This window comes from Elephas maximus, chromosome 25 (genome assembly GCF_024166365.1).
Source record: "Elephas maximus indicus isolate mEleMax1 chromosome 25, mEleMax1 primary haplotype, whole genome shotgun sequence".
Taxonomy (NCBI): Eukaryota; Metazoa; Chordata; class Mammalia; order Proboscidea; family Elephantidae; genus Elephas; species Elephas maximus.
The window spans coordinates 30,582,176-30,719,636 of record NC_064843.1 but is presented as its reverse complement, the minus strand read 5'-3'; the positions used below and the strand labels follow the sequence as shown (position 1 = coordinate 30,719,636).

Genomic DNA, 137,461 nt, shown 5'->3' with positions numbered 1-137,461 from the left:
CTTTTTAAAAATATGCAATTTCCTAGCTGGAATATGGTCTAGAAATAATGAATAGCCCAGTAATGAGGAGCACTCCTAGTGCCCACATCGTGGCTTCGAAATACCATTTCCCATTCAAAGGAATCAGGGCTCCTTAGAGGACTGGCTGGTTCTAGTTCAAGGGCAGGAAATATACAAGATGAACCTGGAACATCTTGTTGCATTAAAAGACAAAGAAGCTGTCAAAGACTCCTGGGATCAGAGCAAAAAGACTCAGGAGCCAACTTGAATGGGGCTCTTACTGGCCAAAGAACGGGACAATTTGAGCATTAGAAAGAATAATAGTGAAGGGTGGAAACACACCAAATATTAAAAGCACCGAATTGGAAGATGCCAGGAAACCAGCTCATAATTCTGAAAGCTAATAAATAAAGGGAAGGAAGCAAGCATTGATCTTGCCTTTCCTGTACAAACTGTACCCCAAAGTAACCAAATAGATGATATGCGAAAGTTTTTCTTTACAGAAGATTTCCAGTTCATAAATAAAGAAGGAATGATAGAATACCACCATTTTCTAACTCTTAATGAAATAATGGCAAGAGACAATGACCATCAATAACAACTGAAAACTATTTGGGGAAAAGCTAATAGGGACTCTTATCATGGATAGATATGATGTGTCTCCTGATTTGACATAATATAACATATCTAACATCACCAGTGAAGTATTTTTACAAAATAAATAAGTAATATTTGAACCCGAAACTGATCAAGCCTCCAGATTTAACTTCTAGTTTACAGGAAACACTGAGGACAAAGAAACATTGTATCAGTTAGGGTCCCAACAGGAAGCAGATGGCAAACTCAGATTGGGATAAATCGAGGAAGGTTTATTTACAAAGGTGAAGGTGGGGTGTACAGAATAGGGCAGGGTCCTGGGAAGAGGCAGAGAAGCCTTAACTAGTAGGAGAGAGGGGCTACCAGAACCTGAAAAGGGAAGGAGTTCTGTAGAGCAGCCATCTTGAGAGGACCACAGCCTTCTGTATGGATTACACCTCAACATAAAGAAACAAAAATCCTCACAACTGAATCAGTGAACAACGTCATGATAAATGGAGAAAAGATTGAAGTTGTCAAGGATTTCAGTCAAAGAGCACAGCCAGCCCAAGGTGGTCTTGCAGGGAGGGACCCAGGGAAATAAACACTCATTCTTCTCCCTCCTTCCAGTTCCTGCCAGAGCTTCCTATTGACCAAACCCAACTGAAGCCAGAAGGCAGGAGAGTCCCACTGATAAAGTTCACACAGGTCTGCCTTCTGGGGCAGGGACCAAGATGGAGAGAGGATCTGAATGGGCCAAAGGAGTAGTATCTGCCCACAACCATGATAAACAATACCATCCGATACAATCAACAACATCCAGTATGCAGAAAATTCTCCAGGACAAACTACCTTTTTTCTTTTCCATCAAATAAATTACAAAAGGGAATAAAAGGAAAGGAGAAAAAAAAAAAAAAAAAAAAAAGAAGGGGAAACCTATAAATTAAAGTACGTTTATTTTTTTCCTGCTACCAAATAAATTGCAAAGGGGGGAAAAAGAAGGGAACCCCTCAATTAAAAGAGATTTAAGAAACAATTAAAAAGTGTGGCTCTTGTTTGGATCCTGATTTTTTCTTTTTAGAAGAAAAGAAATGTCTGAAGCAATCTGGGAAATTTGAACACTGGATGCTTGATGATATGACAGAATTATTGATAGGTTGTTATTTTTAATTTTATCAATATTGTTGTTACAAATACACACAGCAAAACATACACCAGTTCAACAGTTTCTACATGTACAATTCAGTGACATTGATTGTTGTTGTGGTTAGGTGCTGTCGCGTCGGTTCCGACCCATAGCGACCCTCTGCACAACATAACGAAACGCTGCCCAGTCCTGAGCCATCCTCACAATTGTTATGCTTGAGCTCATTGTTCCATCCACCGTGTCAATCCACCTCCTTGAGGGTCTTCCTCTTTTCCGCTGACCCTGTACTCTGCCAAGTACAATGTCCTTCTCTAGGGACTGATCCCTCCTGACGACATGTCCAAAGTATGTAAGACGCAGTCTCACCATCCTTGCACCTAAGGAGCATTCTGGCTGCACTTCTTCCAAGACAGATTTGTTCGTTCTTTTGGCAGTCCATGGTGTATTCAATATTCTTCGCCAACACCACAATTCAAAGGCGTCAACTCTTCTTCAGTCTTACTTATTCATTGTCCAGCTTTCACATGCATATGATGTGATTGAAAATACCATGGCTTGTGTCAGGCGCACCTTAGTCTTCAGGGTGACATCTTTGCTCTTCAACACTTTGAAGAGGTCCTTTGCAGCAGATTTGCCCAATGCAATGCGTCTTTTGATTTCTTGACTGCTGCTTCCATGGCTGTTGATTGTGGATCCAAGTAAAATGAAATCCTTGACAACTTCAATCTTTTCTCCATTTATCATGATGTTGCTCATTGGTCCATTTGTGAGGATTTTTATTTTCTTTATGTTGAGGTGCAATCCATACTGAAGGCTGTGGTCTTTTATCTTCATTAGTAAGTGCTTCAAGTCCTTTTCACTTTCAGCAAGCAAGATTGTGTCATCTGGATAACACAGGTTCTTAATGAGTGTTCTCCAATCCTGATGCCCTGTTCTTCTTCATATAGTCCAGTTTCTTGGATTATTTGCTCAGCATACAGATTGAATAGGTACGTTGAAAGGATACAACCCTGACACACACCTTTCCTGACTTGAAACCAATCAGTATCCCCTTGTTCTGTCCAAACAACCACCTCTTGATCTATGTAAAGGTTCCTCATGAGCACAATTAAGTGTTCTGGAATTCCCATTCTTCCAAGTGTTATCCATAGTTTGTTATGATCCACACAGCCGAATGCCTTTGCATAGTCAATGAAACACAGGTAAACATCGCTCTGGTATTCTCTGCTTTCAGCCAGGATCCATCTGACATCAGCAATGATATCCCTGGTTCCACATCCTCTTCTGAAAGCAGCCTGAATTTCTGGCAGTTCCCTGTCGATATACTGCTGCAGCCGTTTTTGAATGATCTTCAGCAAAATTTTGCTTGTGTGTGATTTCCACATTCGGTTGGATCACCTTTCTTGGGAATAGGCATAAATATGGATCTCTTCCAGTCAGTTGGCCAGGAAACTGTCTTCCATATTTCTTGGCATAGATGAGTGAGCACCTCCAGTGCTGCATCTGTTTGTTGAAACATCTCAATTGATATTCCATCAATTCCTGGAGCCTTGTTTTTCACCAATGCCTTGAGAGCAGCTTGGACTTCTTCCTTCAGTACCTTGGGTTCCTGATCACATGCCACCTCTTGAAATGGTTGAATATCAACTAATTCTTTTTGGTATAATGACTCTGTGTATTCCTTCCATCTTCTTTTGATGCTTCCTGAATTGTTTAATATTTTCCCCATGGAATCCTTCACTGTTGCGACTCGAGGCTTGAATTTTCTCTTCAGTTCTTTCAGCTTGAGAAACGCCGATTTCCCTTTTGGTTTTCCATCTCCAGCTCTTTGCACATGTCATTATAGCACTACTTTGTCGTCTCGAGAGGCCCTTTGAAATCTGTTCAGTTCTTTTACTTCATTAGTTCTTCCTTTTGCTTTAGCTGGTTGAAGTTCGAGAGCAAGTTTCAGAGTCTCCTCTGACATCCATCTTGGTCTTTTCTTTCTTTCCTGTCTTTTCAGCGACCTCTTGTTTTCTTCATGGCTGATGTCCTTGATGTCATTCTACAACTCGTCTGGTGTGCGGTCACTAGTGTTCAATGTGTCAAATCTATTCTTGAGATGGTCTCTATATTCAGGTGGGATATACTCAAGATCATATTTTGACTCTCGTGGACTTGCTCTGATTTGCTTCAGTTTCAGCTTGAACTTGCATATGAGCAAGTGATGGTCTGTTCCACAGTCGGCCCCTGGCCTTGTTCTGACTGATGATATTGAGCTTTTCCATCGTCTCTTTCACAGATGTAGCCAATTTGATTTCTGCGTGTTCCATCTGGCGAGATCCATGTGTATAAGTCGCCCTTTATGTTGGTGAAAGAAGGTATTTGCAATGAAGAAGTTGTTGGTCTTGCAAAATTCTATCATTCGATTTCCGGCGTTGTTTCTATCACCAAGGCCATATTTTCCAACTACTGATCCTTTTTCTGTTTCCAACTTTTGCATTCCAATCGCCAGTAATCATCAATGCATCTTGATTGCCTGTTCCATCAGTTTCAGACTGCAGTAGCTGATAAAAATCTGTTTCTTCATCTTTGGCCCTAGTGGTTGGTGCGTAAATTTGGATAGTAGTCGTATTAACTGGTCTTCCTTGTAGGCGTATGGATATTATCCTATCACTGACAATGTTGTACTTCAGGATAGATCTTGAAACGTTCTTTTTGACGATGAATGCAACACCATTCCTCTTCGAGTTGTCATTCCCAGCACAGTAGACTATATGATTGTCTGATGCAAAATGGCCAATAGCAGTCCATTTCAGCTCACTAATGCCTAGGATATTGATATTTATGCATTCCATTTCATTTTTGACGATTTCTAATTTTCCTAGATTCATGCTTTCTACATTCCAGGTTCCGATTATTAATGGATGTTTGCAGCTGTTTCTTCTCATTTTGAGTCGTGCCACATCAGCAAATGAAGGTCCCGAAAGCTTTACTCCACCCACGTCATTAAGGTCGACTCTACTTTGAGGAGGCAGCTCTTCCCCAGTCATCTTTTGAGTGCGTCCCAACCTGGGGGGCTCATCTTCCAGCACTATATCAGACAATGTTCCGCTGCTATTCATAAGGTTTTCACTGGCTAATGCTTTTCAGAAGTAGACTGCTGGGTCCTTCTTCGTAGTCTGTCTTAGTCTGGAAGCTCAGCTGAAACCTGTCCTCCATGGGTGACCCTGCTGGTATCTGGATACCGGTGGCATAGCTTCTAGCATCACAGCAACACACAAGCCCCCACAGTACAACAAACGGACAGACACGTGGGGGTGACATTGATTACATTCATTGAATTGTGCAGCTGTTCTCACCCTCTTTTTTGAATTGTTCTCCCCTTACTAACAAACTCATTACCCCCTAAGCTTCCTATCTAATCTTTCTCTTTACTCTTGTCATTTTGATCCTGTAGGTTGTTGTTGTTAGGTGCCATCGAGTCGGTTCTGACTAATAGCGACCCTACGTACAACAGAATGAAACACTGCCCGGTTCTGCACCATGCTCACAATCGTTATGCTTGAGCCCATTGTTGCAGCCACTATATCAGTCCATCTCATTGAGGGTCTTCCTCTTTTCTGCTGACCCTGTACTTTATCAAGCATGATGTCCTTCTCCAGGGACTGATCCCTCCTAACAACATGTCCAAAGTATTTAAGATGCAGCCTCGCCATCCTTGCTTCTAAGGAGCATCCTGGTTGTACTTCTTCCAACACAAATTTGTTTGTTCTTGGAAGTCCATGGTATGTACAACATTCTTCGCCAACACCACAATTCAAAGGTATCAATTCTTCCCCGGTCTTCCTTATTCATTGTCCAGCTTTCGCATGCATATAATGTGATTGAAAACACCATGGCTTGGGTCAGGTGCATCTTAGTCTTCAAGGTGATATCCTTGCTTTTCAACACTTTAAAGAGGTCCTTTGCAGCAAATTTGCCCAGTGCAATGTGTCTTTTGATTTCTTGACTGCTGCTTGCATAGGTGTTGATTGGGGATACAAGTAAAATGAAATCTTTGACAACTTCGATCTTTTCCCTGTTTATCATGATGTTGTTTACTGGTCCAGTTGTGAGGATTTTTGTTTTCTTTATGTTGAGGTGTAATCCATACTGAAGGCTGTGGTCTTTTATCATCATCAGCAAGTGCTTCAAGTCCTCTTCACTTTCAGCAAGCATGATCCCATATAGATAGATCTTAAAAGAGCACAATGTTCAAGGCAGACATTCTTTACTAGTTAAGCTAAACTATTGTTTGGCTTTAAGATGATGCAGGGAATATTTTTGGTTTATCTCAGGGCAGTAGTTTCAGGGGTTCATCCAGCCTCTGTGGCTTCAGAAAGTCTGGAGTCCATAAGAATTTGAAATTCTTTGCTGCATTTCCCCCCTTTTGACCAGAATTCTTCTATAGAATCTTTGGTCTAAATGTTCAGCAATGATAGCTGAACCCATCCAATTCTTCTGGTCTCATGGCAAAGGAGGCAGTTGTTCACGGAGGCAATTAGCCACACATTCCATTTCCTCCTATTCCTGACTCTCCTTCTTCCTGTGTTTGCTGCAGTGAATAGAAACCAATTATTGTGCCTTGGGTGGCTGCTTGCAAGCTTTTAAGACCTCAGGAACTACACAATGAACTAGGAGGCAGAATAGAAGCAGTAAAGACATTATTAGGCCAATTAACTAGGATGTCTGATGAAATCATGACTCTAAACCTCCAAACCAAGGAACTAAACCCCATGAAGTGTTTGGTTGTATATAAGCAGCCTTAGCAGCTACTCCTTTTTGTTGTTGTAAATATGTGTTTCACACAACTTTTGCCAATTCAACTTTTTATAGGTATACAACTTATAGACAGAAATTACGGTAATTGGCTATGCAACCCTACCCATAATCAATGCAATTTTTCCATCACCGCTAACCCCTTTCACCCTCCCTCCTGCCCCTGGTAGCCACTAATAAACTTTGATCTGTGTACATTTGTCTTTTCTTGTCTTTTTATAGAAGTGAGGTCATATAATATTTGTCCTGTTGTGATTGACTTATTTCACTCAGCATGTGGTCAAGGTCCAGCCACATTGTAGCATGTATCAAGACTTCATTTATCCTACTGGCTGAGCGGTATTCCATTGTATGTTTGTACCACATTTTGTTTATCCATTCATCTGATGGACGTTTAGGTTGTTCCCACCTTTTAGCTATTGTGAGTAGTGCTGCAGTGAACATTGGTGTACAAGTCTTCATTTTCAAGTCTTGGGGACATATCTAGGAGTGGATTTGCTGGGTCATATGGTAGTTCTATGGGGCAGTTCTACTCTGTCCTATAGGGTCGCTATGAGTCAGAATTGACTCGAAGGCAATGGGTTTTTTATGGGTTTATGGTAGTTCTGTTTTTAGTTTTTTGAGGAACTGCCACATTCTTTTTCACAATGGCTGTACCGTTTTGTACTCATACCAGCAATGGATAAGGGTTCCATTTTCCCCACATCTTCGCCAACATTTGTTATTTTCTGTTTTGTTTTGTTTTCATTTTTAATTTTATTGTGTTTTAGGTGAAAGTTTACAGTGCAAATTATTTTCTCATTCAAAAATTTATACACAAATTGTTTTGTGACATTGGTTGCAATCCCCACATTGTGTCAGCATTCTCCCCCTTTCCCTTTCCACCCTGGGTTGCCTGTGTCCATTTGTCCAGTTTTCCTGTCCCTTCCTGCTTTCCCATCTTTGCTTTTGGGCAGCTGTTGCCCATTTGGTCTCATATACTTGATTGAACTAAGAAGCATGTTCCTCACATGTGTTATTGTTTATTTTATAGGCCTGTCAACTCTTTAGCTGAAAGGCAGGCTTCAGGAGTAGCTTCAGTTCTGAGTTAGTAGGGTGTCCAGGGGCCATAGTCTTGGGAAGTCCTCCGGTCTCTGTTAGACCAGTAAGTCTGATCTTTTTTGTGTGTGTGTGTATGAATTTAAATTTTGTTCTACATTTTTCTTCTGCTCTTTCTGGGACCCTCTATTGTGATCCCTGTCAGAGCAGTTGGTGGTGGCAGCCAGGCACCATCTAGTTTTTCTGGGCTCAGGCTGGTGGAGGCTATGGTTCATTAGTCCCTTGAACTAGTATTTTCTTCGTCTCTTTGGTTTTTTTCATTCTCCTTTGCTCCGGATGGGATGGGAGCAATAGATGTTATCTTAGATGGCTTTCTGTTTTTTTTTTTTTTCAATCTTAGCCCTCCTAGTGGGAGTGAAATAGTAGCTCATTGTGGTTTTGATCTGCATTTTTCTGACGGCTAATGGTGCGGAGCATCTTTTCATGTTTGGTGGCCATTTGAATGTCCTCTTGGGTGAAATGTCTGTTCAAGTCCTTTGCACATTTTGTGATTGGGTTATTTGTCTTTTTGTTGTTAAGTTGTCAAAGTTTTATCTATACAGTAAAGCCTGCAAAAGCTGGAACGTGTATAAGGTGAAAACCTCCCAGAGAAGGAAAACTCAAATATTTTCCACTGAAACGAGGCATAGAAAAGTGGTAAGATTGCACCTTATCAAAGGTGGAAAACTTGTGAGACCCAGAGAAACAAGGCAGTCCTGTTGAGTTCTGGCTCTCACAGGTTTCACTGTGTTTTGGTTATTAGGATTTTATCGGGTATATGGTTTCTGAAGATATTCTTCCAGCCGGTAGCATGTCTTTCCACTTTTTTGGTAAAGTCTTTTGGTGAAGAAAAGTTTTTAATTTTTAGCGGTAATGGAAAAATCACATTGATTAAAGGTAGGGTTGCACAGCCAATTATTGTAATTCCTGTTGATAAGTTTTACACCTATAAAAAGTTGAATTGACAAAAGTTGTGTGATACACGCATTTAAACAATGGAATTAAAAACAAAAAAAAAGAGTAGCTGCTGAGGCTGCTTATGTACAACCAAACACCTCATGGGATTTGGTTCCTTGGTTTAGAGGCTTAAGGTCATGGCTTCATGAGACATCCCAGTTAACTGGCCTGATAATGTCTTTAGTGCTTCTCTTCTACCTCCTAGTTTGTTGTGTAGTTCCTAGGGCCTTAAAGCTCGGCCATCCAAGCTTTCTATTGATTTCTATTCACCTGGAGCAACAGAGGAAGAAGGAGAGTCAGGAATAGGAGGAAGATATGAAATGCATGGCTAATTGCCTCCATGAACAGCTGCCTCCTCTGCCATGAGACCAGAAGAAATGGATGATGTCCATCTATCATTACTGATCATTTTGATCAAAGATTCTATAGAAGAAGAGCCTGATCAAAAGGGGGGAAATGCAGCAAAGAGTTTCAAATTCTTATAGACTCCAGACTTTCTAAAGCCATTGAGGCTGGATGAACCCCTGAAACTATTGCCCTGAGATAATCTCTAAACTTTAAACCAAAAAATATTCCCTGAAGTCACCTTAAAATCGTGCAGTAGTTTAGCTTAACCAGTAAAAAGATCTGCTTTGAGCATTGTGCTCTTTTAAGAATGATCTATGTGGGATCAAATTGACAACAGCAACTTGAAAGATTAGACGGGAACCTTAGGGGGCAGTGAGTTTATGTTAATGAGGGAAGAACAAGTCAGAAAAGGAGGGTGAGAATGGCTGCACAACTTGAAGAATGTAATCAGTGGCACTAAATTGTACATGTAGAAACTGTTGGATTTGTGTATGTTTTGTTGTGTATATCTCAACAACAGACAATACATAAAATTTAGGAAAAAGGTTTTTAATTTTTATGAGGTCCCTTTTATTTATTTTGTCTATAGCTGTTTGTGTTTTTATTATATTAGGTAATCTGTTCTTAAAAGTTAGGCCGAACAGCATTGCCCCTGCATTTTCTGCTAAGAATACTGATAGATTTTTAGAGGTGTGATTGTGAGTTTGTGGCTACACAGAGAGAGATTATCTCGTACAGATATGTATTGAAGTATTTGCAGATGGAATTATATGTCTAGGATTTGCTCTAAAATAATCAAGTGGGGTGGGAGGGGACGGGTATGTGTAGATGAAACAAGAATGATTGTGTGTCGATTATGTATCGCTGAATATAGGAAGGTATATAGAGGCTTATTATACTTTTCTGTACTTTTGTATGTGTTTGAAATTTTCCATTAAAAAAAAAATGAAAAAATAACGACACTCTTATCTGTCCTTCTTTGGTTTCTCATATTGTAGTTTGTCTCGGGCATCATTGAACATCAATGTGTATGGAGCGGCCTCTTACCTTTTTTTGTGTATTTGTGTTTATTATATATCTGTCAGAAGCATGGTAAACAACACCATGAAGATGCAAGCAGCGTATTCATGATTTACACATCTGATTTTCACATAAATGGTGGCATAGCATCCACAGTATAACAGTGTGTCTTAGAGATCACTCCACATTAAAACAAAGAGCTTCTGCGTTCTTGTTTCTTTTTATTTTATTTTTAATGGATAACACATTCATGAGGTTCTGAAAAACCACCCTCTAGCCCTTTGCTCTTTTATATTAAGAAATGTGGTAAGAATTGTATTTTCCCTTGAGGGTGGCTTATTTTTTGACTTTGTTAAGGTGTTTTTCCATGCGGAATTTTTTACAACTTAAGCAATCTTTTAAAATTGCTTTTGAGTTTTATGTCATACTTAGAAAGGTCTTACTCACTCTGAGATAATGAGAAAAACCCTGGCAAATGTGTTTCCTTCTCATATATTTAATTATTTTAAACCTTTTTATTGTTTAAAAAAAAACATAGATAATGGGATAAAACATAAATGTACAACCTAACAACTTGTAAGAAAAACACCTATGTAACCATCACCCACAGTGATCAAGAAACAGAACATTGCAGCCACCCTGGAAGCCTCCTGATCAAAACCCCATTGTTCGCCCTCAGTAGTAACCGATACCCTGACTTTTATAATATCCCAAAATGCATTTTTCATAGCTTTACCACCTTAGTTTCCTAGTGGTGCTGTAACAGGAGTACCACAAGTGGGTAGCTTTAATGAACGGAAATTTATTTTCTCACAGGAGGCAAGAAGTCCAAATTCAGGGAACTGGCTCTCTGTCCACTCTGGGGGAGAATCCTTGTCTCAGTTTCTCTAGCCCCAGGATCTCTGGGTTCCTTGGTGATCTTCCCATGGCATCTATCTTTCCCTCATTTGTGCTTGCTTGCTTCCATGCCTAATCTGCTTTCTTTCATATCTCAAAAGCGGTTAAGTTTAAGACATACGCTGAGCTGATGTGGCCTCATCAATGTAATGAAGAAAACCCCATTCCCAAATGAGATTACATCAACAGGTACTGGGGTTAGAATTTACAACATGCATTTTTTTGGGAGCACACTTCAATCCATAAAAACCCCAAACGAAACTCATTGCTGTTGAGTTGATTCCAACTCAAAGTGACCCTATAGGACAGAGTAGAACTGCCCCATAGGGTTTCCAAAGAGCAGCTGGCGGGTGGATTTGAACTGCTGACCTTTTGTTTAGCAGTCGAGCTCTTCGCCACCAGGGCTCCACCTAATTATGCATCCCTAAATATGTTCTTAAGATTGATCCACGTTGCACGTCATGTTGTTCATTCATTGTCATTGTTGTGCAGTATTTTATTGTAAGCATGCACCACAATGTAGTTGTCCAGTTGGAATTTATTTAAAATTGGCATAGATTTGTGGTAGAGCTTCAGCTGAATTTTCTTTTCAGATGACTATCCGGTTGTACTGGCAATATTTATTGAGTAATCCATCTTTTCCCCCACTGACTTTGATGCCATCTTTATTATTTATTAAGTGATCGGATATATTTTAGCCAAATTCCAGACTCACCTGTCTGCTCCATTCATCTCCCTGTCTGTTCCTGAATTCACACTGAACTATGTAGTCCTTTCATTTTATAACACACTTTCATATCTGGCAGAATTTGTCTTCCCACATAACTCTTCTTTTTCAGAACTTCTCTTGATTTTCCTGTATGATCTTTGGAATCAGTTGGCCAAGTTCCCATCCTGTTGGTGTATTTATTTGCATCCCATTAAAACCATAGATGAAAAGAGAGAAAAATGGCATCCTTTCTTTATTGAATTTTCTAGCCAAAAATGAGATGCGCTTTTTCCTTTACTCAGGTCTTCATAATAGACTTTGAAGTTTTATTCATTATTTCCTGCACATTTCTTAGGAAGTAACTCATTCATTTAAAAACCTGAATAGTGTTCCATGCCGTGGATTATTTGATCATTCCATCTTTGAATGGCATTTGAATAAATCTGTTTCTAAATTTCTTCAGTTACAAACAGAGCTGCAGTAAACGTCCCTGTGAGTATGCGTTTTGTACATACTTGTATATGGGAAGGACACACACTATAAATGAAATTGCTGGACCAAAGGATTTTTAAAATGTTAACCAGTATTTGTCATATTGCTGTCCAAAAATGATACCAATTTATACTACCCCTAACGGTGTCCACCCATTTCTATACACTGTAACCAACCCTGCATATTCATAAGTGTTGAAGTCTTTCTCTAGTGATCAGCAAGTTATACAGTTTTAGTGAATACTTCTTGGATTTCAGTTGCTTGTATTTCTTTTCAGAATTTTCTACTCATAGCCTTTGCCTACTTTGATAATGAGACATTTGCGTTTTTCATATGGATTTTTGTATATGTTCTTCATGTCATTGTATGCTGTTGATTTTGTTAAATTATGAAAGATTTAAGTCCTCTTTAATGGCTGGCATTACAGCTTTATAATTTTTATAATTTTCTCCATGAAGGTACTATGCAGGTTTTTTCCTAGACACCTTATAGCTTACACTGTTATTATAAATGGTATTTTTTTAAAAAGGGATATTTTCTAATTGTTGATGGTGTATGGCAACATAATTGATTTTTATTATTAATGTTTATTTATTGATGCTGTAGCCAACAACCTTGAAGAGCTCTCTTATTAGTTGTAAAATGTGGGGGGACTGTGCTTCTATGACCAAGCAGTGCTTTGAGACTAGACTACGTGGACCCCGACTTCTGCCTGCTACAAACATGTGCAAGCACACGGTAAGACTGTGCATGTAGAATACAAGAACTAGAGAAAAAGAAAACATGAAAAATACTCTATTAATATAATGGAACAAAAAACTAGGCTGAAGAGAGGTAACATAATAAAAGCCATTTTAATATAAAGAGAAAAATCAAGAAATTGAAGAATAGTGTGCTATCATGAAGATATAAAAAAGAAATGAGGATAAAATTATAAAATACTTCAAAAATAAGTTGAAATCTATAATGCCCTTGATATTAAGTACAGGGTCACAACAAGAAAGCAAAATGATATTATTATTGCACTAGCTTTCTAAAGAGACGTGGTCTGGAATTTTCAGTCCCTCACTCACAAGCTGCATGAACTTCGGCAAAGGCAGGCAACTCCTGGAGACTGGAGGGTCAATTAAGAAAGAAAAGCTGAATTATCTATGAGGATCAAATTGACAACGACAACTTGACAGATTAGATAGGAACCTTAGCGAGAAGTGAATTTATGTTAATGGGGGAAGACCAAAAAAAAAAAAAAAAAGAAATCTGAGACAAAAACACAGGCTAGTAAAAACAAAAGCAAAAAGTGCACAATGGTATATGACCCTGGGAAATTCGGCCCCATCCCCAAATCAGAGAACTCCTTTGACTCTGCCAGATCCAGGACAGCCTCTGGTCTGGGGTGGCTGAGTCATTCTCTCTGTGTGGTCTCTCATCCTCAAGGAGTCTTCTCTGGTTTTGTTCACTATCTGGCTGTGTTCTAAGAGAGCCAGCCAGAGAGCCAGTCTCGGTGCCCAAACTGCTGGCATCCCGAGTCAGTGTAGAAGGAGACTATGAAAGGCAGGATAGCAGGAGGTGTGGCTCATTGGGGCCCTTAATGTAAGAATCCACCACAGCAGGCATGCCTGGCCCTTCGCCTATTCATAAACCCAGGTGAGACCTTTCCTGGAACAGTCAAGCATAGGCAGTTGGGACCAGAGCCAGTGCAGTCTGAATTATTGTTGGGGGAGGGGGAGGGTGTTTTGATAAGAGGACTGAACCAGGTGCTGGGGCAGCACAGAAGGGGACCGGGGGCAGATTAACCAGTAAGCAAGGTACGCACAGGTTTACAGTAAGCAAAGTCTGCATGGGCTTAATTGTGTCTACCTACTGATCTGTCATGCACAATTTCACATCTTTGATGTGGTAAAAAAACAGGTGAAATTGTGCACGACAGATTAGTTAATAACCACAAGTAAGCCTGTGTGTATCTTGCTTATTGGGTAATCTGTCCTTGAAGGGGACTAACCAGTACCAGGCTTTGTATGGCTAGAGGTGACAAACAGATTGTGGACTCAGACCAACCGGAGTTCCAGTCTTGACTCTGTGGTCCTGGGCCAGTAACTTCCCCTCTCTGATCCTCAGTTTCTTCTTCTGTGAAATCTGCATCATAGAGTTGTTTGAGAATTAAATGAGATCAGAAGAGCTCAGCCTGGCACATGGTAAGTGGTCTATAGATGGCAGTGGTGGTGGTCAGTGTGACAAGAGTGATGGGAAGGGTAATGACTGTTGATGAGAATGGGGACAGGGTTCAGGGATGCTGTGGATGGGTAAGTAAGAGTGGCCTGTGAGAGAGGGGCAGGGAAGGGCATCCTAGGCAGAGGGAATGGCATGGCCAAAGGCCTGGAGGTAGGAACGAGTACCACGTGCCATCAGGAGTGTGTGGTTCAGTGGACAAGGGGCACTGTGGATGATGACCTGTTCCAAACACATCCATGGCACGTCCTCTTTTTACAAAGTGACCTTGACATTCCTCCCACCATGTGGTGGTCTATGCCCTCTCCCCCCTGAAGCTGGGTGGAAACACTCATACTTGAACCCAGCTACCATGCTGTGAGGAAGCCCAAACACAGAGAAACCACGTGGAGAGACGATAAGTAGGTGTTCGGGCTGACAGGCTAGCTGAGGTCCCAGCAGACAGCCCGCATCAGTCGCTAGACTTATGAGCGAAGATGCTTCTGCATCACCACCTCCCCACCCCCCGCCCCCAGCCTCAAGTCTTTCCCAACTGATGTCTCAGACATTGTGGTGCAGAGAGACAAGCTCTCCCTGCTGTGCCCTTTTCAAATTCCAGACTTACAGAACTCAGGAGCATGATAAAGTGATCGTTTATACAACTAAGTTGTGGGGTGGTTTGTTACTCAGAAATACTAACACTCGAGGGCTCTTTGCAGAGCAGCCACCACCAGCCTGGCTTCCTCTCTCAGATAAAAACGCATCCACTGCACTCCCTCACTTTGACAGGGAGCTGATACTGCCACCTAGTGGCCCAAAGAAACAATGCAAGATCCACTGTTTTCCCTTCTTAGAAGAACCTTGTTCTCATTCATTCATTCCACGAACAGTCACAGTCCCTGCAGGTGGTGGAACAAGTGTGGTTTAAAACAAACAAACAAAAAAAACATTGTACCATTATTCTTTTTGTATGCTTTCATTTTTGGTCATGAAATTTCCCTCACAAATCCTCAATCTCTTTACCTTTCTCCAAAATCCAAAATTCTCTGAAAACTGAGTTTTTCCATCAGTTTATACAAGCTCATTCAGTGGTTAAACTCCATAAGTATGGTTAAATACCATATTTAGGGTATTTATTATTTCACAGCAGAAATATTAATCTTTGATAATGGGGTGCTGCTCCCCTCTGGGATTTTATATAATAGAAAGAGAGCTTTCAAACTGTGGGTCCAGACCAGCAGCGTCAGCATTATCTAGGGATTTGTTAGAAATGTAAATTCTCGGGCCCCACCCCCAACCTACAGAATGAGAAAACTCTGGGTGGGGCCCAGCCATCTGCTGTTTAACCAGCCCCCAGAGGCTTCTGATAAACACCTAAGTCTGAGAACACGGAGTACAGGCACATTTATAAAATCCAAAAAATCCTGAATCCAAAGCACATTTGGCCTCCCCATGATTTCACATAGTGAACTGTGGACTCATATTTTAAAATTTCAAGTAACATGAAATGTTTATGTTTAAAAAGGGGACAGAGGTTCCTTTTAGAAATGGAGAAAGGGTATGATTAACAATAATAAAAGCTAACTTTTGCCAAACGTTTATATCTTTCCGGGTACTGTGCTACGTGCCTCCCCTCACTTATTCCACACAATGAACCTAGGAGATAGGTATTGTTATCCGTGGCTTCAAACCGGTTCAGAACAGTTCGGTAATTCTGACTTAAACAGGGCAGAGTATGTATGCACTGCATAGCAACCAAATCTTTTGCCCTGTTGTATTTTGACCTGAGTAGGAAACAAACAGTGGTGACCGGCTCAAAGATGGCGGCAAAAAAAAAAAAAAAGACCACGCTGTTTTGGATATGTGTCGATCTCCACAGTCCTGCCATAATCCAATCTCCCGCATTGATCCCCAAAATTTCAGGAGCTGATATGGGAGATTGGATTATTGGCAGGACTGTGGAAAGCAACACACATTCAAAGCGGCAAGCTCTGTCGCCATCTTTGAGCAGGGCACCACTGTTTCCTACTCCGTCAAACACTAGGTACTAGGAGCAACAGATTTGGTTGCTATGCAACGGGTAGGCTGCCCTCCTTTATGTTGGCAATTACTGAGCCATTCCAAACCATTTTGATGCCCTGTTTTTATCATTCCCATTTTATGAATAGGAAAACAGGCAAGGGGAAGGAGCAATTAGCAAAACCTGGAGAGAGTAATCAACAGAAGCTGTGGCCTTCAGTAGAAGGATGCAGCCAACTCACACAGACTCATTTCTCACTCCCCTACTCCCCCAGGCCTCCTGGATCAGAATCTCCACGGGGAGGGCTTAGCAATTTGCATTTCCTCTAATTATTTTACTTTGAAAAATTTCAAACCTTACGGAAAATTGAAAGAATAGTACAAGGAACTCTTGAATACTCTTCAACCCAGTTCAGCAGTTGCTCTCATTTTGCCACATTTGTGCCTTTTTCTCCCCACCTTGTCTTCCTCCCAACATGTCTCCTAAGAATGAGATAAGGACCGCCTCTTACAAGAACACAACACCATTACCATATCTATGAATAATTCAGTAATATCATTTAATGTACAGGCAATATTTAAATTCCCAAGTGCTCAGCTGCTAACCAAAATTTTGGTGGTTTGAACCTACCCAGCAGCTTCATGGCATCTGCCCCCATAAAGATTACAGCCAAGAAAACTCTACAGGGCAGTTCTATTCTGTCACATGGGGTCACTATGAGTCGATGGCACCCAACAACAACAGTTTAAATTCCCAGTGGTCCACAAAATTTCTTTTCTAGCTATTGTTTTATTTTCTCAATCCAGGATTCAATCCAGTTTCATACAATATATATATATTTTTTTGTTATGTCCCTTTAGTCTCTTTTTGATCTAGAATAAGTCCCAGCCTTTATTTCCCCCATGCTATTAACTTTTTAAAAAAGAGTCCAGGCTTATAGAATGGCCCACATTCTAGATTTGTCTAAATTTTCCTCATGATTAAAATCAGGTTAAGTATTTTTGGCAAGAATATGACATAGAAGATCTGGCATACGTCCTATTGCATCACATCAGGGGCACACAATGTCAGCTTGTCCCGCTCTTGGTGATGCTGATCCTGATCGCTTTGTTAAGGTAAAGATGGCTGGCTCTCTCCCCTGTAAATGGCCATTTCTCCCTTTTTAATAAATAATCTGTGGTGTGATGTTTTGAACCATGTGAATATCCTTTTACCCAACAACTTTTCACCTACTAGCTGTAGCGTGTATCAGTGGTCCTTGCCTCCTTAATCAATTACATTGGTGATTGCAAAATGGAATCTGCATTTTTAATAAAGTGCTTCCAAGTGATTCTTCTACTCCTGGAGTTTGGAAACCCCGTTTAAGCCCAGGCAGAGGATACAGGAGAAAGAGGTGTTGCTACCAAGACAGCTGAAGGCATTTGCTAAGGCATACTTTTTTTTTTTTTAAACATCAGTTAAAATGCATATTCCTAAACCCCATCCCTTACCAATGAATCAGAGAGGGATGTGTGGGGCAGGCCTAGGAAGCAGCATTTTTAACACCCTTCCCCTCTTCCCCCTGGTGATTCTGTGCTCACTGAAGTTTAAGAAACACCTGCGAAGGTTGATATTAACCCTGGCTGCACTTGGCACATTCCACTCGTCTCGGGGAGTTTTTTGTTTGTTTTTTAAATAGTAATGCTTGAGCCCTACCTCCAGATATTCTGATTCAAATGGTCTGGGATACAGCCTGGGCATCAAAATTTTTAAGCTTTTAATTAAAGAAAATTAATTTAGTTAATTTTTTTTTATTCTAACATACAGCCAAGATTAAGAACTACTGTGCTAAGAGGATTCTCTTCAAAGTGAATATAAACATGAAAACCAGCCTGCTCCCCTCCTAATTACCATGATTCTCACAGCATCACAGGCCTTAGCTCACCAGTTAGAGAAAAAAAATCCTGATGCTGCCTTTACCCCACGGATAGAGCTCCCACTGTGTGCAAACAGCTCCCACTGTGCTCTTTGGGGAGCTTACAAAAGAGGTAGAAGAAAGGTCACTTCCTTCAAAATCGTGGGGACGTGGGAAAACACACACACAAATACACTGAAGTATTGTACAATTGTAGTTTTACAGACCAGGAAACCGACGTTCTGGAAGAGGAAATGACCGCCCAGTGAGTTAACGGCACAGCCAAGGTTCTTACCCAGGATGCCTTTCTTCTACTTGGTTAATTTGTACTTGAGCCCATGTTGGGCCTTCTGAACTTCCTGCACTTCCATTGGCTGGGTCTGGCCTGGAGCCAACATCTTCAGCAACAACGTCGGCGTCAAGACTGGAGCCTCTTATCAGGGACTTACCCTGGGCTAGATATTGGACAGTTGAAGGAATGAATGGAGGAGTGAATGAAGGAATGCAACCAGTTCAGCACCTGCCTGGCTGGAATTAAGAACCATTGGATCAAATAACCTCTAAAATAAATCTCTTTTGAGGCTAGAATCAGCTCATTTTTCACAGGCTCAGGAATCTCTAGGCCTTCCTTCTTCTGGAGGCCTTGCCCCACATTATATATATATATATAAAAAAAAACAGAAAACCCGTTGCTGTCAAGTCGGTTTTGACTCATAGCAACCCTACAGGACAGAGTAGAACTGCCCCATAGCGTTTCCAAGCAGTGGATTTGAACTGTTGACCTTTTGGTTAGCAGCCAATCTCTTAAACACTATGCCACCAGGGCTCCAGCCCCACATTATAGCAACCATATAACTCATCCAAATTCTGCCTTATTTATAATGCAACTATGAGTTGACTTCAGTTGCAGTTGACTAGCTGACCTAAAGTTATATAGGTATTTAATTCTATATTTATAACCACCAATTTTTTAGATTTTATGTGGTAGAGCCAATCCATTTATTTTCAGGTCCTCAAACATTTCCCATAGTGTTTGGAATGTTCATAGGTCCTGGAATGTACCTTAATGTCTAAATGGACCATAGGTAACCCTGAAATAAAGGCAGGGACTTTTCCTGCCTGGGGTCAGGAGAGAGGTTTAGAGGACACAGTTGGTGTAGCCTTCAAGCACCAAAATGTAATTTTTGATTTTCGTAACAGCTTTATTGAGATACGATTCACATACCCTGTAGTTCTGGTGGCGTAGTTCAAATCCACCAGGCACTCCTCGGAAACCCTATGGTTCTACTCCGACCTATAGGGTTGCTATAAGTCCGAATCAACTCGACGGTGACGGATTTAGGTTTCTGGCTTTATAGTTCACCCATTCAAAGTCTGCAATTCAATGTTTTCTAGCATATTCACAGAGTTGCACGGTCATCACCACAGTCAATTTTAGAATAGTTTCATCACCCCAAAATACTTTTTTTTTTTACCCTATAGCAGTCACCCGTGCCCCCCCTTTTCCTTCCAACACCCCCTCCTCCCCAGATCTAGGCAACCCTAATCTACTTTCTTTCTAGATGCTTATTCTGGACATTTCATATAAATAAAATCATAAAACATGTGGTCTTATGTGACTGGCTTCTTTCATACAAGCGTAATGTTAGCGGGGTTCATCCATGTTGTAGCATGTATTAACACTTCGTTCTTTTTCATTGCCAAATAATATTCCACATTTATTTATTCCTTTATCAGTTGATGGGCATTTGGGTTGTTTCCATTTTTTGGCTATTATGAATGATGTTTCCATGAACATTTGTGTACAAGTTACTGTGTGGACCAATTTTTTTTTTTCTCTTGGGTATATACCTAGGAGAGAAATTACTGGGTCATTTGGTAACTGTATGTTCAACATTTTGAGGAATTGCCAGACTGTGTTCCAAAGCAGCTGCACCATTTTACATTCCCGCCAGCAGTGTTTGAGAGTTCTGTCTTCTCTACATCCTCTCCAGCATTTGTTGTTATCTGTCTTTTTGATTATAGTCATCCTAGTAGGTGGAACGTAGTATCTCATTGTGGTTTTGATTTGCATTTCCCTATGGCTAATGATGTTGACAATCTTTTCATATGCCGTTTGTATATTTTCTTTGAGAACTGCCTATTAAGATCCTTTGCCCATTTTAAAATTGAGTTTTTGTTTTTACTATTGAGTCGTCAGAAATCCTGGTGGCGTAGTGGTTAAGTGCTGTGGCTGCTTAACCAAAAGGTCGGTGGTTCAAATCCACCAGGTGCTCCTTGGAAACTCTATGGGGCAGTTCTATTCTGTCCTATAGGGTCACTATGAGTCAGAATTGACTTGACGGCAGTGGGTTTATTTATTTTTTTTAATTCAGTTTTAAGACTTCTTTACATATTGTAGATACAAATCCTTTATCAGATATATGACTTGTATTTCCTCTTCGGCTGCAACATCAGCAGCTGTGGCTTGTTTTCTTACTTTCTTGTTGGTGTTCTTTGAAGCACAAAAGCTTTTAATTTGGTAAGTTCCCATTTATCTATGTTGTTCTCTTTTTGCTTTTGCTTTAGGTGTCATATCTCAGAAACCATTTCCTAAATCAAGGTCACGAAGATTTACGCCTGTTCTGAGAATTTTATAGTTTAGCTCTTACATTTCAGTCTTTGCTCCATTCTGAGTTTATTTGTTTTATGGCGTGAGGTAGAGATCTAACTTCATTCTTTTGCATGTGGGTATCCAGTTGTCCCAGCATCATTTATTGAAAAGACTATTGTTCTGCCATTGAATTGTCTTGGCAACCTTCTTGAAGATCAATTGACCATAAATGTAAGAGTTTTTTTTTTTGTCTGGATTCTGAGTTTTATTCCATTGCTCTATATGTCTATCCTTATGCCAGTACCACACTCTTGATTAATGTAGCTTTGTCGTAAATTCTGAAATTGGGAAACGTGAGTCCTCCAACTTTGTTGTGAGTATAGTTTGACTTTTGACCTCAAATACTGTGGGAGGTGGGTAACCAGCACAGCTAGGGATTTGAGAGCCCATGCCCAAGGGCTTCATTTCAGGAGCACAGGCCCCAGGTTCTAATCTAGCTTGGAGAGCTAGATTCTCACCTTCCCAGCCCACAGCTCTTCATTATAAATCAGAGGAAACATTCTGCAGGAAAACAATGATCCCCTTGGGTTATTTTAAACATCACTTTAAGTCTTCCGCACCTGCTCTGCTCTCTAATTGCTCCTACAGAAACAGTGTCATTCACAACTGCATTATTAATGAACTGAGAGGAGCCTGGGGGCAAGTTGGGGAGGGGGCTTTCAGAGGACCTGGGGTTGCCTGGGGGCCTGGAACAAGCCCAACTCCACAGGTTTTCATTCCCCCAAGAAAGGTTGCTGTGTTTCCTTAGCAAACATGAAACCAGTAAACTCAAGGCACACTGTCAGACTCAAAAGAAAATTGCTAAGGATATAGGAGACTGCTGGAAACTGAGCTAACTGGGTGTTGCTGTTTTTAGTTGCCGCCGATTGGTTCAGACTCATAGCAATCCTATGTACAACAGAATGAAAGACTGCCCGGTCTTGTGCCATACTTATAGTCATTGCTGTTGGAGCCCATCGTTGCAGCCACTGTGTCAGTCCATCTCATTGAGGGTCTTCCTCTTTTCCGCTGACCCTTTACTTTACCAAGCATGATGTCCTTCTCCAGGGACTGGTGCCTCCTGATAACATGTCCAAAGTGCGTGAGACAAAGTCTCACCATCCTCACTTCTAAGGAGTATTCTGGCTGTATTTCTTCCAAGACAGATTTGTTAGTTGGAGCTGACTGGGTACAATCTCCAAACCGCAGATTTAAACCCTGCTGCTCCCCAGCTGACCGGCCCTGGGGTGCCTTAGGGCACTAATCTGGAGGCTGGGAAAGCTCTGGAAAGAAGGCCCTTTGTAGAGAAGAGAACCCTATTGTTCTGCAGCCAGTGTTCAGCAAGGGTAGATTCCAGAGAATGTTTTGGGATAAAATTTTTTTTTCCTTTGTTTTTTAACTTTCTCTCCTCTTCCAGAAGAGGAAGGGGGAGGGGGGATGATTTCAACAACAAATTAAAAATAGTTATGTCCATTGTCCTGTAAAAAAGGCTGGTGCTCAGGGTGCAGTGGCGTTCAGCCAGGCAGAGAGGCTAGCATTAAACCATAGCTGATACCGCGTGCGTTTTGCTTTTTTTTAATCATAAAATCTCTGGGACCCAGCACCTATCTAGATACCGCACGTCTCAAAGGTTGGCAGACGTCAGCGGAGGTACGACCACTTCCTTCCTCTTTCGCTTCACCTCCTTTCCAGAAAGAGGACATAATGCGAGGCCCCGCGCAGGCCACGGCCCCCATGCTCCCACCTGGCCCCACTGATCTGTCCCCAGGGCTAGGCCCAGTCGGGCCCCTGGACGTCCTGGGAGCCTTCAAGCCCAGGCTGTGTGGGCCCTCAAAGTAAGAAACTTGAATTCCGGGGACTAGGACTAATTCTGTGTGAGCTCGGGCAGAGTTCCCCCTGGGGGCCCCTCTCTGGGCTTTACGCTGCCCATCTGTGAAATGGGAGCAAGAATACCGTCCTCGGCTTCCCCTTTGCATGATGGTGATGCGGCAGGAGTGTAAAGAAAACTATTCGGAAGCCTGGCCTCATCTTCCCCAGCCCTTCTACTTCCTGCTGCTCAAAGGAGGGGCTTGGCCCTAGAGGGCAGAGACCCTTCCTCTCTCCGCCGCGCGCCCCCGCCGGCCGGACCAAGCGGAATCTGGTGGAGCGCGCCCACCCACTCCGGCCAGTTTAGGCTCCGCCCCGGGGAGGGGCTGAGGGGCGGTGCGGAGGCTGGCGACCAAGCGGAGCCGGCTTCTGTCGCCGCACCGCCAGCTGCGGCTCGGGGCGTACTGACAGATCCAGCCAGGGCCGGGAGCGCCCGGGGCAGGGCTCGGGAGAGCGGGTGAGTTCCCGGGCGGCGCCGCCTCCCTCCCTGCGCTCTGAGACTTGACAGGTCGGACGGGGAGGTGGGGTCCCGGCATCCTTAACCTGGCCAGGGGTGAGGGGGTGCGTTTTGGCCAAGGGCCGGCGGTTCAGATTTGAATGGGAGGGGAGTGCGTATTGGGAAGGCGGGTATCCAGAGCGTAGGGCCAGGCTGGGGGCGTTTTCCTGGGCCTCGCGCTCCAATGATGAGGCTGGGGTCGGGGGTGCATTGGTAGGTTGTTGGCCCGGGCCTCCGTGGCCTGATCTTGGGGTGGAAAGGGGGTTCCTTGTCCGGTTCTGGATTCATGGGCCACCGTCTGCCGGGGGGCGCAATACCGAGCGGCGGGAGCTCTAGCCGCACCAAACACACCCCGCATCCAGTGTCCGGGCCCGGCATGGGGCACCGCCCCCTCGCGTGTTGGCTCGGGACCCGCTCTTCGCCCCCGCAGGCAGCGTTTGAGCGCTGGAAGCGTTCCTGCCTGGGCGGGAAAGGTCCCCAGGGCAGGCGCCCCCGCGTGCAGCCCTGCCCCGCCGTGGGATTTGGGCGGACAGTGCCCGCGGGCTCGGGTCGGGAGCCTCCGCGCGCGGTTCATCACTGGGAAAGGTGCTCCTGGCCTCTTGAAAGGGCCGCCTTGCGCCGGCTGCTGGGTGCCTAGCGCCAGGAGCGTTCCCCTCCCGGCTCTGACTCCGGCCGAGAGGAGCGCCCCCGAGCGCCTGGGATGGACTGAAGCTGTGCAGCCCGCCCCAGAAAGATCGCGCAAAGGGGTCTCCCCAAGGTCACTCGGAGCGCTCTGGCTGAACTGCCCGGACCACTCCGGGTGGGGAGCGGGGAGGAATGACTGTAGTTGCCCGCCTCCTTCCCTGCAGCGGCCTTCCCCCGCGCCCAGCCCGGACTCGGCTTCACTGGAGATGCCGCTGATGCAGCCCCCAGGCCCGGGCGGACAATTGAGCTAAGTCGAGCTTTGAACCTGGCCCTCCCGGGAGCCAGGGCTGCGCCGCCGCCCCGCTCAAGGCCCGGAACTGGTGCTCCGGGCAGCTCAGGAACCGAAGGAGAGGGACGCGGCTGTACAGGCAGGCGCCTGTCAGAACCGAAAGCCGAGCTGCTTGCGCGCCCATGTGATTAAATTCCACATAATAGTCCCCTGTTCTCGCTGTCAGAGGAGCCCACCAGCTCCCCGCGGCCCCAAGCACCAGGTGCCGCCACTGAATCGCCCTCTGTGGAGGGCCGGGGGCGTTCTTTCCCCCAGGGCCCTCTCTGGAAGGGGTCTGTCGTTAGACTCCTCAGCCCACCAGGGTAACTTCGCTGTGTGCCCTGCCATTTCCTGCGGCCTTCTCCTGAGGTGGTAGTAAAGCTTCCCGGCTCTGCCGGCTACTAGCTGTCTGCCCATGGGCAAGGCACTTGGCCTCTCCGACCCTCAGTCGCCTTAAGGAAGAAACAGGGCGAATAATCCCGCTGAGGGAGGATGCAATGGCAAGTGCCTGTAAAGTGCTTGGTGCAGGAAAGCTGGCAGGAGAAACGCCCCTAGGTAAATGTTGGCTGTCTTTGATATTGGGTTTTAGTGGGGCCGTGTCTTCTCCTGTAATCCCGAGCAAGAGAGCAAGAGTGGGAGCCCTGGTGGGTGGTTCTGCAGGGGCTGGGGGTGTTTCCACATCTTCTCCCTCAGCTCTGTCATAAAATGCCAGCTTGCCGAGTCCAATGGGGGCCGGTGAATCCTTTCAGCTCCCTGCTTGCTCACAGGGCCTTCCCACACAAATCCCCCACCCCATTCTCTCCCACCCGTCGTCCAAACCCCATCTTCTCTGCTGGAGACCCCAGGATGCTGGGGGCCAGATATCAACCAGGGCTCTTTGGACCTTCAACTTTGCGCCTTCCTGTCCCCTGGGGTCTACCCAACAATGTCCATCCACCCTGGAATCTCTCGCTCCTCTCCTGGCTTCAGCTCTTCTGGGCCTCTGGAATGCCTTCCTTCAGGGAGAACCCTTGATCCTTCCTACCCCTCTTTCCGTCTCCTCCCACAGAGCACACACTGTGACATTCCTCTGCCAGCACTGTGGTTCTTGTGTCAGAACTCTGTGTGTCCTGTTGCTTTCTGCATCTTCCCTAGCCTGGAAGACATTGTAGGCAAGCCCCCATGCCCATGTAGACTTTGCTCTCTGGTAACTGATGCTGGGGTGGAGGTTCAGGTCTAATCTAGCTGTTAAATCTGGTAGGGAGCCTGGGCCACAGGGTGAAGAGGATGCTGATACAGGGAGATGGTTTTTACCTGAGGCAAAGAACCTCTCTGCAGAGCCCATTTGGACTTTTTGGAAGCTTAGGCCTCAAGTACTTCTCAAAACCAGCTCCAGACCCAGAGTGAACTTTCTTTACCAACAGAGGCTACAGCCAGCTGGTTTTGCAGATTGCAGAAGGCACATACCTGAATTCTCATGCTGGGCTGGCACTACTAAGGACACCCCATCTTCTCCCCAGGACCTGAAGCATATGTTGGACCATGGGTCCCAACTGATATTCTTCAGGCAGAGACACAGCAACCTTCTTTGCCCCTAGCACATCTTGAAGAACAGGCTTCAGAGAGGCTTGGAGAGGCCTGTTTCTTAAGAGAAAGCTACAAGTGATGAAGAGCAGGATAGTGAGACGGGTCTAATTCAAATTGTGGCTCTATATTTAAAAGCTGTGACCCTATGTAAATTACTTTCTCTTGGAGCCCCGGTTTTCTCATCTGTAAAATGAGAATAATAATAGTGCCCACTTCATGGGGTTTTGAAGATTGTGTGAGATGATAAGGCATCAAAAGTACTTAGCACAGTCTGGGGTCTTAAATGCTAACAAGCGGCCATCTAAGATGCATCAATTTGTCTCAACCCACCTGGATCAAAGGAGAATGAAGAACACCAAGGTCACAAGATAATTATGAGCCCAAGAGACAGAAAGGGCCACATGAACTAGAGACTTACATCATCCTGAGACCAGAAGATCTAGATGGTGCCCGGCCACAACCGTTGACTGCCCTGACAGGGAGCACAACAGAGAACCCCGGAGGGAGCAGGAGAACAGTGGGATGCAGACCCCAAATTCTCATAAAAAGACCAGACTTAATGGTCTGACTGAGACTAGAAGAATCCCAGTGGTCATGGTCCCAAACCTTCTGTTGGCCCAGGACAGGAACCATTCCCGAAGACAAACTCATCAGACATGGAATGGACTGGACAATGGGTTGGAGAGAGATGCTGATGAGGAATGAGCTACTTGTATCACGTGGACACTTGAGACTGTGTTGGCATCTCCTGTCTGGAGGGGAGATGGGAGGGTAGAAAGGGTTAGAGACTGGCAAAACGGTCATGAAAGGAGAGACTGGAAGGAGGGAGCGGGCTGACTCATTAGGGGGAGAGTAAATGGGAATACGTAGTAAGGCGTATTTAAGTTTATATGTGAGAGACTGACTTGATTTGTAAACTTTCACTTAAAGCACAATAAAAGTTACTTAAAAAAAAAAAGTACTTAGCACAGTCCTGATGTGGGCAGAAATGCAGGAAGTGTTTATCATCACCTTCATCATTATCTCCTTTGTGCTGGGCCCCCAAAGATCCTACCTCCTCCAAAGGCGTGGGGGGGAATCAGACCCTGTCTCTTCTGCCCCAGCTACCAGGGCAGGGGACGCCTCTCCACCAGGAGAGGGCGGGCACTGACTCCTGGGAATTTGAGTCCAGGGAGTCTGTGAGCCTTGGCTTAGCCTTTCTCAGCTGGCCGCCATTTTTCGGGATTCATTCATTTATTCAACAGGTATTTCCTGCCTTCCAGACCTTGGGATTTTGAGATGAATAAGGCAGCTCTCAGGAGTCACACTCCATGGGGTCTGAGAGGCAGGCCTGGAATCAGTTACTGAGGACACGGTGTGACAAGAGCTTCAGCAGCAAAGAGAGGGAGTGAGGAGCAGTCGTGGAACAGGTGGGCTGAAATAGGCCCAGGCGGGAATCCTGAGTCCACTGCCTCATAGCTGGGTATTGATGGACAAAGGGCTCCCCTCCCAAGCAGATAATCTACCTGCCTACGGTGCGGCTGTGAGCATAAAAATGAGACAATGTGGGTAAAAAACTTAGCACAGGGCCTTCTAAATATGAATAAGTGCCTGTACATGTTAGTTGCTGTTGTTAGTAGTCTGTTATTACCAGTAACAGGTGGGTAAAAATTGCCGTGGGAGCACATTTGAGCCCTTCACAGACAATATTGCAGGTGGCAGGTAATCCGGGGAAGGCATCCTGGGCAGAGGCACAAAGGCCTAAAAGTACTTGGTGTCTTTGGAAAGCAGTGGGCAGGAGTTGCAGTCCAGGGTGTCACTGAGGCAGGGGCAAGGGGCAAGGCCAGGGAGGGAGGAAGAGGCCATCCTGCCATGGGCCTGAATGATTAAACACTCACTGATCCGAGGCAGGCACCCTGTAGCCTTGTCAGGCACGGCCCTCTGAGGAGGATTGTCTGCTTGTAGCACCTGAGAAAGTTCCAGAATAACTTCTGCATGGGAGGAAGGGCTGGCCTGGGCTCATTTGCCAATACAGTAAACGCCCCCCTCTTGCTTCCCACCTTTCTAACGCCACCTTAGGCAGGTAGGTTATCTGCTTGGGAGGTAAGCCATTTGTCTCCTCCCTCTTCCTGAGATGCAGTCTCCACCTCTGTACCTGTTTCTCTCAGGACACAGCTTTTCATTGCAGGAAGGAGGTGTGGGTGGAACAAATGTTTTGACCTGGTTCCCTATTGATACTGGACCAAGGGCTTCTCTGGATGCTAGTCACTGCCCAAGGACTTTCCCTGCATTGCCCTTAAGCCCTCATACCAACTCCTTGAAGTAGGTGCACTCATCATCCCCATTTCACAGAGGGGGAGACTGAGGCAGAGGGTGAGATGATCTGATGAAGGGCATGCAACTCATAAGGGGCAGGAGCCCATGTCTGAGAGCCTCCAAAGATGCCCGTGCTATCCTGCACCACCTTCCTCATGGTGCTCTTTGTAAATATCTAAAGCTGACTGCAGAACGTCTGGCTTCTCTGTCACTGTGTACCCTTGGGTGCTGGGCAGTACACACCTTGGAGATGGGGTCACAATGGGTATAGTCTGGGTACTTGGGGTCTGCTCTCTTCCCTCCCTGCCCTAGTTTTTGAGAAGGCCTTATATATGGATGCTTGAGGGGAGGTGTTCTTGGATGTCTTAGATGTCTCAGAGTCCAGGGCCAGCATTGCTCTTCCTGCTGGGACCCCACAGACATTCTTTGATGCAGACAGTTTGCAGCTTGACTAATGTGGCAGGTGGTGGCCAAGCTCCACAGTGGCCCTGGGATGGCTGTTCAGATCATCACGTGACCGCAGACCCTCCCTGTTTACAGAAGACATCAAAACAAAGGCTCAAATTTCCTTTTCCAAGAGACGCAAAGTTTAGGGCAAGAGTTCAAATCCCAACTCTGCCTTCCACTGACTCTTGGGCTTTGGGCAATTTCTTCACTATCTTGAGCCTCGATTTCATCTGGAAATAAGGCTTATATATTCTCTTATGTATAACTGTATATTTTTCTGGGTGTATAACTGTATATACACAGCATTATATGTTCATATCTTCCGAGTTGTCATAGGGATTTGTAATCATATGTGAAGTGCCTGACTTCCAAGTGGTAGATAAAACCAAAAAACCAAACTCTTTGCCATCGAGTCTGTTTCAACTCATAGCGACCCTATAGGACAGACTAGAACTGCCTCATAGTGTTTCCAAGGAGTGGCTGGTGGGTTCAAACGGCCAATCTTTTGGTTAGCAGCTGAACGCTTAACCACTGTGAACTTTTCTTCTATGGTACTTATCAGAATTGTGATTATATGGTTATTTGTGTCACTGGCATCTAGTGGGTTGTCATGACCCATGTGACAGAGTATAACTGCCCCATAGGGTTTTCTTTGGCTGTAATCTTTATGGAAGCAGATCACCAGATCTATCTACTGCGGAGCGGCTGTTGGATGCTGCTAATAGCCCTATAATGCACAGGACAGCCCTGCCCTAACAGAGAATTTTCTGGCCCCAAATGTCAATAGTGCCGAGATTGAGAAACCCTGCACTGGACCAATAAGCCGCGTAAGGTCAGTTGCTGTGTGTAACTCATTCAGTGCTGTGTCCCCAGAGCCCAGCAGCATGCCTGGCACACTGGGGAAGGGATGAATGAGAACTTGGAAAGCCTCATGTCCCGTGGAGGTTTGGTTTGCAGGACGTTTTGAATGGACGGAAGAGCTTCAGATGAACCTACATGATGGACGGCCAGTCGATGATTTGGGCCAAAGACATTTAACCAGGCTTTCAGTTTTCCTCCCCAAGCAGGTACTTAGGGCCTGAATTATCGAAATTGCCATTGCCATCACCACTACCTTTTTGCCCATTAAGTACAGGGCCCACCTTTACCTGGACGAGTAGGCCGGGGTGGGGAATGCTGTCGCTGGGCCCCTGGGATTTGCCAAGCTGGGGCGCAGCTGCTGTCAGTTTCCTGTTTTTTCCCTTTCCGGTGGAATGAAGGAAGCCCACTGAACGGCTGTTTTCCACTGACATTTTCAGCAATGCGATAGGCCTTGGATTAATGAGGTCAAGCGACAGTGTGAAATCTGCGCGATAACTTGAAGCTCGGCCAACAGGAAGAAATTGCTTGTTTTCTTTGGGTTGTTTGATGTCTTTGGATGGGCTTTGGACGGGGGAGCAGGGGTTGCAACTCTGTACAAAAGAGGGGGGTGTTTTGTACCCTGAAATTACAGCGGTCAGAGCGGTTGTCTCTTTTTCAGTGTGTTGGGAAGGTTTATTTTAATGTGGAGTTTAAATGAATAACTCACGAAAGTGAAGGCTCACCCTGAGTCTCAGGCCGGCAGCGGAGCGTGGATCTGGGCGATAGGAAAGATCATGCTGTTTTTCCGGACCTCTGTGGGGGTTTGAAGGAAAAGATTGACCCCAAAGGATGTTTGGGCAAGTCAGGTGTGCACATGGATTAGAACCTATTCTGCCAGTGGGGAAGGGTCTAGGGCATATGCCTCAAACTTGAATGTGCACATGAATCACCACGGGCTTCCTATTGAAATACAGATCCTGATTCAGTAGGTTTAGGTTTGGGATGGGGATTCTGCATTCTGCCATTTTGTTGGTTCGTAAACCCCTCTTTGAGTAGCAAGGATCTGGGAACTCCAAGTCTACAGTGAGGGGTCCCTGGTGTAATCCACTCAAGCAGAAGCAGGCTTTTGTCTGTGTTCGCACAGCATCAAGGCCGCAGATATGGACGGCACCCCTTCTGAGTGCCCACGCCAGAGACAAAACACGAAAGACAGGCTACTTACTCCCAAGGAGCAATTCAAACAGCCAGAACAAGGTGTGAAGGGCTTCTAGTGCTTCCGTAAGCATCTGTCCAGGAATACACTATTCCTGGGTCATCTGGTCACAAGGAGGTTTATGTTAATGGGGGAGGAACAACGCAGAAAGGGAGGGTAAAAACTGCTGTATAACTTGAAGAATGCAATCAATGTCACTGAATTGTACATGTAGAAACTGTTGAATTGGTTTATGTTCTACTGTGTATATTCTCAACAACAATAAATAAATAAATAAACCCTATGGAGCAGCTCTATTCTGTAACATATGGGGTTGCCATGAGTCAGAATGGACTCAACAGCCCCAGATTTAGATTTTACGGTTTTATAGATCAGGAAACTGAGGCTCACTGAGGTTAAGCAGGTAAATTACTCAATGTCACAGAAACTGGTGGAGGCAAAACTCAAATACAGATCCCTGGGCCGTAGCCAAACCCACTAATGTCATAATCCACCAAGACAGGATACCGGGAACCTGTGTTTTTAAAAAGTATACCAGGTGGTTCTGATTCACAGGGTGGTTGAGGGAAAGCGGGGAGGAAGAGCTGACACCAGTGGAGGTTAATTGCTCAGCAGGACCCATGTAGAGTTGTGTACTGCACAGTGGCACCGGCTGGGGAAAGGGGCTGAAACCCAGCCAGCCCTCTGCTTGCCAAGCCCTGCACCCTGCAGGGTGGCATCTGCCTGGAGGGCGGGTACCTTTTTCTTATTATGAATAATATTCGTTAACACTTGGTACTTTTCATGAGCCGGGTGCTGTCTATTTAACTCTTTTAGCTCTCCTAACAACTCTATGAGTCAGAATCGACTCGATGGCAATGGGTTTGCGTTTTTTTTTTTTAACACTCTAAGGGGCAGCATTACTCTCCTGATTTTACTGCGAGGAAAGTGAGGCACAGAGAGATTCAATGACTTGCCCACAGTCACACAGCCAGGAAGTGACAGAGTCAGGGTTTGAATCCAGGACATTAAGTCCATGCACTTAAATTATTACACTCTCTGGCTTTTCTTTGCACAAAGAAATGCTGTCTGTGTTCCATGGGGCTGTCCCTACTCTGGGGGAGTTTTTCCCTGGTTCTCCCCCTAGAGAGGGTAAGGCTAGCAGTGACCTTGGCTGGCTCTGGAGTCAGACCTGGGTTTGAGTTTTGCCTCCACCAGTTTCTGTGACATTGAGTAATTTACCTGCTTAACTCAGTGAGCCTCAGTTTCCTGATCTATAAAACCGTAAAATCTAAATCTGGGGCTGTTGAGTCCATTCTGACTCATGGCAACCCCATATGTTACAGAATAGAGCTGCTCCATAGGGTTTATTTATTTATTTATTTATTGTTGTTGAGAATATACACAGTAGAACATAAACCAATTCAACAGTTTCTACATGTACAATTCAGTGACATTGATTGCATTCTTCAAGTTATACAGCAGTTTTTACCCTCCCTTTCTGCGTTGTTCCTCCCCCATTAACATAAACTCACTGCCCCTAAGGTTTCTGTCTAATCTTTTGAGTTGCTGTTGTCACTTTGATCCCATATAGATCATTCTTAAAAGAGCATCATGCTCAAGGCAGACATTTTTTACCAGAGAAGCTAGACTATTGTTTGGTTTTAAGAAGGCTTCAGAAGATATTTTTGGCTTAAGGTTGAAAGATTATCTCAGGGGCTCCACAGAGTTTTCTTGGATGTAATCTTTATGGAAGCAGACTGCCAGGCCTTTCTTCCGTGGCACTGCTGGGTGGGTTTGAACAGCCAAGCTTTAGGTTAATAGTCAAGTTTGTGCCATCCAGGGACCCTGTAAAACTGTAAAATAGGAATAGTAATGGCATGAGATGATAAAGTTAAGTATTTAGCCCTCTGCTTGGCATGTAGGATGAACTCAGTACATGTCAACTATTATTATTACATTATTATCATTAAAATGAGCCTCTGGGAGTCATAGGTGGCTTCAGAGCAGAAGGGTGAGCGCAGCACTGTGTCATGTGCCCAGGGGCTGGGCTAGTTGTTTTGTTCACTCAGGTTACCCATGTCCATTACTTCCCCGGGCATCCATAGCCTTTGCTTTTTTTTTTTTTTTTAGAGCCTGTGAGAGCTGAGGATCATTTTATTTTTTTTTAAATTGTGGTAAAATATGTATAACAAAACTTTTGCCATTTTAACTATTTGTAAGTGTACAATTCAGTGACATTACATTCACTGTGATGTGCAGTCATCAGCAGTATCCATTTCCAATGTTTTTCATCCCCCAAATAGAAACTCAGTACCCCTTAAGTAATAATTCCCCATACCCGCTCCGTCCAGACTCTGTAGCCACTAATAAACTTTCATCTCTATGTAGTGCCTATTCTAAGTATTTCATATAAGTAAGAGCATACAGTGTTTGTCCTTTTGTGCCTGACATTTTGCTCAGCATAATGCTTTCAAGATTCATCCATGTCATGACATGCATCAGGTCTTCATTTCTCATTATGGCTGAGTAGTATTCCATTGCATGGACGTACCACATTGTGTTTATCCATTCTTCTGTTGATGGAACCTTTGCTTCTTGGCTCTGGTTAAAGGCTTCAATGCCCCTGCCAGCCTTGTGAGTTCTCAGAATTTCTTGGCTCCCAGAATGGTTCAAAGTCTCAGTCAGAACTGGCTTTATTTCTTGTCATCCAAGACCAGGTTAAAACAACAACAACAAGACAAACCATTGCCCTCGAGTTGATTCTGACTCATAGTGACCCTACAGCACACAGTAGAACTGCCCCATAGGGTTTCCAAGGCTGTGATCTTTACAGACTGCCACGTCTTTCTCCCACGGGCAGGTGGTGGGTTCGAACCACTGACCTTTTGGTTAGGAACCATGCTCTTTAACCACTGTGCCATCAGGCCTACTCAAGGACAGGTTAAAGGCACATTTTCTCACTCTTTAGGGCTCTTTGGCTTTTCTCTGTCTCTAGGTTCCTTTCTGTAACTGGTATTGTCATAGGCTCTCCCATGGACTGGACAGAGAGGAAACGTTTCTTTATAAAGAAAACAGGAAGATTTTTCACCAAAATTACACCATTTAAAAATTTTTTTTTGTTATTGTTGAGAACATACACAGTAGAACATACACCAATTCAACCGTTTGTACGTGTACAATTCAGTGACATTGATTGCATTCTTCAAGTTGTACAACCATTCTCACCCTCCTTTTCTGAGTTGTTCCTCCACCATTTACACAAACTCACTGCTCCCTAAAGGTTCCTATCCAGTGTTTCGAGTACCCAGTGTTTCAAGTAAAAAAAAAAAAAATTTTTTTTCGAGTAGCTGTTGTTAATTTGATCCCATATAGACCGATCTTAAAAGAGCACAATGCTCAAGGCAGACGTATTTTATTAGTTAAGCTAAACTATTATTTGGTTTGAAGAAGACTTCAGAAGATATTTTTGGTTTAAGATTTGAAGATAATCTCAGGGCAGTAGTTTCAGGGGTTCATTCAGCTTCCATGGCTCCAGAAAGTCTGGATTCCATGAGAATTTGAGATTCTGTTCTGCATTTTCCTGCTTTTGATCAGGATTTTTCTATAGAGTCTTTGATCAAAATATTCAGTAATGGTAGCCGGGCACCACCCAGTTCTTCTGGCTTCATGGCAAAGGAGACAGTTGTTCATGTGGGCAATTAGCCACACATTCTGTATCCTTCTATTCCTGACTCTTCTTCCTCTGTTGCTCCAGGCGAATAGAGACCCATTGTTATGCCTTGGATGGCCCCTTGCAAGCTTTGAAGGCCCCAGGCACTGGGCAGTGAACAAATTAGGAGGTAGAACAGAAGCACTAAACACATTAGGAGGAGGACAATTAACTGGGATGTCCCATGAACCGTGACCCTAAACCTCCAAACCAAGGAACCAAATCCCTTGAGGTGTTTTGTTGTATATAAGCAGCCTCAGCAGCTACTCTCTTTTTTTTGGGGGGGGGGGGTCATTGTTGTAAATATAGCTATCACATAGCTTTTGCCAATTCAACGTTTTATAGGTATGCAACTTATTGACAGCAATTACATTAATCAGCTGGGCAATCGACCTTTTTTTTAACATACAAAATTATGCTTTTGTTTTCTTATTGCTGTATTTTATGCTTTTTAATTATAAAAGGAATACAAACTCATCGTAAAAGAAATCAAACAATATAGAAGTGTGGAAACTGGAAAGTAACATTTCCTCATCCATCTCCCCTAGCCGCTCATTCCTTTTCCCCAAAAGAAAGCCGTGAGTGTTTTATGTATCTCTTTATAAATTTCTTATGCATATACAAACCCATATTCATGTATATGCCCACCCTTTTTTTTAATACTGTTGTTATGGATTGAATTGTGTCTGCCAAAAATATGTGTTGTAAATCCTAACCTCTATGCCTGTGGTTATAATCCCATTTGGGAATCGGTTGTCTTTGTTATGTTAATGAGGCAGGATTAATGTAGGGCGTGTTTTAAAGCAGTATCTTTTGAGATATAAAAGTGATTAAACAAGCAAGATAGAGAAGAGGGGAAGAGAGATGCCAAGCCGCATGAAGATCACCCAGGAGCAGAAGCTAAAAGGGTCAAAGACCTTCGTCTAGAGGGAGAAAGCCTTCCCCTAGACCTGGCACCCTGAATTCAGACTTCTAGCTGCCTGAACTGTGAGAAAACAAATTTCTGTTGATTCAAGCCACCCACTTGTGGTATTTCTGTTAGAGCACCACTAGATAAGTAAGAAAACTGTTCTGAAACTTTCTTTTTCAGCTAATTTATCTTAACACATGTCAATACATACAGGCATACCTGTCTTCACAGCTACCTCATATTACAAGAATTGACCATAATTTATTTTCCATTCTCTTGCTGCTGATGACAGTTGTTTCCAGTTTTTTTCCTACTACAAATGTGTAATGCTGCAACCTCCTTGTTCGTGCAGTGTTTATTGTACACCAGTGTGATTTTATCCATAAGGGAAATTCCTTGCAGTTTGAATTGTGGTATCCAGAAAATTCCTCCCAAGAGGCCAAACCAACCTCTCTCCCTCAACAGTGTGTCACTGCCTATCTCCCCACCTCTTCCCCAATGCTAAGTGTTAAGTAACTCAAAGTTTTGCTAGTCTGATTGGTTTAAAATAGAAGGAACTTTTCTGAGTCAGGTACTGCAGTAATTCAGATTTTATGACCTTTTAGACTGTGCCTACGTAAAGATTGTTAAATATTCAAGAAATACATTTTCCCTGACCTTATGATTGACGTTAGAGATCCAAAATTAAATTAAAGCAGCCCCTGCCCTCAGGAGGAGGCAGAGCAAGTAAAATAAGAGCAGAACAGCGTGGTTCAGGTGTGCTAGAGGTGTACAGAAGCTCAGCTAACTTTGGTTTGTTAAACCCTGTCCTCATGATCGTCACAAATGAATCTGCAAAATACAGCGTGCGCTATGTCCCAGGGAAAACCCCCAAAATCAACCTGGTTAGTGTTGAGTCAATTCCAATTCACAGCGACCCTGTAGGACAGAGTAGAACTGCCCCCAAGAGTCTCCAAAGAGCACCTGGTGGATTTGAACTGCTGACCTTTTGGTTAGCGGCTGTAGCACTTAATCAACACATCACCAGGGTTTCTAACGAGGGACCTTGAAATTCTCAAAAGGCAGTGACCTGATCAGAAACAGAAAAAGCATACAGTTTACTCCTAGTGGGGACAGTAGAAAAGGTGGGAAGTCAGGAAAGGCTAAGTAATTTTGAAATACTCTCTTTGGTGGATTCTTACCTGGGCATCCTTAGCCCTTGTATTTACTAACGGGGTTTGTTTGAGGGAGCCTGTGCAGGACCCCAGCTGAGTTTGCAGCTGGCAGTCATTACTAACCACTCATACCAGGGCAAATCCATATGTTAGCTCAGAGAGCGTGGGAGGAAGGGAGCAGAAGGCTGGCTTTAGGAGTTCACGTCTTTGCAGCTCATAGAGGTTGGAAGTGCGTGGCACACCTAGGCTGTCTGCCCCAGAGGTTACAGGAGGTGTGTTCTGAACAGTGGTCATTGTACAGTGGTTGCATAGAATGGGTATCCAGTGAATGAGTGAGCGTCAAAGACCTATGTCTCTGCCTTGTAAAGGCGCCTATCTCTTAGAAAGGGGTATGATCACTTAATCTACCCACCTGTCTGGAACCAAGCCTTAGCTGTACTTTTTCATTAGGCCCACCTGTCTCAGATACCTCTTCGTTCACTTGGGTCATCTTAAGAATAGTACAAGACAGGAAGCGATTGAGAATATCCGAACCTGTGCTGTGGAATGAATCTGTTTTACAACAGATCCCCTAAGCAGGAACCTATAGAGCCAATTGCAAAGCATGCAGAGTTGAAAGGAGAATGTGAAGCCAGAGGTAACCACTAACCCATTCTCTCATGGAAGGAACGGCAGGTGTGTCCTGGTTCCGGTTCCAGTGTTCAACCACTTCTTCCATTGACCAGGTCTGTTTTGTCTGGTTTGGCTCTTGTTCCGAGCCAAAGGACCACTCCTTTGACTCTTATGACAGAACTGATGGACTAATCTAAGTGCATTTTCAGTCTCTTGGTCTTTCACCCCCTGTACATCATCTCCCATTTGTTATATTCCTACCATGTGCTGAGTGCTGAGTGGCTCTATGATGGGGCTATAAAGATGAATGACATGTATCCCTTGTCTTCTGAGAATGTCCAGTCCAGTGGAAGAAGTAGGTTTGAAAACAACAATTACCAGGATGTTGAGTACCATGACAGAGATGTCGTCAAAATGCTTTGGAACTAGAAAGGAGAAAGAAACCCATTTGAAATAGGCATATAAGGAACAATTCAGAGGGACTACAAAGAACATTGAGAAGTCTAAATGAGACAAGTCAAGTGCTGACCATGGTGCCTGGAAAACACTTAAGAGATGATAGATAATATAGCAGCACTTGAGCTAGCTCTCAAAGAACAAGGAGGAGTATGCCAGGTGGAGAGAAAGAAGGGTATTATTGCCTCTTCGTGGAACAGCATGTATAAAGGTGAGGAGCTGAGTGTAGCGTAGAGAAAAATGCATGGGCTTTGTAGCTAGAGACATCTGGGTTCAAATCCTCGCTCACCCACTTACTAGCTGTGACTTTGGGTGTGTCAAGATGAACTTCCATTTCCTAATCTATGCAGTGGGGATAATAATACCTGTTTTTAAAGCTCACTGTGGAGACTAAAGTTAACGTAGGCATAGTACCTGGCACAAGTAGATACTCAGTATATGGTGGATACCATTAGGGAGATGAGAATCCATCAGACCTCTTCAGTGCAGCTGGCATACCCAGTGTGTAGTGGGTTAGAGTGGGGAGAGAGATTAGGAGGGCCCGAGATAAGGCTGAAATGTCAGGGCCAGTTGCCGAGTGGTCTGTCTGGCCTGTGCAGTAGAGAACCATCAAATGCTTCCTTACAGAGGAATTACAGGATCAGACTTGGTTTAAGAATGAACACTGGCAGTGATGTGGATGGTGGATTGGAAGATGAGAAATGGAGGCAAGGAAATCACCTTAGGAAATGCTCCGTTCTGAATTCTTGTCTCGGCAACTCATAGCTCACGTTAGCATAGTAAAGGCTCTGCTAAGTCCTGCAGTTAAGTACAACTTAGAGAGGCAGTTTAAGGCAGTGGTTAAGAGCACGGGCTTCAATGTCAAGGCCAATCTGGATTTGAATCCTAGCCCTGTTGCTTACTGGCTATGTGATCTCGGGCAAATTACCCTACTGAGTTCTAGTTTACTCTTCTCTAAAATAGGGATTATAATACTTTTATCGCAGGGTCATTGCGAGGATTAGACAAAATGGTGGAGATAAAGCACTTAGCTCAGCTCTAGGAACACAATAAATGTTCAGTAAAAGTTGGTAATAATAATAATGAAGAAATATGTTACTTCTTTGGCCATATAACACCAATTAACATCCTTTAGTGCTTATTAGTATTCTACATATAGAAAACATCTTGCTTTAGACTTTCTGGAGAAGCAGCAGCACTTTCTGCTCCAAGAATTAGTAAGGAGAGTTGCCAAGTTCTAACGCAGTGGTTCTTGGATGCACATTAAACCCACCTGGAGAGCTATTAAAAATTTGGATGGCTGGCTACCCACCAGACCAATTAAACCAAAATCTCTGGGGAGGGGACCCATGCATCAGTATTTTTTAATTTATTGATTTATTAAGGTATAGAAAATATAGAAAAGTACATATATTCTAAACACAGGATTTTTTTCACAAACAGAACATACCCATGTAATACATTTCTTGTTCAAGAAACAGAATGTTACCAACCCACCCCCCAGGGAAACCGCTATCCTGTTTGATACCAGCATAGATTCCTTCTGCTTGTTGTTGAATTTTGCATACATAGAATCGTATAGTATGTATTTATTTTTCTGTTTGGCTTCTTTTGGCTAACATTGTGAGATTATCCATATTGTTGAGTATAATTGTGTCTTGTTCATTCTCATTGCTATACAATGTCCCATTGTATGAATATTCTTAATTCATTTTTCCACACTATTGTTGATGGTAATTTTGGGTAGTTTACACCTTTGAGCTTTTACAAATAGTGCTGTGAACATTTTTGTATGTACCTTTTGGTGAATGTACATAGAAGTTTCTATTGGGTGTATTCCTAGTAATAAAAGTGCTGGATTATGGGGCATATTTTTTTTTTTTATAGGGTCAGGTTTAGAAGATACAAAAAAATTTTTTTTAGAAGATATTGCTGTACAGTTTTTAAAAGTAGTTGTACCAATTTATATTCCTACTTAGTGTATAAAGAATTCTTGCCAACAGTTGTTATTTTCTGTCTTTAAAATAAAATTGGCCGTTCTGGTGGGTATGTAGTGGTATTGCTTTATGGTTTTAGCGCACATTCCCAGCATCAGGTTTTTGTTTGTTTCATTTTGAAGCTCTCCAGGTGATTCCACTCTGCAGCCAAGTTAGAGAACCACTTTCCCGACAGGTTTTTAAAGAGCAAAATACTTGTAAGTGGAACTGGAGAAAGAGATGTTATAATGAAGAGTGCCTCCGCATTGATTTCCTTTGGTGTCTGTACTCAGAGATTTTTTTACAGACCTGACCTGGCTAATCAGCCAGCGGGGGTTATTTTTCCTATGGAAGGAGAAGGTGGAGGTGTATCAAACCTGACAGCCTGCCCATTATTCCTTTGTTATTTATGTGGGCAAATGGGTCTATCAGCAATGATTTGGAAGGTAACTTGAGGAACCATAAAGTCCCGGAAAGAGGCCAAAGAAGGACTTCAATCTGTTTTTCCAATTTAAGACCTGAATGAGAAGGGAGGACATGAGGACTGACTAGTAGTCTGTATAGATGTTGCCAGTTGGAAAGATTTGGTCTTTGGGACCAGAGATTAAAAAAATTTTTTTTTTTTATCATATTCTTCTTCCAGTACTTGGCCCTTCGAAGGTGCTCAAAAGATGCTCATTGAAGTAAATATTAGAAATGTGTAATTGTCTCTAGTGAGAGGCCCAGCTCACATGGGTGGAGAGGAAGGTGTTGATGAGGATTTATCTGATCTGACCGATAGTTTAGGTTTTCTTTGTAGTTTATGTTCCTATCTGTTTATTACAAGCATATTTTCCTTTACATCCATGAATATAGTTATAACAGTTGCTTTAAAATTCTTATCGGTTAATTCCAATATCTGAGTCATCTTGGGATTGGTCTCCACTGATTGTCTTTTTTTCTTGAGTTTTTATCTGTTTTCCTGTTTCTTTATTTATGCCTAATAATTTTGGATTGCATCTTGAACATTGTGAATGAGTCTTGAAGAGATTCTAGATTCTATTATGTTCCTCAGAACAGTCTGATTTTTTTGCTTTATTAGGACAGTTAACTTGACCGAACTCAGACTCTCTTGATCTCTCCTGCATGGAGCTGAAATCTTTTTAAAGTTCCTTGAGCCTTTGTTGGGTTGCCTAAAATCCATCCTGTATATGCATCATTTAGGGAGTTTTGGGCAGAGTTTATACTCAGAACCTAGGGCTATTTGCTCTGTGACTATTTTCTGGGATGTCTCTCCTTATTTTCCAGCTCTGGTTACCTGAACTCTGTCCTGTAATTCCTCAAACAGTAAGACTGAAGGTTTCTATCTGGATTTTAGCTGCCATGCACAGCATTAACTGAGGCCTGCCCTTAGGTAAAAAGCTGTAAAAACATGGAAGTCACCTAGTGCCATTTCTTTCTTTTAAGTGTTGACTCCCCTTCAGTTTCTGCCTCCTTTCAGTTGGACAAATCCAGTGCCTTCTAATAGGTTATTATTATTATCTCTTTGTCCAGAATTTATGAGAGTTATATGTGGGAAGGTTAGTCCAATAAGAGCTACTCTGCCCTTATTAGAAGCAGAATCTCTCTCATTAATAGTTTTGCTCATTAAGGGATCCTCGGAGCCCCCCTACTTTAGTACCTAGCACATAGTAGATGGCAAAAAATATTTATTTGTTGAATAAATGAACGAGGCTTTAAGTTAAAAATGCAAGTGAATTAGGGGAGAAAATTGCCAGAAGACCCTAAAACTAGTTGATGACATCAGATATGAAATAGAGAGGATGTTCAATAATTTGCTGAAGAAAATGGTGAGTGAGCGAGAGGGTTGAAAGTACATTAGGGCCCCAAATATCTGACACTCTAGCCCAAAGTGGTTAAAATGAACTCAAGGTTTTAACACAAGGAGATAAATTCAGTTCTGATAGTAACACCATTTTCATGGGATTGAACTCATGCCTTTTAGAGAGCTTACCATGTTCAAAAGAAGTAGAGCTGGTCAAAGGGGAAGCAGAGGTATGTTTGAAGTTCCGTACACCTGAAAGGGGGAATCAAAGTGAAGGGACTTTGGCTGGAATTCAAAGAGGGAAGAAGAACAGAAGTATAATAGTAGCCTACTACAGCTTCCTTCTCTGCCTGGTGACCTGGAAGGTCACAAATCCGTTACTGAGGGACTTCAAAACCTGTGTATGGGCTAGAAGCTTCATTTACTATAAGGCAGACTATCTTGAACTTCCTGATTTGTTCCACTGAACATTTCATCTGTCAGGAAGTAGAGGAGTCAGGACAGTTGTTATGAACCTGGTTTGGGAGCTGTTGGTTGACATGAAAATGGGAAAGTGTTCACCAAAGAGGGGAACACTAGTCATAGGTGGCTGAGCCCACCAGTGTTTGGAAGGCAGGCTTCATGAAATTTAGGATGAGATATATATTCTCTGTCCAAACTTCCAAAACTGATGATGGCTCCAACAGAAAGGGAAGTTATGACTGTAATCAATTATATCCACTCTGCATATTTCATTTATTCTCCTTCAAAAACTCTTCTTCTTGCTACTAGTTGTGCTACTGCAGACCATCTTCCATGTCTGACATTTCTTCTTTTATTTTCAAGTGAGGAGATACTAAAAATGCTTAACCATTATGGCACAGCCACTGCTCTATCAAAACAGACACCCAACTAGTCAGAGGAGATGCCAGTTGCAACAACTGGAATATTAGCCTTGCTTACATGTTCCTTAACTTCTCTGAATCCCAGTTTTCTCCTCTTTGAAATGGGGACAACGCATGCATTGTAGACTTGGTGCAATGCTTTCAAGATCTGCTACACGTCAAGAGCTTGCCAGTGGAAAGGTGTGCGATGCATAGCTGTCACTATAACTTTGCATTGTTTATCTCTGGGTTCATTTCATATGCATATTTTACAAGTTCTGCAGTGTTTAGCTTTAGTTTCATTGAACATATGTTTTTCTCTGTGCTGATTTCAGAGACGCAATGGTTGAGAGTTCAGGCTGCTATCTAAAAGTTTGGTAGCTTGAATCTACCAGTCATTCCTTGGAAACCCTATGGGGAAATTCTACTCTGTCCTATAGGGTCACTATGAGTTGGAATTGACTCCACGGCAACAGGTTTGGTTTGGTTTTTGTAGTGGTTCAGGGTAGAATTCTTGTCTTCTACGCGGGAGACCCAAGTTTGATCCCCAGCCAATACGCCGCATGTGCAGCCACCACCTATCCATCATTGGAGGCTTGTACGTTGCTATGATGCCGAACAGATTTCAGTGAAGCTTCTGGACTAAGATAGACTAGGAAGAAAGGCCTCAGAAATCTACTTCAAAAAATGAGCCAATGAAAGCTCTATGGATCTCAGCAGTCTAAACTTGTGCATGGAGTTGCCATGAGTTGGGGGCTAGATCTGGATGGAAAAGGGTGTCAGCTAGTAGCTGGGCCTTTGTCCCTCCTCCTTCAAGAGTGCACCCATCCAGTTACCAGCAGAATGCTTATCTCCCGACACTCCAGGAACACGGTTAGAAGAGGTGGCAGTCAGCTACAGGGCCTGTTATCTTTTGCTTGAGTTGGCCCAGCATACTGCTTCCTAGAATCTGGACCCAGTCTGTTTAAGGGGATGGAGTACAATTCTTCACCCCACCCCCCCGGAGCAATGAAGTTATTGGAGCAGTTCCTATTGGAACCTGAGAGATGCTTGATTTTCTCTGCCATTGAGACTGCAGTGATTTTGTGTTGTCTGAATGATATAATGGGACCTAAGGGGCCACTCCCCACTTCTTTTTATTTTGGTTCAATTTTCACTTCCCATGTCTTTACCTGTGCCAGACATTGCTGATCAATCACAGCACTCATTCCTCCTATTATCTACATGGCCTTATAACCCCTCTTTTCACAGTGTACCAAGAAGTCACAACCAACCAATGAGTTGGCTACGAGAGAGGAAAGCTTGGCCAAGGATGTCATACTCACAGAGAGAAGCAGAGGAGATAGAGGCAATCTCAAGCCTAGCCCATGTGAACGACTATGTGTGTAACCTAGGAGGGCATTCTGTGGCCACAAGTGGTCTCCTTTGGAAAATGATACCTTGAACTGCAAAGGGAGTTTTTGTTTTCCTGCACAGGGAGGGGGTGGACCACACTCCTTAGAAGCTTAGAGAAACAGTGTGCGTAATTTGACTCTCATTTCCCTGTGCTTAGCTATTACATAAGCCTCTTTAGAAGACTGGCTGTTTGGTTTAGCAGTGTGACTGTGACTAACTATCATGTCTGTAGACATCATGTCAACTTCGTGTGTGCCCTCATCCTTGGCACCTTTGTTCCTGCTCCCTTGCAGCCTCCTCGGCACTGACATTTTTACCCACAAGTGTGCGGGCCTCTCTATGGGTTCAGGTTCATGGGGAGAAGCTCAGAGTGGAAGGCTGGCATGTTTATGGCTTTCCTTTTACTGTTTGAACCGTGGCCTCCTTGAAGTATTCTTGGTGCTGAGCCTGAGAAAGCTGCCTCATCCTTATAGACAGAACCAATCCAAAACATTATCAGTGTCTACTTGAAGCACTGTGAGAAGAGGGATTATGAAGCCATGTTGATAATAGGAAGAATGAGTGTTGTGATCAATTAGCAATGTCTGCCCTGGGTAAAGAAGTGGGAAGTGGCTGCATGCGTACTGAGAATGCAACTGTGTTCTACATCATGCTTGCCTAAACCTGGATTTGAATACTTCTTTTGCCCATTGTTCAAAATCCTCTAGTCTTAAATGAGAACATCTAGAAAATTATCAGATTGAGTAGAAGGGCCCTGTAGGTCCCATTATATCATCCCAAAACAACACAAAATTACTGTGGCCTCAATGGTAGGCAAGAATCAAGGATATTACAGGTTCCAGTAGGAGTTCTTCCTTAGTGGCTGTTCAGCCTGGTGGTTACCAAATGCTAGCCTACAAATTTGCGTGATAGAATGATCTTTCTGCCAAGCCAAGACTGGGGCTCACTAGGTCAGTTCCACCTGCTACCCAGCATGGACCTTCTCTCATAACAATCTACTGAGTGGCCATGGAGTTTCTGGTGGTGGCAATCCCAGTATTGGGCCATGGCTGAGCTGTGCTGAATTGTTTCGTGTTGGCCAGTGTCTCATCATGCCAGGCTGACCATAATTCTTCATATTGCCTGTGTCAGTGATTCCAGCTTTGGAGGTTCAAAACAAAGCTAATCCTCTCCTTCATGGCTTTTGTAAAGACCTTAGTCCTATACCCCCAACATGGCCCAACCAGTGCAGACAGAGGTCAGCAGGCCTATTACTATGCCAATGCTGGACATGATTTCTTTCCTGAGAGAGCTCAAGATACATTAGCTACATGATCACTCACTGTTCTTGTTAAATTTATGGTTATTGAACCCTGCCTTCCCACACATACACATAAAACCCCTTGCCATCAAGTCGATTCTGACTCATAGCGACCTTATAGGACAGAATAGAACTGCCCCATAGAGTTTCCAAGGAGCACCTGGTGGATTCGAACTGCCGACCTTTCAGTTAGCAGCCGTAGCACTTAACCACTACGCCACCAGGGTTTCCCATATACACATAAAGTCCTGCTAAATCGGGTTGTAGTAAGTGGACTTCCATTGGGGGTGGTGCAGGACTGGGCAGTGTTTAGTTTTGCTGTGCATGGAGTTGCCTTGAATTGGAGGCCTACTCAATGGCAGCCAACAGCAACAACAAAAAAATGGACTTCAGGCGACAGTGACAAGTCACGGCCAAGCCTAGGGCCACTACTCAGAGGTCTGAATGAATGAGCACAGCTGGAAGGGTCAGAGTTAAGGAGCAGGTTCCTGGGGACTCAAGTCCCACAGTAGACTTAAAACCAGGAGGCCTGTCTATGAGGACTGTGCCCAAAGTCTAGAAGGTTCATTCCAGGAAGGGAAGGACATTCAGTCCACAGAGTCCTATGAAAATGGGGTCTGGGGTACAAGGCTAATTTTTAATTCAGATATTTGGAGCACCAAAGGCCCCAGCAGTCTCTTTAATCATAAGTAAAGCATCTTCATGCAGAGAAAAAATAATACTGTTATTCAAAGAAATGTGTTGTGGGAGGGCAGGGGTGTGCATCCTTCAGGAGGGAAAGTGGGTCCCAAGTGAGATCCAAGGAGGAGAGAAAGCCAGTGCTATTTATTTTATTTTCCTTTTTTCCTTGTGTTCAATGGTACAGGAAGCACAAGGGAAAAGCACTAACGGCCTTCCTCCAGACTGCTGCCAATATTGTGTGGAGAAGAATAGCTGAAGAACAAGAAAAAAAATCTTACATTTTCATTAACAGTGTGAACTTTGGAACACTTTCTGACTCATGTTTTAAACTCTCTTCAATTTTGAATTCACCTTCCTTTGTGTTGTTTTTCTCAAGGCACCAGACTTGAGACTGTCCAAAAATGTGCCAACTAGCCGTGCCCCTGGGATTAAGGAGTTGCAAGGGGCTGGGACCCCCTTCTCCAATCTCAGTGGGTGAGGTTGCTGGGGGTACCTAGCTTTGACCTGCCTACTGTTCCTCAAGGCTGGCCCTCAGCTTGGGCTTGAAGAGCTTAAGGGGCTGTTGTAGGGAGAAGTGGAGGTATCTGGGGATAAACCCCAACAAGAAGCCACTGATTTTCTACAGGTGATAGTTCCTCCTGGGTCCCCATTCCTGAATTCTCAAGTGTTACTGCTTTTGGCTGCAAGTAACAAAATCCAACTCAACTGGCTTAAATAACATAGCAGGTTTTATTGTTTTGGGTAGCTGGAAGCCCAGGGGTCCCTAAGTTAAAGGACGGTGTTTCTCTCCTCTGCCTTCCAAGTATTGGCTTGGTCCAAAGGCTGACTCCCTTCCAGCACCAACTGAAATTCCTGCTTCCAGTTCGCACGTGGTAGAAAGGAAGTTTCTGACTGGGCAAACTTAGGACGTGTGGTTATCCTGAACCGAGCACTATGAGCTGGGCTTAGGCCATTGCTGACAGGCTCTGGCAAACTGGGGCCCAGCACAGAATGATAATGGATGAGCTACAAAGACCACTACCAAACCTGCGTCCTTCATTGGATCAATGTCTTTCTTCCTCCTCTTCTATCCCCTAACCTCTTGTTTTCCCAGAGGCATATTCACTCCCAAAATAATACCCCTGAAATAGTTACTTTATTTGGGGGCAGGGGAAGGGCTCTGTAGCACATCCTACCCTTCTGCTCTGGCTCCACCCACCCACCCACCTAAGCCCTAGCACACTTCCTTGTCCTTTGGAAACTCAAGGCTCAGCCTCCTGGACCTTAGCCTCTGCCTCCCCAGGTATCCACAGACTCTGTTTCTCCTTAGCAAGGGCTAGTGGACACAGTGAGAGGAATCAAGTTCAGACTTCATCAGACAACAACTAGAGGCTGAATCAAGGCTCTGGGGGAAGAGGTGAGGATACCTCAACAGCCTGTTCCTCTTTCACTGAGGGTCAAGTGCCTTGGCCTCTCACTTCCTGCTGGCCACAACGGGGCTATTATGGTTCATCTACCCAGACCTAACACAGCCATCTGTTGGAAAAATGAAGTACCCCACCCTATCTCCCCCTGCCTCCAATTTCTCTCTTCATACCACACATGCTTCCTGGATGATCTCAGCCCAACCTGGCCTCTGCCGACCCCTCCCCATGCCCACCTTGCCAGCCTGAACACTCCTTTGGCTTATGGTCCCACATGTCCAGTTCTCTGCAGGGTGGTCCATCTTGGTATTCCATAACACACTGGGCTCAATATGACTCCAAGGAGCTGCTTGTCCTCCAAGTGAGGTCTTCCTTGGGGATTCCATTTAAGTATCAATGTTACCATTATTCTCTTGGGTCCTGGCAGTTTGGGCTGCGTCCCCATCACCATCCGGGGCTTTCTCTGGAAGTATGGGTGAGTGTGCCCAGGTCTCAGGACGGGGCCAGCCGGCAGCCCAGCAGAGCCAGGCCTCTGTGGGGCAGCCCCAGCACTCAGGCAGTGCCCTGTCTTGGGAGCCGCCCAGCTGCTGTGTTAGCAGGACCATGGCAGTTCTTTAATTAGACCAAGCAGGGTTTTCTCGGACAGAGGCGGGAGGAGGTGTGTGGGTCTGTTCGGGGGAAACTAGGTCACCTGAAAACCAGCAGTCAGGAGGGAGCTGTCCTGGAGCCCCAGCTCCAGCTCAGGAAACCCAGAAGGGTGAGGTGGGAGGGGCTGGCAGGGAGAGCAGCTGGAGAAAATGTGCTCTGACCCCTTTTATTGGCCCTTGGGAGGCATTGTCCTCACCCTTCTCCAGGGGCCTGGGCAACTGCCCTTAATTTCTTGGCAGAAGCAGACTGCCTGAGCCAGGGAGGGCTCTGCAGTGAGTCTTTCTCTTTGCCTGGGGGCCACCACTCTGGAGCCCTGGAGGGAGCCCTGAGCTGAGAGTCAGGACCTCAGAATTTAAGTTACTGCTCAGAGTCTGTATCGATGGAGCATGTCACCCACTCCTTTGCACCTCTGTTTTGTCATCCACCCAATGGGCAGGAACATAGCCATCTTTTGCCCTGTTGTATCCCCAGCCCTTAGCCCCAGCCCTTAGTCTTGGTATGTGGTACCCAAAACCAAACCTGTTGCTGTCGAGTCAATTCTGACTCATAGCGACCCTATAGGACAGAATAGAACTGCCCCATAGGGTTTCCAAGGCTGTAATTTCTACTGAAGCAGACTGGGACATCTTTCACCCTGTGGAGTGGCTGCTGGGTTCAAACTGCTGACCTTTTGGTTAGCAGCCGAATGCTTAACCATTGTGCCACCAAGGCTCCTTGGTATGTGGTAGGCGCCCAGTAAATATTCGTCAAACAGAATAATGAGCTTGTATAAGTGCTTTTTAAGAAAATGGTCATCATGAGGATTGGTGGTGAGGTGGGTTTCCCAAATGTCAGTCACTCATAATTTTTGCCTACACTAAATACCATCATTACTTTTTTTTCTGTACTACCAATTTACTATTTTTGGGCTGAAAAAATTTACTTAAAAAGGAAATTTTATATTGCTACCATAAATAAACAGTAACTGTGAAGACATATTTACAGAAAACAAAACAATGTTATCACATTCTATCCTACATACAGTTGTCTGCCCCAGGCTATGAGCCAGAAGCCTGCTTTCTCTTTGTTTACAAGGGAGATTGGCATGCTCATAAAGGCGTTAAAGGCCTATTAGCACTGACCTGAGACTTTCTTCTGGAGAAAATCTGAAAGATTCAAAAAGAAGGGAAAAGCGTACAATTTGCTCTTTATGAGTCTGTGTTATGTTAAGCCTGTCCGTGTACTATTGAAAATTACCTTGGTTAGATTCTCTTTCCTCACTTAGGGAGACACTTCGTTGAGATGATGGCAGGGAAGTTCTTTGAAAAGGAACAAGTGCAGTGATTGGTATGCTCATCTTATCTTCCCTCCTAGAGTGTTTTTGATACCTCCCACTTAGTAGGTGTACAGTGAATACTTAATGATGAAGAAATGCATGCCTGTATACAGAATCTTAGGGCTGCAAGAAACCTTACACAATACCTAGGATGGTCTGCCACCAGTGGAAATTTTATCCTCCAGCGAGTGATGGAGAACTTGCCGCCTCCTGAGGCAGCCAATGGACCACGTACACCTTTGCTCAATTGCTTGTTGGGAAGCTGTGGCAGCTGGGTGTCCATCTTTCAGCTGTGCACACAACTGCTTCCCTGTACCCTGGTCCTGTTCTGCATTTGGGAGGCTCACAGGCTATCTTCTCTTTCTTGTGCAGATCAGACCTCTGAATATTTGGAGACTGCTGTCTCATTCTGCCTAAGGCAGGGCTTGCAAACAGGAATGATCATGTTGTTAGGTGCCACTGAGTAGGTTCCGACTCATAGCGACCCGATGAACAACAGAACGAAATACTGTCCAGTCCTGTACCATCCTCATAATCGTTGCTATGTTTGAGCCCATTGCTGCAGCCACTGTGTCAATCTATTTCATTGAGGATCTTTCTCTTTTTTGCTGACCCTCTACTTTTCCAAGCATGATGTCCTTCTCTAGGGACTGGTCCCTTCTAATAACATGTCCAAAGTATGTGAGACAAAGTCTTGCCATTCTTGCTTCTAAGGAACATTCTGGTTGTATTTCTTCCAAGACAGATTTGTTCGTTCTTCTGTCAATCCATGGTGTATATTCGGTCTTCTTCACCAACACCATAATTCAAAGTCATCAATTCTTTGGTCTTCCTTATTCATTGTCCAGCTTTCACGTGCATTTGAGGCAATTGAAAATACCATAGCTTGGGTCATGCACACCGTAGTCCTCAAAGTGACAGAAATGACCATCATCTCATCCATCCCATTGCCGTCGAGTTGATTCCGACTCATAGTGACCCAACAGGACAGGGTAGAACTGCCCCAGAGAGTTTCCAAGGAGCGCCTGGTGGATTCGAACTACGGACCTTTTGGTTAGCAGCCATAACACTTAACCACTATGCCACTAGGGTTTCCAGAAATGACCATAGGAGCCAGCAAGTAATGTCAATTAGTGAAGGGGGTCAGATGGGAGTAACAGGGAGTAGTGGGGACTGTGAGGAGGAGCTCTGGTGGCACAGTGGTTAAGCACTTAGCTGCTGACCAAAAGGTCAACAGTTCAAACCCACCAACCGCTCTGCAGGAGAAAGATGTGGCAGTCTGCTTCCATAAAGATTACAGCCTTGGAGCAGTTTTGCTCTGTCCTACTGGAAACCCTGGTGGTGTAGTGGTTAAGTGCTACGGCTGCTAACCTAAAGGTTGGCAGTTCAAATCCTCCAGGCACCCCTTGGAAACTATGGGGCAGTTCTACTCTGTCCTATAGCGTCACTATGTGTCGGAATCGACTCGACGGCAACAGGTTTGATTTTTTTGGTTTATAGGGTCACTATGAGTTGGAATCAACTTGATGGCAAAGAGCCAGTGAGGGGAATGTGGTTAATTAGAGGGTATGTGCCCCATCTAAAAGGAACAGCCTTTATCTGTGCCCACTGATTGTTGCCTTGGGAACCCTAGATGACCAGATACTGAGATGTTCTAAGAAAAGTTAAAAATCTGATTTTGCATATAAAATCTCCAAGTTTTAAATGTTGCCAGTGAATTCGAATATTGGAAAACGTGGTGTGGACCAAAACCAAACAAACAAAACACATGATATGGACCACAGGGGGCTTTCTGTTTAAGTCTGGCCCACAGCCACAGTTGGTCACAGCTGCCGCCAAGACTTCTGTTCCCTTTGGCCTGGGGCCCCTTCCTCTTCAAGCCATGTTTGTGTGGGTTGGTTTCCAGACTTCCCACCTTTTTGGTCAACCCCTCTGCATGCCTTTAAACATTGCCATGCTCCCTCTTAGCCCATGTCTGCCCCTCTCTTCTAGGGAACTCCTACTCATCCTTTGAGATCCAAATCTCTTGTCCCATACTCTAGAGCCTTGCCTGATAACCCCAGGCAGACTGGCTCTTCCATTTTCTATATGTGTGATGTTGGGTAAGTTACTTAGTTTCTTTATCTGGAAAATGGGAATGATAATATTCGAACTGCTGACCTTTTGGTTGGCAGCTGTAGCTCACTGTAGCTCTTAACCACTGTGCCACCAGGGCTCCAATAGTACCTACCTCATTTGGTTGTCAGGAAGATTAAGTGGATTTATAGATAGATAAGCAGACAGACAGGAACTTCCTAGAAGGCAGAGCTGGTCCCTGATCCATCTCTGAATCATAGCTTGTCACAGAGTAGGTGTTCATTAAATGGGTGATCAGTGGAGGAAGTGGGAAGGAGTAAACACATGGTCCACTAGCTCCCAGTGAGGTCTGACCACCATGATGATACTGTGTGGTTGTGTGCTGAACTCTTCTGAACTCCTCACTTCTAAAAAGGCAACTAAAATCCCTATCTAAATATTAAAAAACTGAACAGTGACAACACCAAATGCTAGTGGAAAAACTGGATCACTCATCCATTGTTGGTGGGAATGAAAAATGGTAGAGTCACTCTGGAAAATAACTTGGTAGTTTCTTATAAAACTAAGCATGCAATTACCACACAACCCAGCAGTTGCATTCTTGGGCATGTATCCCACAGAAATGAAAATGTGTGTCGGCACGAACACCCGTACCTGACTGTAATAGCCCCAAACTGGAAGCAACCAGTTTAAAGGCATGCAGAGGGGTTGACCAAAAAGGTGGGATGTTCTTCATGGCACATCCACAAAATGGAATACTACTCAGCAGCAAAAAGGAATGAACCACTGATAAGCTGCAGCAATTTGGATGAGCCTCAGGGAAATGAGGCTGAGTGAAAAAGCCAGTCCCAGAAGGTTACCAACCATACGATTCTATTTATATACCATTCTTGAGATGAGAAAATTGTAGAAATGGAGAGCAGATTGTTGTTGCTGTGTGCCATTGGGTTCCAAGTGCACCATACGGTTTCCTAGGCTGTAATCTTTATGGGAGCAGATCGCCAGGTCTTTTCTCCTGTGGCGCCACCAGGTGGGTTCAAACCACCAGCCTTTCGGTTAGCAGCCAAGGGCTTGACTGTTGCACTGCCAGGGCTCCTTAGAGAACAGATCAGTGGTTGCCAAGGGTAGGGAAAGGGCGTGGGGAGGAGAGTTAGGGAGGGAAATCATGTGGTTAAAAAGCAACACAAGGGATCCTGGTGATGATGTCACCATTCGGTATCTTGAGTGGTGATGGATGCACAAACCTACTAAAAAACAAACCTACACATGTGATAAAATTGAATAAAACAAAACACACGCACACACAGAGATACGTACATGTAAAATTGGGGAAATGTGAATATAGTTGGTGGACTCTATCAGTGCCCATTTCCTGGTTGTGATATTGTATATTCAAGATATTGTGATATTCAGGATGTTACCACTGGGTAAAGGGTACACAGGATCTCTCTGTTCTTTCTTACAATTGCATGGGAAGCTACAATTATCTCAACATAAAAAAAAAAATTGCAAGGCACTCAAAACAAAACAAAAGGCAACTAAATTTGGTTGGCTTGTTTCCTGCTGAGACTCTCCATTGGCTTATGTTTATGCTTGAGGTCAGGTGCAGTTACTCCCTTGGGACCTTTGTCCTATGAGCATGGCTAAGCCAGCCCCCTCCCCATTGTGCCCGTATGGGGTTTATCCTCCAGTCTCAGAGCTGGGAGAGACTGTGGAGCAATCTGACCCAACCTGAGCAGGCTAAGGCTGAACCTGGGCCTCCTGAGGAACATCATTCTGGGAGGAAGCCCTGAAGTGGCGGACCCAGGAGATTAACAATCACTTCCCAAAGTCCAGGGCTATCCTGAGTCCCTCTGTGATAGCAGGCCTTTCCACCTGACATGGATGCCAACCTTCACTGCTGCCCAATAGCCCATAAGCGTCCACCAGCCTTGCCTGTTGCTCTCCCTCCTCCAAGGTTGCTTCTCTTTTCTATTAAATGTATAACTTTTTTGGCCAGCTCTTTTGACTCCTTGAACACCTGTATGTGCTGGCAGGTGGATAGGACATTTTACAGGTGGAAAAATTGAGACTTTGAGAGGTTCCAGTGATTGTTCTAAGACCCTTTCCCTCTGTGTCTGAGATCTGGTACCATCTGGGCTGACATGAAGATGGGGTCAAAATTGCTGCAGAATCTAAAATGTTGTTGACCTCATATTTTCCAGGAAATGATGAGAGCAAGAGAGACATAGTGGAGAGAAGCTTCAACTAGGATTGTCTAGGTCCCAGCAATTCAGTAGTTATCAAATGTTTTGGTGTTAGGACTCCTTTTCACATTTAAATTGAGAACCCCAAAGAACTTTCGTTTATGTGGATTATACATATCAATACCTATCATATCAGAAATTAATACTTAGAACTTAAAACATTTAATATTAAGTCTTTTAAAAATAACAATAAACCCATTGTTACAATAATATACATGTTTATGAAATTATGTTTCAAAAATATAGCATTCATATAACAATATATAACATTTTTATGGGAAAATAACAATTTTTTCAAACAAAAAATTAGTGAGAAGGGTTGTTTTAAAATTTTGCAAGTCTTTTTAGTGTCTGGAAACCCTGGCAGAGTAACGGTTAAGAGCTATGGCTGCTAACCAAAAGGTTGGCAGTTTGAATTTACCAGGCGCTCCTTGGAAACTCTGTGGGGCAGCTCTACTCTGTCCTATAGGGTCGCTATGAGTCAGAGCCAACTCGACGGCAACGAGTTTGGGTTTTTTCTTTTTAGTGTCTGGCTTAACAGGAGACATCTGTATTCTCATATCTGCTTCTTTATTAAATCTGTTGCAATAGCAATTGTGATGTGACTTCAGGAATCACTTGTGCTATAACGAGGTTGGAAAGGTTAATAATAACTTAGTATAGTTATGGAAATAGTTTTGACCTTATGGACCCCCTGAGAGGGTCTCAGGGATTCCGGCTCAGGGTTCCTGGACCATACTTTGAGAACTACTGCCACAGTCTTATACCTTCTGGCCTCTTCCCAGTCCTGCCCCTCCCATCTCCATAACAACTTGCATCTCATAATGAGCAGAATAAAAGGGGCCTGCACAGAAATGTCAGGGGTTCATATTTCTGAGGATTTGGCTTCTATGTGGATGGCCACATAGTCTCCAGCCTTTCTGGATTCTGCAGCCCCCATGTGTCCCCCTAGTTCCAGCACCCACACACCAAACTCCTTAGAGTACCTGGACTTTATTTACGTAAGAAAGCAGGAAGGACGAGGTCCCTGTTAAGGTGGCTGTGGCTGGAGAGGCAGACCACCGATGCTGTCCAGCAGAACTTCGTGCAATGGTGGAAAGGCTCTTTATCTGCACTCTGTATCAGTATGGTAGCCACTCGACTGACTTGGCTACTGCGCACTTGAGATGTAAGTAGTGCAACTGACAAACTGAATGTTTAATTTAATTATTTAAAAATTAAAATAGCCAGTATCATCACAACCAGACTTTGGGGGCCTTACAGGCTACTGTACGGATTTGCACTTTAGTCCCAGGAGCAATGGAAAGTCTCAGAGGAATTTTGAATGTGAGGCTGGGTGATATAATCAGATTTGAGGTTTTAGGCCTGACAGTTGTATCCATCTGTGTCTCTCTTCCCCCTGCAGGCCCCACCATGAGGCCCCAGCCCCACAGGAGCCTCTGCGCTCCCCTGGCCCCCGACGCACCGTGCTAGCCTGCGGCCAGGGCCTGGCGAGGCGAGGTGGCAATGGCCAGCCACGTGGACCTGCTGACGGAGCTGCAGCTGCTGGAGAAGGTGCCCACGCTGGAGCGGCTTCGCGCCGCTCAGAAGCGCCGGGCCCAGCAGCTGAAAAAATGGGCACAGTACGAGCAGGACTTACAGCACCGTAAGCGCAAACATGAGCGGAAGCGCAGCACGGGCGGCCGGCGCAAGAAAGTGTCCTTTGAGGCCAGCGTGGCACTGCTGGAGGCCTCACTGAGGAATGATGCTGAGGAAGGTAGGCTGCTTCTCTTCCTTCTCCACTGTGGGACCCCCTGGCCTCTGGTGACTCCTGCTGTGGGTGTGGACTCCAGGTTCTGTGTGGACCCCTGGTCTGCAGACCCTCCTCTTTCAAGCTCAGGCACCTCTTAGGAGGAGGATGGCTCTAGGGAAGGCTCTGAATTTATCTTAGACTTTTTTTGGAAACAGGAATTCCAGGTTTCTGCTAATGAGCACTAATAATTTTCCTTCTGTCCCACAAATACTTACTGACAACCTACTACTTGCCCATTAATTTTGTAGATGGAAGAATATTAAAAAACAAACAAACCAGGCCCATTGCTGTCCAGTCAATTCCGACTCCTAGCAACCTAGCAACCTTACAGGACAGAGTAAAACTGTCCCATATGGTTTCTAAGGAGTGCCTGGTGGATTCAAACTGTGGACCTTTTGGTTAGCAGTGGTAGCTCTTAACCACTATGCCACCAGGGTTTCAAAAGCTGACCTGGTAATGAAAAGGTTAGTAGTTTGAATACCAGCCACTCCATGGAAACCCTATGGGGCAGTTCTACTCTGTCCTACAGTGTCACTATAAATTGGAATCGACTTGAAGGCAACGGGCTTGGTTTGGTTTGGTTTGGTAGACATAAATAGGAGCCCTGGTGGCACAGTGGTTAAAGTGCTTAGCTGCTAACCTAAAGGTCAGAGGTTTGAACCCACCAGCTGCTGCTTGGGAGAAAGATGTGGCAGTCTGCTTCCATAAAGATTACAGCCTTGGAAACCCTGTGGGGCAGTTCTGCCTGTGTTATAGGGTCACTATGAGTCAGAACGGAGTTGATTGCAATGGGTTTTTTTACGGGTTGACATAAATGATGTGGAGTGGTGTTTAAGGGCATAGACTCCAAAGGTAGACTACCTGGGTCTAGAACTGCTTTGCCAGTTACTTCCATTGTGATCATGGCAAATAGGCAAGTCACTTTGGCTCCTTTACCTTAGTTTCCACATCTGTAAAATGGAGATGATAATAGTATCTACCTCAAGGGTTTGCTGTGAACATTAAATTAGATAATTCCTACAAAGTTCTTGGACGTGGTTCCTCACGTCAGTGGTTATTAGTATGTTTTATTTTATTATACTATTACTATATTTTTATATTAATATTAGTATATGGTGCCTGTAAAGTCTGGAAACAAAAACAAATATATGCAATGTTGTTAAGGACATCTTCAATTTATAAAGTGAATGAATGAATATAAACACATAAGGAGCCATGGTGGTACAATGGTTAAGCTCTCAGCTGCTAACTGAAGGGTTGGTGGTTCAAACTCCCCCAGCAGCTCCATGGGAGAAAGACCTGGTGATCTGTTCCCGTGAGGATTACGGCCTAGAAAACCCTATGGTGCAGTTCTACTCTGTCACATGGGGTCGCTGTGAGTTGGAAGCGACTAGAAGGTGCCTAACAACAATGCAGGTATATAATCTATGTTTCCAAATTTTATGGATACTCTGTAGTTGTTATATTTTATTTACGTATATTATTATTATGTATCCCATGATCTAGACGTAAAGATACCCAAGAGGCACGTATATGTATAATGTTGTTGTTGTTAGGTGCCAGTTGAGTTGGTTCTGACTCATAGCGACTCTATAGGGCAGAGTAGAACTGCCCCTTAGGGTTTCCAAGGAGTGGCTGGTGGATTTGAACTGCCAACCTTTTTGATTAGCAGCCAAACTCTTAACCACTGCACCACTAGGGCTGCATACGTATAATAACACCCATTGTATAGATGGGGAAACAGACTCAGAGAGGCTCGGTACCTTCACCTTCAGATCCAAACTCTTCTCACGACCCTCATGGCCTTGTGGCTTTGCTTCCTGTGGTGAGAATGAATGGGGACCTGCCATACGACCAAAGCCCACTTCTCTGAGTGTGCTCTGAGGGGCTCATGCCTGCTCGTCACACAATCAAGGTTTGTGCACACGTCCTGTGGCTTCCTCAGCAGCCTCTGGTCCATCCTTGCACATACTAACCCTTTCTGGCTGTCCCTGGAGGGCCCCGGCCATGTTCCCGGGGTCCCTCTGGCCTCCTTCCTCTTCATATCTAGGACACCTAAAGCAATTAATAAGAGAACTGAGGGGCGGTAGTCCTTACGGCACAAGAGGGTGTTAGGTTTTATGCACGTTGCTGTTCAGGTTCTAGAACCTACTCAGAAGCACATTTCCATTTTCACCCTGGTAACAGAGGGCTCTGGGAAGTGAGCAGAGAGGCATTTCCGGTACCACTCAGCTGGAAACAGCCCTGCTGAGAGCCTAGGGTGAGCGGCCCCCAGGAGAGAGGCAAGATGTCTCAGGTTCGGGGGATGAGGCCTGTGAGGCACCTTCCCACATGTGATCTGCCAAGTGACGCCATAGCCCCATCCCACTCCGTGGGCGACACATCATGATGTCTGATCTTTGTCGGGGGCGGCGGTTCCTCAGCCTTCTTTCACCACTCATCTTTTACTCACTCCTTCCCTGACAAAGCCCCGTCTCCCCTCCCTGAAGGGGCTTTTCAGAGACTCCGTGTGAGCTGCCGGTGCAGCTTCAGGACATCCACCTGGGGTGGGGCTTCCTGCCAGCCCCCTGCTTGGGCCGCACCCATGGGAGTGTGTCATGGGCCCTGTTAGAAGGAGCACTGGGCTTGGAGCCCGAGGACAGTGTCACTTCAGCCCTGCTGTGTGACTTCGAGCAGTTGATTTCTTCTCTCTGGGTCTAGTTTCTTAATCTGCAAAATGGAGTTTTGAATGCTTGCCCTCAAGGGGGTGTGGCAAGAATGAGACAAGATCTTGGATGTGACAGCTCTGTGAAAATTACCCTGAACCCTGTACCAGCATAACAATCATTTTAACACACTTTTTCTCTGTATGTATTTAATAGACTTAAAGTTTTTAAGAACCCTAATAATATAGAAACATATCCTTGAGGGAAAAAACAAAGAACACATAAATGTACAGAGTAAACAGTCTCTCCCCACTCTGCCTTCCTTCCTTGTGGTGCAACAGTTAAGCACTCAACTGCTAACCGAAAGTTTGGACTGTTTGAACCCACCCAGCAGCTCTGTGGGAGAAAGACCTGGCGATCTGCTCCCATAAAGATTATAGCCTAGAAAACCCTATGGGGCAGTCCTCTGTCACACGAGGTGGCTATGAGTTGGAATCGACTTGATGGCACCTAACAACAAGTGCTGTTGGCTTTGGGTGTTTCCTTCCAGGCATTTTCCTCATTTACCTATGTATTTATGGTCTTAGGGAAATATAGAACCAGGTTTTTTCTTTTCTTTTTAGTTTTTGGTTTTGTTAAGTGATGACATACTGGATGCATTATTCTGAAATTTTATTTTTTTACTCAACAATACATCGTGAAGGTATTCCGCGTCAGTACAGGTACAGTATGATAGAGGTGCATCGTCCTTTTTCACTGCCACGCAGTATTTGTTGTACGGTTTACCAGAACTTTTTAACTAGTCCCGCATTGAGGGGAATGTAGATTTCCCCAATAGTTTTGCTTTTGTCAGAGCGAACATTTTGTGCACATATGCACTTGTTTCTGTAGGACAGATGTGGGAAATGGAAGAGCTGGATCTAAAGGTTTTAAACCTGAATGAGAACAACTCAGAAAAGGAGGGGCAGAATGGTTGCACAACTCAAAGAATGTCGTCAGTGTCACTGAACTGTACACGTAGAAACTGTTGAATTGGTGTATGTTAGGCTGTGTATATTCTCAACAATAACAACGAAAAACTTGAATGAAAAAAGTGTCAGACAAGTGAGGCGGGATGCGCCTTAGCCCTATGCTGTGGGTGGGACAGGCGGTTCCCCATGGAGCCCACAGGTGTCTCAGTTTGGGTCAGGGAAGTGTGTGGGGCTGCCATCGGTCAGCCGGTGATTTCGCCCAGCTTGCTGGCAGCAGGAGAGAGCCCGCTGCTGCCAGCTGTCTGGGAATTGCTGCTGCTTGCTCAGAGCTGGTGTTTGGGAGGCTGCGGGAGGACTGCAGGATGGGAGCGTAGGGTGGCAGCTCCCCCGCTCCCCTCCCCTGCTCCCCCCCACCCCTTCCTTGAGCTCACAGCGGGGCTGAGTCAACCTCTCACCTCCGCTTCCCCCACACACCAGCCTGGGGAATGTGAGGCAGCTCTGGAGAGCTCACTGAATTTCCTCCTCTGACTCCCCACAGACCTCAGTGACCTTCTTGACCTTGAGCCTGCTTGAGCCCCACCTTACTGCCCCCACATCCAGGCCTCCCCCCTTGCATGACAGCCAGCTCCTGCACCTCTGATTCCTCTTATGCCCTGTGTTCTCTTACCTCCCCGCTGTTGCATGTGCAGTTCCCACTGTCTGGAATGTTCTTCCCTGATTAAATCCTACCATCTTTGAAGACTTGGCTCCAGTGTGACCTCCTCCGTGCAGCCATCTAGGAACCTTTTCTGCACACACTCCCCTCACTAGTTAGGGCAGCACCTCAATTCCTGGCTGCTGACATTTACTGAGAGGCAGTGTGGTATCATGGCTAGCAGCACAGGCTCCAGCTAGTTCTCCAGGATTCAAATCCCAGGCTACCACTCACTGGCTGTGCAACCTCGGGAAAGTTACTTAACTGCTCAGTGCCTCAGTTTCCCTGTATGTAAAATGGATGAAAATATACCTCCCTCATAAAATTGTGGGGTTGAATTGGGTTGATAAATGCTGAAGTGGTATGGTAAGTACTAAGCAAGTAATAAAATTTGTTGTTTTCTACATGATTTTTTCTGCATTTACATAACCTATTATTTTTGTATATCCTGATTACCAAGGAGCCCTGGTGGTACAGTGGTTAAAGTGCTTGGCTGCTAACTGAAAGGTTGGCAGTTCGAACCCACCAGTCACTTCCCGGGAGAAAGATGTGGCAGTCTGCTTCCGGAAACCCCGTGGGGCAATTCCACCCTGTCTTACAGAGTTGCTATGAGTTGGAATCAACTACATTGGGTTTGGTTTTGGGTTTATCCTGATTACCATCCTTATTGTTATTATTATTTATCAAGTGCTTGCTCAATGCCTGGCAGCCTGTTGTAAATGCATTCATCTTGGTTAATCCTTACAGCAACCCTCTGATGTAGGTAGAGCATCAAACCCCGTTCAAACAAGCAAAAAACCCCAGCTTTATGGAAGTTTAATTTATGTATCATGAAGTTCTCCCATTTTAAGTGTCCCAATTTTTACTTTAAGCCAATTTGTAGTAGATTTACAGAGTTGTACATCCATCACCACAAAACAGTCTGGAAACTTCCATCACTCCGGAAAGAAACCTTGTGCCTCTTTGCCATCCCTTGCACTCATCTGCTCACTCATCTACTTTCTGCCTCTATGTATTTGCCTATCTCGGGACATTTCATATAAATGGAATCATGCAATGTATGGTCCTTTGCACTAACTAGCTTCTTTCACTCAGCGTAATGTTTTGAAGATTCATCCATGTTGTAGCATGTATCAGTACTTCTTTTTTATGGTTGAATAATATTCCATTGTCTGGTGGTGTAGTGGTTAAGAGCTACGGCTGCTAATCAAAGGTCAGCAGTTCAAATCCACCAGCTGATCCTTGGAAACCCTATGGGGCAGTTCTCCTCTGTCCTATAGGGTCGCTATGAGTCAGAATTGACTCGATGGCAAGGGGGTTTGGTTAAGGGTCTGTATCTCCCACATTTTGCTTATCCGTTCACCAGCTGACAAACGTTTGGGCTGTTTACCCTTTTTGGCTATTGTGAATAAGGCTGAAAAGAGCAATTTGTGTGCAAGTTTTTGCACGGACGTATGTTTTCATCTATCTTGGAAGTAACATTGTTGGGTCGTATGGTAAATTTATGTTTAACTTTTTAAGAAACTGCTAAACTGTTTTCCAAGATGGCTACACCATTTTATATGCTCAAAGCCCATTTTGCAGATGAGGACATGGAAACCCAGAGGGGCAACGTCATGTGCCAAGGTACAATGTCACTGTAGTCACAAGTTCTTAATGAAAGACCGTTTGGAAGAGAGCACAGGCCAGACACTTCTCACGACGTGATCAGCAGGCATTCACAGAATCAGCAGGACAGGAATGAGTAGAACAGCACACATTATCATCAGCCGAGGTTTCCTGAAGTTACGGTCCCGTCCACAGCGTTGGATTGCATCCAAGCACCCCCCAGTTCACATCTTGGGAGGAGAACCCTAAGTTCCTCTCTCCAGGGATTTAATGCTAATTGGACAGCTGAGCCCCCACGCCAAGTAGCATGTGTAGAGAACAGGTAGGGGAAGGGGCAATGAAAGATGGCAATAAAAGGTACAAAGGAGTAGTAAAAGTGGAAGCCGGCCTGTAGGCAATGGACATCATTTATTGCCCCGTTCAGGCCATTCTAGATTTACTGGCACCAGAGAACAGCCCTTCCTCCTTTACGCCCCTAAGAGAGTTTCACAGAGTTTTGGGTTTATCAGAGGGCAGTCATCTCCCCCTCAGGCACAGACTTTCCTTTGTGTCCATGAGTAGCTATTATGTCCAGTGGCAGCTCAGAGTCAGGGAGGGGGCAATTATAATACAGTATATAATAGAATAGAACTACAATAATAATAGAATAGAATAGAATAGAATAGAACTACAATAATAATATAATATAATATAATATAATATAATATAATATAATATAATATAATATAATATAATATAATATAATATAATATAATATAATATAATATAATATAATATAATATAATATAATATAATATAATATAATATAATATAATATAATATAATATAATATAATATAATATAATATAATATAATATAATATAATATAATATAATATAATATAATATAATATAATATAATATAATATAATATAATATATAATTAATATTATATAATTAATATAATATAATATAAAATAATATAAATATAATATTAATATACATCCAGCACGAGGTCTCACAGCTTTTGTGTCAAACTGCAGACTGAAACCCAGATTGACTGACTCCAAAGTTCAGGCTTTGTGTGTGTGTGTCTACATTTAAAAAAAAAAAATTTTTTTAGCTAGCGGTAATATACAGGTAATTTGGAGTTTGCCGTTTTAACCATTTTAAGTTTTATAGTTCAGTGCGAAGCCCCTACTCTTGACTAGTAGGCGGCTTTGGCACCTCCCGCTCTTGGAAAGCCCTGAGACCCACTGACTCATAGCTCCCATCCGTGTTTCTTTTGGTTTTGTAGATCCTGGCGTTTCTCCTGGCCTCTTCGGCCCTTTGTCTTGGGGCCCCATGGTGAAACCCTTCACCCCTAGCTGTAACTTCCTCCCAAGGCCGCATGAGTCTAGCCTCCCTTGAAAAATGAACCTATGTTATGTTGTCAGGGTTTCTGTTCTCTCAGGATGTGTAAAGTTCTCTACAAGGAAACTTCCTTCACATTCAAAAAAAATTTTTGAGTGATTCTTCTGTAGTCTAAATTTAACTCTCCAGCTGTTATGCTCATGGTAAAAGTTTTCATTTTTTTTTAAAGCAGTGGAACCTTTTCTTTAAGTATTATGTGGAAACCCAATATGTAAAACAGATGAAAGGGCTATTCTGGCTGAGGTAGGCTGGGAGGTGCTGGAAACCCATCTGCTCGATCTCCCCGCCCCCACAAACCACTCCCCCGACCGACTGGCATCAGCAGACACCTGGCTCTCAGGGCACGGAGTAAACCATTGGCTCATCTAAATGAGACATATCGCTGACTTTCACTTCTGATGATTTTGAAAAGGAAAGCTTCTTTTCTTCTGACTATAAAAATAATGTGTCCTTTCAAAGCGACAACAGCAGCTCAAAAGATTAGATAGGAACCTTAGGGAGCAGTGAGTTTGTGTTAATGGAGGAGGAACAACTCTGAAAAGGAGGGTGAGAATGTTTGCCCAACTTGAAGAATGTAGTCAATGTCACTGAATCGTACATGTAGAAACTGTTCAGTTGGTATACGTTTTTGAGTTGGTATATATTCTCAACAACAATAGTATAAAAATTTTTTAAAATGGTATACGAATGGGAATGGTATCTGAATATATTTCCCAGTACTTAGGTCGGTTATATCTATAGTTGACAATCAAGAAATATTATGTACAGTTAATAAACAAAAAAAAATGCATCCTTGTTGAACAATTTTAAAGCACTGCTCAGGAAAAGAAGCTTTAAGAAAACCACCCATATTCCCACCAAACAGCAACCACTAATAGTATTTTGGTACTGTTGCATCAGTCAGAGTCCTGGGAGGAAAGAACGGTGCTCTGAAGTGGGGTAGTTTGAGGAGAGCTTAATAAAGGAGAAACTTAGAAAAAGTTTAGAGTAGTGGTTCTCGAACTTTTTGGTCTCAGGACTCCTTTTTAATCTTAAAAACTGAGAACCCCTCTGAGCTTTTGTTTAACTGAGTTTTCCTTACTGATATTTACTGTATTAGAAATTAAAACATATATTTATTTATTAATTCATTTAAACATACCAGTAAACCCATTACATGTTGTATTAGTTATCTATGGCTGCATAGCAAGTTAGCTCAAAATTTTGCAGCTTAAAACAATAAACATTTACTGTCTCACATGATTTCTGTGGGTTAGGAATCCAAGAATGGCTTCTAGCCCAGAAGCTGGGTGGTTGTAGCTCAGAATCTCATAAGGTTGTAGTCACCTGATGGTTGGATTAAGGGTGGAGGATCCACTTCCAAATGGCTTACTACTCACGGGGCTCTTGGCAGGAGGCCTCAGCTCCTCTCCACGTGATTCTTTCCATGTGGCTGCTTGAGTGTCCTTACAACATGGCAACTGGCTTCCTTTAGGGTAAGAGATCCAAGAAAGAGAGTAAGGAGGAAGTCACAGTGCCTTTTATGACCCAGCCTTGGAAGTCACCTACCATCCCTTCTACCGTAGCCTTATCCATTATCCATTAGAAGTGATTAAGTCCAGCCCACCCTCAAGTGGAAGAGAATTAAGCACCTCTTGAAGGGAGGAGTAATAAAGAATTTGTAGGCATGTTTTAAAACCACTACACATGCCAGCATAAATATATTTATTTAAAGAATGATGTTTAAAAAATTATAAAAAAAAAAAAAAAAGAAGAGCAGCCTTGTTTTATATTTTTGCAAACCTTCTTAAGGTCTGGCTTACTAGACCACAGCTAGAATTCTCATACCTGCTTCTGCATTCAATCTGTTGATATGTTATTTTGGTTTGAGTACGTGAGGAAAGTCTTACCTCGCTTAGATATGTAGTTGGAAAAGGGAGGACATTTCAGTAGCCTTTTCAGATAATAATGGATATTCTTTAATACTGCACCCAAACTCAGCAGATGGTAGTTTCTTAAAGGTTAGCTGCAATGTGGAGTCTGAAACTTTATCAGTTTTTAGCATTTATTACTCTGTTACATTAAAATCCATTGATCTGCCTTGCATTTTGAATGGCTCTTTAACCCATGTGTGATTTTTTTTTAAAGCATCATTTATCTTTTGGAAAATATTGGTCACTGAGTTAGCAGGTCTTCCAAATGTTGACAGACTTCATCATACAATATTAAAAAAAATTACACTCTTACCTCCCATATCACAACAGAAGTCTTCAAGTATTGGGAAGCTATAAGCTCGTGGTGGTAGAAACCAATTTTCTAAAATTTTAATTCTCGCTTGAAAGCTCAGATGGTATCATTGGTGACAAATACTGTTGCTTGTAAGAGGATCGCTTTGTTCATTTGAGAGAAAATGTCTGCTAAACGCTGATGTCTGAATAACATTGCTTGTTAGTCATTAAGTAAAAATGGTGCTTCATAAAGGGGGGGCTACTTAGCTCACAGCTTAACCGATCACACAAGTTATGCAGATGGAGACAATAATCGTACTTCTCATGTCATCACATAGAATATTAAAGACATCTGTACTTGAAGGTTGAGATTTAATAAAATTAATACATTTTGCCATTTCATCAGGGACATTTACAAGTGGAAGTGGTATTGCTCTTTCTTTTACTGTGCATGTGAAGCAGTGGAGAACAGGACGGTGACTAGTTCAATCTGGTGCCACCACACTGATTCTGTTAAGGCGACAGCAGGTTTATCCACCATTGCTATTGTACCATCACTGCCAATGTTGACACAGTGAAAAGGCAAGTAATGCTTTAGTATTCTATGTTCCTTACAGATAAAACGCATGTGTTAGGTAAGCTTCACTCAGGCATGAGTCATAGAGCTCTTTGGTCATGAGTTCAATGTTAATGAATCAACCAAATCCAAAAAAATCAAACCCCTGTTGCCACTGAGGCAATTCCAATTCATGGTGACCCCATTTGTTTCAGAGTAAATTTGAGCTCTGTAGGGTTTTTTGACGGTAATCTTTACAGAAGCTGATTGCCAGGCCTTTGTTCTACGGTGCCACTGAGTGAGTTCATACGGTTAGCCTTTTAGTTAATAGCTGAGAGCAAACCATTTGTGCCATGCAGGAACCTTAATGAATTGACAATATATATTAAATAAATGTCTTTAATCTGAAACACATAAAACAAGGTTATGTGTTGATTGGTTGACAAAAATGTTGTGACCTGAGGCTTGCAGGGACCTAACCCTGTATTTCCCCTGGGAGCAATGGTTCAGTATTTGCTGATTTGGTGTTTGCAGTGACTTTACAGAACCTTACTATTCTGAATAACAAGAATTAATTGTATTTGGCCACAGCTTTGATTATTTACGGACGGTGTATCTAGATGGCATAGTGGTTAAGAGCTATGACTGCGAACCAATAGGTTGACAGTTCGAATCTACCAGGCGCTCCTTGGAAACTCTGTGGGGCAGTTCTACTCTGCCCCATGGGGTTGCTATGAGTCGGAATCGACTTGATGGCAATGTGTTTGGTTTTTTTTTTTTTTTTTGGTATTCTTAGAATTGCATTAGATTTAAGGATGTAAACAAACATCTACAAGGTTTCAATAGAAACTGCTAATTTGGTCTCTAAAAAGGCTGTCTCGGTTTACACTCCCACTAGGAGCATGCTCGTCACTGCCTTTCACGTCAACACTCCATGATGACCCTGAAAACATACCTTTGCTGATATACTGAATGTGTGGAAAAGAGTCCCATTGTCTTAAGTCACATAGAATTGACTCGTTAAATAAGGCTGAATACCTATTTGTAAGCTTACTGGCCATTCATATTTCTCTTTGAGTTGTCTGTAGTTTTGTCACCCCCCTTATTTATTTATTTATTTATTTATTTTACTAGTGTGTTTCTTCTTTTTTTTTAAATTGATTTCAAGACTGGGTTATATGTATGTGTGTGTTTGAGAAGGATAGGGAGAAATAGGGAGAAGGGAAGGAAGGGAGGGAGTGAAAAATGGAGAGAGAGATAGCAACTCTTTTTTGTCATGGATAACTCATTGCCGTCGAGTACATTCCAACTCATAGGGACCCTATAGGACAGAGTAGAACTGCCCATAGGGTTTCCAAGGAGTGACCGGTAGATTTGAACTGCCAACCTTTTGGTTAACAGCTGAGCTCTTAACCCCAGTGCCACTGTTTTCTGCAGAGTGTGTGTTTGCTTTAAAATTTTGTTTATAGTAGGTTCGTGGGTTTTTTGATGCCCTGGAGTTCTTAATTTTTGTGTAGTCGAACCTAACAATAGTTTATTATTATTATTACTTTGCTTTTTGCTTTTATCCCTCTAAAGCAAGAGTCAGAAGACTATGACTCACAGGCCAAGTCTTCCCACCACCTGGCTTTGTGTATGATTTTATTGGAACACAGTCATGCCCGTTCATTTATGTATTGTCTGCAACTGCTTTCACACTACAATGGCAGAGTTGAGTGGTTACAACAGAAACCATATGGCCTGCAAAGCTGAAAATATTTACTATCTGGCCCTTTGCAAAAAAAAAAAAAAAAGTTTGCACACACTTGCTCTAAAGTGTTTCCTCATCTAGTAATGTGGAAAAACAAATATATGGAGCCCTGGTGGTGCAACAGTTAAGCACTCAGTTGCTAATCTAAAGATTGGTGATTCCAACCCACCTAGCCACTCTGTGAGAGAAAGAGCAGGAGATCTGCTTCTGTAAAGACTACAGGCAAAAAAACCCAATGGGGCAGTTCTGCTCTGTCACATGGCATTGCTATGAGTTGAAATTGACTTGACGGCACCCATCAACAACAGATATATGTGTATGTGTATGTATTTAAGGACCCCTGATGGCACAGTGGTTAATGTTCAGGCTGCTAACGAATAGGCCAGCGGTTTGGATTCACCAGCCGTTCCTTGGAAACCCTATGGGGCAGTTCTACCCTGTCCTATTGGGTTGCTATGAGTCGGATTCGACTCAATGGCACCACCAACAATATATATGTGTGTGTGTGTGTGTGTATGTATGTATACAAAATATTGTTTGCAAATGATAAGGTTATCTGACCATTCCAGTTTTCATTGAGCCTGAGGGTGCTAGTTCTGCCCATACTGTGTCCCCCATCTCTTCTCTCCAGGTAGCTACTACTGTTCCTTTTGTGAGATGTGGCTTTAAGATTTGTGAACATGCTCCTTTGTCTATATGCTTCCCAAAGTTGAACCTGGCTCCCCTTGGGGTGAGTGGAACTGTCACCTTCCTCATCCTGGTAGAGTTTGTCTCTTTGTACAGCCCAAGTTTCCACCAGCTTTTTGGGCAGCCACCGTTGACTCATACTGAGCTTATAAAAAACTAAAATCCCCAAATTGGTTTCACATTAGTGAAACCTACCTCTTCCCCATCCTGTCCTTATGCAAGTGATTTTTTAAAACCATTTGTTGAAGCGTATTTTTATACAGATAAGGGCAAGACTTGCTGCATTTTCATATGCCAGATATATCCATGCAACCAGCATTTATTAGGACTAAGAGGCAGAACATCACTGGCACCCAGAGCCTTCCTGGACAGTTAATTAAAAAAAAAACAAAAAAAAAAACGTGTTTTTTGGGAAAGTTTACATAACAAATTAGGTTCCCATTTATCAATTTTTACACAACTTTTTCCATGACATTGGTTAAATTTTTCACAGCTTGTCAAGGTTCTCATTATTTCCATTCTGCTTGTTCTGTTTCCATTAATCTAGCTTCCCTGCCCCTCCTTAGCTTCTCATCTTTGTTTTAGGGTAAATGTTGGCCTTTGGTCTCATGTATTTGATTATTTAAGGGAACACAGTGTTCACAGGTGATATTGTTTATTTTATAAGCCCATCTGTTATTTGGACGAAAGGTGACCACTGGGAGTAGCTTCAGTTCCAAGTTCAAATGTATCTTAGGGCAATAGTCTTAGGGATTCCTCTAGTCTCTCTCAGTCCAGTAAGTCTGGCCTTTTTTAGGAATTTGAGATTTGTTCTACATGTTCCTCCCTTTCTGTCCTGGACCTTCTATTTGTCCCAGTTCAGAACAGTCAGTTGGTAGTGGTAGCCGGGTCTTCTGGTCTCAGGCTAGATGAAGCTGTGGTTTATACGGGCATACAATTGATTTTTACAATTGATGCGGAAGCTCTAATTTATCTTGTTGAGTTTTGATCCCATCATCCACCTGCACAAATAATTTTGGATTCTTGAATGATATGTATCTTAGTTATCTAGTGCTGCTATAACAGAAATACCACAAAGGGAAGACTTTAACAAAGAGATGTTTATTTTCTCACAGTAAAATAGGCTAAAAGTCCAAATTCAGGGTGTCAGCTCCAGAGGAAGGCTTTCTCTCTCCGTCGCCCCTGGAGGAAGGTCTATGTCATCAATCTTCCCCTGGTTGAGGAGATTCTCAGGCACAGGAACCCTGGGTCCAAAGGATGGGCTCTGCTCCTGGTGCTGCTTTCTTGGTGGCATGAAGTCCCCAGCTCTTTGCTTGCTTCTGTTTCCTTTCATCTCTTGTAAGAGAAAAGGTGGTGCAGGCCACACCCCAGGGAAACTCCCTTTACATTGGATCGGGAATGTGACCTGGGTAAGGGTGTTACCATCTCACCCTAATCCTCTCACCATAAGATTACAATCACAAAATGAAGGACAACCACACAGTACAGGGAATCATGGCTGAACCAAGTTGATACATATTTTGGGGGGGACACAATTCAATCCATGGCAACATGTAAGGAATTTTGGATTGCAAGTGACAGAAATCCAACTCAAACTAACTTAAGCAAAATAAAACTCCATTGTTTTATATATTTCAAACATTCAAAGGTATCAGCGCTTCAGGCACATGTGGAAATGTTTCAGAGTAGATAACTCAGCAGTTCGAAATGTATACCCTATCCTTTTAACAACCCCAAGATAAAAAATTTCTCTTTCCAGTAGTGTCTTTGTTTCAAAAAGTATCAGAATTGAATTTCGTTGTGTAAGATTGGTTATATATATATCTATGAGCCAATCACAATGGCTGGAGCTGGGATGCAGTGTTATGATTGGTCTAATCTGAGTCATATGCCAATCAGATTCTCCAAAATATATGACAAATGCCTAGGGATATATTGTACCTGCCCCAAGGAAAATTGTGATGTGATACTTTTACTAGGGGGAGAGAACATGGATGCTGTCCAGGCCATGCTTAAATATGTCCATCCCAAATGAAATTTTCATCAGCAATTCCTATTCTGTGTCATTTATAAATGTAATGGGCATTTGCCTTCTAGGGCAGTGTTGTCCTATAGAACTTTTTGCAGTGGTGAAAATGTGTTATCTAATATGGTAGTGGAAACCCTGGTGGCGTAGTGGTTAAGGGCTACGGCTGCTAACCAAAGGGTTGGCAGTTCGAATCCTCCAGGCACTCCTTAGAAACTCTATGAGGCAGTTCTACTCTGCCCTATAGGGTCGCTATGAGTCAGAATCGACGTGACGGTGCTGGGTTTTTTTTTTTTTTTTTTGGTTTTATTATGGTAGCTGTAGTAGTCTTACTGGGCTACTTGAAATGTGGCTAGAATGACTGAGGAACTAAAGTTTTTATTTTATTTAAAGTTAATTTAAATTTGTGTGGTAAAATATGGCTAGGCTAGAGGCTATACCGTATTGGATAACACAGTTCTAGGTCCTTATCCAAGTCCCTGATAAAAACATTGAACAGGTCATGGCCAAAGACAGAGCCTTGGGGTGTACCCCTAGAAGGCCTCACCGTATTAAGGTATTAAAACTAGTCATTACCCATCAAGGATAGTTGTTCAACTAGAATGAACTCGCTTTTCTGTCATTTGTAGTTGATATACGGGAACAATAGCAAGAATCTCTGCTATTAAAAAAAAAAAAACAAAACAACAACTTATTTCCTACCAAAACTTTGAAACACATTTCTCTCTTAGGGTTAAGGTACCACAAAAAGTTTAATGGATCAGAGCAGAGATTTGTGTGCACAAATTCATGGAACAAAGGCAGGAAGGCATCATTAGGCCAGCCCTGGTCGTTCAGTAGTGAACAGGACTTGAGTCCTCCTGGCTTTCTTGGAGCTCGTAGTCTAGCAAAGTCACTTTGAAGAGAGTGAGGTATAAACATGCTTAAAAGCTGAACAGAATTATGATAAAAAGGGCCTAGTCAAGACCAGATGCCTAGAAAAAGGAGACTAGGAGATCACAGATGAGCAATGTTATCTAAATACTGTTCAGGGTAGAGGACAGTGTGACCAGCTACTTCGGAGATTACCATCCTGCTGTTCAGGACAATATGATTATAGAAAAGGGAGACTTCAGCCCATCTTGGTGTAATGCCATTAAGCACAATGATTATGTACCTCCATCTGATTATAATTTGGCTTCCTATCCAGTTCTGCCTACAGACACAAAATGAGTCTATCATGCTTGAATTTCTGGTATGCGGGGCAGTGCTCTTTCTCATTGTGGTTTTATGTGGCAGCCTCATAAATTTGGATAGTATCTCCCAGTTTTAGGAGAAGAAATCACTCTCTGCAGGCTGGTAAACCGCTGTTAATCACCAAAGTGATGCCATATTGTGGGGTTCAGCAAGATTCAGCCAACTAGAACTGTCCCAAAATCTCCCCAAACTCAAAGCACCATGACACTTAGCCAGGATTTCTCCAGGGTGTCCATATGGAGATACGCCGAGAGGCTTGTCAAATGCTCATTGGAGTCTAGTCCTCCTTAATGTTGGAATTTCATAGGCTAGTGACCCTGTCAAGGGCATAGATGAGGTATTTCTGGCATGATTTATTCTTTCTTGGTGTCATTGGACTACTGATTCTAATAGAGTGAGAAAATGGTCACTGTCACTGTCAAAAAAGGGAAACTCTTCAAATGCACTTTATCCCAAACCCTTCTCTCCACCATCATCCAAGCCAAAGTTATAAAACAACCATGTGGCGGAAAGCTGAAATTTGAAAAACAGAAGAACACTGCAGAATCTACATTGTCCAGCACATCCACCCACATGCTGACAGAGCTTGTTCCATTGCCCTCCTCTACCATACTAAGCTGTGGAAGTTGCATCCAGAGCAGAAGCAAAGACTATGAAAACAAGAAATAAAAAAAATAAAAAAAAAAATGAAAACAAGAAATAGGAAACCCTAAAGCCTGCTAAAAGGGGAGAAGGAAATGATACCTTTGTCATTTACACAGAAAAAGCTAAATGAAACCCAAATCTTTATGGAGCACTCAGGGTTCTCAGTCCATCAAGAGAAACCCTATGACACAGGCCTTTTGGCTTAAGGACTCTGGATTCCTTGGACATCACAAAGGTAGTAATAGCAGTTTTTCAGCTATGTCAATGTCAGGAACTGCACTGTATCTATCAGTTGCCTATTGCTGCATAACAAACCAAACTAAAACACTGAGTGGCCTAAAACAACGACTTAGCATTTCCTCCTGTTCTGTGGGTTGACTAAGCAATTCTTCTGTTGGTCTTTCCTGGGTTCCCTCATGAGGCTGTAGTCAGCTGGTGGGTTGTCCAGGGTCTGGACTTAGCTGGAATGACTGGGCCTATCTCTTCACGAGGTCTTTCATCCTAGTCTTCCCCCAGCATGGTTGAATTTTATCAAACCTCTGCTTGCATTACATTTGTTGATGTCCCATTGGCCAGAGCAAGTCACATGGCAAGATCAGAGTCAATGTGGGAGAGGTCTACTCAAGGGCATGGATATTGGAAGGCATGATTCATTGGGTGCCATTGTTGTTAAAATTACCACACATTCTAGACTTTGCTGTGCTGTAGACTGGAATTCCAAATGGTTAACACAGCTGCTATCCAAAAAGTTGGTAGTTTGAGTCCACCCAGAGGTGCCTTGGAAGAAATGCCTGGTGATCTACTTCTGAAAAAATCAGCCATTGAAAATCCTATGGAGCACAGTTCTACTCAGACACACATGAGGTTGCCATTGAGTTGGAGTCAACTCAATGGCAGCTGGTTATTTCTATCAACTTAGTATGATAGCTCTGGGAGTGTCATGTTGGTCAAGCACTGTTATTGGCTGTTGATGTCTCTGGAACATCTGAGACGTACTGGGTGAACCAAGTACTGTTATCGGATCCCCCTTTCAGGGAACCCTGGACCCTGGGTTGAGCGTGCCTTGTATGTGATTGGTGTTGATACTAAAATCATGTGGCAGTCAGAATTCAGTGCTGGGGAATAGTGCTTATGCTTATTTGATTTCATTGCTTATTAGCTGCATAGCCATGACAGTGATTTATATGATTTCATAATATTATGTTTAACCCTCAGTAATTGGGGTTAAAGTCTGGATCAATGTTGAAACAGAAACAGGAATAGAAAAATAATCATCTGCCAGATGGAACAAATTATTAGTTCACAAATGCAGTGTGCTCATTAGATAAAATCTTTCAAAATGTGGATGGCATGGGAGAAAAGGAATTGAAAGGGACTCTTGATGGAAAGGTTGGGAAGCTTTGCATAAAGGCAGTAGACCCTGGAGATTAAGAACATGGAGTCAGATCAAACTAAGTTTTAATCTCTGTTTTGTGACCATGGGTGAAATCTCTCTATGACTCAGATTTCTCATCTGTAAAATGGGAGAGAATAATGCAATGGGAGGTGCTGTGAAGATTCATAGAGAAAGGATGGACAGTGAACATAGTCAGTGTAGGTATTACTATCACCCGTTCTTGACCTCAGCGACAATGGGCCAGAGGCAAGATTAACATCTCTTCCTTCTTTCTAATCCTTCTGCATGTTCCCATCACCATAGCTATCCTATTTTCTCTATCTCCACTAACTCAGTGCCAGCTTCCTACCAGTCATTCACATAGGAGTATTCTGAGGGCAATCATTCACACTTTAGCATGAAAGAGTTAAGACTTTTTAACAGTAATTTTCATTATAAGTCAGTTTGAAGTGAAAGGCTTTTGCCAACCAATATAATATAAAATTTAGAAACCTGCTAGCATTTGGGAACCCATTCAGAGTCCCTGAAATCAAAGTTAGGAGCTGTTCCCTGAAGGACTTCTGTCAAACTGTTGTCTAAGACCATAGATCTTAAGGTGCCCAGGATTTCGTGGCTCTCCTGTGCCATCTCAAGGCAGCTACAAATATCCGTTGTGCTCGGCTTGGGCCATTTAAATGTCTAAAACCCATTTGTAATTACCAAAGCTCTTTGGAGGGACCCTAATTAGCTTCTATAAATTGCTTTTTCTAACCTTTTGGAGTTAATGTAATCTATTCCCTTGTTATTAAGAGGTGGGGGGGAGGGGCAGATAACCTTAGGATATTTCACAAAACTTCACCCAAGTCACTTGGCATCTACGTTTTGGGCAGGAGACACGGTGGCCAACCTTCTTTTGAACGGGCTCAGTTTCTACACAGTCATTCCTTTCGGCTCATGACTTTCTTCTCCATTTGCTGCCCACGGATGCTGAAAATAACTTGTTTTCTGGCAAGCTTGGGGTGAGATCTCTTATGATTTAATCAGATCCATAATGAAGCTCTCCCGGCTTTCAGGAGAGAGCATACTGAACTGTCCTGGGGAGGTGAAGAAGCCTCCTACCTCATACCTTATACCTGGAACCAGGAGAGGTTCTGGAGGGTCATGCCACCCAACCCTCCTGTCTTAGTCATCTAGTGCTGCCAAAACAGAAATACCACAAGTGGATGGCTTTAACAAAGAGAAGTTTATTTCCTCATGGTAAAGTAGGCTGAAAGTCCAAATTCAAGGTGTCACCTCCAAGGGAAGGCTTTCTCTCTCTGTCGGCTCTGGAAAAAGGCCCTTGTCCTCAATCTTCCCCTGGTCGAGGAGCTTGTCAGGTGCAGGGACCCCAGGTCCAAAGGGTGCACTCTGTTCCTGGTGCTGCTTTCTTGGTGGTATGAGGTGCCCAACTCCCTGCTTGCTTCCCTTTCCTTTTCTCTCTTGAGAGATAAAAGATGGTGCAGGCCACACCTCAGGGGAACTCCCTTTACCTCGGATCAGGGAGGTAACCTGAGTAAGGGTGGTGTTACAATCCTACCTAATCCTCTCAACATAAACTCACAATCACAAAATGGAGAACGGCCACACAATACTGGGAATCATGGCCTAACCAAGCTGACACATATTTTTCAGGGGACGCAATTCAATCCATGATACCTCCTAATGTGGCTGAGGCTCCTAGCTCAGCCTGGCAGCGTTCCATGGCTTGTACCACGTGGGCTCTGCCTTCCCACTTCTTGCAGCCCAGACCAAAGACTTCAAAGATAATAGGCAGGAAACATCCCATTTCTAAACATCAGTTGCTTGGCCCAGGGAGAGACCGTTTCCTATAGAGGTATATATACACCAGGACAGATTTGTCCTGGCTAAAGGGTTCCCTTGACTGTTCCAAACTGGTGTTGCATTAGAAGAGAGTAACTGCAGATAATACAGGGATGGGAGAGAAACTGGGAGTGCCGGAGTAGCTGGGTGATGAATGATCTGCTAGGTAGTAATGGGGAAGTAGCTGCAGAGAGAGGGAGTAGCTGGGCAGTAAAGGAATAGTTGGTAGATGGTAGAGTAACTGAATAATGAGGGTGAAGGCACAAAATGGAAGTTAATGCAGTGAGAGAATAGAAGGCAACCCCAGACCTGGGGTAGGGATTATTCTGCCCTGCTCAGGTTGGCTCCCTTTGCTACTTTCTTGGGGCTTGCAGAAACAAAATCAGTCTAAATCCGTATCAGTTAGGCTGGAATCTGGGCTGTTTTAAACTAGTGGGGTAAAGCTCCCTGGGATTAAGGCTGATGTTGTGACATAGTGGGTAGGTGGGAAGTGGTTGGATGGGTTTCTCCCCTTGAGGAAGGGGCTCTCTCTTCTCTTAGCCCCTCAAAAGATGGGTGAGATTGCCTGCCAGAGGTCTTGGCCTAACTGACATCTGAGCCCACTACTGCCCATCATCACTGTCATCATTCCTCAGACTGGTTTTTATTGGTCACTTGGGTGCCAGGCACTGTGCTAAACTCTTTCCAAGCATCATAGCATTTCATCCTCCCAGCAGCTCTATGAAATAAGGATGTCTATGAAATTAGTAACTCCATTTTATAGGTGGGTAAACTGAGGCTTAGAAAGGTCTAGTAACTTGCCCAGGGAAGAGGCAGAGCCAAGACTGTTTGATTTCAGAACTTGTGCTCTAAACATATGTCTCACTCATGGATTACGCTTGGGTGGAGCATTCGTCCCACTTCAAAAGCCCAATCCTCTCCACTCCCCATTTAACAGCACTTAGCAAGGCCCGGAAGGAGCCCCCGTGGCACAAATGGTTAAGTATCCAGCTGCTGATTGAAAGGTTGGTGGTTCGAACCTACCAGTGGCACCACAGGAGAAAAACCTGGTGATCTACTCCCGTAAAAATTACATCCAAGAAACCCCTCTGGGACCGTTCTGCTCCGTCCACGGGATCACTGTGAGTCGGAATTGACTCGAAGGCATCCAACAAGAGCAAGACGCAAGATCAAGGCTGGGAGTGAGGGATCAAATGGTGTCTTCTCAGAGTGAAGAACCTGAGAAACAAGCCACTGCCCGCGGCCCCCACTTCTGGGGGGGTGCAACTACCTGGCAGCCCTGTTCCAAACCCAGCCTCAGTGAGGCCTGTCCGATCAAGTCAATTCCAAATCAGGCTTCCCTATGGCACACTCCCCGTTGGCAACCAGACCTCATTTGCGCGGAGACATTTATAGTTCATGGTGAATTTCCATCATCTGTGTAGGACGAGACATAGGAGTGGAGGCTCCTGAGCTTGGGAAGTTGCTGCTTCGCTCCTGTTGGGCAGCCATCTTGGAACAGATGCCTCGTCAAGGGTCATACCCCGCTGATGTTTTCGAAGCATCTTCTGATACTAGATGCTTGGAAAACATATGGTAATAATTCCAAGCTCTAAAAAGAAAAAAAAAAAAGACTTGCATTTGGGTCGTGAAGAGCCTGGCGGTGCTCCTTGTTTCATGAAAGTATTGTCATCGTGTTGTCATATGTGACATGGTGGCTTATTTAATAAGCTGTTGGCTCCAAGATGAGCCATTCACTTCAGGAAGCTTTTGGTTGGTAAAAATGGTTTAAGCTTAAGGTTAAGCACTAATTAATGGCAGGGGGATTTGATTTTATATAGATAGGTAGGTAGCTTTGGGGATATGTCAAATATACCATCTTTGTGCCTGCAGCTGAAAATATCTTCTTAAAGCCCACACAACTCTGTAGATTTTTTAAAGCTCCATTTTTGGCAAGCATATCTGATCCTGGTGTGCTGTGGCTAATAAACAGCATCTGACTCACAGCACTTAGGGGCTGATCATTGCATTGGCCCAGGTGCCTCTCAGGGAATAGCCAGCCGATGGGGGTCCAAATCCCCCAAGTGGGTTGAGCCAACCAGTCTTTCTTGGTGAGCATGGCTTGGGGACCTTGACTAGGCACTGGGGTACTTTCTGTTTTCAGGGCAGCAGGCTGGCTTCTTCAGTTCCGCTGGGCTTCCCTGCAATGCTGGAGAATCGTGGGAACTCTCTAAGGTGAACTTGAAGGCCTCCCAGGGCTAGGGTGTATTCCAGAGGACTGGCTGCAAGGCAGGAAAGTTCACAGCTGGCTGGAAGGGCTATGGGGTCCCCAGACCCTGGCAGAACTCAGGGTGTATCATTTGACAGGAAATGTTGTTTGGTCCTGGTCTTTGAAAATTTTCAGGTGGAGAGGAAAGGAAAGGGTGGGGGGCGGTGTGGAGAGGAAGGGACAAACTTGATTGTTGGGTCAATGAGTAGACTTGGTAGCTGGCACTCTCCCTGGGACATGAGATTTGAGGAGGGAGACATGATTCAGGTCTGCAGAACCATGGAGAGGGGAATGGGCTTATTTAGCAAACCCTTTAAGCTGCCCGCAGAGGCATCCAGGAGCTTGGTAGAAGTAGAAATGCGGAGGGGAGCTGTATTAATTAGGGAGGTGTTCTGGTTCTCTACCACCATGTAAAAAAAACCACTCCAAAATCTACTGACTTAAAACAACCGTTGTATTACACCTACTCCTCACTTACCGACTATCTCATTATCTGACATCTTGCGTTTATGACAATGGTAAAAAAATCTATTCTTTGACTGTTTTGCACGTTAACAATGTATGTCTGGCAGTAACAAACTCCAAGATGTGGGGCAAGAGTAATGCTGACTGTGATGGTTAAGGTTATATGTCACCTTGGCTGGGCCATGATTCTCAGTGGTTGGCAGTTATGTGATGATGTAATGTAATGATGTGATTTGGCAGTTATGTAATGATGTGATTTGGCAGTTATGTAATGATGTAGTCATCCTCCATTTTGTAATCCGATGTGGTCATCCTTCATTTTCACATAACACTGATTTTTGCATAACGACCTGGTCTTTGAAACCCAACCATGCTTGTAAGTAAGAAGTGGAAAATTCATCCCTGATGTACAATGCCTGGGGCCTCAGTTTTGTTGTTGTTAATTGCCTTTGAATCTGCTCCCATGAACAGAAGGAAATGCTATCTGATCGTGTACCATCTTCATGATCGTTTGTATGCTCAAGTCCATTGTTGCAGACTCTGAGTATTTTGAGTGCCTTCCAACCTACGGGGCTCATCTTCTAGCACTATACCAGACGATATTCTGTTGTGATCCATAGGGTTTTCATTGGCTAATTTTTAGAAGTAGAATGCCAGGCCTTTCTTCCTAGTCTGTCAGTCTGGAAGCTCCGCTGAACTTGTCCACCATGAGTGACCCTACTGGTGCTTGAAATACCTGTGACATAGCTTCCAGCATCATAACAACCTCAGCTCGGGTGGCTAAATAGTTGGGGGCTGGGACAGCTGGGAGACAGCTGGGCATCTCTTTCTCTTTATGGAGTCCTAGGGTCTCTCCAAGTGGCCTCTCCAGCGTGGTGGACTTGGTATAGTCAAACTTTTTATGTGGTGGCTCAGGACTCCAAGAGCAAGTATCCCAGGAGCCAGGAAGTGAAAGCTGTCAATCTCTTGAGGCCTGGAACAGTCATGAAGCCCACCCAGACTCAGGCAGAAGGAGTGTCAGAATTTGTGGCCATCTGCCTTAGGAGGCTAACTGCTATGACATTTTGAAGCTTATCTATTGTTCATATCACAGTCTAATGCTGGTCTTCCTGTTTGGAAGACCCTCATGGGCAGCTCTCCTCCACGCAGTGACTCCGTGCCCAGGCTCCTTCCATCTTGTCGCTCTGCCCTCTAGAGGACCCACACCATCTAAGAGAAATATAATGTGCATCACATATGTAATTTAAAATTTTCCTATTGCCACATTAAAAAGTTAAAAAGAAACAGATGAAATTAATTTTAATAATATATTTTATTTAACCTGCTATATCTAAAATATTATTTCAGCATACAATCAATATAAAAACTTAACAGTGAGGTATTTTGCATTTTGGGGGAGCAGTACTAAGTCTTTGTATCTGATGGGGATTTGACACATCATACATCAGTTCAGACTAGCCACATTTCAGGTGTCAATGGCCACATGTGGCTTGTGCCACCTCTATTGGGCAGTACAGCTCTAGACCCTCAGAGTCCCCTCCATTCAGGCAGGGGGTGGAGTGCGCATGGGAATCCAAGGGACTCTACAGGCCAGACCTGCAAGTGGCATAGATCACTCCTGCCCATGTACCATTGACCAGACTGTGGTCACAGCTTTGCAAGGGAGACAAAGACAGATAGCCCAGCCATGTGCCTAGGCAGATGTGGAAACAGGGTTTGGTGAGCACATGGCAGGTTCTGCCCAGCAGCCAGGAGTTTTTGTGCACCTACCACATGCTGGTCAGACTGGTTGGCAGGCTCTGCCTATGTTTAGGTTATTGATTACTCAGCAGTAGTAAGTGGGAGGAAGCTTTGCTTTATATATTGGTCTCCCTTGGCTCATAGTCCATACTCCTTCAATGGCATCCAGGGTCTTCTGTGCCATCTTGCTCCCTAGTGCTGGGTGGACCTCTGTAGATCACATCTGAATGCACTCTCTCCTGCTGTTCCTCCCACTGGGAATGTCCGTGTCCTCTTCTGGGCCTGTGACCATCTCCTCTGACTCTCCACCTTTCCCTTGACCCTTGGCTTCTTGCTCTCCCGTTTGCTGCCCCCGCCGTGTACAGGCATACTGGCAGCAAGGGGGAGGGGCATGCAATTCAGAAGAAGACAGGCCTGGACTCCAGCTCTAGTTCTACGTGACTTTAGGAAGACACTCAACCTCTCTGAGCCATAGCCTCCTCCTCTGTAAAATGGGAGTAATCAGAGCTATGCAGGATGTCGGCCCCTGCCTGTTCTAGTTCTGCTCAGTTGCTAGCCAAAGCCCAGTTGGTACTTGATCCAGTTCTGACCAGGAGAGGCCCTAGAAGAGGACCAGACCCCTACCCTCTGAGGGGGCTGGACTTGATCTTGCTGCCCCAAGATGTTTAAATGATAGAATCCATAGTCCCCATCTGTGAGATGCATGGGATGGGCCGAGATTAGGCTAGGATCTCAGTCAGGTCCTGATGGGGACCCTGCCCTTTTGTAAGTATCTTCCTTGGAGGTGGAACCCCTCCCCCTAAAGCCAGTCTGCCCTCTGTGGTCCTCCTTAGAACCAGGACAAAGGCCCCTGTCCTGCTACAGTTCTGCCATTGCTTCAAGATTCCTGCTGTCTTTGTCACCAGCTGACTGGACCCCTGGGAGGTTGACACCAGCCCTGATCACGCCCAGCCCTTTGAGAGGAAAGGCCTAAATCTAGCCCCTAGCTGTGGAGGCGCCAGCCTCGTTGCTCCACACCTGCCTTCCTGCCCTCTGCCCAGGGCAGTGCTGGGCTGAGTGGCCGAGGCACCCAGAGAAGCTGTGAAAGGTGGACAACGAATGTGTAAAATGCCTCTCACTGGGCAGATGACCATGACCCTGAGACACAGTTGCCATTCCGTCTGTTCAGGGGAGACAAGAACAGTGTTAGCATGTTGAATGCTGAACTGGCTAGAGGAATAATGAAGATAGAAACCACAAAGCAGGGACTGCTATCCCCATTTTACAGAAGAGGAAACTGAGGCCGAGGGAAGTTCAGAGACTTGCCCAGGTCACATAGCTCCTAAGTGGCCAAGCTAAATTTTGACTCCAGGTCAAATGGATGCTGAAGTCTGTGCTTCTAGCTCTTGCACAATGCCACAGGTTCAAAAAGAGAAAGTATGAAAGCAAATATAGAGAGAATATAGCTGATAGATACCCAGAAGTGAAGTGAGGGGCCCTCGAGGCTCAGAAGTGAAACCACTGTCTGACTCTTTGTCTAGAAAAATCCTCATTTAATGGATGAGATTGGTCATCCCAACAAGCACTGAAGGAGTCAGGGTTTCTCCTGGGTCAGGGCAGGAATGAGCAAATTTTTGAGGAAATGAGGACTCACTCGATGAAGGAGAATGTTCAGGAGGGTATGAATAGCTGCAGGGTGGTTTTGGGCTCCCTCAGAGAGGAGGTGAGAGGGCAGGGTCTTGGGGCTCTTGGGAGTCTCCCTTCCCTGCCTTCCTGTTCACTCCACATCCTATCATCGTGGCCTTTGGAGCCTGCTGGAGTCTCTACCCTGTTCCTGGCTCCCCCAGCTCCTGACCTGTTACCAATTTAGCCTTCCGGGGGTTGTGAGGCTTGTCAGAAGGTGTGCAGATGGTGGACGTGAGCATCCTGGTTGCTGGAGTTAACTTTGGAGTCTACAAACACAGTGGGCTTTTGGTGTAGACAACAGTCCTCAGGGGGCAGGAGGACTGGCCCAGCATTGGGTGCCTTTCTGGACTCTTCCTGGCTGAGGACTGGAGCCTGACCATGGCAACACACTGAAGGACATCACCAAGGATCGCTCGTCTTCTTGCACATGACCTGCCTCCCTTGTCCTTACAAACCACAGCACAGACCATCCAGGGTGTGGACATGGAAAGTTCCCAGAGGCGACTTCCTGGCCCTGAGGTAACCATGCTCTGACCGCAGAGGCCTTGTACATCTCTTACTTTCCCTCCCATCTGCAGAGCATGAACCTGGCTGGTTTCATTCTGCCTCAGGATAGAGGCTTGTCTGTGTTGCTTACCCTCAGAGCACCCCCACTGCTCAGACCCCTTAACCTTGATATAGCCATTGGACACACACTGGCTCCTGCAGTGTGACCATGTGCAGCACTGACCCCAGGGAGCTTACCAGCTGGTGCGGTTCACAGTCGCATCAGAATCCAAGGCTCAGTGATGCCCTGGGGGGGCCTGGGGGGCCACCGAAGGTGTACTGTAAGATTTTGCATGAGTCAAGAAGTGGAATAGCAAATAAATAGCGTGTCAGAAGAGCAAGGACTTGATAGCCAGGCCTGGGGTCCCACCCTGACTTTGCTGTGTGGCCTTGGGCAAGTCATTTTGTTTCTTTGAGCCTGAGTTTCGTCATCTGTAAAATAAGGGCATTAGCAGGATGCTCTGGGGTTTAAATAAGGAAATGTACATCAGGTGTGTTTGACAGTGTCTGGCGATGATAGATACTGATAAATGGTATATATTGTTATTATTTTTAGGACCTCCCCAGTTTCTATCTGGGCTGTTGCTGATGTCTTCCCTTGAGGGCCTTGTCCCTGGAATGTCTGAGCTCTGCCCTTCAGACTGGGCCTCCTAGTAAAACCAGAAACACCCATTGGTATCTGACTCATGACCCTGTGGGACAGAGCAGAACTGCTCCGTAGGGTTTCCTATGGCTGAAATCTTTTTTTTTTTTTTTTAATTTTTATTGTGCTTTAAGTGAAAGTTTACAAATCAATTCAGTCTCTCGTACAAAAATTTATATACACGTTGCTGTATACTCCTAGTTGCCCTGCCCCTAATGAGACAGCATATTCCTTCTGTCCACCCTCTACTTCCGTGTCCATTCAGCCAGCTTTTGTCCCCCTCTGCCTTCTCATCTCCCCTCCAGACAGGAGCTGCCCACATAGTCTCATGTGTCTACTTGAGCCAAGAAGCCCACTTCTCACCAGTATCATTTTCTGTCTTAGTCCAGTCCAATCCCTGTCTGAAGAGTTGGCTTTAGGAATGGTTCCTGTCTTGGGCTAACAGAAGGTCTAGAGACCGTGACCTCCGGGGTCCTTCTAGTCTCAGTCAGACCATTAAGTCTGGTCTTTTTACGAGAGTTTGAGGTATGTATCCAAGGCTGAAATCTTTACGGAAGCAGACTGCTACATCTTTCTGCCATTGAGTGGTTGGTGGGCTCAAACCACTAAACTTCCAGTTACCAGCCAAGCACATAGCCACTGTACCACCAGGGCTCCTGGGCGTCTTAGTGGGACCTGGTAATCTGTAGCCCCTAAGATGTAGGCCAAGGACTCTTTTGCCTTCTTTTGAACTTTGCCTTCTGTTTGAACTTTGTCTTGGTCTGGCTCTTCCTGCTCCCGTTGGTGAGCTCAGCAGGTTCTGCTGGGTCCTGTCCCTGATGCATGAGCTGGGCCCACATCCTCAGAGGCCCTGACCCTGAACCAGCCGTGGCATGTGACCAACCCCCACTCCCAGGTATGGCTCAGGGTCACCCTGGACCTCTGATCTGGGCATGGTGGGGTAGCAGGGGTCCAGCCTCTCCAGAGAGGGGTGCGGTAGTTCCCTGGGATGGGCTGGGGCCATTGGAGAATAAGGCCTTAGTCAGCGGCCTGAACCTAGCACCAGTGGGGAGGGCATGAGACCTAGACGTCCTGGCAGAAAGCCAGGCTCTGAGCCACAGACAAGAAGCAGTTGGTTTTGGGTGACTCTGAGGGACTAACTCGTCTCTGACCCAGTTTGGGAGTTCCTAGCCCTTCAAGGAGTTGGAGCTACAGGGATCGATTTGCAGACTGACAGTTTCCACTTAATTAGCGTGGCCTCCTTCTGACTGGAAAACACCCTTAAATGGGCTGGGTTGGCCTGAAATCACGATGGTGGCCTCAGCGCCAAGCCCATGTGGTTTCCTGTCCCTTGGGCTCTGTCCCCTTAGCCAGGCTGGAATTCAGCATGGCCTGAGTTTCCAATTTGGAGCGTGAGACAATCCAAGCCCGGGGAAACACCTGGCTTGAGTGAGGCAAGCTGTAAAATGGCCCTGGGGCCTAGAGTCTTAGGAGATCACCCTACCTGTGGAAGAAGTGGGGGTTTACCCTCACACCTTCTGCCTCCCTGGGCCCCTCAGCCTGCACCAGGCCCACCCAGCTGCCCCAGCTGAGCTCTGACTTCTCACAGGAACTGACGCCAAGCCCTGCGCAGTATTGTGGGTTTTTTTTTTTTTTTAATCACTTTTTTCTGTATCACCTCTTGCACCCTTTGCCAAAGCCCCACAAAGGTGGGCTCAACTTTACGACAAGGAGACCGAGGATCAGAGAGGTTCTCACTTTCCTGAAGGTCACACAACCAATAAGTGGCAGAGCTGGATTTGAACCCAGGTCTTTTGGGATCCAATGCCCATATCCTTACCTTCAGGTCTCCTGGCTTCTGGTGAAATCCTGGGGCTGCCCCTGCCAAGCTTGTCTCTAGCTTGAGGGCAGCGCCCATCACCTGTATTTCAAGAACTTCTAAGGTTTGATTCCTGTTCTTTGTTTTGGAGGGAGGGTGACATGAGGCTGTGGCCCCCAGGAAATAAGGAGCTCGCAATCCTGGGGGCGCCGTTCTCTGCTGGGTGAATGTATGCATGATGAGAAGAGGGCACACTGCGGATTCTACCTGTGACTTGCTGTGTGAGCTTCTGCAACTGACTTAATCTCTCTGAGCCTCTTCCTCATCTGCAAAATAACTGGAGCACGTGCCACGGTTGTTGTGAGGATTAAATGGGATGATGTATAAAAGCTCTTTGGCATGTAGTCAATGTCAGGTAAAGGCTGGCTAGTGATCTCCCCAGTACGCTTGTCATCAGCTCCTTGGAACCTGGCACAGAGTCAGGCCATGGATGCTTGGGGTGTGAGTCTTTCTCCCACAGAGAGGGGCCACTGAGGGTACACAGCCAGGTATGCAGGGAGCAGCCTGGAGATGGAGGGTGGGCCTCTCTGACCCGGAATACAACCTCTCCCTTGTTGTGGAGCTCAAGTGGCCCACACTGTGGGAACTTCTGCTTTTAAAAGGTACTTGGGGAGAAGGCAAGGCTGGGCCCAGAGGGATGGCACCTGTTGATGCTGGCTGAGGGTAGACCCTCCCTCCATTCTGGCCCTGATCTCTCACTCACACAGGCTGAAGCCCACCCCTGCAGCAACGGCCAAAGTGAGGGTTCCAAAGGGCACCTCTGTCCTGTCAGCGCATTACTGCTCATTCAAGCTGGTGCTGATGGGGTGGAGGGAGGGGGTGTCCCCAGGGCATGGGGATGGTTAATGATCTACCAGGGACAGAAGATCAGCATCTTGTGTGGTCCAGCCCAGGAGTCACAGAAGTACATGGTTCAGACCCTGGGCTCTGGGCAGAGGCCTTGCTTTAGCCCAGTGTCTAGCATAGATGGAGGATCCAAAACATGCCAGCTTCCAGCTACCATCATTCTTTGATTATATCAGGTGGCATTCAGTTCTTACAGTTGCAGTCTTGTGACTGTGCTGAGCCCCTGACTGGGCCAGGTTCCTACTTCGCATCCTCATAGCTTGGTATGGAGCAACCCAGTGCCCCTCACATGGGTTGTTTTTCATCTGCATGTGTGGCTATCTTGTTACCGTCCACACCTATGTGCCCAGGAGGACAATGACTTGGTCTGGTTTTGCCCAGACAGTATATATATATGCCTCGCCATATGAATGATATCTCACTCACACTGCTTCTGCCTTTTATCGTAGGTGCCCAAGGTCCTGCCCTCGTGGGCTAAATAAGCTTGTGCCTTTTTATTTAGAGATAATCGTAGATTCACATGCAGAGCTGTGTCCCATAGGGTTTTCAATGGCTGATTTTTCAGAAGTAGATTGCCAGGCCATTCTTCTGAGGCACGTCTGGGTGGGCTTGAACCCCCAACCTTTGCGTTAGCAGCCGAGCACGTTAACCATTTGTACCACCCAGGCTCCCCTGAGAAATAATAGAGATTCTTATACCCTTCACACGGTTTCCTCAATGATAACATGTTCCAAAACTATAGTACAATGTCACAACCAGGAAATTGATAATGATAAAATTTACCAACCCTGTTTTTATTTTGGAAACCCTGGTGGTGTAGTAGTTAAGTGCTACGGCTGCTAACCAAAAGGCCGGCAGTTCGAGTCTGTCAGGCGCTCCTTAGAAACACTATGGGGCAATTCTACTCTGTCCTGTAAGACTCACTATGAGTTAGCATCTACTCAGCAACAATGGGTTTGGTTTTTTTTTTTGGATTCATACTTCCTCAGTTTTAAATGCCCTGGTGTGTGTGTGTGTGTGTGTGTGTGTGTTCAGTTCTATGCAGTTTTAATTACAGGCATGGATTTCTGTGACCATCACCACAGTCAGGAAGATGCAGAATTTTTAAATATTGATTACATGATGAAATGATAATATTTTTTATATATTGAGTTAAATAAAATATTATTAAAATTAATTTCACCTGTTTCTCTTTCCTTTTTTAATGTTGCTACTAGAAAAGGCTAAATTACACACATGGTCCACACTGTGTTCCCATAATGTGTGCTTGCCTAGAATATCACCATCACTCCAGAAAGTTCTCTTGTTCCCCTCCCTGTCAGTTCCCCTTCCTGGCAACCACTCTTTTTTTTTTTTTTAGTTTTGCCTGTTCTAGCCCTGGCAGTGCAGTGGTAAAGAGCTACGGCTGCTAACCAAACGGTCAGCAGTTCGAATCCACCAGTTGCTCACTGGAAACCCGGTAGGGCAGTTCTACTCTGACCTATAGGGTTGCTATGGGTCGGAACTGACTCGATGACACCTAACAACAGCAACAGAGCTTCATACAGGTGGAATCGCATGGTATGGGTCAGAGCTTCAAACTGGTTCATTCCAGTTCGAACCCCTGCTGAGAATTTGCATTTCCACCCCAGATATACTGAATCAGAATCCCCAGGTGATCCTTATGTATAATAAATTTTGAGAACCACTGCTCTACTAGTGGTTCTTAGAATTGCACCCTAACCAGCAACATTAGCATTGCCTGGGAACTTGTCAGAAATGCAAACTCTCAGCAGGGGTTCCAACCAGAATGAACCAGTTGGAAGCCCTGGGATGGATCTTCATATGGGTGGGTTTGTTTCTCTTAGCCAATACTTGAAGATTTTTGAGGTGTGTGGTGGGAAGACCTGAAAAATCATGGCATGACCTACAGAGTATATTAAAGGGGAAGATAAGATTCCTCAGGGCAAGGGTGGCAGCTCACCACCTGCCCCCTCACCTTGCCCATTCCCTCTTGCAGATAGATATGCCCGTCTTCCTTTAGTGAACACCTACTGTATGCCAGGCCCTGTGTCAGATTCATTAATAAGAAAAAAGGACATGGCCCCTACCCTTGTGGGGTCTATAGTTTAGAGGGGAAGCTGACAAAATTCAACAAGCACACAATATATAATTTAAAAAGTATGACTAAGTGTTATGAAGGAACAAGCAGGACCCTGAAGTAGAGGATAAAGGTCAGTCAGGGAAGGCCTCTCCCAGGAGGTGACATTTGGGAGACCTGAAGGATGAGAAGGAGCCAGCCATGCAGAAAGACAGAGGAGGCTGGGCTGGAGGAGAGTGTCCTAGGCAGATAAAACAGCCTGAGCAAGGGTCCTGGGTCAGAAAAAGCCTCCACAGTTCAGTGCTAGGTTGGGAAGGGTGAGAAACCAGTGGGAGGGGATGAGAGTTGTCACTGCAGGCCCGATGGCCTGTGGCCCAGAGTCACAACCTTATGTTGGCTGCAAGCAGGACTGGGAAGTGAAGGGCCTGGTGCTGGGACAGTCCCCTTGTTGCTCTCCCAGCTCCAAAGGGTAGCTCTGTGGCAACATTGTAGCTCATCCACTGTTTTGCAGCCTCAAACTGGAGAGCTGGGGTGGGGGTGTGTGTGTGGCAGGGGCAGGGAAGTAAAGGCCTCTGTGCCAGAGCCACCAGGGACATAGGCCTGTAATAATACTGCGTTCACTTCCATCTCCGAGTCACCTCCCTGCTCACTTCCAGCCCTGAGTCACCTCCCCTGTACCCTGAAGCAGGTTTGGATGTTCGATCTCGCTGACTCACGTGCACCCTGAGCCTGGTGCCCTCCCCTCACTGGGGAGCTTGGCAGTAAAGCCCCAAACCCAGGTCCATGCCAAAGCCATTTCCTGGAATTCAGGAACAAAGTGTGCACACACACGGGAGTCCTGACCTCAGGGCTGAGCACTCCAGAGGTCTGTATGAAGAGAAAACTGATCCCAGCCCTGTTACATAAGGACAGCTTTGGAATTTGGCTCCATCTGAAGTGAAAAGAGAAAACCACACCTAAACAAGCAGGTATGGGGAATTAATGAGGAGAAATCTGCCCCCAGGGTCACCTCTGGGCCAATCTGTGTTCTGAGCAATGGTTTATTCATTTAGTAAACACTATTGCACCTACTTGGTGACAAGTCTTATGGTAGGGGTACAAGAGAAAAAAAAACAAAAAAACTTTTTGCTGTTGAGTCAATTGCAACTCGTAGTGACCCTATAGGACAGAGTAGAACTGTCCAATAGGGTTTCCAAGGAGTGGCTGGTGGATTCCAACTGCCGACATTTTGTTTAACAGCCAAGCTCTTAACCACTGTGCCACCAGGTCTCCAGAAGGTACAAGAACAGGTGTTCAATAAATGTTTGTGGAACAAAAGGGGGGAAGAGAGGAAGGGAGGAAGGAAGGAAAAGAAGGTGGAAGGAGGAGGAAGGGAGGGAGGCAAAGACGGAAGGAAGGGGGGAGGGAAGGATGGGTGTAAGGAAGGAAGTAAATAAGGAAAGGGAGGGAAGGAAGGAATAAAGGAAGTTGGGGGTGGGGAGGAAAGAAAGGAAGCTAGATGAACAGAGATATGCTAAAGGATCTCACAGCTGTGTTTATAGCTATGTAACTAAATATTTACAGCATAGCTCAGCACTGTCCAGTAGAAAATTCATGTGAGCCACATGTAATTTTAAATTTCTAGTAGCCGCATTAAAATGTTAAAAAAAAAAAAACCCACAGGTGAAATTAATTTGAATAATATATTTTATTTAACCCAACATATTTCAGCATGTAATCAGGATAAAGAATTATTAATAAGACATTTTACATATCTTTGTTTTCTGGACCAAGTCTTGGAAATCCAATGCACATTTTTTACTGAGCTCATCTCCATCTGGATCGTGTACCTTCAAGGGCTCTGCAGCCCAGTGGCTCACTGGCGGTGCCTGGGGGGACACTTGATCGAGGTATGCACCCACCTGCTGGGGGGCATTTAATTCAGGGTCCAGGAAGATCTAACCGAGGTGTTACATTCAGTCATTTTTTCATTGGCTCACTTAATGTTCAGCTAATGTTTAATGAGTGCCTCTTGCACTGGGTGTGAGGGCTGGGCAGGGATTTTGCTGGGAGGAAAAGAACATTCCAGATTGAGGGGAAGGCAGACTGCAAGCTTGGGGAGGGCAGAATTGGTGCCTGTCTCATTTGTTGCTGTTGGCTGGCACAGCGGTGGTGCTCGGTGAATATTTGTGGACTGGGGAGAGGAGAAGTTGGGCATGGTGACAGACAGGAGCCACAGGAAGGATTGGCAGGAGAAGAGACTGGAGCAGTGTTTCTCGAAGTTCAGCTGAAGGGCTTGTCAAACAGATTGCTAAAGATCCTGATTAAGTCGGTCTGGGGTGGGACCAGATAATTTGCACGTCTGACAAGTTCCCAGATGATGCTGTGGCTGCTGACGCAGGAACCACACTTTGAGAACTGCTGGGCTAGATTATGGACAGTGTGAAGGCCATGGGGAGCCATGAGAGGTTTTTGAGCAGGAGAGTAGTGTGTTTAAGTCTGTGATTTAGGAAATTGCTATTGGCTGCTTAAAGTGTGGATTGCAGTCTCCTCCCTCACCTCTTTCTAGCCAGGACAGTGGTACTTTTAGATCAGGAGGGTGGCCTAAGACCTGGCCCCACTCTTATTCAGTAGGGAAACCTGGGCTGTGCCCTTGGACAAGAAAAAGACTCAGATGATGATAATTTTTAGCACTGTGGGCGGAAATAGAAACCCTTAGTCAGCTGTAGGGTTCAGTTAAGAATTTCCCTGGTTAATGGAAATGTGGCTGCCTGTGGGAGAGGGGGAAGCCCAGGTTACAGGAACATCTGTGAGTTCTGGACTTTTCAGCTCTCATGGTGCCCAGCTCAGGGTTGTATCTTTAGGCTTGAACCCTCCATGTCTGGTTGCATTTCTTAGTTATCTATGCTGCAGAACAAATTACCTCAAAACTTAGCAACTTACAGCAACAGCAAACATTCATTATCTCAAAGTTTTTGTGGGTCAGGAATCCAGGAGCAGTTTAGCTGGGTGGTTCTGGCTCCTCCTGAGAGGATCTCTCATGAGTGATGTCAGCTAAGGCTGCAGTCCTCTGAAGGCTTGACTAGGGCTGGAGGAGCTGCTCCCAAGATGGCTCACTCACACAGCTGTTGGTGGGGGTTCTCAGTTCTTCACAGTGTGATTCTCTCTCCGTAGGACTGCTTAAATGTCTTCATGACATGACAGCTGACTTCTCTGAAAGTGAGCAGTCCAAGGAGCAAGACGGAAGCCACAATGTCTATATGTGATCTAGCCTCAGAAGTTATACTTCAAGGTGTAGCCTGTGTTGGTGACACAGGTCAGCCCTATTCATTGTGGAAGGAACTACATAAGAGTGATTCCTGGGAGGCCGGAATCCTTGGGGAGAAATGGTAGAGTCTGAATCCTTAACCATTACACCCCACCATGGTTTCATGCCAGTTGCAATGCTTAGGTGGACCAGATGTCCCCCAATGGCACATTGTAGTGGCCTCTCTCCAGGTTGGGAATGATTATAGCAAAGACCAGATGAACCCTGTCTTAGTCATCTAGTGCTGCTATAACAGAAATACCACAAGTGGATGGCTTTAACAAAGAGAAATTTATTTTCTTGGAGCATAGTAGGCTAGAAGTCCAAATTTAGGGTGTCAGCTCCAGCAGAAGGCTTCCTCCCTCTGTCATTTCTGGAGGAAGGGCTTTCTTATCAATCTTCTGCTGGATTAGGAGCTTCTCTGCGCAGGAACCCTGGGTCTAAAGGACGCACTCTGCTCCTGGTGCTTCTTTCTTCGTGGTATGAGGTTCCCAACTCTCTGGTTGCTTCCCTTTCCTTTTTATCTCTTGAGAAATAAAAAGTGGTGCAGGCTACACCCCAGGGAAACTCGCTTTACATTGAATCAGGGATGTTGCATCCCACTCTAATCCTTTTTAACCACAGGCATAGATTATGGTTTATAACACATAGGAAAATCACAAAATGGAGGACAACCACACATGGCCTAACCAAGTGAACACATATTTTGGTGGGACACAATTCAATGCATTACAAACCCTTTCATCCCTCAAGCTCAGAGGCTGGCACTGGGTCTGCTGTGTGAACAGGAAACAGGATGGCCCTAGGCTGCAGACCCCCCTCTCTTGAGACCTGTGGTCAGATTTGGCTCTAAAATATGCATTCAAGTCCTCATGGCAGAGCAAGCATTGAATTCAAGTGTGGGGTAACTGGGTCCCAGCAGACCTGGGTTCGAATTATGACTTTACCTGTTACCAGATGAATGGTTTAGGGCAGGTTATTTAAGCTCACTGTGCTTCAGTATCCCCATTTGTCAAGGGAAGATCATCATAAAGCCCACCTCACTCCTGCTTGGGGCTCTGAGAGAATTAAATGAGATAATTCCTGCATGGTGCTAGGCACAGGGCTGGGTATACAGTAAGTGCTCAGTAAATGTGAGCTCTTGTTACTGCTGACTTGTTGGACACTGATGTATCTGACCTCTATTTCTGCCTCTGGGTGAGTCATGGGGGATATGAGAGTTGAGGACAGTGGCATTTTTGTCTATTGCTGGGAGGCTCAACAAATAGCCCCCAAGCTCTCACGGCTGAAGACATTTCTCAGCAGACAACTTCCAAGTACTGTACTTGATTTTACCTCCAGCATCCTGTCCTGGTTTTACCTGAGCCAGGGCTTGTTGAGAGCAGTGGGTTCGAGAGGAGCCAGCAGAACTACAGCTTGTGCCCCACCCAGCCTAGCCAGCTCCTCTCTAGCTGTTCCTCTCTGTTAGAATGGAACATTTCCTGTAGCATTTTGTAGCATTTCCTGTAGCAGAAACACTCCTATTTCCCCTCTGCCCACCCAGCTGCCCTGGTTTCTGCTCCTGAGCAGGCAGATGGGTATCTCACAGTCACAAGAGATTACGCAGCACACGGGAGAGTATGCAGTACAGGGCCTGCAGGGCAGGTGGGACCAGGTGGCAGGGAGCATACCGCACTAGGAGACAAAACTCCTCTGTCCTGCTGCGACAGCGAGTCGAGTCTGTAACAGAGATGACAGAGGCAAACACCAGCAAACAAAAACCTCAACCACCAAACAGGAAGCAGAGTCCAGATAAAAATACCATCCTTTTTGCAGCTGCAACCTCCACCATACAGGTTTCAGACGATCACACTCTCAACAGGAAATGTGGCTGCTTTCAGAGGGGAAAGGTAGCTGAGTTGGGGGGCAGGAGTATAGACAATCTAGAGAATGGCGAGCGACAGCAGGCTCCTGGGGGAGGGCGCCCCTTCACACCTTGGCAGGTGGGGACATCAGGTCTGATCTACCTTTACCCTGCCAGCCACAGTCGCATAACCCAGCCTGGACCTTCATTCGTTTCTTCCTCTTCCACCTGAGGCAGCAGGTTCCCATACTTTCGGGACGATGATACTTTTATTGTGAGTGCGAAATGAGACTGTGGTTTTGAACATACTTTGTTAGCTGAAAAGCACTATACCAGGAATCAGCAAACTTTTTCAGTAAAACACTGGGTAGTTAATATTTTCGCCTTTGTGGGCTGTAAGGTCTCACTTGTAAGTGCTCAACTCTGCACATATAGCACAAAAGCAGCCATAAATGAGACCGGGCCAAGATGGCAGAGTAGTCAGACACTTCCTGTGGTCCCTCTTACAACAAAGACCTGAAAAAACAAGTGAATCGATTATATATGACAATCTAGGAGTCCTGAACATCAAAGACAAAGTTGAGGCAGGAGGAGGGAGAAATAGTTCAGAAGCAGTGAGGATTTGCCAGACCTGACCTGGCTGGCATCCTGCAGGCTGGATTGGCCAGTGCGTGCAGGCTGAAGCAAGCAGTAGTGCTTGAAACACGTTTTACAAACCGGGAGAAACTGAGTGGTGAAGAGTCTACACAAGCCTCTGGAGCCACTGAGAAGTGACGCTGAGTCTGTGAAAGTTAAGTGCAAGCACCGTGTCCCTGTTCCCTAGAGCACATAGGTGGGTGGATTTTGCCCTTGACACCAACTTATTTGAGGAAAAATCAGATAAAAGAAAGTCACCAAGACATATTATAATCAAACTCGCCAAAACTGAAGATAAAGAGAGAATTTTAAGAGTGGCTAGGGCTATACAAAAAGTCACCTGCAAAGGAGAGCCAATCAGACTAAGTTTGGACTACTCAGCAGAAAACATGCAGGCAAGAAGGCAATGGGGTGACATAAATCAAAGCTAAAACACTGAAAAAAGGGAAAGAGAGACATCAATATGTAAAAGACCACAACATTAAAACAAAAGAGAGGGACTAAATAATACAGTCATAGATCTTTCATATGGTGAGGAAATCAAGGCAGTAACAAGAAATACAAGATTGGTTTATAATTTAGAAAAATAGAGGTAAATATTAAGGTAACCACAAAGGAAACTAACAAACCTACACATCAAAATAAAAAGAAAAACATAAAGACTCAGCAAATACAAAATAAACAACAATGAAAAAGATGAACAGTAAATACATAAAGAAAAACAACTCGGCACAAAATTAAGTGGAACAAAGAAACTGTCAACAACACACACACACACACACAAACTACATCAAAATGACAGCACTAAACTTATACCTATCAATACTTACGTTGAATGTAAATAGACTAAATGCACTAATAAAGAGACAGTGGCAGAATGGATAAAAAAACACAATCCGTCTATATGCTGCCTACAAGAGCCACACCTTAGACTCAAAGACACAAACTAAAACTCAAAGGATGGAAAAAAATATATCAAGCAAACAACAATCAAAAAAGAGTAGGAGTGGCAATATTAATCTCTGACAAAATAGACTTTAAAGCAAAATCCACCACAAAGGATAAGAAAGGACACTATAATGATTAGAGAGTTGATACACTCGGAGGACATAACCGTAATAAATATTTACGCACCCAATGACAGGAATGCAAAATACATGAGATAAACTCTGACAGCAATGAAAAGAGAAATATACAGCTGCACAATAATAGTAGGAGACTTCAATACACCACATTCAGTGAAGGACAGAACATCCAGAAAGAACCTCAATAAAGACACAGAAGATTCAAATGCCACAGCCAACCAACTTGATCACATAGATATATACAGAACACTCCACCCAATGGCAGCCAAGTATACTTTCTTTTCCAATGCACATGAAACATTCTCCAAAACAGACCACATATTAGGCCACAAAGCAAGCCTTAACAGAATCCAAAACATCAAAATATTAGAAAGCATCTTTTCTGACCATAAAGTCATAAAAGTAGAAATCAATAACAGAATAAAAACCAAGCCCTTTGCCGTTGAGTCCATTCCAACTCATAGTGACCCTAAAGGACAGAGTAGAACTGCCCCATAGGGTTTCCAAGGAGCACCTGGTGAATTTGAACCACTGACCTTTTGGTTGGCAGCCATAGCTCTTAACCACTACACCACCAGGGTTTCCAAATAGCAGAATAAGCATGAAAAAAAAAAAAAAAAATCAAATACATGGAAACTGAACAACACCTTGCTCAAAAACAGCTGGGTTGTGGAAGAAGTCAAAGACAAAATAAAGAAATTCACAGAATCACATAAGAATAAAAACACATCCTACCAGAAACTTTGGGACACAGCAAAAGCAGTGCTCAGAGGTCAATTTATAGCAATAAATGTATACATCCAATAAGAAGAAAGGGCCAGAATCAAAACATTAACCCAACAACTTGAACAAATACAAAAAGAGCAGCAACAGAAGCCCATGGGCACCAGAAGAAAGAAAATAATAAAAATTAGAGCAGAAATAAATGAAATAGAGTGTCATGAATTGAATTGTGTCTCCCCCATAATGTGCGTATCTGGCTGGGCCATGATTCCTGGTATTGTGTGATTGTCCACCATTTCGTCATACTGATTTGATTTTCCTAGGTGTTGTAAATCCTGTCTCTATGATGTTAATGAGGGAAGATGGGCAGCAGTTGTGTTGATGAGGCAGGACTCAATCTTGAGGACTGAATTGTGTCTTGAGCTGGTGTCTTTTGGGATATAAAAGAGACAAGCGAGCAGGGGGACCTCATACCACCAAGAAAGCAGTGCCAGGAGCAGAGTGTGTCCTTTGGACCAGGGGTTCCTTTGCAAAGAAGTTCCTAGTCCAGAGGAAGATTGATGAGAAGGACCTTTCTCCAGAGCCAAAAGAGAGAGAAAGCCTTCCCCTGGAGCTGATGCCCTGAATTTGGACTTTTAGCCTACTTTACTGTGAGGAAATAAACTCCTCTTTGTTAAAGCCAGCCACTTGTGTTATAGCAGCACTAGACAACTAAGACATAGAGAATATGAAAACAATTGAAAGAATTAACAAGACCAAAAGCTGGTTCTTTGAAAACATCAACAAAATTGATAAACCATTGGCCAAACTGACAAAAGAAAAACAGGAGAGAATGCAAATAACCTGAGTAAGAAATGAGATGGGCAATATCACAACAGACCCAAATGAAATTATAAGAATCATAACAGAATACAATGAAAAATTGTACTCCAACAAATTTGAAAACCTAGAGGAAATGGACAAATTTCTAGAAACGCACTACCTACCTAAACCAACACAACCAGGGATAGAACAACTAATAAACTTAAAACAAAAGAAGAGATTGAAGAGTTAATTTAAAAACCCCCAACAAAGAAAAGCCCTGGTTTTGACAGCATCGCTGGAGAATTCTACCAAACTTTCAGAGAAGGGTTAACACCAATACTACAAAAGGTATTTCAGAGCATAGAAAAGGACGGAATATGTCCAAACTCATTCTATGAAGCCAGCATAACCCTGATACCAAAACTAGGTAAGAACACCACAAAGAAAGGAAATTACAGACCCACATCCCTCATGAACATAGATGCAAAAATCCTCAACAAAATTCTAGCCAATAGAATTCAACAACATACTAAAAAAAAAAAATTCACCATGACCAAGTGGGATTCATACCAGGTATGAGGGGATGGCTCAGCATTAGAAAAACAATCAATGTAATTCATCACATAAATAAAACAAAAGATAAGAACCACTTGACTTTATCAATTGATGCAGAAAAAGCATTTGACAAAGTCCAACACCCATTCATGATAAAAGTGTTCAGCGAAATAGGAATAGAAGGTAAATTTCTCAACATAATAAAGGGCATTTATTCAAAGCCAACAGCCAACATCATCCTAATGGAGTCCAAAAGCATTCCCCTTGAGAGCGGGAACCAGCCAAGGATGCCCTTTATCACCACTCTTATTCAACATTGTGCTGGAGGTCCTAGCCATAACAATTAGGCTAGAAAAAGAAATAAAGGGCATCCAAATTGGTAAGGAAGAAGTAAAAGTATCCCTATTTGCAGATGAAATAATCTTATACACAGAAAACCTTAAAGAATCCACAAGAAAACTACTGGAACTGATAGATTTCGACAAAGTATCAGGATACAAGATATACATGAAAAATAAGTTGGATTCCTCTACACCAACAAGGAGAACATTGAGGAGGAAATCACCAAAATCAATACCATTTACAATAGCCCAAAAAGATAAAATACTTAGGAATAAATCTAACCAGAGACCTAAAAGACCTATACAAGGAAAACTACAAGACACTGCTGTAGGAAACCAACAGAGACCTACATAAGTAGAAAAATGTACCTTGTTCATGGATAGGAAGACTCAACATTGTGAAAATGTCAATTTTACTTAAAGCGATCTACAGCTACAATGCAATCCTGATCCAAATTCTAATGACATTTTTTAATGAGATGGAGAAACAATTCACCAACTTCGTATGGAAAGGGAAGAGGCCGCAGATAAGTAAAGCATTACCGAAGAAGAACAAAGTAGGAAGTCTCATACTACCTGATTTTGGAATCTATTATACCGCCTTGGTAGTCAAAACAGCCTAATACTGGTACAACAACAGATACATAGACCAATGGAACAGAATTGAGAATCCAGACGTAAATTTATCCACCTATGAGAAGCTGATATTTGACAAAGGTCCAGAGTCCGTTAAATGAGGAAAAGACAGTTTCTTTAACAAATGATGCTGGCATAACTGGATGTCCATTTGCAAAAAAATGAAACAAGACCTGTACCTCATACCATGCACAAAAACTAACTTAAAATGGATCAAGGACCTAAATATAAAATCTGAAACGATAAAGATCATGGAAGAAAAAATAGGAAAAATGTTAGGAGCTCTAATACATGGCATAAACAGAATACAAAACATAACTAACAATGTACAAACACCAGGGGAGAAACTAGATAACTGGGAGCTCCTAAAACTCAACAATTACGCTCATCAAAAGACTTTACCAAAAGAGTAAAAAGATAACCTACAGACTAGGAAAAAAAAATTTGGCTATGACATGTCCGATCAGGGTCTAATCTCTAAAATCTACAAAATACTGCAAAACCTCAACAACAAACAGACTAATAACCCAATGAAAAAGTGGGCAAAGGATATGAGCAGACACTTTACCAAAGAAGGCATTCAGACGGCTAACAGATACACGAGGAAATGCTCACAATCATTAGCCATTAGAGAAATGCAAATTAAAACTACAATGAGATTCCATCTCACCCTGACAAGGCTTGCATTAATCCAAAAACCACAAAATAATTAACGTTGGAGAGGTTGTGGAGAGACTGGAACACTTATACACTGCTGGTGGGAATGTAAAATGGTACAACCACTTTGGAAATCGATTTGGTGCTTCCTTAAAAAGCTAGAAATAGCAGTACCATACGATCCAGCTATCCCACTCCTTGGAATATATTCTAGAGAAATAAGAGCCATCACACGAATAGATACATGTACACCCAGGTTGATTGCAGCACTGTTCACGATAGCCAAGAGATGAAAACCACCTAGGTGCTCATCAAGAGAAGAATGGATAAACAGATTATAGTATATTCACACAATGGAATACTATGCAATGATAAAGGACAAGGATGAATCCACGAAGAATCTCACGACATGGATGAATCTGGAAGGCATTATGCTAAGTGAAATTAGTCACTCGCAAAAGGACAAATATTGTATGAGACCACTATTATAAGAACTCAAGAAGAGGTTTAAATGCAGAAGAAAACATTCTTTGATGGTTATGAGGGTGGGGAGGGAGGGAGAGGGGAATTCACTAACTAGATAACTAGATAGTAGACAAGAATTATCTTAGGTGAAGGAAAGGACAACATACAATACAGGGGAAATCAGCACAACTGGACTAAACCAAAAGCTAAAAAGTTTCCTGAACACAACCGAACACTTTGACAGACAGAGTAGCAGGGGCAAGGGTATGGGGACCATCGTTTTGGGGGACATCTAGGTCAATTGGCATAACAAAGTTTATTAGGAAAATGTTCTATATCTCACCTTGGTGAGTGGTGTCTGGGTTCTTAAATGTTTGCAAGTGGCCATCTAAGATGCATCAATAGGTCCCAACCCATGTGGAGCAAAGGAGAATGAAGAACACCAAAGTCACAAGGAAAATATTAGCTCAAGAAACAAAAGGGCCACATAAAGCAGAGACTCCATCAGCCCGAGACCAGAGGAGCTAGATGGTGCCCGGCTACCACCGATGACCACCATGACAGGGAATACATCAGAGAGCTCCTGACGGAGCAGGAGAAAAGTGTGGTGCAGAACTCAAATTCATGTAAAAATACCAGACTTAATGGTCTAACTGAGACTAGAGGAATCCCAGAACACATGGCCCCTGGACTTTCTGTTAATCCAGAACTAGACCATTTCCAAAGCAAACTCATCAAAGATTAGACTGGACTAAAAATGTAAAATAATACTCATGAAGAGTGTGCTTCTTAGTTCAAGTAGATACAGGAGACTAAACAGGTAAATTTTTGTATGAGAAAATAACTTGAGCTGTAAGCTTTAAACTAAAGTATAACCAAAAAAAAAAAAAAAAAGAAAGAAAGAAAGAAAAGCGGCCATAAACAATATATAAGTGAATGAGTGTATGTCTTAGTTATCTAGTGCTGCTATAACAGACATACCACAAGCAGGTAGCTTTAACAAACAAAATACAAATTTATTTTCTCACTGTTCGGGAGGCTAGAGCTCTGAATCCAGGAAGTCAGCCCTAGGGGAAGGCTTTCTCCCTCTGTTGGCTCCAGGGGAAGGTCCTTGTCTCTTTTCAGCATCTGTTTCTTGGTTCCCTGGAGATCTCACGTGGTGTGACATCTATCTCCCCCCTACTGTTTGCCTAATCTGCAATTTTTATGTCTCCAAAGAGATTGACTCAAGACATACCCTATAGTAATATTGCCCCATAACATAACAAAGAAAACCGATTCCCAAATAGGGTTATGGGGTTAGGATTTACAACACATATTTTTTTGGGATACAATTCAACCCTATGGGAAAGTTCTACTCTGTCCTATAGGGTTGCTATGAGTTGGAATCAACTCAATGGCAATGGGTTTGGTTGAGTATACCTATTTTAAAATGCTTAGAAAACACCAGCAACCATAAAATAAAAATCACTGATAACCACAGTTGATGTCTTGATTTTTTTCCCAATGAGAAGTGTATGTTGCGAATGTATTTTTCCTTTCCAATTTAGATCACATTAAATATATTGTTAATTGTAGCATTGATTCCAACTCAGGGCGACTCCGTGTGTGCAGAGTGGAACTGCTGTGACCTTTCAGAAGCAGTTACCAGGCCTGTTTTCCAAGGCACCCCTGGGTGGGTTTGAACTGCCAATCTTTCGGCTAATAGTGAGCACTTAACCGTCTGTGCCACCCAGGGACTGCTTAAATGAATGCATAGTTTTGATTATTTATTTTTCCTTTCTACATTATCTATTGAGCATTTTCCCATGTCATTTACAATTCCTCAGGGATGCCAGCTGCGGAATGTTCGTTGCATTCTGTTCTGCGGTTTATCTAATCAGTCTCCAATTGTTTAGACATTTGGATGCTTCCAGGATTTCTCGATTATAAACAATGTATATAAGCAATGCTGCTGTGAACATCTTGTCCGTAAATCTTTGTTTCTACTCTGATCTTCAGGGCGTATGGGTGCTGACGATCCCTAGGACAATTGTGCTTCTTTCTTATATTTCTACCAATTTTTGCTTTGCTGAATTTTGCTTTACTGATTATACAGTTCATAAGGTCTCCTGGCTGACTTGATTTCATTCTTCCCACCGCTACCGCTAACCCCAGGCAACCACGCATCTTTTGGTTTATTATTTCATTTTGAAGTATCTTAAAAAAAAAAAAAAAAATCAACCTTAAGTTGATTATCTCCCTTTTGCCTCAAATTTCATCCTGTATTGTAGTAATGTTGCCACCCTCACTTTCTTTTCTGTTTGCTCTTGTTTTATATTTGAACATTCTTTTCTTTTTAGTCTCTCTGTTACTTTGTTTGGTATGTATCTCTTGTAAGTAGCACACAATTTAAAAAAAACACTTTTTTTTTTTTTTTTTTTTTTGCAAACAAGTCTTTCTGCTTTATGGGGAGGCTAAATGGTTTGCATTTATTATTGGAGCGGATGTGTTTGGGTTTTGGTCATCTCGTTTTATGCTTTGTGGCATTTATGTTTCTCTGTTATTTCTTTTATTTTGTTATTTTAGTGACTGTTATGTTCGTTTGTATTGTTTTCATTGCTATAGCATTTACTAATCCTGATTTCAATTTTTCAGGTGGTTTCCTATAAAATTTTCAAATATCTTGTTTAATCTCCTCAACCAGACAGGTGGAAGCCCAGTGAGACTTGTCCCTGTCCTTTGAAATAGGGCACCAAGGTGGAGAAGCATCATCAGAAAAAAAATCAAAATTGAGAGCCAGGCAGACAGGAGCAGGAGGGCAGGAGGTTAGGGGGCAGCAGAGCAGGACCAGGGACACGGGAGGAAAGATGCCAAGTGGGCAGGGGGGTGGATGCTGGGAGCTGGGGGAATTTTCTCCTTCATAGGCAACATGTTTTCTCTGTCTAAATGTTTATAAGAATCAGTTTTATTCTTGGCTTTATTTGGGCGAGGGTCACTTGTCATTAGTTATGACTGGAATCAACCAGACTAGGATTGACTCTCAACATGTATTAGCTACGGTATCTTGGGCAAATCGCATTTGTTCTCTTTGAATAGGTTGGTAATAGCACCTAAGTCATACGGTTTTTTTTTTTTTTTGGTAGGGATTAGCTGGGATAAGACATGTAATATTTTAGCACAGTGGCTCATACTTGGAAAATATTCAATAAATGTTAGATGTTACATGATGGTTGTGAAACCATAAGTGTTTATGTGTATCTGGAGGGCTGGGAATATTTTTATCTATTACTTGCCTGGAGATATGAAATAATTGAGCTATTTAAAAAATTCAGGAGAGATAGGTGGAAAGAGAAGTGGAAGTGAGAGAGAGGGTTAGGAGAACAGCAAGCTTTCAGGAAGAGGAGTGCCAGGCTATGGGCAGGAAGAGGGAAGTGGGTATAAGAGTAGGTACCTTGGAGAGTTCCCCAGCCAACCAGTTAGTTTGTGTTTGGCAGACAGGGCTCTTCAGGGCACAAGGGTGAGCAGGATACTGGATCTACAGGGAGAGGTGCTGAGGGAAGTCCCAAGGTAGACTCAGTGAAGAGTAGGGACCTGTTATCCTTGGAGTCAGACATGTTCATGAATGGAATGAGGAAGTTCCAGAGTCATTTCTGAACAAGCTGTACCCTTGCCTGAGTCCCTGTGATAAGGCACTGCTGGGGGCAAGGTACCTACAGAGAGCAGAGAGGGAGGGACAGAAGCGTACACAGGCACAGTCTTTGCAGCTTTGGTGGAGTCACCTTATAGACCCACATTTTCCCACATTAAAGCCAATCATTTGCCTCCGAGTCCCTCAGGTCGCTGGGTGGTGCAAAGGGTTTGCACTTGACTACTAACCTCCAGGTTGGTGGTTCAAACCCAGCCAGTGGTGCCGTGTAGGAACGGCATGGAAACCTGCTTCCATAAAGATTATAGCCGAGAAAATCCTAGGGAGCAGTTCTTCTTCTGTTATACATAGTGTCACCATGAGTCGGAACTGATTTGATGGCAGTGGGTTTTGGCTATTCATCAGATGATGGACATATGGGTTGTTGACACTTTTGGCTATTATGAACAATGTTCCTGTGAACATTCATGTACACGTTTTTGTGTGAACATATGTTTTCATCTCGGGCATATACCTAGCACTTGAATTACTGGGTCATATGGTAACTCCATGTTTAACTTTTTGAGGAACTGCCACTTTTTCCCAAAGCAGCTGCAGTATTTTACATTCCCACCAGTGATGATGGAAGGCTCCAATTTCTCCACATTCTCTTAAATACTTGTTATTGTCTGACCCTCCTCTTCAAATGGGCCCTGGAGTGAGGCTACCTGGAAAAGAGCAAGGGCTGGCTCCTGGGGCCTGGGCTGGGAATGTGACTTTGAGGGAAACCCACATGTTTCTGGCCCATCCCTCCCATGGCAACTGAGTCATTGCCCGGATCCTGGGGTGAATTGCCTGGCAATGGGGCGGGCTGAACCAGCCACCGCAGAAGCCAGCATTAGAGTTGACTGCTCCCACCCCCAGCCCTATGTGGCTGGGCTTCCCTTGAAGCAGCTATTTCTGGCTATTTCGGCTCCAGGGATGAGCAGCAGTGGGTGGAAAGGGTAAAATTGCTCAATGGGGCAGTTTTGGAAGCACAGTGCAGTGAGAGAAGAGAAGAGAGAAGAGCCATGGGGTTGCTTTCTGAGAGCACTGGCCCTCCAGGTGGTGTCTGAGCAGAGGGCCATGCCTGCTGCAACCCTGGCAACACCCTGAGGAGGAGGGAGGGCTAGGGAGGGGCCAAGGAGCTGGCTTGACCAGGCTGCAGGTGATGGACCCTGTGAGACACTGGGCAGAGCAGATCCGGGGTCCAGGGAGGAAGCAGATGGAGTCAGTGTGGGTGGGCTTTTTCATGGGAGTGTTGCAGCTGGGGACAGGCCACCAAGGTGCTTGGAATCAGGGGTGGGGTCTGCCTAGGATGGGGATACAAAGGAAGACAAATAGGAAGGGCTTGAGCCCAGGGTCTGGAGTCAGCCCCAGAGCTGCCACTTATTTGCCATGTGACCTCAGGCTCAGTGTTAACTTCTCTGTGCCTCAGTGTCCTGATCGGTAACCTACAACAAGCCACTACAATGACGGTTAGCTACTGTTGTCTTTGTTATCATGTGATGTTTTGCAATGCTGAACCTTATTGGCAATAGTCTTAACCTTTCTTTTTGCCAGCAATGAGGCTTTCTTCACCCTAAAATCCATATCTATCCTGCATGCCTCTCTGATTCCTATGTTCCCTTCCCTGGGTCCTTGTTTGGCACCATTTTAGCAAAGTGGTGACAGGTTCAGTCTTTGGAACAAGCCACACCTGCATCCAAATCCCAGCCATGTGCCCTTGGGCAGATCATTTTCACATGTTCTATCCTGAAACTCAGTTTTCCCTTCTGTAAACTGGGACAGTAATAGAAGATAGTTAATTAATAACCAAGCCAAACCTGTTCCCATCGAGTTGATTCCAACTCATAACAACCCTATAGGACAGAGTAGAACTGCACCATAGGGTTTCCAAGGAGCAGCTGGTGGATTTGAACTGCCAGCCTTTTGGTTAGCAGCCAAACTCTTAACCACTGTGCCACCAGGGCTGGAATACTGATGGATACCGAGGAAAGGCATTTACTCATGCATCTCCACACAAAATCCATGCTCATTGCCTTTCAGTCCTTGAGTAACTCTCCTGGTGAGACCCTTGTCTGTGGCACGACACTGAGAAAAGTCCCATAACCCCAAGAGCAAGCAACTCTGGTCCTCTGGAGCATTTTCCCCTTCCTCCTTTCCCTCCCTTGTTCATTCACACAATAGGTCTTTACTGAGCACCTGCTGTGTGCCAGGCTCCATGCTGGGCAGTGGGAATATCAGTCAATGAGATGGACAGAATCCCCATCCTCATGGAGCCCAGGAAACTAAATACCTAACAATCAATATATACTAATCAGCCTGTAATTACACTTCACCATAAGTACTGCTATAAAGTAAAAATGCAGAGCATTGTGGGAGAGAAGAATTTGGGTGACTCAATTGAGACTGGGATGATCGGGGAAGGCCTCTCTAAGGAGGTGACATTTTGGCTGGAATCTGAAGAATGGAGAGGAGTTTGCCCTCTCCAGAATGGGAAGGAAGAGGACTTCAGGTGCAGAAACCTTTGTGTGTAAAGGCCGCGAGACTGGGAGCTCAGTTTTTGTTTTGTTCCAGGAAGTGAAAGAAGCCAGCGTGGTGAAAGCAAAGAGTGATCTGGGGAGGGTGGTAGGATGTGGTGCAAAGCAGGGGTGGGGAGGGACAAGGGCTTGATCTTGCAGCACTGTGGAGCCCTCATTGCTGGACACGGCAGGAGAAGGAGCCAGAGGGGAGGGAGGAGGCCTGGGCAAGTGGATATCCCACCAACGTGATGGTGCAAATCCTGTGACCAGGTGGCTGCAGCTCAGCCTCAGGGCACCCCTGGGAAGATGTAGATTGCCCAAGGTCTACCTCCAGTGAGCAGACCCCCATCTTAAAAAAAAAAAAAAAAAATTTTTTTTTTTTTTTAGTGTCCCATTAATGCCCCCAGAGCAGGAACAGGAACTATACCTGTGGTTGCCTATCACCAACCACCTAGGGTTAGACAGTCTGCTGTGGGGGACAGAGTGGGTCAGGTGCCAGAGGAAACACAAACTTGTCAGCAATGCTTTCTCCTGCAAAGGCAGCCGCCACCAGCTTCCTGCCTAGAGGGGCTGGCTCAGCCTCACTCCCTGCAGCTGGAGACGGAGGGAGCAGATGGCCCAGCTTGGCCCGGATTCCAGCCATATTGCCGGGGAGGTGTGGGTGGAGTTGGGGGGGGGCATCGGCACCAGGAGCTGGGATACATGAGTGAGGAGGGCTGGAGCCCCTTTGTATCTTCTCCATGGGGTCTTGCCTGTGTTGGAAGGTAAGGGGACATCGGCAGTGTCCTTGAACCAGGTGTGCTCAGAGCTCCCTGGAGAGGCAGTTTCTATTATGGCCAGTTTGAGAGCTCTTGAGAGATGCAAGATGTTGGTGGCTTCATTAAAATATCCCAAGCACCCAGCACAAGATGAGACACAAGGCAGTAGCTCAGTGATCTTTTTTTTTTTTAATAATAAATGATAATATTAGCTCTCGGGCATCATCTCACTCAATTCTCACGGCACCCTATTTTATAGACGAGCACACAGAGACAAAGTCATTTGCCTAAGGCCACAGCTAAACAAATTGCAAGAACAGATGGATCACTTTGACAAGCCCATGATCAAGCCTGGGAGTTGGCACTTTGGGGGCAAGGAGTAGGTGTGGGCAAACAGAAGAGGTGGTGGGTGCTCCTGGCTAGAGGAGAGAGCATGCCCCCTCCTGGCTTTGTGTGCTCCCTGAGTTCTGGTTGATCCCTTAGACCCCAAGCCAGTTCCCTTTACTGTGGAAGGTGCTGGAGAGCAAGAGATGAACCTAGAAAAATAAGCAGACAGGGTCTTCAGGAGATGCCCTTCACATACACCGTGATGAGAATGGTGTCCCCTGGAATTGTGCAAGGTGGTAGTTCTGTAGTAGGGACCACACCATGCAGGACCTGGAAGGCCAGGAGTTGGCAGACCTTTTCTGTGGAAGTAGAAATTCTGGCTCATGAATATTAAGGGCTTTTTAGAGATGAGAATGATTTGTCCCCCACCTTCGGCTGAAAAAACTGTCCAACGTTGGGGTAACTACATGTCTTGGGCTCCCATGCAGCATGGAGAGCACCCCAATAATTACTGCACACAAATGCTGTATTTGGAAGCTGGTGCTTAGTCTCTTTCTCAAAGAGTGTCTCCTGGCCAGGAAGCCTGCTTTACAACCCACACCTATGGCATTTGAATCCTTACCACATGTGAGCCGAACCTTGTAAAAATACATCCTGGACAGGGGCGTAGTGGCTGCTTCTGCTGTCCTGAAGGCCACCTTCCAGGCCCAGGTCACCACAGTGGCCCTCAGAAAGGATGGGTCTTGGTGATCAGTGGGTTTGCCATAATCTCCTCACACGGTCTTGAGGCTGAGCCCAGCGACCAGATCATTCATGGCCCCATAAGAGGGACCTGTGCACAGCCAGAGGTCATCACTGGAGGGCTGGTCTGCTTTGCTAAGAGACAGAGAGGTCTTGATGATGCCTTGATGGTCCTTAGAGTGAAGTCATCATGATGATGATTAGGTCAAGGTCTTAGATGAGTTCTTGAGGCCCTACTGTGTGCCAGACCTTGGGTATAGAGTAGTAAGTACCAAGTCAATGTCCTGCCCTCTTGGGGCTTAGTGTGTAGTGGGCAGACAGAACCAAAGCCCATAATTATCCAAATAGTTATGTAATTATAATTGCAATAAGGCTATGAATGAGATGTACGTATCAGGGGATGTGCCCTATTCTGGGGAGTCAGGGAAGAAGGCTTCCTTGAGGAAAGGATGTTTGAGCTGAGACCTAAAAGATGAGAAGTGAGGCAGGTGTGTGTGTGTGTGTGCATGTTTGTGTTGAAGATGGATGGATGGATGGGTAGATGAATGGATGTGTGGTGGATAAATGATTGAACCTTCAAGCAGTGGGAACACGTTATACAAAAGCTGAGAGGCCATAATATCATGTTTAGTGCTTCTGTTTGACCTCCTAGTTCGTCGTATAGTACCTGGGATCTTAAAAGCTTGCAAGTGGTCATCCAAGGTATAACAATTGGTCTCAATTCACCTGGAGAAACAGAGGAAAAAAGAGAATCAGGAGTAGGAGGAGAAAATGGAATGTATGGCTAATTGCCTCCATGAACAACTGACTCCTTTGCCATGAGACAAGAAGAGCTAGATTGTGCCTGGCTACCATTACTGAACGTTTTGATCAAAGATTCTATAGAAGAATCCTCATCAAAAGGGGGAGAATGCAGAACAGAATTTCAAACTCTCATAGAGTCCAGGCTTTCTGGAACCACTGAGGCTGGGTGAACCACCAAACCAGTGCCCTGAGATAATCTTTCAATCTTAAACCAGAAATATGCCCTGAAGTCTTCTTCAAACAATAGCTTAATTAGTAAAGAATGTTTGCCTTGAACATTGTGCTCTTTTAAGAACTATCTATATGGGATCAAATGAACAACAGCCACTCAAAAGATGAGACAGGAAACTTAGGGGACAATGAGTTTATGTTAATGGTGAAGGAACAATTTGGAAAAGGAGGGTGAGAATGGTTGTACAACTTGAAGAATGTAATCAGTGTCGCTGAATGTAAACAATGTAGAAATTGCCGAATTGGTGAGTGTTCTGCTGTGTATATTCTCAACTACAACAAAAAAAAAAAGCTGAGAGGCCTGAGGATGTGTGGTGGCTCTGTAAGCTGAACAAAGACCATTGTGGAAGGTGTTGGAGTTCAGCAAGCGAGGCTGGAGAGGTGGGCAGGCAGAATCACTGTGTGCTGCTGAGCAGGGTCCACACCGCGTAGCTTCTGGCTAAGCTCACTTCACAGACCACCATGTGAATGGTGGCAGGGATCACATCATGCAAGACCTTGAATGTCATAGTAAGAGATTTGGAATTTTATTTCCAGGGCAGTGGGGAGCTGAGGAAAGGTTTTAAGGAGTTTGTGACAAGGCTAATTTCCATTTATTATGTCCCAAAGCAGCACTGTCCAATAGAACTTCCTGTGAAGACGGAAATATTTTATTTCTTCATTTTCAACACAAGTAGGCTTATGTGACTACTGACTACTTGGATGTAGCCAGAGCACCTGAGGAACTGAAGTCTTAATTCGTATTAATGGAATTGAAATGGCCACATGTGGCTAGTGGCTACTGTAAGATGGGGCAGCTCCAAAGGGTCAGAGCCTGAATCAAACAAAGTCCTCCCACACCTAACCCCCAGGGCAGCAATGCACCTGGGACAAGCCTACTGGAGAGGCCCAGTCTTGCTGGGAGGCTGGGTGGAGGCCTCAGCCTCTCTTCCAGCTGGAAGCTGGGCCTAGTGAGGGTGGAGCTTAGAGGTCACCCCCACCCCCACTGCTTCTGAGGCCTCGTGGATCTGCTCCCCCTCCTCACTAGTGTCCTTTCTACTAGCACCCCGGGGGTTGCTGACTGGGTGGATGGCCTTCTCCCTACCCTTCACAGCTCACTCCTAGATTGTTCCCCCTCAGCAAAGGGAAATTCACAGGAAACTACCTCAGCCTGCCTCATACGTGAATAACGTACCATACTGTGGACAGGGGTCCAGAGTGGGCACTAGGGGCATGCACTTTGGTTCATGTTTTGGGAGGAGCTGGACTTGGTGGGGTGGGGGGTAGCTCAGAGGAGCCTGCTCCTCACATTTGCAGGATCCAGGGAGCCATCCCTGGCTTTGGCCTGTGCCACAAGGGCCTCAATGTAAGCCAGCTTGAATGTCCCAGCTTTGTCCACTGGCCCCACAAACAGCTACCCCTTGGTCACTCCCTGGTCCAGGAGTACGCCATAACTGCATTAGAAGCTAGATGAGGAAGAGGTCTGTGCAGGCCCTGCAGGTAGGCTGGGGCCCTTTGGACCAGAAAGGTAGGGGTGTGGTCTAGAAGAGGAACCTTGGCTCTGGTGGGTTCACCTTGTTGGCCCCATGGGCTTCTCACTCCATGAGGGGAAGTGCGGCTGAGGCCGGCCAGAGAGGGTCTTACTAAAGCAGGGGTCCCAGCTGACAAGACTGGGAAAGGGGCCACAGGGCTGGGGGGGCTAGCACCTCCTTCCTTCACTTTGCACTTAGGTTCAGGATGAGAACGAGGGCCTGAGTGGGGAGCGGGGGTTGGGGGGGAGAAAAGGAGGGAGGGTTGAAAGGTAAGGGAGATGTCCTCCTCAGTGGGAGAGATTGGAGACTGTGGCTGGAGCTTAGTTTGGCCTCCCTCACCCCTAGCTCCCCGTGTACCTCCCTCTCCCCCGCCAACACACAAACACACACACACACACACAACTAGACAAAAATCTAGGAATGGGGTGGAAAAAACCTCTGCCTGCCTCCCCACAAGGCTTGGGATGGCCAAAGAAGGAGCATTTGACATTCACAGGTGGGTGGTCCCCTGGTGTAGGGGCCTGCAGTTTTAATAAAAATAACAGGAACAGCTACCATTATGGGAGTTCACATTCAAACCACATGCCAGACACTGTACTAAGCCCCTGGCATGGCTCACCTCAATTACTCCTCACCTTACCTTCTCAGGGTAGGATTAGCATCATCACCATTTTACAGATGAGAAAACAAAGGCACAGAGACGGGAAGTATCTTGACCGAGGTCACACAGCCAATAAGAATGATGCCCAGATTTGAACCCAGGCCATCTGACCCCAGAGTGTATGCTTTCCACAAGTAGAATAGGCTGTCCTCTCCAGACAGCAAAGATAAATCACTCAGCTCAGTACCTGGCACAAAGGAAGCACTCGGTAATCATTAGCTGTTGTTGTTGTTATTCCCCAACAAGACAGGCGATGCTGCCCACCACTTGGAAATCCTGGACCAAAAACCTATGTTCTGCACCTCAGTTTCCTCATCCGTAACATGGGGGAAGGTGTTAATTCTTACCTCAGAGGGCTGATGTAAAGCATAAACAAGGCAGTTCATGTCAAGAGCTGGGAGAGAGTGGGTCTTACCTAGTCCCCCCCCCCCCCATCCCCACACCTGCACAGCCAGTGTGGCAGGAAGCTTACTCCTGTACTCTCCTGTTGCAGTCCGCTACTTCCTGAAGAATAAGGTCAGCCCTGATTTGTGCAATGAAGATGGACTCACGGCCCTGCACCAGGTAAGGCCGGCCTCACTGGGGTCCACACCTGGACACGCTTTTACCCTGCGTTCTCCTGCCTGGATGCCCCAGGGAGGAGGGAGAGGAAGGCAAGTGACTACATCTGCGCCATCTGAAAGGCTCTTGTCTGCTATGGAGATGTGTGTGTCTGTTACAAACACTCCCACAGACCCTCTGTGCATGCACATGCGCACGGGCATGCGCGCGCACGCGCGCACACACACGCACACACACACACACACACAGAGGCCCCAAGGACAGGGAGCCTTTGTTCACTGCCCAGCAAGGAGTTGGAACCATAAAGCAAGTTTGTATGGAGCTTGACAGTTTACAAAGCTTATTCACACCAACCAGGGCAGTCTATCCACCCCCACAACAAAAAGCTGACTGGTAGGGGCTTATGTGACCTATCCAAGGTCATATGGCTGTGAACTCTGCGTTCTCACAACACATGTGCTTTTCCACGGCAGCACTATGGGTCCAGCCCTCTGTGCCCTGGGAAGGGGCTGCTCTGGCTGGCATCTCTCACGTGGACCTGGCAACAGCCTCTGATAGTCCCCAGCCTCCAGCCCAGCCCAGCCACAGTTCTTTCCCCACCTGGTGGCCACAGGAACACTCAAATGAAAAACTGTCAATTCTCAAGGTCAGGCAGTGCCTGCCAACCATGGGCATGAGATAAATTGCATGGACTGCTTCCCGTTGGGGGCTGTAGAGTGAGGTAATTGGGGTATAGAGTCAGTCTTAAGGCCTGGCACTGCACTCACTAGCTGTGTGACCTTGGGCAAGTTACTTAACCTTTCTGTGCCTCAGTTTTCTCATTTGTAAAAGGAATAATAAGTACTTATCTCATTGGGTCATTGTGAGGATTAAATGAATTTATACGTGTAAAACCCTTCAAGCATCACTTGGTACTGCATAAATATTGTTATATATTTCATTTAAAAAATTTTTTAATTCATTTTAAATTTGTTTTGTGTCCACTCCTCTGCAAAGCACTTCATTTATATCTTTCATTTGATCCTCAGAACAGCCCTTTGAAATATTATTATCCCCATTTTACAGACAAGGACACTGAGGCTCAGGGACAGTGCTGTCCCACAAAACTTTCTGTCATGATGGAAATGTTCTATATCTGCACTGTCTGGTACAGTAGCCACTAGCCATCCGTGGCTATTGAGCATTTGAAATGTGGCTAGTGTGACCAAGGAAGTGAATTTTAAATTTTACTTAGTTTTAATGAATTTCAATAAATAGTAGTTCCCAGATTACACAGTGCAGTTTGGGGAGCTAAAGTTCCTTTGCTCAAGGTCAGATGGTGGGGGAGCTGGGATTTGAAATAAGACAGTCTGATTACAGAGCTGGTGCTCTTAACAGCTTGGTGGACACAGTGGCTCACAGTGCCCTGAGCCCACGTCTGCCCCTTGCATTGCTGTCCCTGCTACGGTGACCTCTAGGCTGGCACCTTCTCTTCAGCTCGGGGCTCCTATCGCCTCCATGTCACAGCCCACTTTTCCCTTGTTGGTCAGCTCGGTTCCCTAAGACCAGTTCCTCCTGTGGGTTTCTCGGCCCCTAGGGGCTCATGGTCAAGGTCAGGAAGGTGGGAACTCAGCAGGCTTGGGGTGTCCCTGTATGGAACTCATGAGTGGTGAGCCGAAGTCCCCCTTCCACCCTCCACTGGCCCCATTTTGGGAGCTCTCTCAGGGACACATCCTCCCCACTTTGCCTGTGGGGTCCTGTGGGCTCCAACTTGTTCCTTGAAGAAATACTTAAACTGTACACTTGCTCATGCCAGGTCCTCTGCTGGGGACAGGGCCCCAGAAGTGAGCTAAGGCAGGGCCCCAGCTCTCAGTGTTGTGTGGCCACAGACCCATAAATAGCAACAGAAGTGATGCAGTGTGGTCATCCCTCAGATGGAGGTAAGCAGAGGGCATTGTGGGAGCTCAAAGCAGGGAGCTGATGACCCTGACTCAAAGGGGAACTAAGAAAGGCTTCTAAGAGGAAGGGGCATTAGATCTGGGTCTTGAAGGATGAGTAGGAGTTTGCCAGGTAGAAAAGGGTGAGGAAGAGCATTCAAGACAGAACGGCATGTACGGAGGCGTGAGAAAAGGGCTCAGCATTTCAAGTATGGAGTCTGCAGGGTTCCATGTGGCACAGAGTGCAGAGGTCCCAGGGGGACTGACGGGAGGCTGGACTGGGAAAGGTTGAGAGCAGTCTTTGGAGTCAGACTGCCTGAATTCGAATCCATCTCTGGAGCTTACTGTATGTGATGTTGTACATCCGGGCCTCTTGGAGCTAGTTTCCCTGACTATAAAACGGCCTCACAGTGTAGAGTCAGAGCTTAGCAAGGTGCTTGGGAAGCCTCCAGAAAGCCTTAGCTATTGTTATCGATTGTGTGGTGTGTTACTATTACTGTGGCTGCTGCCGTTGTTGTTATTGGTGTTGTTGTGACTGTTACTATTGCTCCCATACAACGGAGGAGATGGGGCACGTTAAGAAGAGCTTTGCCTGCCAGGCCAAGGAGTGTGGATTTTCTTCTTGGCAACAGGGAGCCTCCAGAGAACCGTAGACTGACTGCAGCGTGGTTAGATACATGAGGCAGCTCTCTCTGGTGGAAGGTATTTGGAAGGGGAGCCTGGGGTGGCAGGGAGCTCAGTGCAAGGACAGGGTAGTGGTGATGGGTTGTAGAGGACATGGGGGTGATTTAAGAGGTGGAATCCAAGCTGCTTCCCTGGGCGAGGATGGGAGGTGGGAGGTGAGGGGGCAGGAAGAGTGATCCCCGAGTGCCAGGTGCCATTTCCCACCCTGGGGAAAGCAGGGGAAGAGGCCTGCCCCCCGCTTTCTCCCTCCATCACTCAGCCCCCACGCCAGCCCTTTGCTCAATCTGAAGCTCCCCCGCTCTGTGTTTTCTGCAGCCCCTAAGGGTGAGCTCTCCAGCCCACCTGTCCTCCGACCCGACCCGGGGGCTTGGCTGCCACTCCTCCTATGCTCCCCAGACTGATCTCCCAGTGACAGCCTCCAGACCCTCTGCCTTTCACAGCTGCCTCACTCCTGCGCTTTTGGCGCCCTCTGGTGGCCCTGCTATGCACTGCATGGGTCTCCAGACCACCTGGGGCAGCAACTCCCCCCGCCGCCCCCCCCAGGTCTCAAATGCCTCACAGGGTCACATTTTCGGACACATCTTCCCATGCTCGCCAAAGAGATGGCCTCAGACCTAGCCAGCCCCAGACTGGCTGACACAGAAAGAGAACCTGGGTCTCTGGCACCATCTGTGCAAACAGCTGGTCCCTTCCCACGTGCCATTCTGGTGCCAGGCCCTAGCTACACTGGGGGTAGGGGTGGGCGTGGGTGTGGGTTGGGTTGCCACCCCATCCCACACCCACCTTGGGCCACAGGCTCACATAGGTGCCCCTGGCTTCCTCTGCTGCATCCAGTCATTTCTATCCTTAGGCTTACTTCTGTAGGCCAGGCCACCATAGTCTCTTCACTGGGTTATTTCAACATAGGCCCTCATTGCCTCCTTCAGAAAAATACACGCACGCACGCACGCACGCTCACACACAAACACACACACACACACACACACACACACACACACACACACACAGTCTGTTCTCCACATGCAACCAGAGGAGGGATTTTTTAAAAAGAAGCAAGTCTGATTCTGTCACTCTCCTGTGTACAACGCCCCAGCCCTTACCTGAACGGGCAGTGGAGCCCAGATCCTCGCTGTGCTCCATCCGCTTCTCCCAAAGGCACCTTTACGGAAGCACCTCCATCCTGCTGTCTGTACAGGGGCTCCCCTCTTTCTTTCTCTTCTGTCCTTGTCTCACCCTCCTCATAGCTTGAGGCCCCTCCGCCCCCTGGGATCTTCTACTTCCAGTCTCTGGAATTTGGGGGGCTCCATCGGCTGTCAGAGCCCTACGTTCTCTCTGGGATGGGGGGCTACAGCCTCCTTACCCTCCCTGCTCACCAGGGCTGACCCACGTGTGGTCAGTCCTCCTCAGGGCAGGAAAACAAACAAGCCCATCTCCTCATGGGGACTGTATGAGGTCCCCTTGGAGCCCTCACATGGAGCTGTGCTCTGTGTGGGGCGGGGGTGGGGGCACTGATTACTCAGGGCTTCCCCAAGAACTGAGCTCCTGGGTCAGAAGTTCCTAAATCCAAAGCTTCCAACTGTGATCTGGGGCCACACCTTGGAGGCTGATTCTGGGAAGGAGGGCCCCCCCACCACACATACCTCTGCTTCAGCCCAAGCAGTGCTGCTTGAATTTATTGGTTATAAAATTTTATATGGCAGTTCTTCATACACGTTTGTTTGAAAAAATGCTTATGGAATTAAAAAAATAAGTTTTAAAACCTCATTCAAAATTTTGTCTCATCCAACTAACAGTTGCTTTATAGCTGGTAGAAAGTTGTTGACCTTGATGTTTTTATCTGATGTATTATTTACTCATGAGAAAACAGGCTCAGAGAGATTAAGTGACTTGCCCCAGGACACACAGCATGGACGTGGTAGAGCTGGATGCAAACTCAGGCAGTCTAGCTCTTTGTGGTCTCTCCCAGGGAACATGGCATGTCCCCTCCAAGGCCCGGGACCTGCCCTGAGCTGACTCTGCTTGTGTCTCCCCCACAGTGCTGCATCGACAACTTTGAGGAAATTGTTAAGCTGCTCCTTTCCCACGGTGCAAATGTGAATGCCAAGGACAACGAGCTGTGGACTCCCCTGCATGCTGCGGCCACCTGTGGCCACATCAACCTGGTGAAGATCCTCGTTCAGTAGTACGTGCCTCTCTTTCCCCACCTGGGTCCCAGGAACAGCCTTCCAAGGGACAGGGCTCTCTCCTTCCTGCTGCCTGCTGTCTTGCTGTCGGTCTGTCTGCCTTTCTGTCTCTGCCCCTCTTTCTCTGTCTTTCTTGGTGCCTGTCTCTCGTTCTTGTTCTCCCCACATCCTCTCTTCATCTCTCTGTTTGTACCTCTCTCCACCTCCTCCTCCTTCTCCTCCCCTTCCGCCTTTCTTTCTCCACCTCTGCAAGTCTTTCCCCATCTTTTTGTCTTGCTCTCTGTCTCTCCTTGACTCTCTGTCCCTCTCCTTTTTCCACTCTTTGTCTCTGTCTCCTTATTCTCTTTCTCCCTCTTCATTCTTTTATTGTCTCTTTTTCCCTGTCTCCGTGAGTCTGTCTTCATCTCCCCTGCTATCTTTACGCTATTGGCATTTTTGTCTCTTTCACTATCAGAAACAGAAACAAAAACCAGCAGGCATGCGTCGTTGGCCCTGCCCCTCCAAATCCTGTCTACAAGCTTTTTTTGGAGGGGGGGAGGCTAGAACCTGCTTATAGGGTCGCAGTGAGTTGGAATCAACTCAATGGCTACGGTTTTTTTTTTTTTTTTAGAACCTGCTCTGCAGCACCATGCAGCTATGTCTTTTCTAGGGCTAAAACTATTTCCCTCTGAGCCACTGTGAGTGTCTTTTCCCACCCTGAAATTCTTTCTAGTCTGTTCGGATTCTATAAACACACAGAAGAGGCAACAGTCAATTTCAATGGTGTTTATTGACTTCAGCTAATAACTGGGGACCCCTGCGCTGACCAGGCCCTGTGCTTGAGCACTGGGCACACAGAGATGCAGAAGTCCTGGTGCCCCGGGGCGACGGGCAGGAAATGAGGAGATGTCAGAACCAGAGCTCTCTCAGAGGGAGACCATTGGGCCAGGGTCACAGAGGCTGAGGGCAAGTTCCGTGTGCCGGGAGTCAGAAAGAGTGGCTGAGAGGTGGGCTTTTGCAAAGGTCTCAACAAAGCAGCGGGAGCCCTCCCAGTGGCTGCCAGGGAGGTGGAGATGGCAGTACTGCTGCCCAGCTCAGAGAGGTTGGTTGGCTTGCCCAAGGCCACACAGGAGCTCAAAAGGCTGGATGGTGGCCCATACCCACACCTCTGACAACAACAAGGGCATAGCTACATTAGCAGAGAACAACAAATGGCCACAGCCAGATCAGCGTTGGTGCCCAGAGGACAAAAGGATTGGGGCCAACCTGGCGCAGTGGGTCCCCAATGCTGATCTGTACCAGAACCACCGGGGGCGTGGGCTTAAAATTCATATTCCCAAGACCCACCCCCAGGAGGTCTGGAGTGGGCCCAAGAAGCTGCATTCTATTTCAGTGGTCCCTGCCTAATTCTGGTGCAGGGACCATAAGGAGGGAACCATGCTTGAGAACCACTGGCCCAAAGGGCACATTCTATCAGGGAGCCCCAAGGCTGTGTCTTGCCCCTGCTTTGGCCAGCCTTTTGGGCAGGGACTTGGATGAGGAGATCGAGGATATTTCTGCTTGTGGGCAAAGACTGACATAGAACACAGAGAAGTGAAAGAGCTGGGACATGAGAGACCGGTTTGAGTTTTGACCTACCACATAGTAGCTGTGTGACCTTGGACAAGTTACCAAACTTTTCTGAGCCTCTGTATCCCCTTGAGTGAGATGGGGCTAACAGAACCAACCCCAGAAGACTGTTATGAGGATTAAACAAGATGACGTGGGTTAAGGACTTACACCGGGGCTGGCTCTAAGCAGGTGCCTGGTGAATGGTGCTACTGTTAATATTTATTATTGTCACCAGGGAGGACTTTGACATTTGTCCTCAAGGGCCTATCTGCTGGTTCAACAGAGCAGGCAGCTGGGGAAAGTCTGCAGGGATAGCTCTCCTGGGACCTTGGATGGGCCCCCTGGGATGCTGAGGCTGCCATGCTCACTCTGGCTGTATGGTGGGCAGAGCCAAACATCACCTTGCTGGGGTTGTGGGTGCTGGGGTGCATCTTGAGGTCATGGGTCAGAGGCCAGAAGGCAGAGCCAGCCCAGACCAACCCTAGCCACACCTACCCGGCCCTTACCTTGTCCCTGTCTCTGCAGTGGGGCCGACTTGCTCGCTGTCAACTCTGACGGGAACATGCCATATGACCTCTGCGAGGATGAGCCCACCCTGGATGTCATTGAGACCTGCATGGCGTACCAGGGTAAGGGTGGGCCAGCATGCTGTAGGGGGGTGTGGGGTGATGCAGTGAGCATCACTTACATGAATGCAGGTGAACAGATTAGCTGGCTACCTGCCTGGTGCCTGCCTGCCCCACGCTAAGTGCTCAACAAATGGGATATGTTCTCATTACTAATGTTATCTGCGTGATTACCAGGATGGGGACTGGCAAACTGTCCAGTGCCGTGCAGAAGGAGGGATTGTTCTCATCCCTGTCACCCACACACGCAGCTGGCCTCAGCTGGCCTTGTCTCCTCTCCATCAGCTGTAACAATCCAATTCAGGAAACATTCACAATAAAGATATATTCTCATTTGGGAAAATAATAAAAAATCAAGAACATTTGCAGTGCCCGCTGTGTGCCAGGCACCACGCTGGCTGCCAGGGCCCAGATAAACAAGATGTGGGCTGTTCGCAGCTCCCAAATGAGATTCAGAGAGGAAACAAATGTGGTAATCAGAGAGGCCTGCCTGTCGCCTGTCCACCCCATACTCGCTTCTGGAGGCCTACTCAGAGACAGAGCTCAAATTCCTTCCCTGGGCTACAGACCCGAGGTACTGGCCTGCCTCGGCCTGTGCTTCTCCCCAGATCCCTGCAGTAACCACGGATGTGGCCTCCCCGTTCCCACCACCCAGGCATTTCCTTTCCCTCTTCTTCTGCAGAGCTTCTTAACAATTTCTGTGCCAGTCTGGCGAATCTATAGGCCCCTTCTCAGAATGATGTTCTTAAATGCAGTTATAAAATTATAGGATTGTAAAGGAAGCCAATTATATTAAGATATAACTGCCAAAATACTTTTTAAATGTGTGATATAGAGCATTATTAATTCATTAAATAATAAGATCATGTGATATGGAACTATCTGTCATGTCATCTGTTGGTGGCAGAATCACGGGCACTAATATTACTGTGGGTTTTGCCTACATTCATAATGGAAGGAAATGGTAAATTTAAAGGCTAGTAAAAATAAACATGGGATTTTTTTTCTCCGTTCAAGTTTACAGACCTCTCCTGAATTCTATCCAAGAACCCCTGATCTAATGGACCCCTTTTTAGACCATGTAACCCTTCTCCTTAAATACCACCAGTAGCTGCCAGTAACACTTAAACTTCTTAGCCAGGAATTCGGGACTATGAAATGTCTTTCTGGGTCCCACTACCTCAATTTACATAACTCTTCACTTAAAAATAGTATATTCATTAATTCGGTCACTCCTGCAACAAAAACGTATTGAACATTGTGCCCAGTGCTGCGAACATACCATTTTCAAGCCTCACGGAATTTACATTCTAGTGGGGAGTCAGGCAAAAAATAAGCCCACAGGAAATATTAAAGTTTGCAAAGCATGAAGGAAACTAAGAGAGACCCTGGTGAGATAGGCTGCTCAGGGCAGGCCTGCTGGGAGGTGATCCCAGTTGGAACCTAGAGGATGAGACGGAGCCAGCCATTTGAGCAGTTGGAGGTGGGCAGGTAGATGGCAGGGATTTCCAGGTAGAAGAACTGCATGCCCAAAAGCTATTGACATTAATGCAGTGACTACTGGGTGCCAGGCAGAATGGCCCTCGTTCTGTGGGCCAGCACCTGGCATTTGTGCTCATTGGGCCTGGGGGCACAGTGATCTATGGGCGTGTCTTTCTGTCCATTCATTTGACTGGCAGATCCTGGGGAACAGGAGCCATGACCCCCTCATCTGCCCTCCCCTCCCCTCTTGGGTCCAAGGCTTGAGGATGCCGAATAAGTGCTGCTTTCTCCATCGTAGGCATCACCCAAGAGAAAATCAACGAGATGCGGGCGGCACCCGAGCAGCAGATGATTGGGGACATCCACTGTATGATTGCAGCTGGCCAGGACCTTGACTGGATAGATGCCCAGGGTGCCACACTGGTGAGGAAATGGGCCAGACTGGTTTGGACTGGGGGCGCCAGTAGCAGAGCCGAGGCTAGCCAGGGCTGAGGTGGGCCAGCACTCAGTGGGGATCAAACCTAAACAGTTAGGGCCTGTCTGTGGCCTAGGATCTCCTCCAGATCCCCTTTGGGGCCAGGGTGGCTCCTGAAATATGGAGGGTTAGCAGAGCAGGGATCAGTCTTTTTGAGAATCTGACCACTCTTAGCTGGGGCTGGAGTCAGGAACCCTGGGTAGGAGGCTTGGCTCTCCTATCCACTTGTTCCTTCTCCAAATTTCTCCTTCTCCTCAGGTTTCGGGTGTCTAATCCTGAGATCATTACTTCCCCCCAACTCCAATCATATTTCCCCTGTCAAGAACGAGCACTACCATTCGACCACTCACCCATGCCATCTTGCTTTGCACTATCCATTCTCCTGCCTCAGTGTCTCCTCTCCTCCCACTGCCATAACTGCCTTGCCTTATCAGCTCTCTCTGACATTGCTGCAACAGCCTCTCCTCTGGGTTGCCTGACTTCAGAGTCCAGACACCCCCAGGCATCCACCCATCCATCTGTTCATCTATTCGTCCGTCCATCAGTCTATCCATCAGTTCATTGGTCCATCCATCCGTCCGTCCGTCCATCCGTCCGTCCGTCCGTCCATTCATTCATTGGCTAGCCCTTCCTTCCTTTCTTCCTTCCACTCTCCTTTCCTGTCAGCACACATTTATTGAACACCTCTTCTGTGCCACAAGGAGTCCCTGGGAGGCAGTTAAGCTGTCAACTACTAACTGAAAGTTTGGTGGTTTGAACCTACCCAGAGGTGCCTTGGAGGACAGGCCTGATGATCTTCTTCCAAAGGGTCACACCTTGAAACCCCTGTGAAGCACAGTTGTACTCTGAAATGCATGGGGTCGCCATGAGTTGGAATCAATTCAATGGCATCTGGTTTTGTTCCTTTTTTTTTTTTCCTATGCCACACCTTTACTAGAATAATAGAGACTTCTTCTCTGTCGGATCTGCCTGGTTAGCTCCATCTCACTCTTTCAGCTCATGTCAGTGACTCAGGGAAACCCTCCCTGACCTCTCCTTACTGGTTCTCACAGCACAATGCAGCCCAGTATTGTGAGGGTCAGCACTGCAGCCTCTAAACCAAAAACAAGAGTGTCGCAGGGGAAGTCTGCCCCCCTGATGGCTGGACCCTGCCCTAGGCCTGGGCTCCATGTTGGTCATAAGAACTCAGGGTTCAGGGTCAAGCTCATGAGGAAGGGCTCACCAAGTTTCCCTGACTGTCCCTCAGGCCTGACCTGGTGGCCCAGGTGTGATAATTGGGCTTCTTCCATCCTGTTCCTGGGCCCACCCCTCTGCCTCATGCCTATTTCTATTAACTGGGGCCTGGCTCAGATCACCTGCTCAGCTCAGCACTCAAGGCTGGGACCAGATGGTGGGACTGAATGCCGTAGTCTGAAGTCCAGGCCAGGCTGTAACACAGCATCACCCACCATGGCTGGAATCCCACTGGGTCTGTGGCTGGGCCCTCTAGACACAGGGCTTTCATGTCCTGGGCTGAGGCTGGCCTCAGGTGGCCCCACCCACAGAGGCTAGACACATGCCAGGTCTCAGGTCTTCCCAGGAAGGTGGAGATAATAATAATACCTTCCTCTCAGGGTTTCGTGAGGATCGAATGAGATTCTGCATGTAGGTGCTTGGCACAGAGTCCATAAACTTTCAACAGATGTTAGCGATTGTCATTATTATCAATATCCCAGTCATCTCTTTTTATTCCCAGCTGAAGTATAGAGGCCCCAACAGTTTAATGTCTTGCTGGCTGACCAAGTATCATTCTTCAAAACTGGCAAACATCAGACATTTATGAATCAGATAATTATATTGTTATGTGGGTCTGTACCAAATCATACTCTGGATTTTGTCTGAGAAAAAGAGAGAGAGAAAAGAAAGGAAAACCTCCATTTACCAGAGCCTTACAGCCTAGCAATCTTAACCCAGGGTGAGGTAGCACATGACCATCTGGCTGTGCTCTGAAGCGTCACCTCCTGAGGCCATGTCTTCTGTATCCCACTGGCTCTGCTGCCCCGGACCTCAGCCCCCCTTGAGTTCTCTGGCTTTGTCACCTCCCAGCCAGTGGAACTGCTGGCCTCCTTGGGCTCTCTCCTCTATCTCCTACCTTCCCTGGGCAGTTGATTTCTCTTTGCCTCACCTCCTTCTCCCTCCTTCATCCATTCCAACGGTGCACCTTGGCATCATTTAGGGCCTTCTGTAAGAAGGTGCATCATTTACTGAGTGTTTACCATGTGCTGAGAACTTTATGCATTTTCTGGGAGATGTTGTAGTTGTCTTGTGCCATTGAGTCGATTCCAGCTCATAGATACTTTTATTATCTCCACTGAAGAAGCAGGACAGCTGAGGTCTGCAAGGTGATGGCCGTTACTGGAAGCCACTGGGGCTTCAACATGGGGCTTTCCCTCATTGAATATATTAGCTGCAGAACAAACTAGACTTCACATCTTAAAACAACAATAAGCACTTGATTACCACATAGTTTCTGTGGGTCAGAATTGGGAACAGATTAGCTGGATGGTTCTAGCTTGGAGTCTCTCATGAGGTTGCAGTCGTGATGTTGGCCAAACCTGTAGTCATCTGAAGGTTTGACTGGGGCTAGGAGGATCTATTTCCAAGATGGCTCACTTATGTGGCTGGCGAGTTGGTGCTGGCAGTTGGTAGGAGGCCTCAGTTTCTTTCCTCAGGACCTTTCCTTAAGTTACTTGAGTGCCCTCACAACATGGCATCTGCCTTCCCCCAGAACGAGTGATCCAAGAGAGTACAAGGCAGAGAAGCAGCAATGCCTTTTATGACGTAGCCTCAGAAATCATACACCACCATTTCCACAATATCCCGTTTGTTAGAAGTTGAGTCCCTCAGTCTGGGCCACATTCAATGGGAGAATAATTAGGCTTCATCTTTTAAAGAGAGGAATGTCAAAGAATTTGTAGACATATTTTAAAACCACCATATTGGACTTCTGAGACCCCTTCCTGTAGATCTCAGCACGTAGTAGGGGTTCAGTAAATGCTGTTGCCTTACCACATGGGCTCTAAGACCAACCACAGGAGAGAAGAGTTTACCTCTTGCTTTCCCTTCTAGGTCCATATTTCAGAGTCTACGAGCCTCTGGAATGTGGCTGGTATTTCCACCTCATACTATTCTGTTCTGCTGGCCCCAAGGAAGCTCTGGGACTTGGGTGGGGGAGAGTAATACCTGGCCTTCAGATGTGGGGCCAGCTCCCCCTATGGAATGCTCACCTCTTGCCTTTCCTGCAGCTGCACATAGCTGGAGCCAATGGATACCTGCGGGCAGCCGAGCTCCTCCTGGACCATGGAGTACGCGTGGATGTGAAGGACTGGGATGGCTGGGAGCCCCTGCATGCAGCTGCTTTCTGGGGACAGGTAGTACCCACCTACAGGGCTGTGGGGCAGGCCACGACAGGGTCAACTTGCTGTCACCAAGTCCTTTGGGCTGCCAGTTGGTTCAAAAAAAAAGCACAAGGTGCTGACTGTAGTTAGTATGTGGAATATGAAAAGGCCTAGAGAGTTTACGAAAACGCTTGACAAGCTGTGTCCTAACAGGATGATAAGCTTGTAAAACTAGAAAATCCCCATCTTTCTGCATTGAGTGGTTTCTCCAATTCTTTGCCAGATATAAAACTCTGATTGCAGTCTACCCAAGTCCTCTTTTGACACCTGACAGCACTAGAGTCACAGCTGATTCCTTTATCTGCCACTTGACTTGCCCTAAGTGCTCCTGGAGGAGCTGCCAAGCCCTATGGGCATTCCATCTGCCAGAATTCCCACCTTGGCTCTAGGGTGCAAGGCCTTCCCTGGGAATCAGCTTTGCCCCACCATTCTTTGGGTCACTTTCTAAGAGGCCTTGGCCACTTTCTCAACATCCTAGACTTTCTGAGCCCTGAGTGGGGGGAACATGGGCTTCTTTTTATGTTTCAGATGCAGATGGCAGAGCTGTTGGTGTCCCATGGGGCCAGTCTCAGTGCTAGGACATCCATGGATGAGATGCCAATAGGTAAGTCCAGCATAAGACCTGGTGCATCATCAACTTTTTGATCGGCGAAGGGATAAATGGGTGAATATAAGGTTGGGTAGATTGATGGATTCATGTGTGGATTGATAGATGAATGAATAAATTAATGAATGGGAAATTAGTAAATGGACAGATGAGTGGATAGATAAATGTATAGATAATGAATAAATGAATAGGTAAGTAGATGAATAAATGGGTGGATAAGTGGATGACTGGATGGGTGGGTTGATAGGTAGATGTGATAATGGTGGCTGACTGGCTGGTTGGATGGATGGATGGCTGGAAGGATAGATGGGTAGAGCATAAATCTATGGATAGAAGACTGGGTTAGTAAGTAGGTAGATAGATGAATGAAGGACTTGGGTAGGTTGAGTGGGTGGGGGCTATGGATTTCTCACCACTGCCACATTATTTCACGCTGGAGCTACCGGGGGCACCTGCTTGTTTTTTTGATACTTCTGTTATCATTGGAGGGTTGATAACTTCTCTTTGGAATACTCAAAGGTGTGGGATTCCCTCAGTCATAACTGGGAACCTTAGGGAGTTGTAACTATGCATGGAACCTGGGTTTTCCATTCCTATACTCCTCTAAGGATTCAGTTGTAACCCATAAGTAAGGCTGATATTGTTTCCTCTCTACCCTACATGCCTTAAAAAATACTGGGATGATGCTGGGGAACTTTCAGTGGGCTGGCATGGCAGATCTTCTGATCTAGAGCACCCTCTTGGGCCACAGGCTCCTTCCCTTTCCCCTCCCTCACACTGGCTCCCCTGCCCCCTCAGACCTGTGTGAGGAGGAGGAGTTCAAGGTCCTGCTGCTGGAACTAAAACACAAGCACGATGTGATCATGAAGTCACAACTGAGGCACAAGTCATCCTTGAGCCGGAGGACATCGAGTGCGGGCAGCCGGGGGTGAGTCAGGGGCAGGTCGGCCAGGGCTTCCCATGCTTGCTCTGCCTGCGGCATCTGAGCACAGCCACCCAGCATCCCCTCTGTCCCCTCAGGAAGGTGGTACGTCGAGCCAGCCTGTCGGACAGGACCAACCTGTACAGGAAGGAGTATGAGGGAGAGGCCATACTGTGGCAGCAGCGGAGTGCAACTGAGGATCAGCGGACCTCAACCTACAACGGGGACATCAGGGAGACCAGGACGGACCAGGAGAACAAGGACCCTGTGAGTGGCCTCGTTCTCTGCCCCAGTGTTAGCCACTGCCTTTGAAAGAAGACGGGGCCCCAGCCTGGCCTTGGCTCTTCATCTCAAGAGCCTTCAGAGGGAGATTAGCTGGGCAGTGCCCTAAACCACCTGGAACCAGTCTGAGGGCAGTGACTACGTAGTTAGTGAGGTTATCCTACGTGTCCTACCCTTCAAAGCTGTTTTAGTCAGAGCTGAGAGCCTTGGCACACAGTAGGGTCTCTATAGTTGACGGGGAGCAGGTGACTGCCACGTGTCTGCCTGGGCTCCAGCAGAACCAGTTTGGGCTCCCCAGAAGAGGAGGCTCAGTAGGGCAGCTACCCGAGATCAAAGGACATTAAAATTTTTTGTTTGTTTGTTTTTTTCCCCCCGGAAATATAACAAGATGTTGAGAATTGTGTTTACCAGAATACATCTGGTTGGAAGAAATTTTTCTGAAAAACTAAGTAGGGTGCTGGTAGAGCCTGTAAGAAATCTGCTCCAGTAGCAGCCAATGGTCCTGGGCTTTAAACTGCTCTCCTAAGAGGACGCTGTGTTAGCTTCCTGGGGCTGCTGTAACAAATGACCACTAACTTGGTGGCTTAAAACAACAGAAATATATTCTGTCATACTTCTGGGGGCCAGAAATCCAAAATTGAGGAGTCAGCACGGTTAGTGCCTTCTGGTAGCTCTGAGTCAGAAGCTGTCCCATGCCTCTTTTCCAGCTTCTGATGGCCCTACAGCCTTGGCTTGTGGCAGCATAACTCCAATCTCTGCTTTCGTCTTCACATGGCTTCTTCTTATGAAGACATCAGTCATTGGATTAGGACCCACTCCCCTTCAGTTTGACCTCATCTGAACTCAGTTAATTACATCTGGGTAGCCTTATTTCCAAATGAGGCCACACTCTGGGATTCTGAGTAGACCTGAATTTGGGGGATACTATTCAACCCAGTACAGATCCACTCAGGTCCATAATGGCTGCTGTCTTGCTGAGTGGGGTGAGCAAATTTGGGGCCAGAGCGGAATTGCTGGGGACAAGTGGGAATAGGCTGACTACCAGTAGCAGTCTGCCTTTTGGACTCTTCCACTACAGTGAGCCGCTAGACATACTTACAGAGAGCATTGCTTTGGTGAAATGCAAAATGATTAGTTGCCCAGAGTGCCCACATGTCTCAGTGGGCACCTGTTTGCTTCCCAGGGTAAAGAGGGAGGTCATGTGCAGGCTCGTCTCACCAGCAGTAACGAAGGCAGCTGACCAAGGGAATCCCCATCAAAGCTGCTGGCTGGGGGTAGAGATGGCACATACGGAGGCTCTGTTCTGCAGAGTCCCTAAACTTGGGAATTGGCAAGAAAAGGAGGGTAAATCAAAGTCAAATAGCATTTCAGATGCCTTCCAGCTGTATGTTATTTTTTTCTTTGTGATTGCAGTATAATTTATGTGTAGTAAAGTACACAACTCTTAAATGAATTTTTTCAGTGAGTGTTTGGAAATGTGCACACCTGTGCAACCACTATCCAGATGAAAGTATACATTTCCATCACCCCAGAAGGCTATCTTGTTCCCCTCCAAGTTAGCACCTCCTCACCCACAGCCCAATGGTCACCTCTGTTTTGACTTGGAGCACTAAAGATGAATTTTGTCTTGGTTCTTAAACTGCGTATGTGCCAGCATGCAGTCTTCTGTGTCTGGCTTCTTTTATGTCTGTGAGATTCAGCGATGCTGTGGTATGTAGTAGTAGTTCACTCTTTTTCATTGCTCTGTAGAATTCTATTGTTTGAATATACCACAACTTAGGTATCCCATTTTCGTATTGCTCCTAGTTTTTGGCTATTATGAATACCGCTGCTATGAAAATTCTTGCACATGTTTTTATGGATATTTAAGTGCTATTTTTTGTTAAGTATTTTTATGTACTCAGGAATGAAGTGTGGGTCTTGGGGTAGGCATATGTTCAGCTTTCGTAGATACAGCCAGACAATTTTCCAAAATGGTTGTATCAATCTGTTCTCCCATCAGCAGGGTATGGGAGTTTCTTACTGATCCTTGGTATAGTCAATCCTTTTAATCTGAGCCATCCTGGTGGGGTTGTTGTGGTAGCTGACATTTTAAATCTGTAGTTCCCTGATGATGGATGGTGTTGAACACATTTTCAGGTGCTTATTGGCCATTGCTCTTTTGTGCAAAATCTGTTCATCTTTTGCTCATTTTTGGTCAGGGTCCTTATCTTTTCCTTATTGATTTGTAGGAGAGACAAGAGATTCTAAAGACATCCTCATGAGAACAGCCCGTCCTCCCCCATGCCTACTGTGTCCTTGCATTCATTCAGAGCTTACAGGCCCCAGGACTCCCCTAAAGATGCCCCTTGATGTGGAGTCTCATAAATCATAAACCCTGTAGGGAGTGGGGCAGAGGGATACAGGCACTGGAAGCCACCCTCAGTTAGACCTAATTTTTGGCTGCAGTTTGTTTGGTGTTTGGTGAGGGCAAGCAGATGGTTTACTTTGCCTTTGAAGTTGGGGTTTTAGGCCTGGGCGGGGGAGAAGAGAGGGTACAGAGGTGGCATAGCCAAAAGCAGACTGTCCTTCACCCCAGTTACCCAGTCCAGTCCTAAGACACCTGTCAGGACAGGGCCCCAGATTCCAGTCCCAGCCCTGGAGGAAACAAGATTGAAAGGCATAGCTGCAAAGCCCAAAGCTTGATCCTTTTCCTTCCCTAGTCCTCTCAAGGCTTTAGGTGACTGCAGGAATGTGATAGTCTCTAAGGTAGAGATTCTCAAAGTGTGGTCCCTGGACCAGCAGCAGCAGCAGCACCTGGGCACTTGTTAGACACGCAGGTTCTTAGGCCCCATGGCGACCTTCTGAATCCAAAACCCCGGGGCTGGAGCCCAGCAATGTGTGTTTTAACAAGCCCTCCAGGTGATTCTAATGCACACAAGAACTTGAGAAGCACTTATGTAAGGGTGCGTTTGCTTTCTTTTTTTGCTTAGCTGGCTCCCTAGGTCAGATTTCTGCCAAGGCTTTGAAAGCCCCCCGAGCTGGCTTTGGGAGAGCCTTTAGGCAGAGAGAAGTCCCTGGTACTAGGCACAGCAGGGTAAGATAGGCCCAGTCTCTTCAACCAGTAGTTCTTAAACTTGACTGTATAATAAAATGACCAGAGTAGGTGTTTTGTTTGTTTTAATCCTGATATCGAGGCTGCAATCTAAGATGATTAAGTCAGAATTTTGGGTTGAAACCCAGGCATCATATATATGTTTTTTTTTTTTAATAATTTTTATTGTGCTTTAAGTGAAAGTTTACAAATCAAGTCAGTCTCTCACACAAAAACCCATATACACCTTGCTACACACTCCCAATTACTCTCCCCCTAGTGAGACAGCCCGCTCTCTCCCTCCACTCTCTCTTTTCGTGTCCATTTCGCCAGCTTCTAACCCCCTCTACCCTCCCATCTCCCCTCCAGGCAGGAGAAGGCATCATATATATGTATTTTTAACCCCCCAGATGATCCCAGTATGCAGCCAAGGCTGAGAACCTGTGTCTTAAATCCCTGCTACTCAAAGCATTGGCCGGAACTTTTTAAAATGCTGAGTCTCTGGCCCCAACCAGGACCCACTGAATCAGAATATGCATTTTTTTTTTGTTCTTCCAGACTGCTTCTTTTATTTTCTTTTTTAAATTTTTTATTGTACTTTAGATGAAGGTGTATAGAACAAACTAGTTTCTCATTAAACAGTCAGTACACACATCGTTTTTTCTATGACATTGGTTGACAACCCCACGACATGTCAGCATTCTCCCTTCTCAACCTTGGGTTCGCTATTACCAGCTTTCTTGTCCCCTCCTGCCTCCTAGTCCCTGCCCCTGGGCTCGTGTGCCCCTTGAGTCTGGTTCAGGATATGCATTTTAACAAGATCCCCACGTGACTTGTATGAAGAGTTTGAAATGTACCTACTTAGACCACCAAGAATCTGTCCCCCACATGGCATCAATCTGCCTGCATAGTTCAGAAGGAGCCATAAAAAAATAAACACACAGGCACATACATGCACGCACATGCACACACACACACACAAATGGAAGCTTACTATGGAAAATGACCTTCACCTTACTGTATTGTAACCTAATTATATACTTCTTGGAGCTCTTTCCATGTCAGCACATGCAGATTTTTTTTTTTTTTTTTTAACCAGGTACAGAGTATTCCAGCACCAGCATCAGCCCTAGTTTACAACTTGCCTAATGACGCAGCGTAGCTTACTTTCAGGCTTCCCTTGCATAAGCAAGTATAGCTGTGGAACAGAGTTCTAGAATTGGAGTTGTGGATGCAAAGTGTATATTCTTTCTTTCTTTCTCATTTAACATTAATGCATAATGCTAAACTGTCCTTCAAAGAGGTTGTGGCAGTTCACACTCCCACCTGTTTCTCCATACCTTTGCCAACACTAGATAATAAAAACTTTTCTTATATTTGCCAATGCATAGGTAAAAATGATATTTTGTTGTTTTAGTTTTTATGTCATTAATTATTAGTGAAGTTGAATATTATTTTATATGTTTATATGCTATATATGTCTATGTGTATATACATATACATATATAACTAAAAAAAGACCAACAACCCAACGGAAAAAAAATAGTCAAAGCATGCTAACATGTAGCTCACAGCAAAAAAATATATATATATATATATGTTGGTGCAAACAGTTAACACTGTCAGCTGCTGACCAAAAGGTTGGTGGTTTGAGTTTACCCAGAGGTGCCTTGGAAGAAAGGCCTGGTGATCTACTTCTGAGAAATCAGTTACTGAAAATCCAGTGGAGCGTGGTTCAATTCCGACACAAACAGGGTCACCATCAGTCAGAGTTGACTCAACGGCAATTGTTTTTGTTTTCTTCTTTAAGTTACGCAGGAAGGGAAAATGGATGGCGACAGGTCCAAGCTAGGATGCCCTCAGCACAGGTGCAGGTGGGCAGTGGTGGGTTCGGATCCTCTAGCCAGCTGGTAATGTTGTCCTTCTCACTCTCAGAACCCCAGGCTGGAGAAGCCCGTGCTGCTCTCCGAATTTTCTACCAAGATCCCACGGGGTGAACTGGACATGCCTGTTGAGAATGGCCTCCGGGCTCCAGTCAGCACCTACCAGTATGCACTGTCCAACGGGGATGTCTGGAAGGTACATGAGGTGCCCGACTACAGCGTGGCCTATAGCAACCCTGGCATTGCTGACGCCACCCCGCCTTGGAGTGGTTACAAAGAGCAGAGCCCCCAGACGCTTCTGGAGCTGAAGCGGCAGCGGGCTGCAGCCAAGCTACTCAGCCACCCCTTCCTCAGCACCCACCTGGGCAGCAGCATGGCCAGGACGGGCGAGGGCAGCAGTGAAGGCAAGGCCCCCTTGATCGGAGGCAGAACTTCCCCGTACAGCAGCAATGGGACCTCGGTGTATTACACGGTCACCAGCGGGGATCCCCCGCTCTTGAAGTTCAAGGCCCCCATGGAGGAGATGGAGGAGAAGGTCCATGGCTGCTGCCGCATCTCCTAGTCTCTGTGTGACGGAAGAGATATGCCTGGCAAGGCTCCCTGGGATCCAGGTCCGCCCAGCAGCTCTGGCTGGGGAGGCACCTGAGGGCAGCTGGGGGGAGGTGGGCTCTGCTTTCCAAAGGAGCACTGACCCCATGTCTCACCCAGCTGCCCATAGCATCACCACTCCCCATGGTCTGCTTCCTGCTGCATTGTCCGCCATCTGACACAAGGCCCATAAGTGGACCCCTGACTCACCCTGCTGTCCGATTTTGGGAGGACGGGCTTGGGATGACAGTTCTGTTCTTGGTAAAGGCTTGTCTGGACCAGTACTTGCATGTCACATGTTAACACACACATACTCACATACTCGATCAACTTGTGCAGGAATGACTCTCCTGGGCTCATGGGAAGCAGGTGGGGCTGAGTGAATTTAAAGGCTATTTCCAAGAGGATTGAGGTTAAGACTCAGAGTCCAGTCACCACTGCCAACATGGCTACGGCAGGGAGGGACCCTGAGACCCTGCTAAGCTGAGGCCCACAGTCCTACTCAGAGTTATCCAGTGTCCAGGCCACCATCCACACCTGGCAGGGCCAGAAGTCCTCTCTGTGTTCAGAGGGAGCCACGAATCCACATGGTTAGATGAAGTGGGCGTGGACCTGCTCCCCACAGCCCTGCTAAATCAGTCCTCCTGCCCATGCCAGGAACCAGCTATGTGATCACCCAGGGGCCGAGGTGGAAAACCAGGCTATCCCATTCTTGGAATAATCCGAATCATAGTTTGCTCTTGGATGGAAGTATCAAAAGGGAGGCAAAGTCAGTGTTCCCACAAGTGCATTTGATAAGCCAATTCTTTTCGGCTGTCAAGCCCCAGGGAGAATGAACTGAATGTGCTCTCTATCACGGATAGTAGCGTGGCCATAGGTGTTACTGGTTGTCCTTGGAAAAACGAAACCCAGTGAAGAGTTCCATCAGGGGGAGTTTGCCAGGGAGAGGGCTGAGTTCCTGTTAATTTCTGAAAACATCTCCAGTAACCACGACAGAACCCAGCATCCTGGCCGATCCTTGTGAATATTCAGACTGTTTCAGGCCAGTGCTCCTCAGACTGAGCCATCAGATTACAGGTAGCTGTGGCCCCCACTCCTCCCACCTGACACGTCATTTGTGTATGCAGGGTGCATGCTCAGGACCCTGGGCCCAGCTTTGCCTTTTCCAGAATGCTCAGAGAGACAAAATGCCACCTGACCTTTCTGAGTTCCTGCCTGCCCAGTGGATCCCAGCCTGCTTGCACCAGGGTGGTGATGCCCCGAGGCCCCAAATCCAAGGTGCCCATGGTGGACACCTGCACAGCATTAGTGCTGGCACTGGAGGTGGGTCTCACCCCAGCCCCACAATTTTCTGGCCCAGTCTTCCTGATGCTGGGGAGGGAGGACCACAGGGGCAGGCCGCCCTCCACCTGTCAACTGCAATCTCTCATCATCTCGTTTGGGATTTTTTGCCCATGAGTTAGGCGCAGTCCCCAGGTTCACCCAAAACCTCTTGGGGTTACTCACATGTTGCAGGTTTGTTTCCTGCTCTGTGCGCCTTTTAATTGTCTTAAAACTACCTCCTTAGAGTTCTGAAGGCCCTCCCTGCCAGGTCCAGATGCTGGGGCTTGGGGAACAAATCTGGGTTCCTTTAACCTTTGTCTTTCTGAGCCTACGAGAAATTCTCCCGGAGAGGCACCTGGAGCCGGGGGCTGGAAAAGCCCTCCTGTGCCCCACCCTAGTATTGGGCTCTGCTGTCTACCAGTCCCAGTCCCCACTATGGTCTCTATGGCCCCCACAGCCCAGAGAGGGAGCTGGACCCCAAGGGACCTACCTGATACTTTACTAGGAGCAGGGCAGCTGGGCTGGAGAGCAGAGGGCTCTGGGGAGTCACTGCGCCCCTGGTGGCCACTGGACGCAGTGAGGGTCACAGCACCAGACCCTTGGGGCCTGGGCTGGTTTGGATCCCACCCCCACCCCAACTCCTGGCCAGACCCAGTCTAGTGGGGAGGGGCGGCTTAGGAGACCACAAACAGGTGTGCCTCTCACCTCTCACGTCCCTGTGCTCAGGGGCGGGCTCTCCATCATCTCAGCCTATGGCTGGAGCAGGGCAGGGATGATCCAAAAAGGACATACCTTTGGCTTTAAAACAGTATTCAGCTCAGACCGACTGACACTGGAATTGCTCTTGAGCCGACTTGAGCTGCAAGGTGGGGAGTGTTGAGGGAAGCCAAAGGCTCCTCTGGAGAGAGCTCTGCAGGTTTTTGGACCTGTTTGCTCAGGTACCGGAGACCGAGGACATTTATTGCCCTCCCTGAGCCCTCTGGCCATTCCTCCTCCCCCTTCCTTCCTGCCTCCTGGGTCATTCTTCTCCTACCCAGAAGGCCGGGAATCCCAGCTCTTCCATAACAGAAGTCAACTTCAGACAAAAGGTGACTCTGGGCATCAGTCTATGTTTTCAGCAAGGGATAAACCATCTCTTTTAGGGCTGCAAGTACCTGGGGAGCTTTCCCTGTGAGTCTCTTGTGCATTGAGGGACAAGCTGGGGAACAACCTGGGCCTGGATCATTCATTTATTCACTCGTGTAATTTCTTGAGTAGCTGCACCCTGCCAGGCACTGTGTTAGGTTCTGAGGTTAAAGGATGAACAGGCAGAGTGAGAACTGTTCTTCACAGTTTCATCCCTGGAGGACCTCGGCATCAGCAGCCCCATCAGTCTCCCTGGGGCAGTGACTGCATCCAGCTCCAGCATCCTCTTGCTTCCAGTTCCTCCAATCCCTAGAATATGAAACAGCTGTCGGGGATGCCCCTGGATAACATTTGTCACTAAGTGCAGATGCTGGATCTTGGGTTCCAGGCAGACACCATTCCAAGTCCGTCTGGAGCTTTCAGGGATAACTACCTTCAGGCCAGCATCTTTGGTGGACCATCTAATAGGAGTTGGAGGTGATGTCTAGATGAATAAGGAGGCCAGAATTTGCTGCCAAATGCATCTCAGGTTCTTAAAGTCATTGTCTCTTGCTCATTTTAATTAGTCATTAACTAGCCTCTTCTCCCCACCAAACTCTGAGAGGAACAGAGAGGTTCACCTTTTAACACGAAAGTCTTTGCTCCTGAGTCTGCCACTCTCCCTGGCAGGTGTGGATCAAGAAGCTTGGTGAAGGCTTTCAAGGTCGACCAGATGCCCAGCTTCTGCTGTGCCCCAGGCCTGGTGGCCACTTCCAAAGCAGTGCCACACAGCTCACCAGGAGCGATTGATGGCTCTGTGCCCGTGCTCCCACCCGGTGCCCCAGACAATTGAGAATTGGTGGTTGTCACCAGATGGTGAGTTTCTGGCCAGTAGTTCAGGGAACCAAACCCTGGGCCCAGGTGTCCTGAAAGCTCTGGATGTAGTTCTCCATCAAATACGCAGCACTGTTAGAACTGAGATGCAGTGTTCCATCAATTTCAAGGGACTTAGGAAAGTTAGCAAGGGTGTGTCTGCTCTCCTGGCCACCACAGTTTGCTGGCTTTGTAATAGTAAGATCATTTTGGTTATTGGTGTCAGATACCTTTCGATCTTGAGCTCTCTCTTCTACCTGCTCTCCCAGAGCAGATACTGGGGTACTTTCCAGAAAGGCGTTCCTTACAAGATGCCCAGATGGATTGTATTTAACTCTTGCTATATGTAGCCTGGGGACAGCCTCCTCTCCCCCCAGAGCACATAAGAGCAGAGGGGCACTGGCCAGTGGATGACTCCACAGAAGTGACCCCCCCGCCCTTTGACAGAAGCCGAAGCCCTCTCCTCAGCCACAGTCTCCTGCTGGCCAGAGGGCCTGCTTCCCATGGGCATTGCAAGTGCCATGGTGCGGGGCCTGGCTCTGCGCACCCAGGAGAAGTCTGCAGACCCCCAGCCCTCCGCAATAATTCACCAGACCAGAAGCCACTGATGTACAGAGAACACTTAAAAATGTATTTTATGTGGAAAAAAAAATTAAAACTCTGTATACTGTATCAGCAGCTTTGTGTAAAAATGGCAATCAAAAGAGTCTAATATATTTAAAACTTTTTTAAAAAAAAAACCCTCGCGGATCTTTGATATTGTATTGAAGTAACTTCCAGGGACCTCCTCACCATGTGGCAGTGGTGGGTCTTGTGTCCAAGACCATGTCTCAACCACATCCCAAAGGGGCTTGTCCCAGAGTTGCTTCCAGCTGCCAAGGCCTGTGACGGAATTCGCTGTTAAGAATTTTTAATTAAGATTATTAAATTCCTTTTAATAACACCTGCTAGTGTGGCTGTGGTCACTGCTGTGAGCTTTACTCTAACTGTGCTGACTTGAAGTCATGAAGAGGTAGTGCCTGGGATAGAATGTGGGTGGGGGCTCTGGGTTCCTGTCCCTACCCCAAGGGACCTTCCAGGAGGGCCCTGGAGTAGAGGGAGCTCTGGGGCTTAGACATGGAACAGATGTCTTGCTAGACTGGGACCTGGTGAAACCTGATAAATTCAAGAAAAGGTAAGTGGTTGGAATAACCTTTACTCTCTCAAATGTTCCTTTGAAATCGACATATATATAATAGTGTACATACGTCATGGATTGAATTGTGTCCCCCCAAAATCTGTGTGGCAAATCCTAACCTCTATACCTGTGGTTATAATCCCATCTGGGAATGGGTTGTCTTTGTTACGTTAATGAGGTAGCAGGGCTTTGAGCGGTTCTTCCAGTTCCAACCCCTCCGAGAATTTGCATTTCTGATAAGTTTCCAGGGGATGCTAATGCTGCTGGTTAGGGACCAATTCTAAGAACCACTAGTATAACAGTGGCTCTCAAAATTTATTATACATAGGAATTATCTGTAGATTTGGGTTCAGTACATCTGGGGTGGAAATGCAAATTCTCAGCAGGGGTTCGAACCAAAATGAACCGGTTTGAAGCCCTGTGAGACAAGATTAGTGTAGGGTGTGTCTTGAGTTAATGTCTTTTGAGACATAAAGGTGATTAAACAAGTAAGCTAGGAAGCAGAGATGGGGGAGGATCAGTACCGAGCCATATGGAGATCCCCAAGAAACCAGGAAACAAGTTAAAGAGACAAGGACCTTCCCCAAGCCAACAGAGAGAGAAAGCCTTCCGCTAGAGCCAGCACCCTGAATTCAGACTTCTAGCCTTATAAACTGTCAGAAAATAAATTTCTGTTTGTTAAAACCATCCACTTGTGATATTTCCGGTATAGCAGCACTAGATAACTAAGACAACATACATATATACACACATACATATATATGTATACACACACACACACACACACATACACACATATATATATAAGGAGCCCTGGTGGCACAACAGTTAAGTGCTTGGCTGCTAACCAGGAGGTTGGTGGTTCAAACCCACCAACAGCTCTGCAGAAAGAAGACCCGACCATCTGCTCCCATAAAGATTACAGCCTAGAAAACCCTATGGGACAGTTCTGCTCTGTCACATGCGGTCACTATGAGTAAAAAATTGACTGGAAGGCACCCAACAAAAATATATAGAGAAAAAGAGACACACACATCCTGGGCGATGAGAACTGTTAATGCGTGTGCTCAGCTGCTAACCAAAACGCTGGTGATTTGAGTTCACCCTGAGATACCTTAGAAGAAAGGCCTGGTGACCTACTTCTGAAAAATCAACCACGGAAAACCCCATGGGGCACAGTTCTATTCCGACACACAGGGGACTGCCATGAGTCGGAGTTGACTGGATGCTAACTGGTTGGGTTTTACTTATAACAAAACTGTTGCCGTCAAGCCTATTCTGACTCATAGTGACCCTATAGGACAGAGGAGAACTGCCCCATAGGGTTTCCAAGGAGCGGCTAGTAGATTCGAACTGCCAACTTTTTTGGTTAGCAGCCGAGCTCTTAACCACTGTCCCATCAGGGCTCTGGTTTTATATATGTCGTTAGGTGCCATTGAGTCGGTTCCAACTCTTAGCGACCCTATGTACAACAGAACGAAAACACTGCTATGTCCTGCGCCAACCTCATAATTGTCGTTATGCTTGATCCCATAATTGTAGCTGTTGTGTCAATCCATCTGTTGAGGGTCTTCCTCTCTTTCATTGATCCTATACTTTACCAAACATGATGTCCTTCTCCAGGGACTGGTCCCTCCTGATAATGAGTCCAAAGTACTTGAGACAAAGTCTCTGCAGCCTTGCCTCTGAGGAGCATTCTGGCTGTACTTCGTCCAAGAGAGACTTGTTTGTTCTTCTGGCAGTTCATGGTATATTCAGTATTCTTCACCAACAGCATAATTCGAAGGCATTAATTCTTCTTCCATCTTCTTTATTCATTGTCCAGCTTTCCCATGCATATGAGGTGACTGAAAATTCCATGTTTTGGATCAGTCCTCAAGGTGACATCTTTGTTTTTTAACCCTTTAAAGAGGTCTTTTGCAGCAGATTTGGCCAATGCAAATCGTTTGATTTCTTGACTGCTGCTTCCACAGGCATTGATAGTGGATCCAAGTAAAACGAAAATCCTTGATAACTTCAATCTTTTCTCTGTTTATGACGATGTTGCCTATTGGTCTAGTTGTGAGGATTTTTGTTTCCTTTATTTTTAGGTGTAATGCATACTGAAGGCTGAAGTCTTTGATCTTCATCAGTAAGTGCTTCAGGTCCTCTTCCCTTTCAGCAAGCAAAGTTGTATCACCTGCATAATGCAGATTAATGAGTCTTCCTACAATCCTGATGCCATGTTCTTCATACATAGTCCAGCTTCTTGAATTATTTGCTCAGCATACAGATTGAATAAGTATGGTGAAAGGATACGACCCTGATGCGTATCTTTCCTGACTTTAAACCACCAAGTACCGCTTGTTCTATTGGAATGACTGCCTTCTTGGTCTATGTAAAGGCTCCTTATGAGCACAATTAAGCATTCTGGAATTCCCATTCTTTGAAATGTTATCCATTATTTATTATGATTACACAGTCGAATGCCTTTGCATAGTCAATAAAACACAGGTAAACATTTCTGGTATTCTCTGCTTTCAGCCAGGATCCATCTGACATCAGCAATGATATTCCTTGTTCCACATCCTCTCCTGAATCCGGTTTGAATTTCTGGCAGTTCCCTATTGATGTACCGCTGCAACCAATTTTGAATTATCTTCTGCAAAATTTTACTTATGTGTGACATTAGTGATATTATTCGATAATTTCCTCATTCTGTTGGATCACCTTTCTTTGAATGGGCACAAATATGGATCTTTTCCAGTCGGTTGGCCAGGTAGCTGTCTTCCAAATTTCTTGGCATAGACAAGTGAGCACTTCCAGTGCTGCATCTGTTTGTTGGAACATCTCAGTTGGTATTGCTTCAATTCCTGGAGCCTTGTTTTTCGCCAATGCCTTCAGTGCAGCTGGGACTTCTTCCTTCTTTACCATCAGTTCTTGATCATATCCTACCTTCTGAAGTGTTTGAAAGTTGACCAATTCTGTTTGATGCTTTCTGCATCATTCAATATTTTGCCCATAGAATCCTTCGATATTGCAACTTCAGGCTTGAATTTTTTTTTCAGTTCTTTCAGCTTCAGGAATGCCATGTGGTTCTTCTCTTTTGGTTTTGTAACTCCAGGTCTTTGCACATGTTGTTATAGAAGTTTACTTTGTCCTCTTGAGGTGCTCTTTGAAATCTTCTGTTTAGATATACATCTAAATCTCCCACATTTCAAAGGTTTCTCTAGTGACATATTTATGTATAACAGGGGTGCCCCTCTTCCTTGTTCCCTTTTTGGAGTATATTAACTTGTCCTGTCCCCTTCCCCTCCGCCCCATCCTAGTCCTTATCATATAACTTATACTGGGGAGGTAAAATACTATATAATTCTTCACCTTATTAAAACAATTCAGCACATAAGACCCTGGTTATTTTCATTTTTATTTCAGGGAATAGAGGCATTGACAAGCTACGCAGTTGCATACCCCCTGACCACAGGCCTTGTCCTTGTCATATGCAGAAGTTTATTGGTGTCTCAAAAGAGGATGGAAAGGTGCTCTCTTCCATTCTTCTGGACGTTGGGTTCCAGAGCAGGGACACACAGAAGGCCCCACATGTGGGCTTAAAAAATTCACAGCCAGGCTGGGGATGAAGAGAGGATGGGAAGACAGACATGTCTTAGGAGCGGCTGGCATTCATTCCTTGTAAAAATTTATTGGCTCCTACATAATAAATGATAACTTGGCTCCTACATAATAAATGGTAACCTCTCACGTTTATGAAGCACTTTCCGGTTTTACAGATCCTCTCTTTTACACAAAGAAGATGAGGTCTGACCATTGACTATTGGGTTTAGCAACAGGAAGCTCATTGTTGACCTTGACAAAAGGTTTTGATATAGAATGGTAGGGACAGCAACTAATAATAACTACAAGTAGGGACATAGACTGAAGGTTCAAGTG

At 45.4% G+C, this 137,461-nt stretch overlaps 1 protein-coding gene across 3 annotated transcripts; it reads left to right on the top strand.

Moving 5' to 3' along the window:
- The first annotated feature begins 22,474 nt into the window (after positions 1-22,474).
- Positions 22,475-133,286, top strand: PPP1R16B (protein phosphatase 1 regulatory subunit 16B). 3 transcript variants are annotated; one of them, XM_049868784.1, is made up of 11 exons: positions 22,475-22,609; positions 54,385-54,735; positions 109,242-109,312; positions 113,946-114,091; positions 116,208-116,311; positions 118,089-118,213; positions 121,550-121,675; positions 122,231-122,306; positions 123,108-123,237; positions 123,330-123,498; positions 128,522-133,286. In XM_049868784.1, the coding sequence occupies exons 2-11, from the start codon at positions 54,486-54,488 to the stop codon at positions 129,029-129,031; spliced, it is 1,707 nt and encodes a 568-aa protein (XP_049724741.1). In that variant the 5' UTR covers positions 22,475-22,609; positions 54,385-54,485; the 3' UTR covers positions 129,032-133,286. The 3 variants fall into 3 exon arrangements, with proteins under 3 accessions (XP_049724741.1, XP_049724739.1, XP_049724740.1); XM_049868782.1 differs by lacking the exon at positions 22,475-22,609 and adding an exon at positions 22,624-23,097; XM_049868783.1 differs by lacking the exon at positions 22,475-22,609 and adding an exon at positions 22,624-23,148.
- The last annotated feature ends 4,175 nt before the right edge of the window (positions 133,287-137,461 follow it).

What these genes read in the sequence shown, in the direction of transcription:
- PPP1R16B (XM_049868784.1), top strand. Translation starts at nt 54,486, where the DNA reads ATGGCCAGCCACGTGGACCTGCTGACGGAGCTGCAGCTGCTGGAGAAG. An exon ending in GACCTGCATGGCGTACCAGG is followed by an intron (nt 116,312 to 118,088) that starts GTAAGGGTGGGC and finishes TCTCCATCGTAG; the next exon opens with GCATCACCCAAGAGAAAATC. An exon ending in CATGGATGAGATGCCAATAG is followed by an intron (nt 122,307 to 123,107) that starts GTAAGTCCAGCA and finishes CTGCCCCCTCAG; the next exon opens with ACCTGTGTGAGGAGGAGGAG.